At 43.0% G+C, this 110172-nt stretch overlaps 3 protein-coding genes across 4 annotated transcripts; 2 read left to right on the top strand and 1 right to left on the bottom strand.

Moving 5' to 3' along the window:
• The first annotated feature begins 12494 nt into the window (after positions 1-12494).
• On the top strand, positions 12495-21014 carry tmem184c (transmembrane protein 184C). Of its 2 annotated transcripts, XR_014610662.1 has the most exons (12): positions 12512-13136; positions 13244-13374; positions 13516-13552; positions 14016-14132; positions 14373-14461; positions 15753-15827; positions 16323-16416; positions 16591-16703; positions 17113-17212; positions 17477-17648; positions 17916-18989; positions 20655-21014. XR_014610662.1 is itself a non-coding variant. In XM_084188509.1 (11 exons), the coding sequence occupies exons 1-11, from the start codon at positions 13017-13019 to the stop codon at positions 18248-18250; spliced, it is 1383 nt and encodes a 460-aa protein (XP_084044635.1). In that variant the 5' UTR covers positions 12495-13016; the 3' UTR covers positions 18251-21014. The 2 variants fall into 2 exon arrangements, 1 of the variants encoding a protein (XP_084044635.1); XM_084188509.1 differs by having other exon boundaries at positions 12495-13136; positions 17916-21014.
• Positions 21015-21150: 136 nt separating this feature from the next.
• prmt9 (protein arginine methyltransferase 9) lies at positions 21151-33768 on the bottom strand. The gene is made up of 13 exons (XM_084188506.1): positions 33617-33768; positions 32946-33145; positions 32149-32297; positions 31626-31862; positions 31059-31226; positions 30631-30733; positions 29807-29916; positions 29308-29497; positions 28864-29047; positions 25926-26673; positions 25527-25680; positions 22101-22223; positions 21151-21835 (listed from the first exon to the last, which is right to left on the bottom strand). Exons 2-13 carry the CDS (start codon positions 33141-33143, stop codon positions 21566-21568), a joined length of 2634 nt encoding a protein of 877 aa, XP_084044632.1. The 5' UTR covers positions 33144-33145; positions 33617-33768; the 3' UTR covers positions 21151-21565.
• A 1205-nt stretch (positions 33769-34973) lies between these two features.
• Positions 34974-96751, top strand: arhgap10 (Rho GTPase activating protein 10). Its single transcript, XM_084188508.1, has 23 exons — positions 34974-35628; positions 53893-53988; positions 54544-54605; positions 59304-59375; positions 59857-59958; positions 61763-61873; positions 62743-62847; positions 64074-64203; positions 64307-64413; positions 64678-64772; positions 65749-65830; positions 66003-66045; positions 66155-66223; positions 67355-67429; positions 69812-69896; positions 72337-72395; positions 75236-75341; positions 77518-77677; positions 81259-81388; positions 84668-84833; positions 92303-92386; positions 93539-93639; positions 95130-96751. Exons 1-23 carry the CDS (start codon positions 35475-35477, stop codon positions 95216-95218), a joined length of 2283 nt encoding a protein of 760 aa, XP_084044634.1. The 5' UTR covers positions 34974-35474; the 3' UTR covers positions 95219-96751.
• The last annotated feature ends 13421 nt before the right edge of the window (positions 96752-110172 follow it).

The raw sequence follows: 110172 nt of genomic DNA, 5'->3' as shown, positions 1-110172 counted from the left end.
AAACATACCCACACACCCAACTCGCTTTTTCTCTCTCGCTGTATATCTATCCTTTTCACTCTTTCTCTCTCTCTTTCTCCCCATATTATCAGTATCACCACTAACCCCACGGCCCTCCCCAAACCTTTGTTCTAGTCTTGCCAGTAAAACAAACAGAGAACCTCTCCCTCTCCCCACGACCGAGGGGCTGTGGCTGTGTGCTGGTGATGACATTATTTAAAGAAAATGTCAAGCAAAGCAGTGATTTATGAACTAATTTACTGGGTGAGGTCACATAACTGTACATATCTGTTAGAGAGACCTGAGCTGAAGATAAACCCTGCCCCAGCTCTAGCTGTCCTCAGAGAGAGAGAGAGAGAGAGAGAGAGAGAGAGAGAGAGAGAGAGAGAGAGAGAGAGAGAGAGAGAGAGAGAGAGAGAGAGAGAGAGAGAGAGAGAGAGAGACTCATAACAGCAATTCCCAGACCCTGAACGTGCCTCTTCCTCTCTCTGCAGAAGTGGGGCTAAGAGTTTGGGTAGGATAAAAAGTGTTCTACTTCTCACGCTGTGAGCAGATGTAGTTTTATGTAGTATATTGTTCAAAGAAGCATTAAGAGACCTCATTACACAAGCCCATACACAAGCCCACATTACTGTAAGCTGTAGAAAAGTGCCTACTTGGACCTCGTCAATCCCTCATTACTGTAAGCTGTAGAAAAGTGCCTACTTGGACCTTGTCTATTGTAATAACAATAGTATAAAGGCTATCAACACAGCATGACCACAGCAGTATAAATAGTGTCTCTAATCTTGTCCCCTTGTCTCCTTCCAGTCCTGTCTGTGTTGTTGGTGCCACTCGGATGCCACAGTGACCAGCACGGGACAAAACGGGAACGGGAACGGGACCAGTATCCAGTGCAAGAGCCCCGAGCCCGCCAACCTCCACACGGACCGCAGCCTCCGCAAGGACAGCGACTGACCACCACCGAAGGTGACGCCCCCTATGGACGAGGAGGTCTCACTACAACTACAGCCAGTCTGCACTAAACCCAATGGACTCTCAACTCTATAGGACCCCATGCTAAACCGTTACAGCGTGACAAATAGAGAGAGAGTCACACGTTTCAAACACCACCACACGTTTCTTATACAGAACACTGCTGGGCAGCTCTGGAGCTGGAGTTTATATATAGACACAAACATACAATGGGCATGATGTACACTGCAGTATTTCCAGTGTCTCTCTGGACTATACACAGTGAGACTTCCCATTCCCTTTCCCAGGGGGAAACGAGGAGGGAGCGATGCTTTACAGTACCGTGAGAGAGGAGGAAGAGGGATGGGGGGAGGGGAGGGGACAGGAGGGGACGGGAGTGGGGAGGTAGCTAACAGGATGCAGCTGAACCTAGGCTATAAATGACCGGCCAATCAGTAGCGGAGCGAGTAGCGTGTTGTTCTGTTCACATAACGGTCAGCACTGCTGGGACGAACCAGGAAGCAGCGGAACCCCGGGAAGGAAGGGCAGAGCGCTCCCTGTCAGAGGGGACGAGAGGAGAAGGAGAGAATGGTCCCCCATGAGTCCTAATGAACTGCTGCTCAGTGATGGTGGAGAGAACGGGAGTTGACTGTCCTTTTATAGTGTCGCTATAGCTTCTTCCATCATACGCTGGTCGTTGTATACACAGTAGTTCCCTTTCATAGAGTAAGCTAATGTCCTGTATGGTGAATTTGTTTTAATATGGATGAAAATGTGATTTTGCCATGTAAAAGTGTGTGTTCCAGTACAGTTTTATATTCTGTTTTACAAAAATGTACCAGAAAGTGTTAATTCACTGTGGTTAGGTTTCATGTGGTTGGAAGTTGAAAGGAAAAACAGATTTTAACGAAAAGGTGTCGTGTCATCTTGAATTCCCCCATATAGCCTTATATAGTATACAGACTCTGTACAATGTCCATTGGAATATCACTTAGGCTGTAGAGTTACTCCAGTGTAGAGTATCCACCAGTCTGCATCCCAAATGGCCCCCTATTCCCTACATAGTCCTATGGGCCCTGGTCAAAAGTAGTGCACTACAGAGGGAATAGGGTGCCATTTGGGACTCAGCCCAGTCTCTTGGCTTGTTATCCAAAGACTAATGGTTTTCTGACCCCTACTGAAGACACAAGCTAGTTTTAAGAACATGTCCAGATGCAACAAACACCACAGGACCGTAAAAGTAGAAAGTTATGATTATGTCTCAGTTCAAGGCTAGTTGAAAAGGTCTCTATGTTCTCATCCAAAAAATAAAAGGGAGAAAAACGTTCTCCCTACTTCACTGTGAATTTCACAAGACACAGAAATGTTAGTATCTATAGCTAAGCTGTTTGTGAAACATGCTCGTATATATCAAGTTTTTATATAGTGTTATATTTTGCTATGTTCTTTATCATATATACAGAATGTGGTTATTTTTTGTATTTTGCCTGAGGCAGGATTTTTTATTAGTTACTTGTTTTTGTGATGATAAATATACCAGTTGGTGTTTAAATCATATCAGCTACCTAAGGGACTATACTGCTTTATACATTTGATATGTGAATACATGTATTATGAATACAATTAATGTCCTGTGTGTGTGGGTGTGGGTGTGTGTGATTTTTGCACTTTTTCCATTTGAGTGTTTGTGGCACTATCTACAGCCCTCCTGTAGCTCAATTGGTAGAGCATGGCGCTTGCAACGCCAGGGTTGTGGGTTCGATTCCCACAGGGGGCCAGTATGAAAAAAATGTTATGCACTCACTAACTGTAAGTCGCTTTGGATAAGAGCGTCTGCTAAATGACTAAAATGTAAATATCAGACAATGTCAAAGATAAAGGCTTTTCAGTTTAACCACTCATATCAATAAATAGTATTTTACCACTATAATGTTCATCCAGAGGCTTCATACCCCTCTATAGGAAATTGTATTATTGTTCATGTTTCATACAGAAATGCTGCTTCTTATCCTAATAAAAATATTTTAAAAGTGTATAATACCTTTTGCCTTGCATTACTAAGGAGTGATGAACGTTATATTGATATGCATAACATAAGAACATTAAACATTCCATTACTAAGGAGTTATACATTTTACATTGATATGCATTACATATAATTACTTTGGAATTTGTAAGCGTATGACCTCTCGCATTGCTTTAGTAAGGAGTTATGAACTTTATACTGACACGTCATAGAAATACATGTCTTTCTGAGAGGATAAGGGGCCTCTACTTCTTTTCTTAGTGTCTGTGGGAAGGAAACACAAGCTGGTCTGGGAGTGATTTGAAGAGCACTGTGACCTGCTTGCTTGTTGCTTGGCAACACTGCCCTCAGGGTTACCATGTCAACTGAGAGGATGTGAACTGAGCTGCTTGGAGAGAGGGAATGTAATCAATCCAGCCCATATGAGTGACTGACTGTTGTCAGAGCTCCCAAATAGAGGCGCTGTTTAGACATAACTTGTCTTGCTAACTTAAAGATGTCCTCCAGCGATTTCTGAATTTTTACTGTTGAAAAGCTATATCCCAAGTATAAATACAGTAAAGTACACACACTTAAGGGTAAAAAAATACATTGAGAAAAAAAGTGTTTTTTAGACAAAACTGCAAACTTCAAGGAGTAGGGCATTCAAGGAGTTGGTCTGATGGGGAGATGGGATGTCATCAGCCTCCCCCTTGAGGAACAATAGAGGAGCAATAGAGAACAAAAGAGGAAACCTGGACCACCTACAGTGAGGGAAAAAAGTATTTGATCCCCTGCTGATTTTGTACGTTTGCCCACTGACAAATAAATTATCAGTCTATAATTTTAATGGTAGGTTTATTTGAACAGTGAGAGACAGAATAACAACAAAAAAATCCAGAAAAACGCATGTCAAAAATGTTATCAATTGATTTGCATTTTTATGAGGGAAATAAGTATTTGACCCCTCTGCAAAACATGACTTAGTACTTGGTGGCAAAACCCTTGTTGGTAATCACAGAGGTCAGACGTTTCTTGTAGTTGGCCACCAGGTTTGCACACATCTCAGGAGGGATTTTGTCCCACTCCTCTTTGCAGATCTTCTCCAAGTCATTAAGGTTTCGAGGCTGATGTTTGGCAACTCGAACCATCAGCTCCCTCCACAGATTTTCTATGGGATTAAGGTCTGGAGACTGGCTAGGCCACTCCAGGACCTTAATGTGCTTCTTCTTGAGCCACTCCTTTGTTGCCTTGGCCGTGTGTTTTGGGTCATTGTCATGCTGGAATACCCATCCACGACCCATTTTCAATGCCCTGGCTGAGGGAAGGAGGTTCTCACCCGGTATATGGCCCCCTCCATCGTCCCTTTGATGCGGTGAAGTTGTCCTGTCCCCTTAGCAGAAAAACACCCCCAAAGCATAATGTTTCCACCTCCATGTTTGACGGTGGGGATGGTGTTCTTGGGGTCATATGCAGCATTCCTCCTCCTCCAAACACAGCGAGTTGAGTTGATGCCAAAGAGTTCGATGTTGGTCTCATCTGACCACAACACTTTCACCCAGTTCTCCTCTGAATCATTCAGATGTTCATTGGCAAACTTCAGACAGGCATGTATATGTGCTTTCTTGAGCAGGGGGACCTTGCGGGCGCTGCAGGATTTCAGTCCTTCACGGCGTAGTGTGTTACCAATTGTTTTCTTGGTGACTATGGTCCCAGCTGCCTTGAGATCATTGACAAGATCCTCCCGTGTAGTTCTGGGCTGATTCCTCACCGTTCTCATGATCATTGCAACACGAGGTGAGATCTTGCATGGAGCCCCAGGCCGAAGGAGATTGACAGTTCTTTTGTGTTTCTTCCATTTGCGAATAATCGCACCAACTGTTGTCACCTTCTCACCAAGCTGCTTGGTGGCCCATTCTAGCCTTGTGTAGGTCTACAATCTTGTCCCTGACATCCTTGGAGAGCTCTTTGGTCTTGGCCATGGTGGAGAGATTGAAATCTGATTGATTGATTGCTTTTGTGGACAGGTGTCTTTTATACAGGTAACAAACTGAGATTAGGAGCACTCCCTTTAAGAGTGTGCTCCTAATCTCAGCTCGTTACCTGTATAAAAGACACCTAGGAGCCAGAAATCGTTCTCATTGAGAGGGGGTCAAAAACGTATTTCCCTCATTAAAATGCAAATCAATTTATAACATTTTTGACATGCGTTTTTCTGGATTTTGTTGTTGTTATTCTGTCTCTCACTGTTCAAATAAACCTACCATTAAAATTATAGACTGATCATTTCTTTGTCAGTGGGAAAACATACATAATCAGCAGGGGATCAAATACTTTTTTCCCTCACTGTATTGAGATGTGCCTTTTGTTAAGTATATCAGGTGAATAATGAGGTGAAAAGGAGACTGGAGTACGACTTTAATCAAGTCTGCAGGATCTCAAGTCTTTGCTTGAGATCAGTGCAATGACTTTAGTTACAAGGTTGTGTTGGACATGTAAAGTGAACACCATGAAATCTTCTTAGACAACCTAAACATTGTGACCGATATCATTTTTTACCAAGATTGTAATTTTTACATTTTAGTCATCTTATCCAGAGCAACTTACAGTTCTTGCATTCATCTTAAGATCTACATCATGTCTAGGTTGAGCTTGAAGTGGTTGGCCGACATCCAAGCTGAGATATCTGCCAGGCACGTTGAGATGTGTGTCGCCACCTGGGGGGGAGGGGGGGGGGGGGGAGTAGTTGAGTGTCATGAGCATAGCAATGATAGGAGAGACCATGTGAGGATATGACAGAGCAGAGCAACTTGGTGTATAGTGAGAAGATGAGAGGGCCTAGAACCGAGCCTTGGGGGACACCAGTAGTGAGAGTACGTAGTGCAGACACAGATCCTCTCCACATCACCTGGTAGGAGTGGCCTGCCAGGTAGGATACAAGAGTGTGCAGAGCCTGAGACGCCCAGCCATGAGAGGGTGGAGAGGGGGATCTGATGGTTCACGATGTCGAAGGCAGTGGATAGATCTAGGAGGATGAGAACAGAGGAGAGAGAGTCAGCTTTGGCAGTGTGGAGAGTCTCCAAGACACACAGAAAAGCAGTCTCGGTTGAGTGACCCGTCTTTGAAGCCTGACTGGTTAGGGTCAAGAAGATCGTTCTGACAGAAATAGCGAGAGAGTTGGTCAGTGACAGCATGCTCAAGTGTTTTGGAAAGAAAAGAAAGAAGGGATATAGGTCTGTCGTTTTTGACGTCAGAGGAATCGCGTGTTGGTTTATTGAGGAGGGGAGCAACTCGGGCCATTCTGAAGTCAGAGAAGATGCAGCCAGTGGTCAGGGATGAGTTGATGAGGGAATTGAGAAGTTCTCCAGAGATGGTTGGGAGAAGTTCTCCAGAGATGGTTGGGAGAAGTTCTCCAGAGATGGTTGGGAGAAGGTCTCCAGAGATGGTTGGGAGAAGGGTGTCCTCCCGAGTGGTGTAGTGGTCTAAAGCACTGCATCGCAGTGCTAGTTGTGCCACTAGAGATCCTGGTTCAAATCCAGGCTCTGTCGTAGCTGGCCGCGACCGGGAGACCCATGGGGCGGTGCACAATTGGTCCAGGGGAGGGGAGGGAATGGTCGGCAGGGATGTAACTCAGTTGGTAGAGCATGGCATTTGCAACATCAGGGATGTGGGTTCAATTCCAATTTGAAAAAATAAAAAATAATGTATGCACTCACTCTGGATAAGAGCGTCTGCTAAATGACTAAAATGTAAAATGTAAGGGATGAGGTGGAGCGGGCAGGTTGTTGGGCGGCCGGACTTCACTAGTCGCACAATTTTATCTGGAGATGGAGGGGAGAAAGAAGTCAAGGTGTAGGGTAGTTCTGTGTGAGTGGGACTAGTAGACTCCATAGGCTGAGTGAATGAGGAGTGGATATCGTCGCCCACAGAGAGGAAGGAGGGAGGGGGTGGAGGATTACGGTGGGAGGAGAAGGTGGAAAATAGTTTCCTAGGGTTAGAAGCAGAAGCTTGGCATTTAGAGTGATAGAAAGTGGTTTTAGCAGTGGATACAGAAGAAGAGAAGGTAGAGAGGAGGGAGTGAAAGGATGATAGGTCCTCCGAAAGTTTAGTTTTCCTCCACGGAGTAGGAGGAGATGGCTGGGCCGGCCGGGAGGAAAGGATACAGTCATAGGACGCAGAAAAGAGAGGAGAATAGGGTCAAAGAGGCAGAATCAGGAGACAGGAAGGAGAAGGATTTAGCAGAAGGAAGAGATGATAGGATATACAGTAAGAGGACAGAGTAGACCTCCCATGTGGCGCAGCGGTCTAAGATCCGGGTTCGATCCCGGGCCGCGACCGGGAGACCCATGAGGTGGCGCACAATTGGCCCAGCGTCGTCCGGGTTAGGGGAGGGTTTGGCCGGCTGGGATGTCCTTGTCCCATCGTGCTCTAGTGACTCCTTGTGGCGGCTGGGTGCATGCGATTTGTAAACAAAAATTAATAGAAAAAGTAGTGGGAGAGCGAGGGAGCAAAGATTGTGACGCCGCATGACCATCTGGGTAGGGGCTGAGTGGCTAGGGTTGGAGGAGAGGGAGACAGAAAAGGAAACAAAGTATTTTTTATATTTATATTCTTGATTTCAGACCAAAATAAGTTGAGCCAAAATAATTTCAGCCCCAAAACCAATAGTAATGGGAGTTTCATGGATGTGTTGAGAGCTAATTTGTTATTTGTTTCAGTGTGTTGGTGATAACAGGTAACTAAGTCATAATCCTTACGAAAGCGTTCCATATTCATTGTTAAACAACATGTCATATTTTTGCCCCTTTCCAGTAAGCTTTAAAAAACAGAATTCCTCTCACAACTGTGGTTGAAGAATACAAAAATGTCTGGCTTTTATGAAATGGATGACCAAAAAATAACATGAGACACAGTCCTGCCTTTTGGGAGGGAGGGAGGCAGGAAGGAAAGAGGGAGGGAGGGAGGCAGGAGAGAGAGAGAGAGAGAGAGAGAGAGAGAGAGAGAGAGAGAGAGAGAGAGAGAGAGAGAGAGAGAGAGAGAGAGAGAGAGAGAGAGAGAGAGAGAGAGAGAGAGAGAGAGAGAGAGAGAGAGAGAGAGAGAGAGAGAAAAAACAAGAAAGAAAGGGAGAGAGCAAGAGAGAGAGGATGGTTTTAGGTCCACGGAATTTGGTGGGAAACGTGGTTGTTGCCAGCAGAAAACAGAGGACGTCAAAGGGTCAAAAAGGCTCTCTATATAGAACATAGTGCACAGCGCCAAGTCCCAATGTTGAAGGCCAATCACTGTTCACGAATGACAAGGCATTGGAGGGTTAAGTGTGTGTGTGTGTCTGTGCAAGGAGAGGCATCAGAGGGTTATTGTACAGTGCAGGCTGTTCTCTGCTGAAGAAAGAGTTCAAACCCATGCTCTCAGCTGCCACTCAGACATAAGATGCCTACAACACAATAACAGTGAGGACTAGATGGACTACATAACTATGATGGGTTGATAATGAGAAACAGTCTATGAGTTTTGAAAGGGAGCTGAGAAAATTGTCAAGAGATGCTTTAGGAAGATGCACTACTCTTTGAAACTAGGATAAATCTTATATAAAATACACCTTCATTAAATAGTTTACAATGGGTTGTACGTCATTCATTCTTAATTAGGCAATTGTATTCGCTACATACTATGTACGTAGAGTAAGGAATTAGAGTAAAGCATGATACAATTGTGTTGAAATACATATACTAGCTAGATTTCACAACATCGACAACTCAATCACCAACTGAGTTCTAAGTAAACATCAATGGCTACAGACAAATGCAACAAGGGAATAGCTATTCTGAAACATACCACCATAGACTTTAACAATAGCCTGTGCCCTTTGTAAGGCTTTGCTACTTGTCTCTCAGCATTACACAGATGTACTGACATACCTGGATTCAAATAGTATTTGAAATCATTTCAAATACTTTTAGCGTTGGCTTTAGTCAGCCTAAAAAGCCAGAAGGCAGGGGTTGGCACTTTTGGGACTATTCCATTTGGTTTTGTTGTGCCAGGCCAGCTCAATCAAGCCCAGCTAAAGTATTTGAAAGATTTCAAATACTATTTGAACCCAGGTTTAGTATTGAGGTAATGGAATGGTGTTGAGTCCAAACAAGCACATCACACTTCAGGGTCAACCCTACCTCATGCCATAAGAGTTAGATCAGACATCGACTTAGCTCTGCATTTCAACTCAATAATCCCCCCTCAATCAAAGAATAATATCAATAACACATGTCTAATACCCTGTGGAGTTCTGCCATACAGAGTAACCTGGAACCAGTGTAAACCTTATCAAACTGGAGTGATGATTGGATAATGAGATGGTCTGGGAGATATTATTGGTTCATCATGTTAGAGGCCTACTCTTCCAGCCAATCAGATTGTCACGCCTATGCCTACTCTTTCAGCCAATCAGATTGTCAGGCTATTTTGGGCTATTTCAGGAGGTGTATGGGTGACCTCATCTTTCATGCAAGTGATCTCAGAAACACACAGCATCCAGAAATATCAGTCTACAGGGACCGGATCCAGAAAATTGATAGAAAACAGGGTGAATTATGACGCATTTTCATGATTGGAAATATGAATGTCTGTTTCTGATAATGATATAACTTTGTTTTGTTTTCATATAGGCCAATACATACTATATGTATACAATGTTCTGAATGCATATCATTCTAATCTAGAACACTTTGTAGGTCAGACTAAAAAACGATTCTATTCAAATCTGTTAGATATTGTTTAGGAGCAGAAACAGCACAGCTCAAGTGAGGGTGAATTTCAACACTTCCTAACACACAGGCCTTAGGCAGATGTATTAAGATAAACAAATCATCTCTGAATAATTGCAGACTTGTGTATTCCCCTGATGAGGGCGGTGCACTTTGGCTGATACTGGATCACTTGGTGCCAGTCAACAATCAGACAGTATGGCTCCACCTCTGCATACATTGATTTTCACACAGTAACTTTGCAGGGCCCATATTCATAAAGCGTCTTGGAGTAGGACTGCTGATCTGGGATCAGTGTTGCCTTTCAGATCACAATGAATAGGATTAGATGGACAAAGGATACCTGGTCCTAGATCAGCACTCCTACTCTGAGATGTTTTATAGCTACGTAATCAGACCTGTTCAGTTCTATGTGCCATCACAAAAATCTTGTTTTGCACTGTAAAATGATGCTTCAGTGGGATCTAATTGACATCACATTGTCTATGCTCAAATATATTTTCAGTTTGATCAAACACAGCACATGTTTATCCTACCCGGCCCTAACATGGCTGTGTTCCTAATGCCATTTTGCATTGCAATTCCTCCAAGCTATAGCCCACCAAGGCGCCAGCTCGCTCGCATGACTGTGGTGGCAAAGACCATTTCTAATTTATAAAAGCCAAAAGGATCAATTCAAAATTCATGAACAATCTGTCTGGTAACAACCAGTGATTTCTGTGACTGTGGGGCAGTAGCTAGTGAAACGATGGGGACGGATGGTGCAACACAAAGGAAAGTTCTGCCTCCCCTCATTAAACAGGGAAACACACTGTTAACGAAAGAGAGGAGAGAGAGATTCATAGTCAGACTTCTCCTCCCTAGGCTCTTTCTATAACTTTCTTCATACTCAATGCTGTTTGAGTATAAAAATCCTTTAGAAAAATGTCAGAACAGCTATAGTGAAAAAAATTGCTGGCAACAAGAGGCCTAAAACTCCTTGAAATCTTGTAATTCATTCCCAGAACTGAACAAACAATGAGTGAACAATGAGGGAGAATGATTACTATTTTGTTTTACAAGCCTAGTCAACTTAACCCAGCATCTGCCCTCATCATGGAAAAGTTCATGCCAACAACCTTCTCTGCGTAAAACATTATTTCACTCCTCGTCACCGTTGCGAGAGTAATTGAAGCAGACTGCCGAGGGGTTATAAAACGTGTCTGTTTCACATTCTCCGAGATTCTTGGTTATCGTGACTGAGAGAGGTTGTTTGTTAAAAGAGCAGGTCTCCAATGATACATAGCAGATCAGGCCGACACATTAAAACAGTTCCTAGTTCCCGGCATTGGCTTCAAGTCATGAAATAAGTATACTGACCTTCACTTCAACCCCACTGCATTTTGAGGTATAAGAAGATTGTCACCAATAAATATATTTAAATTTAGAAGTTGACCTGATATCTGCGGTAAGAAATGCAGTCCTTGTGTCTTCACTGTTGTAAATGCACATACATTCATAAAAAAATAACACAAGCACATTCCTTAAACAATTTGTTAACAAGTAACTATAATAAACATAAGCTCAAATCCCACATCCTTGACTTTCTCTGCTTCCCCGCCCCACGCTAGATCCAGATCACATTCTCTGTTGTGGTTCAATTTATTCAATGTGGAGCCTAATGTTCTGCTAAACAAGTTTCAACTGGAATAAATCAATTGAAAATATTAATTTCGACAAAGAAAAGAGAGCCTCATTGAATATGGCCTATTTACTCCACTCTTATTAATGGAGCTACGGATGCTTCTCGGAAATTAACAGATCTGTATTGAAATACTTCTCCTAGGATTATACACAGATGGTAGTTCTGTTTTTATAATAATAATAATATAATATAATAATAATAATAATATAATATGCCATTTAGCAGACGCTTTTATCCAAAGCGACTTACAGTCATGCGTGCATACATTTTTTTTTTGTGTGTATGGGTGGTCCCGGGGATCGAACCCACTACCTTGGCGTTACAAGCGCCGTGCTCTACCAGCTGAGCTACAGAGGACCTTGTGATAGCTTGTAGTAGAGAGTTAAAAAAAAGCAAATACATTCCTATTGTCATTCATCTCCATTGTGTTATCTTACTTTGGACAACTGGTTTCACTTGACTAAATATTTAGTCCTGACTTGCACCTTTCTGAAAGCTTTTGCAGGAATTAGTTGTGCTTTTTGACTTATTACACTCCCACACCATTTCTCACTTCGTAAGAATCTTAATTAGAACCATTTATTCACAGGCCACACATGTTTTACAGCAAGGAAAGAGAGAAAGAAATATATAAATAAGAGAGAGAGAGATAGAGAGAAGCCAACTTCAGTATTTTTTATATAATTTATATAGTCAACAGAAACACAAATAATATTCAACAAATGCATATTTGTGGTATTTTCTATTAATTGTTTTTAGAAGTTAGGCTAGCTCAAGGTGGAGCATGATGAAGATGAACATGTGTTTCCTCCGTGGATATCACATTATACTTTGTCATTATTTTATAAAGTTGAGTTATTCTTAACAACTTTTGGTCATTTAAATGAATTATCATTTTCCGCTTGTGTGAAACTGAGAATTATTGATTTGCATTGCCATCTAGTGGGGAATACATGAGGACTCAGATTGCAGATCAAGCGAACTACATCTATGCCCAAGTCTTACAAGGTGATGGATTGAAAAGATGAGCAATGAAAAGTATAAAGATATTTTCCATATCCAATCAGATTGAAGCAAGGGCGGCATTTTTATCAAGAACGTCAACAAGAAGTAGCCACCAGTTACGGTGTAAAACTTTTTTTGATGTTTAGGAAGTTTTAGATATGAATATATCATTATTAATGCAAGAACTGTGTTGTTTTTGACCAGTTGGATTTTATTAGCGTAATTGTTTTTATTTAATTGTATCTTGAGCTTTTGCTCGGAATGGATGCAGCGTGGATTCATCGTTTGTTTACATCATGAATCATGAGATCAGCTGACTAACGTTAGCTAGCCAGCTTGCTAGCTACCATTTTCTGGTTTAGCAAAGCAGCTACATTGCTTACTAACGTTACAATGTGTTTGGAAATTGTCGTTCAGTATTCATGCATCCCAAAGGACATTTGAAACGAACTCTTCTACCAAGCTATAGCTGGCAGCGGCAATAGCTAGTTGTTAGCTAGCTAGCTCGCTTGCTAGCATTAGCTTTGTTTTCAGCAATCACACCCCATTGACCCAGTGAGTGTAGGACGCTGGCCAACTTGCTGTGGCTAGCTAGCTTGCCGTTACAAATATGCCTTGTACTTGTGGGAACTGGAGGAGATGGATTCGGCCTCTGGTCGTTCTTCTATACGTTCTGGTTGTGCTTTTCGTCCTACTACCCCTGTGCATCTGGGAACTACAGAAATCAGAGGTCAGTTAGTTTCATTGCAGCCCAATCATATATCGTTACTTGACACTGAATAGCCTAGTCCATGCTTTGTTGTTTGGATGTTGATTATATACATTTATACCTTTCAGGTTGGTACCCATAACAAAGCATGGTTCATAGCTGGGATATTCGTGTTCATGACCATACCCATATCACTATGGGGGATCCTGCAGCATCTTGTGAACTATACTCAACCAGAGCTACAGAAGCCAATTATCAGGTAAGTGATAGGCTACTCTGTCACAGCTACAGGATATTATTACTTCATTACCATCATGGGTTTGTGTCTTTATCCTGAATGATGTACAGTATAACCTAACTGATTGTGAATGTGCATGATTTCGTCTTCTTTTTATGACAGAATATTATGGATGGTCCCCATTTACAGTTTGGACAGTGTAAGTAATACCTTCTATTCTTGGTAATGTAGCTAGATGTTCATAAAAGTCAGCATTGGTTTATTGTTAAATTACACATGTTTGACAAAAGAAGTTAACAGAAGAAGTCACTGTAGCTTTGACATTAGTAAAACTGAAAAGCGCCTGACATGAGCGTGGCGCTTCAATTTGAATTGGTTTCGCTATGGCAATTAGCATCTAACTGCTACTCTCAACGTTCCCCCTATCACAAGATTTCCATTATCCTACTTCCCAAAGAATGAATACAGATCTCCTTTAGAAAAACAAAACAGAGAAACAAAAAAAAATGCCTCACTCCCTGACTGACTTTTCAGAGTAAAATGTTTCAATAGTTTAAACTATTATCATGCAACATATCATTGAGATAATGTAATGACCCATCTATAATCCCATTCCTCGCCTCCTCATCTTCTCCCACCCTCTCCCTTTCTCTCTCACACAGTGGATTGCGCTGAAGTACCCCAGCATTGCCATCTACGTGGACACGTGCAGGGAGTGCTACGAGGCTTACGTCATCTACAACTTCATGATCTTCCTGCTCAACTACCTGGGAAACCAGGTACACATTTTTGTCATGACCTGACTGAGAATGATCCCAGACCAGTTTGTTCTAACATTCCAATCATGGCCACTCATAAGTCATATGCCAAACATAAGTCTAGCACAAACACGTCTGGATCCCAGGCTAGACTGAGTAGCCTACATTTATTTCAATATCCTCACACTCTGTAATTCCTCTCTTCTCTTTCTCGCTCCCTCTCTATCTCCCACTCTTTCGCTCTCAACCATGGGTAACCAGTACCCCAGCCTGGTACTGATGATGGAGGTGCAGGAGCAGCAGAAACACCTTCCTCCCCTCTGCTGCTGCCCGCCATGGCCCATGGGAGAGTGAGTTTGTTGCTTTTATCGTTTTTGTAGTTCTTTAAGTGTATGTGTGCTATAATGAACGGGCCCTTGTCCCAGATCTGTTAGTGCTGTGCATTTGGCATGACAACAACCATAGGGCTAGTTAGAGAACGCAACATTGTATCTGGCCCGTTATGGTGTCTGAGAGCATGGGCAGTGCATTGAGGCCATCTCCATTTTGAAGTAGTGCATTTTCTTCTATTACTTCTATAAGTTGGTAAACAAAATTTAAAATGGTCATACTGCCACCTGGAATATGTTGTTTGAACAGGTATAAAGCCAAGGTTGGCGAATTTACTGCAATCTGTGGTTATGAAATGTTTGATCACTTATCATTCATTGGGTGATACCTCCTTATGACCTGGATGGAATTATGTGATCCATCCTTAAACCATAGGAAGTCCCTCCCAGTTGACTACTTAAAAATGGTGAAAGTCCTCAATGGTGCTGCCCATGCTAAAACTGGCTTTTGGGCACTAGAGTCCTCTATCAATCTGGCATTATTGCACAAACAACCAGGCTAATAAGGAGCTACAATATTATCCATACCATGTGTTATAAGTTTTCATTTTAGGATGAAGGTGTATGTTTTTGTGCAGCAATAAACTACCACTTGTTTGTTTTACGTGTTATGAAGGGATATTTTAGGATTATGTGCTATAATAAACATTCATGTTTTTATACCACATTGATATGTTTTAAGTATACATTTATATTTCATTTTTATATATTTCAGGCTCATAATCAAAACAGGAAGTTGTGCGTTAGTGGCTCCAGTCTGCGTGGCATCTATTTTGAGTCTATTTCTAGAAGGTTCACCTTCAAGGTGTTTGTTTGGCTGCTTGAAGTCTCTCCAAGTCTCCATTTGCTACTTGCCAGCTCCAAACGATCTCCAGTCAGGCAACGATAGTAATATGTAGCATGTCTGCCTGTAGTTGATTAAGAACAGAACCAGAAGTGTTTACAAGTGGAACAACATGTTCTCATTTAGGAAAAATGCACCAACCAAAAGAACAGACAGACAGACAGCATTAGACTTATCTGTTTTGTTTATTCTGCATTTTAACAAATGCTGTGCATCTGCGATTTTAGCAACACATATTGAAACATCTTTCTTCATAGGATGTTATTGATTTTAAGAAATAGAAGAAATTAATGAAAATCAAAGCTGGTGATTAGAAAATATTTTAATGCTATTTAATAGTGGGGAAAAAGCTAACATTTTGTCTGAATATCTTTCCTTAATAATGTATACCATGTTTTCCTATTGCAGGGTATTGCTATTGAGATGCAAGCTGGGAGTGTTGCAGTACACAGTTGTCAGACCAGTCACAACAGTTATTGCCTTGTAAGTGTTTTGCAAAGGATCTGCTATTCCATTCAGGATGGACTCCTGTTATATGCCTAAGTGTTGAATGTACATGTGCCCAGGGAGACAGCAACATTACCTTGGTCCAGGGCCAGCTCTGTCTCTCTTGACCTCGTGGTCGGCCAGTCCAAGCAGATTATTATTTGTTCAGATGGTGACAAAACATAAATATGTACAAAAAGGAAAAATACAAGCTAAAGATTTTAAAATAAGTCTCATGGCCACCAAACCAACCAGCAGCCTTACGGCTCTTCAAGCTGCCACTCTGACTGATAACCACACTAATTGGCAGCACCCGATGTGCTTATCAAGCAGGCTCAGCATTTGGACAAGGTTGCTGCTGCCCCCTGGGGGACGTAGTGTGGAAGTGGTAGTGAGCTGTAGCGTGCGGTCTAAACTACCTAACCTATTCCCTAACACTCGCCACATATACGTTTACTGTCATATCATATGTCTCCATTCACTATCCTGTAGGATATGTCAGCTCTGTGGTGTGTATGATGAAGGTAACTTCAGCTCAACCAATGCATGGACGTACCTGGTGATATTCAACAATATGTCCCAGCTGGTAGGTTCTGTATTTTTCACACTTGTCTTCACATTGCTGTAAACTTCCTGTCACCATACCACCACCACAAAGATAACATTATTACATATTTAGCATTCAGTTCAGTATGTGATCTCTTTCTTTCTCTCTCTATCATTCTTTCTTTCTTTCACTCTCTCCTTCTCTCTCTCCCAGTTTGCCATGTACTGCTTGGTCCTATTCTACAAGGCCCTAAGAGAGGAACTGGCCCCCATCAGACCAGTGGGGAAGTTCCTGTGTGTCAAAATGGTGGTGTTCGTCTCCTTCTGGTGAGTGCTTTTTTTTTGGGTGGCCATTTTGGATCACCTGCATCTACCTCCTAGCCTGGTTCCAGATCTGTTTGTGATGTCTTGCAAACTCCTGTGGTCAATGTCAAGCCATTGACATAGCACAAACAGATCTGGGACCAGGTTATCGACCTCCATGATTAATAACATATTTGTTTACCAGTCATTGTGTCTGCCATTCATGGATCTAGCATTGTTATCCATTAAAGTAACACAGTTTTGGCTGCCCATTTTATATTTCTTATACAACTTCTTTTCAGAATTGCATGTGTAGGACTTATTAAGAAAGTATGTGTGGCTTATAGCCAGTAATTGGGATAATGCATTCCCTGTGTTGGCTGCAGTGTAGAGGATTGAATATTTCCACTCTGTTGTCTGGACTCTATCTTAGGCAAGCTGCGTTCATTGCTCTCCTGGTCAAGGTGGGAGTGATCTCAGAGAGACACACGTGGGACTGGGACAGTGTGGAGGCTGTAGCTACAGGTCTACAGGTAAAGCAAGACAATACCAACACTGTAAACGCCATAGTAACACTGTTACTACAATGCTACATAAAGCTGTAGTAAATAATGCAGTTGTAAAATTACTTGTTTGGTATAAGGTAATATCTGTTGAGGCTTGTGGTCTCAGAACCCCCTAGAAAACGGGATGATTAATCTCAAGGACTTCTATCCTGTACACATTTCTAAATCCAACCGGTGTGAGAATAGACTTGCTTTGCTATACAGTCAAGCTTTCATTTATGCTTCATCCAGGACTTTATCATCTGTGTGGAGATGTTCCTGGCGGCCATCGCCCACCACTTCAGCTTCACCTACAAGCCCTACATCCAGGAGGCTGAGGAGGGATCCTGCTTCGACTCCTTCCTGGCCATGTGGGACGTCTCTGACGTCAGGGCTGACATCTCTGAGCAAGTTCGCAACGTCGGTGAGTTCTCATCCCATCTGGCTTGATTCAATAGCTGTCATGCATAGCGACAAGCATGGATGGAATCAAAGAATCCGCTGTTAAGAACTTTGTTTGAAAAGGTTTAATCTCAGAACCAAATGTATTGTCTAGCTACTCGATTTATGTTAATAGAATGTCATGAGAGAATAGAAAAGGGCCACTCTCAAAATCTGAAAGACTGATAGTTTTCCTCATTATGTAAATGTATTGCCATTTTCTTCAAACACACTTTCTTTCCTGTAACAGGGAGAACGGTTATGGGCCGCCCTAGGAAGACCTACTTCGGTGAGGCGGAGGACGACGGCGAGCGCTCAGGCCTGCTTTCTCCAGGATCCCTGGACACCATCGGTCCCACGGAGGCCTTGTCCAACCCGGCATCCCCCAAGGGTCGGTACCAGGGCCTGGGTAAAACCCAAACGCCCCACTCCCTGTCGGCCCCCGCCGGGCTCAGCAATGCTCAGTGGATTGGAGAGGGGGATGGAGAGGAGAGGGAAGACGATGGTAGACCAGCCCCAGAGCCCAGAAACACCACCAACGAGCCAACAGACTCGGTTACAGACGACCTTGTCGTTATCACCTAGCTTAGCGTCATCGCTAAAATCCTCCAATGGAGACTCTGAATGCACATTATACCAAACACAGTTGGGCAGGAACCAGGTATGGCCTCGGCTACATTTCCCTCCAGACGATATTTGACTACCGGTAATCCGCACGGCCAAATTAAAGCAAGCGATGAAAAAGCACACGTTAGTCAAGCAATATTGTAGTGAGTCATTCGTCCACCGGGGCTGATGCAGATGGACCTCTGTCAATGACAGCTCGAAGAATGTTCATAAGCTTTCGTAAGGGTCTCATGAAATGAGATATTTAAGAGATGTTTTCTTGTTTCCGTATTGTACTACTGAGTGATAATGGTAAAGTACGGTACCTCAATACTTTATTTTAGGATAACCCAGTCTTCATTGTAATGGGTCTGGACAAAAAGCCTGTGAGAGATTTTACCAGTATTCTTGTTCTATAATAGCGCCTGGGTGATATCACTACAAACTCGTTAATCATATATCCCAAGGGTTTTAGTTGTTGCTACGAAAACGTTAAAAGTATATGTAGCTTTTGAACTGAATCTTATACAAAATACTGGTTTGCGCCAATGATTGGTTTATTTACATAATTGGTTTGCACATGCTTGAATATGGTCTTCGAACCTATGGTACATATTTTTAAGCATGAAGCTCTGTCTCACTTTGGCATTAATGCTAACAGCTGGGTAGTCTCTATAGTCTTCTCAGATGCCTTCTTTGTGACGTACGTGGTCCTAGTGTATCCACTATCAAGTAATTCACACATTTCACGTCTGCCTCTCATTTGTACATTTGTAAACTGATGCTTACATAGTCATGGTTATAGATATACAGTGGGGAGAACAAGTATTTGATACACTGCCGATTTTGCAGGTTTTCCTACTTACAAAGCATGTAGAGGTCTGTAATTTTTATCATAGGTACACTTCAACTGTGAGAGACGGAATCTAAAACAAAAATCCAGAAAATCACATTGTATGATTTTTAAGTAATTAATTTGCATTTTATTGCATGACATAAGTATTTGATACATCAGAAAAGCAGAACTTAATATTTGGTACAGAAACCTTTGTTTGCAATTACAGAGATCATATGTTTCCTGTAGGTCTTGACCAGGTTTGCACACACTGCAGTAGGGATTTTGGCCCACTCCTCCATACAGACCTTCTCCAGATCCTTCAGGTTTCGGGGCTGTCGCTGGGCAATACAGACTTTCAGCTCCCTCCAAAGATGTTCTATTGGGTTCAGGTCTGGAGACTGGCTAGGCCACTCCAGGACCTTGAGATGCTTCTTACGGAGCCACTCCTTAGTTGCCCTGGCTGTGTGTTTCGGGTCGTTGTCATGCTGGAAGACCCAGCCACGACCCATCTTCAATGCTCTTACTGAGGGAAGGAGGTTGTTGGCCAATATCTCGTGATACATGGCCCCATCCATCCTCCCCTCAATACGGTGCAGTCGTCCTGCCCCCTTTGCAGAAAAGCATCCCCAAAGAATGATGTTTCCACCTTCCACCATGCTTCATGCTTCACGGTTGGGATGGTGTTCTTGGGGTTGTACTCATCCTTCTTCTTCCTCCAAACACGGCGAGTGGAGTTTAGACCAAAAAGCTCTATTTTTGTCTCATCAGACCACATGACCTTCTCCCATTCCTCCTCTGGATCATCCAGATGGTAATTGGCAAACTTCAGACGGGCCTGGACATGTGCTGGCTTGAGCAGGGGGACCTTGCGTGCGCTGCAGGATTTTAATCCATGACGGCGTAGTGTGTTACTAATGGTTTTCTTTGAGACTGTGGTCCCAGCTCTCTTCAGGTCATTGACCAGGTCCTGCCGTGGAGTTCTGGGCTGATCCTTCACCTTCCTCATGATCATTGATGCCCCACGAGGTGAGATCTTGCATGGAGCCCCAGACCGAGGGTGATTGACCGTCATCTTGAACTTCTTCCATTTTCTAATAATTGCGCCAACTCACCAAGCTGCTTGCCTATTGTCCTGTAGCCCATCCCAGCCCTGTGCAGGTCTACAATTTTATCCCTGATGTCCTTACACAGCTCTCTGGTCTTGGCCATTGTGGAGAGGATGGAGTCTGTTTGAGTGTGTGGACAGGTGTATTTTATACAGGTAATGAGTTCAAACAGGTGCAGTTAATACAGGTATTGAGTGGAGAACAGGAGGGCTTCTTAAAGAAAAACTAACAGGTCTGTGAGAGCCGGAATTCTTACTGGTTGGTAGGTGATCAAATACTTATGTCATGCAATAAAATGCAAATTAATTACTTAAAAATCATAATGTGATTTTCTGGATTTTTGTTTTAGGTTCCGTCTCTCACAGTTGAAGTGTACCTATGATAAAAAATTACAGACCTCTACATGCTTTGTAAGTAGGAAGACCTGCAAAATCGGCAGTGTATCAAATACTTGTTCTCCCCACTGTACATTGTGGTAACAATGTATCTGACATTTCTTCCCATTCTAATTTCTGTTTTAAACTTGACTGGCATGTTAACATTTCAGGGATATTAGTTGTGATTGATTAGAAAGGGATTGATTTCAGTCTTTACTTGTTTCATTGTCATCCATTAGTAGCATTTCTTCCTATCAGGAATGTGTGTCAAGTGTGTGCAGCTATTGCCTTACCTGACAATGTTTGTCACAGCATTAACCTTCAGAGGGAAGTACTACATCAAACATGTCAGCACATTTGTCTTTGAGAGTTCAACTCAAGGTTTCAAACATTCACCCTCCAATAAATGAAATTCAATTCAATGTGGCCGTCAGTTTTTGCTAGCGTCAGTGAGGAATTGACACAATGCTGTTGAGATGACACCAAGACCCTTGTATGTTCATTATGATTTTCTTTGATCGCTAATGAGTATTTTTCTTTTGAAATAAATGCAAGTGCTGATAGAATATATATTTTTATAAGGACTGCAACCATAATCAAGAGACGTCATTCCAAAACAAGATTATGAACACACTGAAGACCAAAACGTCTCATGATAAGCATATCATAAACATCTACATGTATTTGTGAAAGTCCTGAGGTATATTGAGATGGTAGCTATTGTAGACCTTGTAGGTTCGTTTTAGAGCTGACGCTTCCGGAGAATCCGTAGTCCACCAATCCCTTCCCCTCCTCGACAAGTATGCAGTTCACACTCATAGTATAGAATCCATAGTGATACATTCACATCCTCCCAGTAAGACTGAGTGGAATTGATGCTCTTGTAGAATCAAAAGCATCCCAACTCCCTCCTTTAAAACACTTATGAAGATGACTTGTACTGTCCATACCACCAGACATCTACTTCTCACAGTCACTGAGCGGACTCTCTAACAGAATCCACAGTCCCCGTCTCCCCAGCCTCATCCTCTATACAGGCTGATATGGAGATGGAGCTCTTCTGCAGGGTGACGGCCAGTCGTACCCAGTCTCCCTCCCTCACCTCCAGGGGCTGGTGCAGCACCACGGCAGCCTGCTTCCAGTGGGAGTCCTGGTTGAAGGTGCTCACGCTGATCTCCTCGTTCAGGTGGATCTGGTACCAGAAGGGGACAGCAGTCACCCTGCCTGAGGCACTGGCCTGGACCTGGGAGAAACACAGAGAGAGAGTCAGGGCCATAGAAATGGACTCTATTGTAATCAATAAAATAGTCATTGTATTTCTATGGTCAGGGCCACAAATCAGTGGAAGTACAGATACTACCAAGGGATCTGGCAACTCAGTGTTATCTTCAGTATAATGTGTAATCAGTCAATGGTGCCATTTACAGTGTTTTTTTTAATATGAATGTTTCAGACAATATCTGATAATGTATCTATAACTAAATGAAGCTGGAGGGTTGTGTCTTTACCTTGACGTCTCTGTTGGTATAGTTGGCGTTGGTATTCATGAGGTCCAGGATAAAGAGTTCTACAGAGCCACTGAGATGTCTACACTGCAGAGTGGACAAGTCCAGAAACACATGTACTGGAACCTAGGAAGGAGAGAGATCATATCGTTGTAACATATTAGTATAGATGTCAATTCAAGACATCTATACAACCCTACATCGGAGACTCATTTAACCCCTTTAACAGAATGACAAGACAGTCCATATAGTCTATTTCAGTGTTTCCCAAACCTCTCCAGCTAGTTTAACTTATTTGATATATTCAAGAACTAGCACACCGGATTCAGCTGGTCAACTAATCTCCATTAGTTGTCTCCATTAGTTGTCAGGTGTATTTAACACAATCTCCAACTCTTAGAAATACTCTAGAAAGCAGGAGGAGTGTTCTTGTCAAGCGACAGAGTGGGAGTGTCACTGTCACAGAGAACAAAAGAATGCGTCCTCCTCCCTGTCACAGCTCCCAGTGTCACCACAGCTCTCCGTTTGATGTCATGCTTACTGATGGGTCCAGGTAGGAATGTCCTTACGCGAAGCCGTGTGAATGCTTTTCCCCGTGTGACAGTCGTGCTAGAAAATGGCGTGCCCTTGTCTGAGCTCTTCAAAGACAACATCTGTTTAAACAAACTGCCGTCCCGTGGGAGCCAACACCGAAAATTAGAGCGCCAACAAGACACCGGAAAAGAAGGACAACTTAAAAGGATTTCTCAGCTCCCCGTAATACGGACGGAATGCTAGATTAAAGAAAACATGAGACGTCTCAACGTAGGAGGTTGCATTGCAAGCAAAATGGGTTTTTAAAACCAACAATAATCCCTTACATAATGATAAAGAAAAGCACAGTAAAAGGTCAGTTTAAATGTATTGTGCCCTTTCAAATTGGTTCACTTGAGCTCAACTGCAATACGGCAGACCAAGAGCCACTAACAGTACTGCGAAATAAACTATAAGAAAAAAAAGTTTCGCTTTCGCCAGAATATTTTTTTTTTGGGGGGGGGGGGGGGGTTTGGCATTATATGTCAGCAGCCATCTTGAGTCAAGATGTTACAACCCTCAGGCAACATGTTGGTGTGTCTCAGGAGCCTGTCCTTTGAATCAGAAGAATGACGCAAGACACAAACAACATTGAGCCAGCTGTCAATACTATGACTATTGCATCAGTGACATGAGAGGGAATACCAGATATGAGGGGCTAGAGAGGAGACATGTTGAGTGAGAAAGGTTTGGGAGTTGTGTCACGTAGAATGAACTTTGAGTTGACCATACTTTTTCCCCTAACCATAAAGTAAATGTACTATACGACTTAGTTAGTTATCAGAGTATAGTGCATGTCCATATAGAGCTGGGAAGTGTGGCTAGAGCCAGGAGGTTTTCCTGACAATGTGAGCTGACTCGGTCCTCTGTAGCTCAGTTGGTAGAGCATGGCGCTTGCAACGGCAGGATAGTGATTACGATTCCCAGGACCACCCATACATTTAAAAAAATGCACGCATGACTAAATCGCTTTGGATAAAACACCAACATAAAGTGTCTTAATAGTTGCCTGGCTACCCAAACTCCTTGCGCCGGCCAAACACTACGCCACGCCTGCGGACGCTAGTTTCTTCTCCGCAATGAGTCTGGATTTACCCCGACGATTTCTAGAACGCAAACACATTCTAACCGTTCTGATTGGCCAGAACACACGTGGGTAAAGCGGCAGTTTGAAAATTCGTCATTGGCTTTGATACTCTGATTGGTTAGAGATGACGAATCGCTAATGACATTGTTTTGTACAACGCCCCTCATACCCCTCATCATCACAAACAACTTCAATGATGGCAGTCTCAGACTAAAGTATGTAGCGAACGACAGAGCAGTGGAAGAACAGTTTGAGTTATCAGTCAATCTTAATAGGCCATTGGGACTCCACGAGCCCCCAGAACAGCTTCAATGCGCCTTGGCATAGGGTTCTACAAGTGTATGGAGAAATTCCATAATTTGGTGTTTTGTTGAAACGCTGTCTCAGGTGCCGCTTCAGAATCTCCCATAAATGTTCAATTGGGTTGAGATCTGGTGACTGAGACACACACACACACACACACACTCTGTAAACCCCCTATGCTCCTTTGGCTGTGTTTAGACAGGCAGCCAAATTCTGATATTTTCTTTCACTAATTGGTCTTTTGACAATCAGATCAGTTCTGTAAAAGATCTGATGTGATTGGTCAAAAGACCACAGTGAAAAAAATATCAAAATTGGGCTGCCTGTGTAAACGTACCCTTTGAGACCCCTCTTTCAAAGTCACTGAGATTTCTTCTAACCATGGTAGACAAAATAATGGGCAACCGGGCATTTTTATACATGACCCTAAGCATAATGGGAGGTTAATTGCTTAATTAACTCAGGAACCACATCTGTGTGGAAGCATCTGCTTCCAATATACTTTGTATCCCTGGCTTACTCACGCGTTTCCTTTATCTTCATGTTTCAACGTTTATCCGCCACATGCACAGGATACAACGGGTGTGAAACAGTACAGTGACATTCTTACCTTAAGAGCTCTTTCCAACAATGTAGTGAATAGTAGTAATAATAATCTTCCTGGGGCATACATCTCTATCTATATACATACACACACACAACGCCCCTCATACCCCTCATCATCACAAACACACACACACACACACACATATATATATATATATACACACACACACTGAGTGTATAAAACATTAAGAACACCTCCCTAATATTGAGTTGCACCACTTTTGCCCTCAGAACAGACTAAATTCGTCGGGGCATGGACTCTACAAGGTGTCGAAAGCGTTCAGGGATCTTTTGTCTTGCCTATTCACCCTCTGAATGGCACACATACACAATCCACGTCTCAATTGTCTCAAGGCTTTAAAAAAATCCTTCTTGAACCTGTCTCCTCCACTTCATCTACACTGATTTAAGAGGATTTAACAAGTGACATCAATACGGGATCATAGCTTTCACCTGGATTCACCTGTTCACCTATGTCATGGAAAGAGCATATAACTATAAACTGGGTGGTTCGAGCCCTGAATGCTGATTGGCTGACAGCCATGGTATATCAGACCGTATACCACGGGTATGACAAAGCATTTATTTTTACTGCTCTAATTACGTTGGTAACCAGTTTATAATAGCAATTTGGCACCTCAGGTGTTTGTGGTATATGACCAATATACCACAGCTAAGGGCTGTATCCAGGCACTCTGCGTTGCGTCGTGCCTAAGAACACCCCTTGGCCATATACCACACCCCCTTGGGCCTTATTGCTTAACTATATCATTAAAACCTCAGGCCCTAGTGACGACATATTCAAGACAGGTGGGGAGATACAGTACGCATGCAGTGAATCTGGGCAGTTGTCAACTCACAGTGAACTGGTTGATGAACGGGGCGATGTTGAAGCCCAGTGTAGGCTCCTGGCCCTGGACAGCACTCTCCAGCAGCAGGCTGTCAGACTCCACCAGCATCCCGTACAACACAATCCTCTCTGGGAAGATCTGACCACCGTCCTCCAACAGACACCTGCCATGGATGGATCCCACCCAAACAAACAATCAAACAATTGCTGACAATAGAAACATACAAAAAGGGACATATTTTTCAAAACCCAAATAGTCTATTTTCCCCCAATATGATAACACTAAAGATTAATATCAACAATCTCACCTCATTCCAAAAACACTATCAAATTCCCCCAGCACGTCATACATACTACCCTGTTACTACCAAAACTACCTTTCCCAGCAGCGCTTGCTACATCGTCCTACCTGGCCAGGGTGGCTTTCTCCATCAGCTTCTGCCTGACTAAGCCACAGGTCTCCACACAGTCTAATATGATGGCGCTCCACAGCTTCTCCCTGGAGGGTCTCTGGAGCACCGCCTGCTCATCCTCCACCTGGTTCAGCCAGAACTCGAGAGCCTCCTCTGGGACACCGTTGGCCTTGGCCAGCCTCCTGAGCACCGCCTGGTGCTGGGTCTTCTCTACCGAACTATATGCCTTCACCTGGCCCTGACTGGCTGCCATGAGGGAGAGGACAGAGAAGCCCTCAGACACGTCCAGCACGTAGAAGGGGTCGGGACCAGGGTCCATAGGGCCACTGGGAGGGTCAGTGAGAGGCATGACCTCTAACCCTTCACCCTGGCTGGGACCCTGGACCGAACGTGCGTCCTTCAGGTTGGTGATGAGTTTAGCCAGTGCCTTGCGGAAACTATCGTGGTAGGGCTGGTTGTTGAGGAGGGCCATTTCAGCACACTCCAGCATGGTGTAGTCTCTAGGTCCACTGCTCTGCTCTGTCCCGAGGCAGGCTAGGGCGCTGCACAGTTCTGCCTCGGCGTTCAGGCTTGGCTTGGGATTGCCACTTTGGCCTGGGTTGTTTCTAGGTTGGTCTGGATCCAGACAGTCGTCTAGACGGAACTCTCGTCCGTCTCGCGCTACGGCAACGCTGCAGAGTCTCAGGTAGGCGTCCCGGCAGGAGATCTCCACGATGAGCTCGTCACCAGGCCTCAGGGGGAAATCTGACCAGACATTTCATTTTATGGTTCATTTGAATAAGGACAGATACAAACCCATTGACATTGAATTAACAACCATCCAATGAGTTGCACCATCGTGTATATACCTCAAATTGTATACATTAACAGTCTAATATTAATTAATGAATATGCCATTTAGCAGACGCTTTTATCCAAAGCGACTTACAGTCATGCGTGCATACATTTTTGTGTCTAGAATAGCACTTGAATATTTTGTCTTGCCCATTCACTCTCTGAACGGCACACATACACAATTGTCTCAAGGCTTTAAAAAGTATTCTTTAACCTGTCTCCTCCCCTTCATCTACACTGATTGAAGTGGATTTAACAAGTGACATCAATAAGGGATCATAGCTTTCACCTGGATTCACCAGGTCAGTCTACGTCATGGAAAAAGCAGGTATTTCTAATGTTTTGTACACTCAGTGTATGTACATTTGTTTTGATGGGTGTGACCCTCTTTTAGTCTAACAAATAAAGCATGTAGAATTGCAAAAGAAAACGTAAATTACGTACAAATTCTTGGCATATCTTAACAAGTTGATTTCTTTCTTTTTATAAGACCTTGTTGCGCACATAACTGTTTATTCATGAACCACAACAACAAGTAAACAGAACTGGCATGGAACAAGACGCTTTGCCACTGCACAAAAAGAAAGAGGGAGAGAGAGGAAGAGAGGGGTAGGAGCAGGGGAACGAGGGAAATGAGATTCAGGAGGGAGGGAGGCACAGAGAGAGAGAGAGAGCGCTGTAGGAATAACATCTGTTTGTGTCATCACGTCAGCGTGTGGTTTGTCGTTGTCAGGGGGCGTTTGGGGAAAATACATATTTATATCCTATAAGAGATTCATGAACACTAAAGAGTGTCACAGGCGATCCCCGGTGCACCCGTCTGTCTCGCCACGGCGGCCGGGAAATGGATGTCGATGATCACCGGGAAAAGGTGATGGGGATGGCGTCTGGCTGGTCCCTAGACGCTGCCCCTGTCAATTAGCCACACTGCTGCACAGAGACACTGAGCTCTGTAGCTGAATGATGATACATCTCAATGTCAACACTACAACTTCACTTAGTTGTTCTACGTCTGGAAGGAGCACAACAACCTGACAGGATAAAGGAGTACAGAATTGTTTGTTGACAAAGGTCAAGCCTATTTGCGTATAATACATTCAATCCATTTGAATGGTCATGGAATCAAGCTAGGCAAACCAAAGCCAACTAATAACAGCCTTGAGGCTAGATATGTAGACTGTACGTTGACTTCAGTCATTGCCTAATGTCTTCAAAGGAATGGGTTTCTTCAATATGTAGCCTACTGCCCCCGTTTGACAGAATGTGGAATTGCATTGCAAACATCAGAAGGGGACAAATATTACAGTGGAATATGCAACACCACCATTTTCATATATTATGTACAGTATGTAATATGTGTAATTTATATGGTAACAAATATGTAAGTATTACTGTATAGCTGTGCTGAGTGGATCTCAGGAGAATCTGTGTAGAACTTGATCAGTTTAGGCAGTGCATTATGTGCATCTCTACTGTATGATTAAAGGGCTCTACATAGAGATGTTTAAACATACTGCTCTATAGATACAGCAACACTAGATCTTACTCCTACAGAGGAGTCGTGTGCAGTTGTCTAAATATTCTACCTCACTGCATAGTATATACACTGAGTGAACAAAACATTACAAACACCTGCTCTTTCCATGACAGATTGACCAGGTGAAAGCTATGATCCCTTATTGATGTCACTTGTTAAATCCACTTCAAATCTGTGTAGATGAATGGGTGGAGACAGGTTAAAGAAGGATTTTTAAGCCTTGAGACAATTGAGACAGGCATTGTGTATGTGTGCCATTCAGAGGGTGAATGGGCAAGACAAAAGATTCAAGTGCCTTTGAAAGGGGTATGGCAGTAGGTGCCAGGCACACCGGTTTGAGTGTGTCAAGAACTGCAACGCTGCTGGGTTTTTCACACTCAACAGTTTCAAGAGTCAACATGGGCCAGCATCCCTGTGGAACGCTTTCGACACCTTGTAGAGTCCATACCCCGACGAACTGAGGCTGTTCTGAGGGCAAAAGGGGGCGCAACTCAATATTAGGAAGGTGTTGCTAATGTTTTGTACACGCAGTGTACATACATGTCTGATATAAATGACCTTACTGTGTGGTGTTTGAACAGGGTAGATGGCCTGCTCCCAGCAAGTGTCCTCCATAGGTCCGGTGGACAGGCTGCTCTCCTGATCCAGGTGGAGCTGGAACCACACAGCCAGAGCGTCTAGCAGACCCTCCCCAGTTACGGGTAGACGCACCCGGCTCACCTCCCTGGAGCACAGACCCTCCAGCTCCTGGGGCACAGTTAGCATAGCATAATTAGAATCACTGCTCTTGTATACTTGGAACCCATAGCCAAATCTCACGCTAGCTAGGCTCTTGACATACAAGATATTGTTTTGTTATCATTATACAGAATCTACACACAGCAATGCCACTGTGAGGCTGTACATCGTAGCTGTTGATGATAACTAACAGTTCAGTAGATTCCCCATAGAGATTTCTGGTTTAAATGTTATCTATGTATTTATGAAGAAGCTATACTGCCGCTGACCTGTACGTTGTTGAAGTCTATGTCCAGGGCATTGAAGGGTTCAGTGAGGGGGGTGTAGCCTCCAGGCAGCCTGCTCAGTCTCTCTGTGGTGTAGGGCTCCGTGGAGTCATCCTCTGAGCTGCAGCTTACTGGGCTGTGGAGCTCTCCGGCTGCAGCCATGGCCAGGCCCCCCACCTCAGACACACACAGCCTGCAGGCACATAGTTATAAATAGATGGTATGACATGAATATTAACACCGGTGTCTGTTTACCCACACACACACACACATACTACCTCCAGGGACATATGGCCTTCAGCTGTTGTTCCATGTCGACAATGAAATATTCCAACAGATAAGGACACGAAAGCTGAACTTGTTGATATTTGGGCTACTGTTCTACATGCTGAGGCATTGAGTGTGAAACGCGCAAAATAAATTATACAACTAAATCCGTCATTGAAAAACAATGTCTGACTGACTTAAGTTAGCCTTGATTAACAACAGAGGGACAGGTCACCTGTGATGGCGGCGGATCTCCAGGCACTGGACAGCCATCCCAAACACAGTGGCTCCGGCAGGGATGACCCGGCCTGTTTGGGATGGAGGCGTGGATGGGTCCTGGGTACTCTGCAGTGGAAGGAGGAGAAAGTGAGCCTTCACGTGTTCATAGATCAGGCCTCATGCCATTAACTTAGCTATAATATGATTTTATTTGTTGTTGCAATTTATAGTATATGTTTGCTAAATGCACTTGTCTGTAGGGAATCTTTATATAAAGGATTTTCATCTATCCTTTCATTTTTTTTTTTTACCTCAAATGTAGTATCGCATTGAGACCATAGATGGCACTGTTGACTTATATTGGCTGCATTATAATATTGAGGAAGGTGGTTGGTTGGTACTGTAGTCTCCTACTGTAACCTTAAATTATTTTGCCAATTATTTTGCCAATAAACAGGAGAACATTAGATTTGGCTGGATAAAGGACATTTAACATAAAAGGATTGATGCTTCATAATCATGTTTTATCATTGTGATACAAAAATATAGGTAAAGCCTCTTTTGAAGATTCCTTTGCGATCACTTGTGTTGAATTGAGACAGCCAATCCTGTTAAATGAATGAAAAACATGAACATAACTGGAATCTAAATCCACTGTTGTGATGAAACTGAAAATGTTATGCGAAAGTGTTGGGAAATAAATAATCAATACATGTTACTTCCTAATCATGGTAACGGTTTCAGACTTGCACTAAAGGGTGGCTTGTATTCATTACAGTGAGAAACTCTATATGAACATAAAATAAATCCTGAACATGGCTGCCTATGCTAGTTAATTACCAGTGGAGGCAAAAGCAGATGATTCCAGGCGTGTATAAGGCTCTCTATAATGCCCTCACCAAATAGGCCAGCATCCACAGTCTCCGTGACAACCAGCGATACCCTACCACAGAAAAAAAACATCACACAAACATTAGAGGACAAATAGGGACGGTTTCCGGGACACAGCTTACATTTGAGTCATTTAGCAGATGCTCTTATCCAGAGCGACTTACATTAGTGCATTCGTCTTAAAGTAAGGTAGGTGAGACAACATCAATCTTAGCAAGTATATTTTCCCTCAACAAAGTAGTTATCAGCATAGTCAGTGCTAGTAGAAAAAGAATAGTGCATTATTTGGGGGGGGGGGGGGTATTTATGATACTCTTTATAGAAGTAGGGTTTCAGACGTTTTCGGAAAATGGGCATGACTTGGGTGTCCTGGTCACCTCTTAGGGATGTCTTTAGGCACTTCCATCTCCAGCGACTTCATATGGAGGATCTTGATGCGTCCGTTCATTCCGTTAGCGGTGACCACCTCGCAGGCCAGCTCGTACATGGTCTTGGACAGCTCACAGGCGTACACCTCAGCCGCCCCGGCCTTCTTAGCACACATTCTGTCCATAGAGAGACCAGAGAGGAACAAGGATTACAAGCAGTAACAAATGAATAGAAATGGACAGACCACAGCCATGACAGTGTTTTAACACAATCGTAGTCAATCCCAGAGCTGTGTAGATTTCTCTTGGCTAGATACTAACCATTAAGATTGTATAACTTTAAACTAATTATTCGTTTTGTAATTAAACAAATGATGCACTTAAAAGGATAGTTCACCTAAATTACAAAATGACATTGTTTTCCTACCAGTGGCGGGCACTGTTTCCAAATGCTACCGTTTTAGCATTTGTGGCACAAATGTCCAAAGACCGCTTGCAGGGTAAGGAAAGCAACATGTAATTTTGGCATTTGGATGAACTATCCCTTTCACAGTAATAGGCAGAAATAAATCTCACCCGAGGATACCGGTCCCTGTGCCTATATCTAACACAGTGTTGCAGCCTCCCTCCACAGCCTTCTGGATGGCCTGCTGGTACTTGTGGTTCCTCTTGCGGTCGTTGAGCATCAAGAAGTGCCAGCGCTCCACCAGCCAGTTGGCGACGCGGTAGAAGTTCTCCTTGGCCTCAGGGTAGTCCGGCTTTAGCTTCAGGGCCTTGTGGAAATGACCAGCGGCCTCGTCACGGAATCCCATTCTGGAGCGTGCATGGAAGATCGGAATGGAAGCAATCTAAGAATATTGTGACACATTTACTAGGACACAGCGCTATCTGGCTAGTTTAATCACTTTACACCACTGCATGCAAACAAACAATTTATTGGCAGACATTAAAGAAAAGATAACTCTATTCTTGATCCTGTGTCAAGCATATTCTAAGGTACAATGTTACCCCACAATAACTGACTAGTAAAGTCTTCCCATTTCCCAAGCCTACAGACAATACATGCAAGACACCGGTCAGACTGTTGAGTGAGGGCTACCTGAACAGGTGTTCACCCATGCTGTTGATGATGACCTCATCAGTAGGGAAGAGCTCCAGAGCCTGTTCATAGCAGTCAAACAGGTCCTGGATGCGCCCCAGAGAGTCGAGCTCATCTGCCCATTTGAACAGAGTGAACCTAAATGACTCCTGAAAACACACACACATAAAACACACACATTATAAAAACTTTGTTGGTGATGTATTAGACTAGCTTTCATCTAAGAATGACATCACTTGTCTTTTTCCTTCAGTGGTAAACATTTATATTGTAATGTGTAAAGAGAATACACACGTCAACTTCAAAATGAAAGGTTGCCTAGCGGTTAGAGCGTTGGGCCAGTAACCGAAAAGTCGTTGGTTTGAATACCCGAGCCAACAAGGTTAGAAAATCTGTTGATGTGCCCTTGAGCAAGGCACTTAACCCTAATTTGCTCCAGGGGCACCATACTACTATGGCTGACCCTGTAAAATAACAAATTTCACTGCACCCATCTGGTGTATGTGACAAAAAAATATTGAATAAAACAAATCTGAAAGTTCAAAGGGAATGTCAATTGTCAGACAGGCTGAATGGTGTATAGCCTACAGCAGGGCTCTCCAACCCTGTTCCTGGAGAGCTACCGTCCTGTAGGTTCACTCCAACCCTAATCTAGCGCACCTGATTCTAATAATTAGCTGGTTGATAAATCGAATCAGGTTAGTTACAACTGGAGTTGGCGTGAAACCTACAGGAGGGTAGCACTCCAGGAACCGGGTCGGAGAGCCCTGGCCTACAGGCTTTCCTTTGCTACCCACACTGGCAAAGTCCTTCAGCACAGGAGCCAGGTTGAGGACGAGAAGGTAGTGGACGAAGGCGGTCCCATAGTCTTGGTTGAATAGACACTGCTGGGCACTCTCCAGTGACCTAGACACCAGCTCATTCCTGGCAGGGTCCTCCCTGGGCGCCCGACGGTTCCGTCTGCCCCGCTTAGGCCTGGTGCTGGCGTTGGGCATTCCTATCACACAGGGAGATAGGAGACCACATATGTTAGGAACACACAGCAAACACAAACAAAGACATAGCCACACAACATTCATCACACTGATGAGCGGTTTAGTTTGATAATTACATAACTAGCTACAATGTCATTATGAATGTGTTGCTGTGGTTGTAAAAGTGTGCAGCAGATATTTTGGTTGTAACCACAATACATGAGCTAGCAAGCTAACGTTACACAAGTCTAGCCTATTGGTTCAAAATGCCACACATACTAGCTACATCAAATAACACAAGTAGCTAACTAGCAGTGTTGTGTTCATCATGCAATATCGCTAACTAACGTTACTAGGTATTATTTTCAAAACGAGTCGCTAACGTTAGCTAGCTAACTTAATTAGCTACTACTGTATGTTGGTAACTAGCTAGCTAAATATGGCCAGCGGACGATAGGCGTAAAACTTCATTTTCAGTGATGTTGATGACTTACTATATATGCATCACAAAATCATACATTTAAATACAACAGTAACATTATAAACGATGATGACAATAACAGTATCAAATGTAGAGCTAGCAACATCTGATAGCGCCGCTGGCTGAAGACCACTGACAGTGAGGGTATAATAAGAGTTTCTAAACCCAGAGGCGCAACATTGCCAGACTTCCGGGAACGCTTACGAAGCAGACCAACAGACCAGGTCTTCTTCTTCTTCTTCTTCTTCAGTGGGGTTTATCGGCGGTTGGCATCCAACGTTATGGTGCATTACCGCCACCTACTGTACTGGAGTGTGGGCCAGAGACGGGGATAAACTAAATCCTATCTGCCAACCCAGTTTCTCTTAAAAAATACAAAAAAATATGTGATACTATATCTAATGACGTTCTACTCAATATACTATTTAAACTAATTTCCTGTATCCCCTTCTCCCACATACTTAATCTCATCCTCTCTATTTCCCTCTGATACTGCCCACACAGTAGCAATACATGCTCCACAGTCTCTATTTCCTGACAATAATCACACTTTCCTGATGGATGCTTTCCTATCATGCTTAATGTCTTATTCAACTGGCTGTGTCCCACCCTTAATCTTGCAAATATAGCCTCCTCTCTTCTGTCCCTTCCTGCCGTCCTCCCCTCCCCGACTTTCCTCTGTACTTGAAAACAGACCAGGTCGGGGTTTGGGGTTTGAGAAATCAGTAAGAGAAGTGAAAAATTCTTCCTTAGCTGTTAAATTTCTCGACATCTAAAGGCACAACCTAGATTCAAGACGTCTCAAGTAGTTGAACATGTTTACTCCAACCTCGTGAACGTGAAAAACTGACACGTCTTCATTTTCGTCAAAAACAACTTTATATCGAAGGAGTGCCTTTGATTTGACGGCGTGCACATGCGCAGTTCGGCGCGAAACGACCGTTCGACCCGATGACGTGTTTTACTCATGGGTTTAGCTAGCCAACGTCGCTATCCTACAAGCGGGATTTCTATTGGAGTAGCAGTTTCTGTCTGTCTTTATACTGTACTGTCTTTGGAATAATAACAAATGCAGCACATGTCCGTTGTGTAAATAAGTACGAGTAGGAACAAAGATGTCTTCCATGATTCCACGTGTAAAAATTGTGGATATTCTGAGTTAAGAAAATCAATTTAGAGCGTCTGAAATATTATAATAAAAAACGGACACCAGCTAGATGTATTATAAGTATGTATTTTGTAGAAAATGTAAATATTTTACATTGTGGGCAATGTATGAATTAATCAGAAGGTGGGTGGAAGCCAATGGGATAAACGCCCTATCCCGCGTCCGCGGAGGAGGACTTGAGGCGCTACACGCCTACTACTGTCAAAGAGAATTGTTTTATTTCGACTGTCAATTGAATGTCTGCACTGGACGACGTGGACTACAACTTGGATTGACACAATACGTTTTTCCGACCTAAATAATGCTTTGCTGTTACTCTTAAACAAGCTCTAACAAAACAGTTGCTAATTTAGGAATGCCACACGCCTTTTCAACTACTAGTACCATGCTAGCCAATTTTCTTCGTGAATAAGCTGTAGTTAGCTACTAGTAGTTAGCAAGTCAGCCAACACGTTATGATTTGGGAACACTAGCTAGCAAAACGTAGCTAACGTTTGCTAGCTAGCGAGTTAGAGGACAGCACAAGCCAGTTGCCCACCCTAAAAATCAGTTTTTAGTTGGTTAACGTTACTTTTCTCAGTTTCGCTTGACACCAAGCAACTTGTTGGTGGTGGCTAATTATTTATTGCGTGGTTTTTATAAAGCAGCTTTACAGTTTCTTATGCTAGCTAGCTGAACTAGACAACTAGCTAACGTTACAGACATGGGATTACACCCGTTGGAGTTTAGCGAATGCTACCTGGACAGTCCCGGTTTCAGGGAGAAAATAAAGGCGCACGAGGCCGAGTTGGATAAAACCAACAGATTTATCAAGGAACTCTACAAGGATGGAAAGAATCTCATCAATGCCACAAAACGTAAGTTTTTATGAAGTTGAGTTTATTGCCCTGGGATGGTTATATTGAGTTGCTGGCTAACTAGCTAGTTGACAGGTCCCTCCCTAAGCAGTTCCAAGTTTGCCTCTAGGACTGTGCAAGTTATATGGTTAAGGTTATAACGTTATGGCGCACTCTTTGCTTGCAACCAGCTGTATCCATCGCCCTAAACTTTGTTTATAGCTACCAAAAGTTTGTTTCCCTAAACAGCTGTGTTCAACATTTTGTACACGGACCAGTAGTCAGTTCTGGAAACAATGCCTTCATTATTCAATAAACTGTAACGCATTGCTGACAGGTGAGGTCTGTTGTCAGCCCAATTGGTGTGCATGAACTTGCAAAAATCCCCAGATGTTAACGTTCACGCATTGTCTAGAGGCCAAAACACGATTCATGTGGAGTCCTTTGAAAAAATGAAAAGTATTTTCCTTGAAGAAATAATTTAGAGGCAATAGCTTATCCAAATTACTTATGGGTTTGTGACAAGGTTGAATTTTGTACACACACCTTCACCTGGGTAAATATAATAATCTCCATGCATTCTAGCCCAGTGGGTTGGGTCTGTCAGATTGGTCTGGTGACTTGTAAACTCCGGTATTGACAAATCTAATTGTATTTGTCACATGCGCTGAATACAACAGGTGTAGACCTTACCGTGAAATGCTTACTTACAAGCCCTTAACCAACAACGCAGTTCAAGAAATGGAGTTAAGAAAATATTTACTAAATAAACTAAAGTAAAAAGTAACACCATAAAATAACAATAACGAGGCTATATACAGGCGTACCGGTACCGAGTCAAGGTGGGGGGCGGTACAGGTTAATCGAGGCAATCAGCTACCTGTTCATTTCTGAAACAAAGCCCTGAAGAGACACCAGTGATATCTGCCAGACAAACTGATTAAAACATAAACATTTAGTCACTGATGTTAGCTGATTAACTATATTTCGTTAGTATGCAACTGTTGTGTTGCTGTATTAGCGTACTGCTTTTAGCCCACTACAAGCCTCTGAGGTTTCCTTGTCATTCTTAAATGAAGGATTTCTAGCAAGGCATGCCAATGCGTTCTTCATTACACTCCAAAAAGCACGGAAGTACTTTCATCTCTCCTTTTCCAGGTGCAAAGAGAGATTGAATGTTCCACTTGGAAAAGCCAGTGAAGAGACAGAATATTTCTAAAAATAAGGAGTAACATGTGACTTTCACAGACGGGCCTCTCTGTTTTGCAGGCCATTTTGGGAGTTATCAGGAACCAGCATGTGCAGCGGAACCCTCTGGGGCAGCCTCAGACAGACTGTTTGGAATATAACCACCTCTGTTATTCACATTGCATGTGAGCTTTAATACAATGCAGAGTAGTGTAGCAGTAGGTTGCCCACACAATTAGTTGTTCAGACCAGGAGAGATTGCTTGCTTGCTTGCTTGCTTGCTTGCTTGCTTGCTTTGACAATTGATTGTCCCTTCCTAGTGTAACTGGTACTCTACTGGTCTCATTAGAAGCCAGTGATGAGCTTGTTAAGTGTTGATTTCGTCGGTTCACTACAATCCGTGATGCAGCCTGAATAGGTCAACTTCTTAACCTTCCGTGCATTGGACTAAAAATAGTGTTTCAGAGGTTAATTTGCAGTAGGCCACACTGCCACTGTAAGAAAATAAACATAGTTGTGTATTTAGGCAGGAGGGATGACATCTGAGAGCCCTGCTGCTGCACTTCACAACTGTAACAATAACATATATTTGATGTACCCTAGGTCTATTGTTATTCCAAAGAATTGAAGGTTCTAGAATAGAAAGGTGTCAGGCAGGCAGCACACACCATTGGCCTCCACATGGAGCATCACCCTGCTAGGCTGGCTCTCTGCAGGGGGCTCAGTGGATGTATTTATGGCAGGCATTGTGTTGAAGTGGGACTATGTTTTGCTGGTAACATCGGGCCCTATAAAATCAGTTTTTTTTCTCAGTTTTTTTATCCAGGTTTCCGCTTTCCCAGTTTTTGCTCAAAAAAATCACACTTAAATAAATATTTATTTTGATTGAAAAATAACAAAATTGGATGTTATAAGTCTACAACAATGCTTAAACCACAACAAGAGACTACTTTTGAGGTCTGGGAAAAATTTAAGAAATTTCGATATTATTTGGTGTAGTTACCCTTGTAATGCAAGTGAGCACCAGCCAGAGAATATTTTTGGTTAGTGATGTTTCTGTAGCCCTCGTGATTGCAGAATTTGCTAAACAAATGGCCACTGGATTGATGCAAATAATCATGATATCATTCTGCCAGGTAGGCATGGGCTACTTTTTAGTTAACATGTAATTGAAAAGGTTTTTGGGAAAGTCTTTCCATCTCTACCAGAAGACTGTTATCATTAGCTTCATCGCCAACGGCTACACAGTGTAGACATGCGCATGCACCGCATCAGCACTGTGCCGTTTCAGAAAGTTGCAGAGAAATACAACGCACTGATTCATTTTGTTCATGACTTATTATTAACTTGGGCAAATTAATTAATTTTCTAATAAGTTCAGTACATTTAGTTGATTTCCAACTAAGTTCAATACATGTTTTAATATTGTTGAAATCTGTTTTAATGTCTGGATTCCGTGATTCCGAATAGGACCCTAGTAACAGGCCTTCTTTTGAAGACCTTTGTTGAGACCAAAGACCACAAGCAGAGCAGATTTAATATCCTACTTGATGACAACCCCTTTAGAATGTAAAATCAGTGAATAGGCTACTGTGTTTATTTCATGGAACTGAACAGAAATCGGTAAGGGTATTAGTGTTGTAGATGTCTACCAAATCATTCTGACATTACTCAACTGCCAAGAGACAGAGCAAAACAGCAGCAGGGAGCCTAGCGGTTAAGGGCGTTAGGCCAGTAACCAAAAGGTTGCTGGTTTGAATCCCCGAGCCAACTAGGTGAAAAATCTGTAAATGTCCCGTTGAGAAAGGCACTTAACCCTAATTGCTCCTGTAATTCACTCTGGATAAGGGCGTCTGCTAAATGACAAAAACGATTTTTGTAAAAATCAGGCATGTGGCAGTTGGCTGTGCATCAACTTTGACTTGTAGGCCTAGCCCTGTGCTTACAGTATCTGGCTGCTCTTCACTATAGCCTTAGACTCCTTAGCTAGCTAGCTAGACACGTGATTGTAGTAGATATAAAGTGGGTTGAACGGAGGGTCAAGATCATCTTCGTGTCTGAGAGCAAGAACACAGTTTATTTTAGGAAGCAGTGTGTACCTGGTGTTATGTCCTTATTAAGGGATTTCTGGCTAAGTCTTGTAAATATGATGGGATCGGCGGAGTCTGTGCCCGTGGAAAGTGGCATGTGGTGTCTTTACTAGTCACTTACGCCTCTAAACTGCTCCACAGTGTATACAGTGTCAGCTTTGTGCACTCACTCACTTCTCTGAGTGGAGTCACAGCCACGAGCCAACGCCAAGCTCTCATTACATTACATTGACTTAGATCAACTGTGTTTAAGACACAGCAGAGCATCAACTGACAGCTGCTTGGTGTCGTGAGACAGACTGCAGTCAATAGACTGGTTGGTTGTTGAGCAACAAAATCGACGGGTGCTCATCTATGGGGCAAAACAGACGGTGTTAGCTTAGATTGTTGACATGTAAACTATATTTAGTCTCCAATGTTTATTGAAAACATACATTTGCACAATGAGCACTTGTTTTCTCTCAAATATATAATTACAGTTGTTGGTTAGCTAGCTAGCAAATGTTTTGCCATATTAGCATTGACATGAAATCTGTCAACACTTCAAAACTAGACACGATATCAAGAACAAGATGAAACAGATCTGAAACCAGGCTAGATGAAGGCTGAAGTTTGAATAAGGTAGGGACTAGGTAGGAGGAATGTTGAGCTCTCTCTTAGGCCAGTCACTGCTGTAGGATCTTCAAGTGGAATTCCCTGGGTCTTGCTCAAGTTCCAAAATCCCAAGTTACTCTTGTCCAGCTTTGGCCCTGGGCCACTCCCCCTCCACTCCTCCCAGTCCTACTCCTGAAAGGATGTCCCGCACTGGAAAGTCCTTGATTTATTTGGAAGGAAACGTGCAAACAGGGCCTTTAGCCAGGGAGCTAGCCTGTGACATGGAAGTACCCACTAGAGGAGGAACAGGCCAGGGGATGTGCTCCTGTTTTCAAGTGGTTTCCTCCATAGGAACTTTACCCGCTCTGTACCCCCTGTTACCCAACTCAACTCTACATGTCAGTCACTTTTTTTTTAACCCTTCAATTAGATTTTTTTATTTAACCAGGTAAGCCAGTTGAGAACAAGTTCTCATTTACAACTGCGACCTGGCCAAGATAAAGCAAAGCAGTGCGGTAAAAACAACAACAACAACACAGTTACACATTTGGTAAACAAAACATACAATCAATAACACAATAGAAAATCTATATATTATGTTAAGGGTTAGTTTCTCTCATTGGTCATCATTGAGAAATATGTCTGCTTTTCAAGGAACATCCTGAAATCTCCATGGGAGCTTTGTCTTGTGAGAAATATTACCCACTAAAACTCAGTCTTGATTTCTGATAATGGTATCTCATATTAGGTCTGGGCGATATATCGAATTAATTTGAATTAATGTTTTAGCGCAATGTTCCAAATGCCTGTATGGCAAGAATCAAGGTTTTCATTTTTATGTGGATTTGTCTTTTTGGTCTCGTGTCCTTCGCTCCTTCAGTGCTGTGAGAACTATGCACCTTCCCACTCGCACACAGACACCATGCCCCTCCCCTGCCACTCACAACAACAACGACGAAAGAGCATCTTCTTCCTCTCTTACAACAAGCAGTTTCAACTCTCTATTTGCATTTGAGATTTGGTCCAACATATTCGGTCATATGGAAACCGAAACCTATCAAGATGTAATTTTACTGTAATAGAGGAGAACTTAACCTTTAACATGCCCTTTTTATGTCTCAACTCCTAAAATGTAGAACAGAGTAGGAACTACTAAAACGGGAGTGTCAATGAACATGATTGTGGAAAATAATGCTCAGTTTGTCGCACGCAACATTGTGGTACCGCTAGCAGCATTTTAGACAGACTTATGTGTTAACTGTCTAGTCTGTGTTTTATAAATGTGCAATGAGCATAAAAAGACACATATAAGGCATTGGCAACTCGTTCTCATTCAGAGAAACAAGCGTCTTCTTATTCGGTTAGGCCACTTGATCTAAACAAAGTGAACAGCCTATGTTGTTCAAACAGTTGGAGACAGACAGGAGGGTGTATTCATAACAGTTCAACTGTTCTACCTTGTTAGCAAGCGAATAGATCCAAGTTGGCTAGACTTTAAATATAAAGTTTAACTGGCTGCTCACTAGCACAGGGGTAGGCAACCCTGGTCATGCAGTGCCGCAGACGCTTCATGTTTTTGATTTAACAAACCTGGAAGACCAGGTGTGTTGAATTTAGGCAATTACTGATCAATTAGCTCAGTTGGTCAGGTGTGGTGCCTAGTTGGAACAAAATCCGGCAGTACCTGCGGCACTCCGGCAACAGGGTTGCCTACCCCTGCACTAGCAGGTGGGCTTATGCTTGAGAGAGTGTTTATGAGACCTGTGTTCATTTTCTATAATGCCTACTACCAGAAGTTGGTCATTATTGGTTGTTGTGCATTGTTCTGGTAAAATTTGCAACAAAAAGGGCATTTTCATAGACTTCAAAGCCAGATCAGTTATTGTTGCAAAAAAAACACTAAACTATTTTGATAAAGTAATTAAATTAGTGGGTCTTACTGTTGAAGGCTTATATTTAGCCTAGGTATAATTTTAACAAGCACTAAATTCATTAGATTATTCCCAACTGTTTGAAATGCAGTGAATTGATCATTAATTGTGCAACAAAGCGTATTTAGAGAGAATTCAGATATATATTGTGAATCGCCCATAACTTTGAAAAAAACAAGATATACACTGTCTCTTTCCATGACATAGACTGATCAGGTGAATTCAGGTGAAAGCTATGATCCCTTATTGATGTCAATTGTTAAATCCACTTCAATCAGTGTAGATGAAGGGGAGGAGACAGGTTAAATAAGCCTTGAGACAATTGCGACATGGATTGTGTATGTGTGCCATTCAGAGGGTGAACGGGCAAGACAAGATATTTAACTGCCTTTGAACGGGGTATGGTAGTAGGTGCCAGGCTCACTGGTTTGAGTGTGTCAAGAACTGCAACGCTACTGGGTTTTTCATGCTCAACAGTTTGCTGTTTGTGTCAAGAATGGTCCACCACCCAAAGGACATCCGGCCAACTTGGCACAACTGTGGGAAGCATTGGAGTCAACATGGGCCAGCATCCATGTGGAACGCTTTCGACGCCTTGTAGAGTCCATGCCCCGACGAATTGAGGAAGGTGTTCCTAATGTTTTGTACACTCAGTGTATATCGTGACTCCCCCATTAGTTTGAAAATATCAAGATATGATTTTTAAGCCATCTCACCCAGCCCTACCTCATATTCCTCACTACTTTTATTAGATAAGGCCATTGAGAAAGGAAGTCTCAAGCTGTCGTGTGAAACAAAACCAGGCAATCAGTTTGTGCTGACGTGACGGGCGGGTTATGTTCAGTCCACCATGGCAATAGCTGGACTTCCTCTGGTCAACTGATGTCCACTCACAAATTAAGATGTTTTGTCTTTTCCTTCCCCACATCATTTTCCCTGTAAAAAGAAACACGCCAGGAGGTTTTGCAGCTTTTGCTATGTGTTGGCAGGCAGGCCAGAGCGAGTGTATGGCCATGATTCGGTCTGGCGAGCTGCCCAGGCTCGCTCCCCTATAATCATATTACTGATTCTGCCAAAGAGCCACATCACAATCTTTCATTAAAATCGCATTAGCACAGACGTGAGGTCATGCAGGAGGAACTTTTTCCATCCATCTCACTCTGTTGGAATCAACAGGAGGTTCTCCTATGTAACTGATACCAGCATATATTACCTGGGTTTGATGCTAAGGAGTCCGTTTTTATGGTGCAGGTGTTTCAGTTTGCTGGGGGCTCCACCCTCCTTCCCTTGGGTGGCTCTGAACACCTGTAACTTTATGAACTGATTTAAAACCATTGTTTCAAATGCCTGAGTCAATGAAGGTTACCTTCAAGGTGTAACCAGATGGGCCATATCCGCCTGAAGCTACTCCCTATGCTGAGGTCTAGAAATGTGACCACAAGGACAGGGATATCTCACTCGGCCTATGCGACTAATTTGACCAGTCAGAGTGAAAGCTGGCGTTCTCACAGATTAAGATCCTGTCGTAGTTGTCTATTATTGGAAGTACAGGGGCTGGGAGATAAAAGTAACTCCAAGGAGATCCTGGAATTTTGGGGGAGAAATAACTCACTGCTGACCTTTTTTTAGACATGTTTTGACGTTCAAGAACCCTAAGGGTAGAAATGAGGTAATGCTGCTGTTGTCATGAAGAGTAATACCATGAAAGATTGACAGGGTAAGAAAAAGAAAAAAACTCAACTCTGAACAAACTAGAGAGAGGGGAACGAGGGAGGCCTCCAGAGAGGGAAATGGTGGGGCCTGTGAGTGGAACGGAGCAGAGCGGAGCGTGGATTCTGACTGGAAAGATGGGCGAGTGGAACAGGAAGGATTGGGGAAAGGCATGGCCGTGTAAACACAGTCCATTGGCTCTAGTGAGGCCCTGGGCCCAGCAGCTCTCTCGCTCTTCCTGTTGATGAAGGCTGACCCAAGTGGCACATCAGATAAGCTGGCTAACTCCTTGATCCTGCTTTGTAGTATACCCCTCTGTAGTAATCATAACAAACACTGTGCTCACAATGAACACAGCGTGGACTTTGTTGAAAATATACAACTAAATGTCAATGAATCTTTGACAGAAAAACTTCTGATCCACATTTGTATGGATCGATGGAGTAAGATGAATGTGTTTGTGTTGGCTGTTCTAGTTGCTATTGTTTGATACTTTCTACCCATACGGGTAAAGGGGTTAGGCTTTACTGTGCCTACTACAAGGACTAGATTAGTGGAGAGTTATTTTTCAGTTGGTAGAGTTTAGAAAGTACAGTAGTTTTGATTAGGCTGCAGCTACACAGTGGGCCAACCATTACAGATCCAAAACCTAGCCTACTTGGGAATACCATCTCAGGAAATTCAGCTTTGCTGAGAAAAATATCATGAATACATCTACTGTGTCTGTGAGGCAAATGTATTAATGATTCACCCGCCCTGCTACAGTCTGAGGTGAGGTCACTTCAACACTTAAGATGCACTGAGCTGTTTTTCAGCTTCACAACCACCCTCCCCAGTCAGTCCTCCCTCAGAACAGCTGTGCCATGGAGTGTGTCACATTGGCAGTCCAGGAAACTTTATAAAGGATGCGTCAAAACACGCATTAGTCCTACTAGCTTGGTGCTTGTCATGGCTTCATTGAATTCACTATGGGACTTTTCGGGTGTTTTTGTCCGGACTTGAACTAGCTTGGCGGTTGTATTTCCGCTGCTGTACAATAGTGTGGTACTGAAGGTCCAGCACAAACGTGTAACAGGTTGCAGTACGCTGTAGGGTGAGGTTGAATTAAGCATGAATAAGCAGTCGGATTATGCTGATGAATGTCTAAGTGAGGCTAAGTGTGGGGCTGGGCGATATGGCCCAAATATCATATCACGGTATTAAAAAACATGTGGACGGTATTTGATCTTTTTGAATAATCAAAGTTCTAAATTTGCGTTATGATTAGTGCGTGACCCTAGGGTGTCAACACATACATTCTAAGTGATTTCAATGGGTCTTTCTCCATTCTGATTGTTTTATACTGTTCAATTTAACTTCAACCAAAAATACTTTTCAGCATTTTCATACATTTCTGGATTTCCTGCACTCATTTGAGATCATTTCCACACTGCCAAGGAGGGCTGCACGATATGGGCAAACAATCAAGGCCTTATTTTTAACCAAATGTTGGTTAGGGCGGGGCTAGGTCTGTGTGGTAACTGGCATAGAGCGTGGAAAGGGATGACTGAAGTAGCAAAGTCAACTATAGAACTGGACTTTACACACGGCGTATCACATTTAACAGACTTAACATTCAAATACCGTTATAGAAGGTAAAGTAAAAAACCCAATCTGGTCCGTGCATCAGTACCGGTATATGGTTAAATACGGTATAAAGCCCAGCTCTAGCTAAGTGTGAACACAATCATGCAGTCATAGCACTTTGTTGGCACATTCTACAGCACTTAGGTTCAAAGAGGCTCTACTGTAGATTATTTCTTCCATTTTGTAGTCTGGTCTAGTCCTCATCTAGTGTAGGGCCACTTCTGTGCTCTCTTGACAACTACACCTAGATTTGAATAGCACAGCCTTTAAAGAGTACCCCCCCCCCTCCCCGGCTTAATAGGCACACACACACACAGAGGGCAACAAGTGTTTGTCACATCTCTCGCTTGGCCCCTTTTCACACGTTTTTCCTGTTAGAGGAAACTTGGCTTGCTATAACAGATGAACGGAAGGTCGTGGCATCATGACTCACACAGCCAAGCGGGGTCTCTGGTTTTTACACAGACAAGTGGTGGGGCTAAAAGTCAACAGTTCCCAGGTTTGAACTGAAATGCCTTGCTTATTTTACTGAAATGCCTTGCTTTAAAAGGCAGCATGGCTAGGACCAGGAACAGGATGTCTTTGCCTTGGGCCTTTGGTGAAAGTTCGGGTGTTTTTGGTATTTGTTCTCTCACAGTAGGATATCCGTTATCTCTGGGATCGAATAAATGCAGACCTCTCGCCTGTCACATTTGTTGTTGCTCCGCTGATGATATCTCATTGATGTGTGCCTGCTGCTGCTCTGTGCAATTGTCTTTGGCCGTGATACGACCAAACATATGCGGTTGCCAGATTTAGTTTTTTCCCCCCTTTCGAGGATTACAAATGATGTAAGAATGCTAGGGTGAAGGGTGTTATGTAATGGTTGAGCTAGCTGCTTTCTTCACAGAGGCTCGTACCGTCCTATCTCAGCTAGTACCCACCCCTCTGGGAGGGAAAGAGAGGAATATGGACAGAGGGAAGGATGTAGTCAGTCAGTTACACCACTGTAGCTGTAACCAGAGTAGGAATCAATGGGAGGGACTCAAGGTGAGGACACACACCACACATGAGGCTAATCAAGCCAATGTCAACTGAACTGTTGAATTCCGATGACATCACCATCCCATGTGCATTCTCTTACTTTGTACTGTGACCTTGAACCCTCCGCCTTCATCAGAGAAAGAGAGGAGAGGAAACAGGACTTTCATGGAACAGTCCACATGGAATGGAATGGAAAGGAATAGGCCTGAAAGAGAAGTGTGAGAAACCAGAAGGATGACCAAGTTGCCATTTAAGCACAGGGTTATCTACAGTGCATCCATCCACACTACGCCCTTCCTTTGTTTCCTAATATACTTTGTCATGATAGTATAACTTGAGATCGATATCATACAGTGGGGAAAAATAGTATTTAGTCAGCCACCAATTGTGCAAGTTCTCCCACTTAAAAAGATGAGAGAGGCCTGTAATTTTCATCATAGATACACGTCAACTATGACAGACAAAATGAGAAAAAGAAATCCAGAAAATCACATTGTAGGATTTTTAATGAATTTATTTGCAAATTATGGTGGAAAATAAGTATTTGGTCAATAACAAAAGTTTCTCAATACTTTGTTATATACCCTTTTGTTGGCAATGACACAGGTCAAACGTTTTCTGTAAGTCTTCACAAGGTTTTCACACACTGTTGCTGGTATTTTGGCCCATTCCTCCATGCAGATCTCCTCACGGCAGTGATGTTTTGGGGCTGTCGCTGGGCAACACGGACTTTCAACTCCCTCCAAAGATTTTCTATGGGGTTGAGATCTGGAGACTGGCTAGGCCACTCCAGGACCTTGAAATGCTTCTTACGAAGCCACTCCTTCGTTGCCCGGGCGTTGTGTTTGGGATCATTGTCATGCTGAAAGACCCAGCCACGTTTCATCTTCAATGCCCTTGCTGACGGAAGGAGGTTTTCACTCAAAATCTCACGATACATGGCCCCATTCATTCTTTCCATTACACGGATCAGTCGTCCTGGTCCCTTTGCAGAAAAACAGCCCCAAAGCATGATGTTTCCACCCCCATGCTTCACAGTAGGTGTGGTGTTCTTTGGATGCAACTCAGCATTCTTTGTCCTCCAAACACGACGAGTTGAGTTTTTACCAAAAGGTTATATTTTGGTTTCATCTTACCATATGACATTCTCCCAATCCTCTTCTGGATCATCCAAATGCACTCTAGCAAACTTCAGACGGGCCTGGACATGTACTGGCTTAAGCAGGGGGACACGTCTGCCACTGCAGGATTTGAGTCCCTGGCGGCGTAGTGTGTTACTGATGGTAGGCTTTGTTACTTTGGTCCCAGCTCTCTGCAGGTCATTCACTAGGTCCCCCCGTGTGGTTGTGGGATTTTTGCTCACCGTTCTTGTGATCATTTTGACCCCACGGGGTGAGATCTTGCGTGGAGCCCCAGATCGAGGGAGATTATCAGTGGTCTTGTATGTCTTCCATTTCCTAATAATTGCTCCCACAGTTGATTTCTTCAAACCAAGCTGCTTACCTATTGCAGATTCAGTCTTCCCAGCCTGGTGCAGGTCTACCATTTTGTTTCTGGTGTCCTTTGACAGCTCTTTGGTCTTGGCCATAGTGGAGTTTGGAGTGTGACTGTTTGAGGTTGTGGACAGGTGTCTTTTTATACTGATAACAAGTTCAAACAGGTGCCATTAATACAGGTAACGAGTGGAGGACAGAGGAGCCTCTTAAAGAAGAAGTTACAGGTCTGTGAGAGCCAGAAATCTTGCTTGTTTGTAGGTGACCAAATACTTATTTTCCACCATAATTTGCAAATAAATTCATAAAAAATCCTACAATGTGATTTTCTGGAGAAAAAAAATCTCAATTTGTCTGTCATAGTTGACGTGTACCTATGATGAAAATTACAGGCCTCTCTCATCTTTTTAAGTGGGAGAACTTGCACAATTGGTGGCTGACTAAATACTTTTTTTCCCCCACTGTATCTAGTGTTCAGTGTTGCCCACTTGACTCATGTCTAGCTCCCTCCACAGAGTGTCTTCCTTCACTCAGCTGAGGACTTCAAGGCACTCCTCTCTTATCTGTCGTTAAAGAATGCATCATTTCTTTTACGGGCGTCCTTTGGACCTTTAAAGGAATGCTTTCATGGGAAAGCGTGTGCTTGTCTGGGATGTCATACAGCATTATCCTATAGCCTATAATGACATAAAGGAATTTAGTCTGTTCTGTGCTCTAATCTCAACTCTGAATCTGGCCTTTAAGTGATTTCTCTCTGCTGATGTGACGCTGCTGTAACAAAATGGCGCCCCGACTTCACTACAGATACAGTATACGGTGTAGGCTGTAGAGACACTTCCTCAGGGTATTGTGGCATGTTGTCAAAACGTGTTTTCCTGCGTTAGTTAAACGTGTTGAGGGGTTCATTCAGTTCAACTGTATCCAGAATGCATAGTAGTTGTTTTTACACAATAGAGTGAAACCTCAAGATTAGTTGGAGATAGGCGTATTATCTGGTAAGAGTTGCCACATACAGATAGTAGGCTACACATAGGGTGTCGTAGTGTTTGATTTGCTTCAGGTTGCACAAATGAAGCACACCTTAAAACTGCATCACCATGGCATTGACATTTAGCCTAAGCCAGTTGAGCTAGCCAACCGGAGCTAAAGTACCTGGAGAAGCACCATAATAGTAGCTAACAACACAACGGGGAAATACTGTAGCAATACCATGTTAATGAGGTTTCTATTGCATATGTCAAAAGGTAACAAGACACTGTGGCTCTGTTAAGTAGAATATCTCTTCATATATCCCTGGGGCTGAGACAAACACTGGCTCTGGATCAGCCTGCACAACAGACAGACACAGCGCTGATGCCCGCTGTGGTACTGGCAGACTCTGATCTAGCAACAGGTTAGTTAGGCTGTCTGGATGGAATGCCCTCGGTGGGAGCTGGGAGTGACTGAGGATGAAAGCTGGTCAAACTAATCAGTGGGAAACCTGATTTTCTAGGCGGTAATTTGGCTCAATGAGAGTCTGAGAGAGGGAAGGACTGGCCAGATTCAGAGGTCTGGATCCCTCTCCAAGTGGTTTGGACTCACTCCGGAGTTCCACGGTCGATACAAAGCGAATTTCTATGTTGGACAGCGTATGTTTGCTTCCAAAATAATGACCTGGCTGACATGTTGGCCATACCTCTGTTTTGACAACACTGCTTGGAGGCTACTAACCCATACTTTACTACCACAGTTCATATTTACATCACTGGGACTACCACTCTACTGGATGATCAACTCCTTAGGGGAAACAATCGTTAGTCTGTCTAGAAGGTGATGTTCACTGTGTAAAGGAGACAAACAAGGAGCCTCCAGATCTCAACAACAACTGACATGATAGGGGGGAACATGAATAGCTTTGACATTACTGCAGTAATGCCCAATCCTTTGCTTTATGGGGTACAGGTTCAGCAGCCAATTGTTATTTAGTCTTAACGAATCTTAACTTTTTCGAGATTTGAGCCTCTCAAAGTGTTAGACTACTTCAAGTGTCTTTCTTGGTTGGTGGGTTTTGTCTGCAACAGATGATAAACCTTGTGCCCTGGTGTGTTTATAGCAGTTAGGCACAAGGCTGCAAAAAGCTGTGGTCAGAGCTCTTGTTGAGCCTTGTACCAGTCAGTCAGCCCGTCTGAGGAAGGAAGCACGCTGCTGCGGCTCACATGCAATAATGTGTGAGAGGTCGTCTCCTCTCCCCCTGTGTAATGTAGCCTAGTTGTAGTCACCCACTCCAAGACGAGCTGTGACTCTTGTTACTCCATAAACCACGGAGACATCCCAAAATACTGCCTCTGTCTGTCACATTCCTCCTGACCCCACTTCAGTGGTTAAAAGGTAAAACACTTGAATGAACACCATCACGAAGGGAATTAGAGGGCCTTTGGCATAGCAGGCTAGTGTCTAGGGATGATTAGACCTACTCATAAAGCACCATTATGTTTCTCTCTACTCAAGTGTCTGTTGTCAAAGCAAGGCATGGATTGGGTCAAATTTGAGACGTCTCTAAGCTTTTGAATTAGGTCAGTCTAGGTGAGGTATCTGACATGGGCAATTCCACGTTAACTGTGATGCTGATATATATATTTATTTTTTCAGAGACTGAGATTTTTCACTTTCAAATGTATGTCAAATAAAAACCAGTGATTTTTCGAAGTTAAACAAACCATACAACTCTATGCACAAGGATTACTTTTATCAATTTCCACTGAAACTCCAAAAACACATTTACTTGAACAGTGCAGATGCAAAGTTTGATAACAGAATGACGGCACAAACTGTAATTCTGTTACCAAGTTTTGCATCTGCACCAGTTCAAGTACATGTGTTTTTGTAAAATGTTCCGTGGAAATTAGACTCATTTCATACTTCAGTTGTACTTTCCACTCAGAATGCCTGTTTGTGAATGCTCATCTATCAACAGACTGCTCTGACCGATGTGGAACTACTTTTCTCTGGTACTTTTCTGGATGTAGCCAGCCTACTTTTCTCCGGTAAATTTAAAGATTAACTTTAAGCAAAACATTAGGAAATGTAGCTGGCTACATTCGTTCTATGATAAACATTAGAAATATGATGGCCATGCATAGTTTAAGCTAAAAAATACCTTGCTTTTTCATTGTAAGCTCATTTACTTGTGGCTGCCAGCCAAATAGCATTGCACATCTGTCATCTGATGAAAATGAAGCTATTTTCTGCCAATTGTGTTTCACTAATGTATGTTCTGTGAAGCTAAACTATAGTTGCACGTCCCTATTCAACTGGGGGTACTGCAGGGGATCTGCTAATATAAGTGGAAATGTTTTTATTTTATTATTTCAATATCTTTATGAATATCGCTAGCAACAACAGAATATATATTTTATTTTATTATATACCTGCGGTACAAAAGAGGAGAATAACGTCTTTCTAATGATGTCAACTTTATTACGCCTAATATTGAGCAAATTACACTCATTTGGAGCCAATTACACTCGCTGGAGTATCTGATATAGGCTTTGAAAAAGCACCCGCAAATAGGCTACCAGTGAGGCAAGTGCCACTGACTGCTGGTAAGCTTTCTTGAATTGGACATACATTTTTGCCAACACATGGCTAACGTTTGTTTAAACAGGTGCTCTTAGCGAAAATGTATTTGGAGTTACCCTTCTAGCTAATAGGCTATGTTAGTTTACTCCTCTAATTATAATGTAGGGAGGTCAAAATAATGAAAAACCATCTACTAAATCTATTCACTTTAAAATCTCCTTGCCATTATCATTCACCTGATGATATTGATAAGACGTTATTTAAAAAAAAAAATTGCTAATGTATGATGGAGGTCGCTGGTTTGCCTGGATGGGGTCCCTGGGCAGGATTGTTTAAGACCCCTATCTTATTGCTAATCTGTCATGGTTTGATAACAGCTCAGGAGTGCATTGGCTTGTACTTTACTTTCTGCATATTTCCATGCGCCGTCATCACTGCTGAACTTCAATACTTTCATATCTAAGAACGACCATTACATTACATTAACTCACCAGTTTAAAAAAAGGAAAGATGCCATCTTCCTGCAGGTGCTTTTTGAAGCAGGCCTAACTCAAAGAGCAAGCACTCGTAAACTATGCTCCGGCAGCTACAGAGAGCACAATGCAACAGTGTTTCCTTTAACTTGGACAACAAACTTACCAAGGTCTTAGCACTACGTAAAAATTGTTTCCAAATGTGTGGAAAGGTGTAAAAATGTATTTACACATGAGTCAAAACTGAGTAGGTGGGTTTCAGAATGTATCAGTGGCCATGTTCAAGAGTATCAAATCACGACGCATTGTGGGTATATTGTGAATGCCTGACTGATCTACAAATAATAATTAGTAGGCTAGTTAGTTATGATGCAAGGTGATTTGTAGGTCAGTCAGTCGGCAGTAATGTCAAACAAGCCCAATCATACAGTGGATTTGCCAGCCTACATTTCCTTGTGTCTAAGGTCCACACATATCAGAGATCAGTTTGGGGAGATCAGTTTGGGGAGTTTACTTGCCTATTGATTGATGAAACAAACACAGGCTTGGGATCAGTCAGGCAGAGGTTAGGGCTAGGCACTTTATGCCAGGCATTGTGCAGAGCTCACATGATTAAGCTTTGGGCCTCGTCGTTATAATCCACACACGCACACGTTATTTTTTTAGGTGCGAGATGCCAGGGGTAATGCTGTAGAGGAATTGGTTGACATGGCCCACATTTGTAAAAAATAAATATTAGAGAAAGCCAGGGGAGCAGACTGTTTATATGAGGAGGATAGGCTGCGACTTTTTAATGTGGCAATTCTATGAAATTCTCATAGGGCGGCGCACAATTGGCCTAGCGTCGTCCCGGTTAGGGGAGGGTTTGGCCGGGGGGCTTTCCTTGGCTCATCGCGCTTTAGCGACTCCTTGTGGACGGCCGGGCGCCTGCATGCGGACTTCGGTCGTCAATTGAACGGTTTTTCGTCAATCACATTGGTGCGGCTGGCTTCCGGGTTAAGCGAGCAGTGTGTTAAGAAGCAGCGCGGCTTGGCGAGTCATGTTTCGGAGGACGCATGATTCGACCTTCGCCTCTCCCGAGCCCATTCGGGTGTTGCATAAATAAATAACAATTTAAAAAATCATGAAAACAAACATTTGTTTTTTGGTCTAAATTTAAGGTTCGGGTTAGCAGTGTGGTTAGGTCTAGGGTTAAAATCAGATTAGATTACTTTGTGGCTGTGCTAGCTAGTGACCACTCTGCAGAGCTGCCTCCAGAACAAGATTCATGACGAAAAACGCTAACCTGCTGGTAATATAACTGTCACAATAAAAACACAGGCTTCCTACCTCCATTGTCAACAAGCCCAGTCAGTGAGAATCTGAGAGCCTCTGTATTCAAAACTCCCAGCTGATCCTCCTCATAGAGGCCCATCCAGCTGCCAAAGCTAATGGTACTGCTCCTCTGGATACCAGTCATAACTCCAGTCTTAAAAATACCCTGTTACATTCTCCCATGCTGTCCTTGTGGGACTGTCATCAGCCTGAGATCCACACCGCTGGGAATATCTGTGTACACTGTTTAGAACTGAGAGGGCTCAGCTTGCATCCCAGCCTGGAAAACAAACGGCGTGAAGTTCACTATGGTGCGACGTTTGGGTTCCAGGCTAGGCTACACCCGACTGTTGTTTAGCCTGTTGGGCCTCTCTTCTCCTCCTCACAACATGGTTAGGCCAGCGCATAGTCTAAACTATTATATAAATACATTGGTTGTTATGACTGTTTTCTCACTCAAGCAGGTCAAGGGCAAATGTTAGCCTATGTAGGCCAATATATGTTTGAAAATCCTTTTTAACTCAAAGTTGCCACATTATTAACCCTTGTGCCAATACCCCCATAGATAAACTAGGCCTATATAGGCTAATTTCTATGGGGTCATATGTTTAATGTATTGCTAAAATGTAAACACCTGCCACCATCAATGGACCAATAGGCATTGTCTCTTCCCTCCTGTGAATAGAGTGGTGCTTTATAACCTATACAGGGACAGGATGCTACAGTCTGCTGGCAGCAGAGGCAACAGGAAGTTTGCAGATGGGGTTAACCACTAGGCTAGGTCCCTATGTATTTTAAGATATAGCCTGCATGTCAGCCAGGCCTTGATTAAATGACTGTTCTGTTTTTTCTTTCAGTCTTTGGCGGCAGGTAGCTTAGTGGTTAAGAGCGTTGTGCCAGTAACCGAAAGGTCGCTGGTTCTAATCCCCGAGCCGACTAGGTGAAAAATCTGTCGATGTGCCCTTGAGCAAGGCACTTAACCCTAATTGCTCCTGTAAGTCGCTCTGGATAAGAGCGTCTGCTAAATGACCAATTATTTATATTATTTATTATTCTTGAGTTATTTGTGCTATGGTCCAATTCAAATGTGATTGAATATCTATCAAGCTAGTACATCCACTAATAAAAAAATAAAAATAAACGTTTTGATACAAGCCTGTAAATAGGAAGCACATGTGACCGCAGTGGATCTGATGCCGAAATATGGTCGTCAAGGGAAGGTCGCATCCGAAATCACATCTATCCATAGGATTGTTTTTTAAAATTATTACATTTTTGTTTTCAGAGCTTGCGTTGGCCCAGCGCAAGTTTGCCCATTCCCTGGGAGAGTTCCAGTTTGAGTACATCGGAGATGCAAAAACGGACGATGAGAGGTGTATTGGTGAGTGTGGTGCTGTTACGACCTACAGCTGGCTGGTTCTGCCAGCGGAACCACAGACTGAAAACGTCTGTTTTTGGTTCTGTGTCTACCACCAAATTAAAGTGCTTGCATGTGTAATTTCCCAAACCCTTGGCTTCTTTAGAGAGATGGAAACACCAGTACTTATGTCTCTCTCTTTCTCTGTGTGTGGTCTTATGTTTATGTGTGTCCTGTCTCTTGTCTCGTCTCCTGTTTGGTGTGTGTTTCAAATCATATTTTATTGGTCACACACATATTTAGCAGATGTTATTGTGGGTGTAGCGAAATGCTTGTGTTCCTAGCTCCAACAGTGCAGTAGTATCTTAACAATTCACAACAATACACAAATCTAAAAGTAAAGTAATGAAATTAAGAAATATATCAATATTAGGACGAGCAATGTCGGAGTGGCATTGACTAAATACAGTAGAATAGAATACAGTATATACATATGAGATGAGTAAAGCAGTATGTAAACATTATTAAAGTGACTAGTGTTCCATTATTAAAGTGTGTGTGTTTCTCTGTGTCTTGCAGATGAATCCTTGCAGGAGTTTTCCAACTTCCTTAAGAACCTGGAAGACCAAAGAGAGCTGATGGTAAGCAGTAACCAGTCGAGACCTGCTTTAAAAGCCAGGGGAAATACCTCTGTCTGTCTGTTTGCGTGTGTGTAACGAATGTGTGCTCTGTGTGTGAGTAAATTACAGTTCCTCAGTGGGTGGAGGGTTGAGTAATGCCTCTGTGTTGTAACACCAGGGTCATGTTCATTACGGCACACCGTAGTAAAATGTATTGGAAAAGAAAACAACAATTTGTTTCTTATTAGAAGTCTGGGTAGTCCCTCCTTGTTTTCTTTTGATTGGTGCCTAATGAACATGACCCAGAGGAGAGGCCACCTTCACTGCACCTGTCCAAGGGTCACTGTCTGTCCTGTCCTGTCCCCACCTCTCCTCTGCAGGCGGTGGGACAGAGGAGTGGATCTGCTCCATTAAACACAACCTCAGAAGACATGGCATACCATAGTCAATGGGGTCATTCAACACTCACTGCAATGTGTAGTGCTATACTAGTACACTACTGTGACACACACCTGCTTACTGCTGTCTTAAACTGCAGATGTTTAAGTTACAAATGCTATAGAATATAGAGGAAAGTTACACCTGAACTGAATGTTGTAAATGTAGCCTGTTAGGGTTTTCTACCCATGCAGAAAATACTTGGTGTGTGTCCTAAATGGCACCCTATTCCCTATCTGGGCTCTGGTCAAAAGTAGTGCACTACATAAGGAATAGGGTGCCATTTGGGATGCAGTCTGGGGTAACCCTGGAGTTACGCAATCAACCCAGCCTCTCGTGTTGAGTCACGTTGTTTGTCCGTCTTCAGAGCAGCGTTCTGTGTGTCAGCAGATGGGCGTCTCCGTTTCACAGAAGAATCTCCCTCCAGGCTCCTGGCTCTATTGTCCCTATTCCTCCATACCTTTATTTACTGTAGGTGTTGCTGAGTCGAGGTTTTAATCAAGGGCTAGGCTATATCTTGTGATCTCTTTGTGACTCATTCAACACAGATAATGTAGTGTTATTTCTATTCTCCTGTAATGCAGCCTATGGCTTGTTCTGGGAGTTCTAAGGACGAACACACCAATAGGGTTTGCCTGCCGTGAGTACTTGCGATCCGAGTGCAAACCGACTTTACATGTAGAGTCGCACAACAGCGCCCTGAACGATCAATAGACGAATGGGAGATCCACCTTCGGTGCAATTTGTGCGACCCTTAAGATATGGTAGCTATCTACAGATGGACTCCCGAGTGGCGCAGCGGTCTAAGGCACTGCTTCTCAGTGCTTGAGGCGTCACTACAGACCCCCTGGTTCGATTCCAGGCTGTATCACAACCAGCTGTGATTGGGAGTCCCATAGTGCGGCGCACAATTGGCCCAGTGTCGTCCGGGTTTGGCCGGTGTAGGCCGTCATTGTAAATAAGAATTTGTTCTTAACTGACTTGCCTAGTTAAATAAAGGTTAAATATATATATGGCATTAAACACACTTCCATTCTATTGTTTTACTTCCCTGACCCCTTGCATTCAGAATAGTGTATGTTCTGAATGTTTACAATACATGTTATGTGTGTTTGCGCTATAGATAGGGTCTATCGTTGCCATGTAAACGTCTCTACCAGGGCCTGGTTCAGCTCCAGCAACGCACTGCAGTATGGGATGACATCACAGCCCACAGCAGAGGACTGTGGGGTGGGCAGGCAGACACTGACATCCCCTGGAATCAACCCAGGGCAATTCCACGGTAACGGAATTGCGCTGAGACTAAGATTTTTCACTTAAAATGTATGCCAAACGTGATTTCAAAGTTTAACAAACCATACGACTACTTTTAACAATCTACACTGAACATTTTACAAAAACACATTTACTGGAAGAACTGTGCAGACGCAAAGTTTGGTCAAATCTCTGTCAGTTCTTTGGGTCCACGTTTTCCAAAAACTCTTAAATATCTGCTCCAAATGAAGATTAAATTATGTTAGGCAAAATAATGGGGTGTCAGCTATGACATGACACATTGACTTCGAAAAAATGGCCTCCCGAGTGGCGCAGCAGTCTAAGGCACTGCATCGATCCCGGGCTGTGTCACAGCCGGCCGCGACCGGGAGACCCATGAGGCGGCGCACAATTGGCCCAGCGTCGTCCGGGTTAGGGGAGGGTCCCATCGCGCTCTAGCGACTCCTTGTGGGGAGCCGGGCGCATGCAAGCTGACTTCGGTCGCCAGTTGGACGGTGTTTCCTCCGACACATTGGTGTGGCTGGCTTCCGGGTTAAGAGCGCGGTGTGTCAAGAAGCAGTGCGGCTTGGCAGGGTCGTGTTTCGGAGGACGTATTGCTCTTGACCTTCGCCTTTCCCGAGTCCGTACGGGGGTTGCAGCGATGGGACGAGACTGTAACTACAAATTGGATATCACGAAATTGGGGAGAAAAATTACTTTGAAAATATCTATTTTGGTTATTGAACTACAGTAAGTGAAGTGGATTTACACTAGTGGAATTGCGGTAACGGAATGTCATCATAGGTCCCTGATCTGTGCTACACAGAAATGCATCATTATGGATATGAATGCCATTCTCTTCATGGGGATGTATCCTAATTAGGTACACAAAGGTAGAAATATGGAATATTCTCATTTGTGTATTTTTCTACATAGCCTACCTTTAATGAGCTCTGCCCCCAAACAAGACCACATTTGGGTGGTCCGAACCGGACCAAATCTGAACCGATCATAGATGTCTATGGCTGCGTTTAGAGAGGTAGCCCAATTCTGAAAAATATCTGATGCGATTGGTCAAAAGACCAATTAGTGGAAAAAAGATCAGAATTGGACTGCCTGTCTAAACGCAGCCTATGTTTCACAAGTTTGGACGTGAAAGTACATCTCAGTAGAGTACAGTAGGGTAGAGTATACATTGAGTAGACGAAACATTAAAAACACCTGCTCTTTCCATGACATAGACTGACCAGGTCAATCCAGGTGATCCCTTATTGATGTCACTTGTTAGATCCACTTCAATCATGTAGATAAAGGGGAGGAGACAGGTTAAAGAAGGATTTTTAAGCCTTGAGACAATTGAGACATGGATTGTGTATGTGTGCCATTCACAGGGTGAATGGGCAAGACAAAATATTTAAGTGCCTTTGAATGGGGAATGGCAATAGGTGACAGACGCACCGGTTTGTGTCAAGAACTGCAACGCTGCTGGGTTTTTCACGCTCAACAGTTTCTTTTTTGTATCAAGAATGGTCCACCATCCAAAGGACATCCAACCAACTTGAAACAACTGCAAGAAACATTGGAGTCAACATGGACCAGCATCCCTATGGAACGCTTTTGACACCTTGTAGAGTCCATGCCCCGACAAATTGAGGCTGTTCTGAGGGCAAAAGGGGTGAAACTCAATATTAGGAACGTGTTTTGTACACTCAGTATACTACAGTAGAGTTCTGTAAGTAGAGTAGTGTACATTATAGTGTACTCAGCTCTAGTGTTCTCTACTGTGTACTGTACTGAACTCAACTGTGCTGTCCAAACTTGTGAACCCAACTCTGATTTGTGACTACTATGATTTCCCATTTTAGCCAATTCAATTGCAGAAACTCTGTTACCGATTTGGTAATGGAATTTCAAGTTTTAATCACTTCATAATTCATAAACAATTTATATTAATTCATTGGTAGGTCTACCTTTACTTATGACTTTTGTGAACTTTAATTATCCTCCCTCCTCATGAGGGAGATAAATTAGAAATTATCTTAAAGATATGTGAGTTTTTGGTAACGGAATTTCAAGTCACAAGGCAATGTTTCTTAAACTTCCAGAAGACAGAAATCTTTCTCCAATACTAAATACAAGTGTTGATATTAGTTGGCAGAGGTCTTTATTTCAACATTCATTGTGTTTTGATGCATTTCTAATACCTTTTAAGAACCAGAAATCAAAGCCTTTGCTTATTCCACATTTTTAGGATGGAAAATGGTTGATAAATGTATATGCCTTGATACAAAATAAAGACTTCTAGCTTTTAAATTGACACCCAATTTGACATGCTCCTATGAACTTCACATGTTGGTGGCCATGGGTCCTTTTACATTGAAATGACCCCCAGAAACAGGACCTTTAGCAGAGAGAGAGAGGGAGATATGATTCAGATAGAGATGGAGAGATGGATCATTTATAAAAGAGAGGAAGGAAGAGATGGAGATATGGCAGGGAGGGTGATCAATAGGACAGAGACAGTGATTTCCAGCTTTCATGTGACGGTGGGACTAGTGTACTTGAATGTGTTGTGGATGCTTGCAAGAAGTTATACAAAAACATAGGCAATTGTCACTGACTTTATGCTGTCATTAACCCACTGCAAGTATTGTGACCTTTGGCCTTCCATTGGAATGTGATGTTATGTCAAAGGTCAAATCAGGGGGGGTGCTTGTATTTGTCCTGTTTCACTAACCGCTAGACTACCTGCCGCCTCTTAGGCTGGGTTTACACTCAAGCGTTCCTCTTGGCAATACGTCACTGATGCTTCCGTAAAGTTACAAATTCTGGCATGCACTGAAATCTCAATGCTGAGCCCCATGCGGTGCATGGTAGTGAGGTCAGGTCACAAAACAGTTGTGGAGCCTCTACAGAGAATGCCTAGTGGAGTGTAAGACCAGCCTAATACTGTACCTGTGAATGAATTAAACACTTTTGTGGAATGTCCTAATATGGTCATGTCTGTCTTATCTCTTGGTCTCTTAGATGAGGAACATTACAGAAACGTTAATGAAACCGCTGGAGAAGTTCAGAAAAGAGCAACTGGGCTCAGCGAAGGTACTCTATCATACGGCTTGACACTGCTATGCAGTCTGCTTGTTAATGATCTCATACAAGCGCAATCCTGTGTGCTCTGAACACCGCTATAAAGTAATACCCTTTTCACAATACCGAGCCAAACCAAGCTGTACTGCACTGGCCCGGTTGTGCATCCACTGTAGTTGCAGAAACCATGCTTGAAAGGGGAATGTGAAAAGAAAAGATCAGAGCCAGACAAGTTTTGGGTCGGCACGGTAATGTGAAAAGGGTAGTACACAGTGTCTTTTATCAAAATACCTGTCTAGAGACAGACCGTTCCAACTACCTTTTTTTATTGGAATTGAAATGTGTACCTCTTGATATCACGCTCCGAACATTCCTTTGGTCAGTGAGACTAATGCAATATTACAATTACATTTGTTGTTCTTCTCACTTCTCTTATCTCTCTCTCTCCTACCATGCCCTTTCTCATACGGTTCCTCTACTCTGCCCTTTTAAGGAGGAAAGGAAGAAGTATGAGAAGGAAACTGAGAAGTACTACAGCTCCTTGGAAAAGCTTTTGAACATGTCAGCAAAGAAAAAGGAACCGCAGCTACAGGAGGTACTTTTTTTTTTTTTTTTACTCTCTCTCGCGTGCATATTTATGGAAAGTGGAAAACAGGCCGAAAACACGGGCCCCAACATCTTCCCAACCCCAAAATGGCTGGAAATGATATTTGCTTAGTGAGAAGTTCCTGAATCCTGACCCATAGGATACCTCCCAAATTGCACCCTATTCCCTATATAGTGCACTACTTTTGACCAGAGCCATATACACTGTAGGGAATAGGGTGCTATTTGGAATACACACGTAGTCTTCTTGGCTGTTCTCTGTAGCGCTGTGGCGCTGAACTGTACTGAAGTGTGTGGAGCGGTGTGTGTCCACAGGTTAGAGTACGGAGTGAGTTTCTCTTGCATGCTCGGAAAGGGAAGTCATGTTCAGTGTTTATGTACCAGCCACCAAGGTCGTACCTCTGAGGCAGTAGCTTTTTGAGCGCCTCAAGACATCCTGAGATTGCAGATACAGTATCAAGCTTTACAGACCCAGTGTGGATTATATTGGGGTTGGTAATGGAAAAATAAACCCTTTTGGTTATCAAGAAAAAGTTTATGTATTTCACTGTGAAGGCTTGTGGGAGCTATCCTTTGTATAACGATATACTAAACTGACCATATAGTACCTTAGAGACATGCAGTCTGGTACTGTATATAATAATATAATATAATATAATATAATATAATATGCCATTTAGCAGACGCTTTTATCCAAAGCGACTTACAGTCATGCGTGCATACATTTTTGTGTATGGGTGGTCCCGGGGATCGAACCCACTACCTTGGCGTTACAAGCGCCGTGCTCTACCAGCTGAGCTACAGAGGACCACATCTAGCTAGTATGTAATATAAACAAAACTCCCCTCACTTAACAATGCATTCTGTATCCTATAGGTTGCCCTTGTGTGAACATAACCATTGAAGGCGTAGCCACCATGTTTTGTATGCATGTTGTTTATCCCTCTTTGTTTATGTAGCGGCCCGTTCTGTTCTTCCCTCACGGACTCTTGTGAGGCAAGTCCAGTAGTGTATTCGGTGAGATGAAACTTTCTGAACATTGCGGATAGAAATGTAACGAATAGAGCTGACACTTCCAAATGATACCGAGAGCCAATCATATCAGTTCTATGCATTACATTTCTATCTGAACATTCTGTATTGTGATACACTGCGGAACAGACCCCAGGGTTCTGTGTTTGGAACAGAGATTGTTATCAGGGAAGAGTAGAATAAATAGTTGTGTGGTTCACAGCCTCGTGGCCGCGAGGCACTATCTGAACTCCCTCAACTAATCTGTCATTCTGTACACTCGTCATGTGACGGCACCGACCCGACCTATGGCACTAATGGAAAACCTACCAGCCACTAATGGGAAAAAACTGATGCACTAGATTGAACACAATAACATATTGAACACAATACAGTAAAGTGGTAAATAACAAATTGAACACTGACGATGTAAAGATCCAGTCAACAAACCATGTAGCCTAATCAATTAGCTTATCAGTCAACCAAACGATAAACTCACCAGTTGATTGGTCACTTTTTGGGGGCTGTCATACACCACGTAGGTCATCAGTGTCTTAGCCCTTCAAACTCTTTATCAGAAGTTATCAACAAAAGAGGACTAATTTCTCATAGCTTGTCCTTTCTCTGTCTGGGACTCTGTCTGCATCCAGTACAACTGAAGCTAGGCCGTGAGCTCCATCTGTCCGTAGAGACCTGACTGTACTGTATAATAACGCTGACACTCATTCTCTCGCTTTCTCTCCTCTCTCTGTCTGTCTGTCTCTCTCTCCTCTGTTCTGCAGGCGGACAACCTGGTGGAGACCATGAGACAGCACTTTCAGGAGGAGTCTCTGGATTACGTGTGTAAACTACAGGAGATCCAGGAGAGGAAGAAGTTTGACTGTGTGGAGCCAGTGAGTGTTCGAAAAAATACAAATCACACACTATACACTGAGTGGGCAGAACATTAAGGACACCTTCCTAATATTGAGTTGCACCCCCCACGGTTGTGTCAAGTTGGCTGGTGTCCTTTGGGTGGTGGGACCATTTTTGATACACGCAGGAAACTGTTGAGCATGAAAAACCCATCAGCGTTGTAGTTCTTGACACAAACCGGTGCACTTGGCACCTACTACCATAGGCACTTAAACATTTTGTCTTGCCCATTCACCCTCTGAATGTCACACATACACAATCCATGTCTCGGGGCTTAAAAATCCTTATTTAACCTGTCTCTTCCCCTTCATCTACACCGATTTGAAGTGGATTTAATAAGGGATCATAGCTTTCAGCTGGACTCACCTGGTCAGTGTCATGTTCTTAATGTTTTGTACACTCAGTGTATATGTTATACTCCAAAATGTTTAATGTGTATGACGAGTTTTGCATCATATTACTTTTGGAGCCAGTGAGTGAACTAACCGCTGGCCAGTGCACTTTTAGTACTTGCCTGGTCAGCAGTTGTCATTTACAGTGCTCATTAACTTACAGTGCACATAGCAAAGTAGTGTACACTATAGTTAGTGTTTATATAGGTTCCCTAGTTGTCAAATTAAGTGTGTTTATAAACCAGCTCTGAAAGTGCGTGTCTGCCCAAATCCCCCCCCCCTCAAAAAAAATGTCATTCTTGTTGATGTCAACTGATTTTCAAATTGTCTTCATTCCACGTAAACCCCTGAGAAATTCCTGGCAAAAGTGTAGACGGCCCCAGGTTATAATGCATTAAAAGGATCATTCATTCATACACTCTTCATTGTATCCCATGTTTTCTTTCTCTCCCCAGATGCTGGCGTTCTTTCAGACAGTGTTCACCTTCTACCACCAGGGCTATGAGCTGGCCAATGACTTTAACCACTACAAGAAAGCCTTACAGATCAATATACAAAATGTGAGACACTAGTCCTCATCCGTTTCTTATTAGATGTATATTTAAAGATGGAATCGGCATTAGGGGAAACGGCGCTACTGTCTGCCCCCAGCACCTTTTGTTATTGTTGTTCTGTGGACAGAACGGAGGTGAAGTGCGTTCGAGCAGTGTGGTAAAAACATTTTTGCAATGCATATTCTGCTGTTCTATCGAGCGTGCAATGATGTCCGAGGGGAAAAAGTGTTTGTTTGCAGTAACTTCTTTGTTGTTGTAATATCCCAAATGGACATGGCTGTTTTCACCATTAAGGATTCCAGTTTTAACTACATAGTACAATGATGTCAGTATATGAAACAAAGTGGTGTAAATGTAGTGATATGAGGTAGGTAGGTGGCAGGTAGCCTAGAGGTTAAGATTATTGGGGCAGTAACTGAAAGGTCGCTGGTTCGAATCCCCGAGCCGACTAGGTGACAAATCTGTCGGTGTCCGTGAGCAAGGCACTTCACCTTAATTGCTCCTGTAAATCGCTCTGGATTAAAGCTTCTGCTAAATGACTAAAATGTAAATGAGGTGATCATTTCCATCAATTTTAGGATTGTAAAAAAGTGTTGGTCCCAGAGGTACTTGTCTTGTATGCACAGTATTGCTGTAAATACTATAGATTACACACTCATCACAAACACTGTACATACACCCCACGTTACCCATATGTTATACATATCATACGCATACATTTGAATGTCTGCTCGGAATATCCATAATATTTAAAATAATGAAGGACTACTTCTAGTGGGACTTTCCCTAGGTGCTTTCATTTTTGACTCACTCACTCACTCTATTGTTAATTGTGTTTGGGTTAGTCTTAGTGTTTGATTATTTTCATTGACCCCAAGCATTCACTTTTACCCACTCTGGGATGTCGGGGGATTTTCCAAAGGGAAGCTCTGCAGGTTTTCTTTTCCAGTGGCTTGCATTGTGTGATTGACCCCTGCATGACCATTTAGCCAGGGTCACAAGGGGTGACTTCCTTCCTTGGGTGTGTCTCCCCCTTAGTCAAAATGTACTATATTGTGAAACTTGATGAAAACCTAAATTAACCTTCATTTAAGGTTAGGGTTCAGCATACGATTAGGGGAATAGACAAGGTTGAGGTTAGTTTTAAAATCAGATTGGAGAGAAGTTACCGTACCTCCAACTTTGCAGCTTGGCCCGATAGTAACAAGCCACTCCCTCTCTTCCCCATATAGACGCGGAGTCGGTTTGAGGGCACGCGGGTGGAGGTGTTTGAGCTGATGAAGAGGATAAGGGAGGTTCCCCAGGAGTACAGACAGACCAGCCCCATCAGCAGCGAAGGATACCTCTACGTCCAGGAGAAACGTAAGGATAGAGGAACGACGTGTGTGTGCAAATGTGCATGTCCATGAGAGGCAGTTAAACTGATGACGAGGTGTTACAATGAAATGTGTGTTCTCGTCCCCAGGGCCCCCTCCTTTTGGTTCCAGTTGGGTGAAGCGTTACTGCACGTTTGTAAAGGAACAGAAAATCCTACATATGGTCACCTTTGACCACAGGTCCGGAGGAAAGATTGTGAGTCGTGGCACACACAGTCAAAGACAGGTTTTTGGAAGCTATACAGACTATGGTGCAAGCAGCACATCAAATTATTGGTTATTCAATGTGTGTATCTGTCCCTATTCAAATACATTTGTCAAATCAACAATTACTATTGAAACCCGCATTAAAACAGTGCAGTCTGTAGTCCTCCTAGGTTAAGACTGATGATTTATAAGGAACAACTGTCTCTTTCTTGCCATCAGAACAGGCTCTCTGAACAGTGATTCTCTCCCTCAGGGCGAGACTGAATCGGTCACCCTCAAGTCTTGCGTCCGCAAAACCACAGACATGCTGGACAGGCGGTTCTGTCTCGATATAGAAATCACAGACCGGTATGTTGTCGCGTCGCACTACACCCATTACGTTACTCAATCACTTTAGTCATCAACATGAGTTCTCTGTGGTAATACTGAAACGTTCCACAACCACCTGTTAAAGTATCTTGTGTCATCTAGGAAATAAGGGGGATTTTAGAGGGATTCCCCTCAACATCACCAGACCAGGGGGGTCGGTCAGTACCATCTAGGGGGACGAGGTCTATGGAAAATGTGTGATTTGCCACACTTGTAGCTTATTCATGCAATGTTTGCAACCTTCCCAAATACACAGTAACACTCCCCATGAACAGTTCTGCTTGAAGCCTTCGCTCCACACAGGTCCTGTGTACAGTAGAGCTTAGCGAGCTCAACAGGGTTGGGTTGGAGAGGATTTGTCATGGAAGATGGCCCCTCCACATAGCTGAGAGGATTGTCTATGCTCTGCTACGCTTTGCTGTAATAGATATATCTCTTTATGTCACTCCACTGAACCAAACTGCTATTCAGTCTGGGGTATTATTAGCAACCACAACCCCCCCAGGCTTAGAGGGTTTGAAATTTGAGTTGCGCCTACATGTGTAAGGTAACAGGTTTGCTTGTCAGCCTACAGATGTAAGATATATGGTACCTGAATGCAACAGGTTAGGGTTAGCCTGATGTGGTAGCCTATTATAAAGAGTGGGGTTAATGATGCTCAGGTATTCCTGTATTTTTGCTATTTGAGAGCCCAGCCCCTCTGGCACATTTAGGACAGACTCTAGATCAGTCTTAAACACATGAGTTAACTTAGTAGTAATAGTAGTTTGTTGGAACCCCAGGCCCAGTCTGACAGAGCTAAAATGAGATGAGATTGACTGTACTTTACAATCCCCAAGGGTGAAATGTTGTCATGCAGCAGCCTTAATAAAAAAACGGAACAAGCCCTCTCGCCATTAAAAAACAATCACAAGGCGATTACAATAAATAATTGTGAGGTGTGTTCTGTTCCCAGTCCGGGCACGGTCCTCACGGTCCAGTCGTTGTCGGAAGATGACCATAAGTTCTGGATCCACGCCATGGGGGGGAAAGAACCAGTGAGTAACCACATCTTCCTGACAGCTCTACTGGAGTTTCTATTGTCTATTGAACGCTACTGAAATGCTATGAAAGTGGTGCATTAATGCCAACAGAAGTATCTTTGCTTTGTGGTAACCTCTTGAATATCAAATTATCTGTGGAAAGCTAAATCGAATGTATTTTTTACAGGTTGGGCAGTACTTGGGTAAAACCCATTTAAAAGAACGAGGAAGTAAGTATACGATGATTTAGAAGCCCTGATCTCAATTTCGATGTAATCTCTGTGATAATTCAAATGACATGACGATAATTCAAATAATTGTGTTGTCATGACTCTGCAGTCGATGCACAGCTAGATGACGTAGGATTGTCATTTGTGAAGAATGCCATCAACGCCATTGAGACGAGAGGTGAGACGATGCATGATGACAATAGGAATGCCTAGGCAATATAAAGCCTGCAGAAGCATACTTTGTGAGGTTAGCTGACTGGCTAGAGCAGGGGTGGGCAATCATTTTGTCTCCGGGGTTTAAAAATTCAGCGACGGGTCGCACATATTTTTTTTCCCGCACTGATTTGTTTGTCAAAAGCTATTTGCGGGCCAGAAAAAGAGCAGTTATTTGAAAATATTTATAAGTCCGTTATAATTTACACCTACTTTCTATCAAGTTTTAGAGGTTCAAGAGTGGCCAATGGTTGTATTTTTTAAATTGTATTTATTTTTTACCCAAACCTCCCTCAGGCCAAAGTTTGCCCAGCCCTGGGCTAGAGGGCAGAGTGGTAAAGGGGGTTTTGGGAAATGTTGCAATGTCTCCCTTTTAACACATGAGGGCACACTTGCACCAATATCCAGTCATGTCTTGTGCCGTGGCCACTGTTCATAGTTTCCAGGTAGTAGTGCTACATATACACTGAGTGTACAAAACATTAAGAACACCTTCCTAATATTGAGTTGCACCCCCTTTTGCCCTCGGAACAGCCGCAGTTCGTCGGGGCATGGACTCTACAAGGTGTCAAGCGTTCCACAGGGATGCTGGCCCATGTTGACTCCAATGCTTTCCACAGTTGTGAAGTTGGTAGGATGTCCTTTGGTGGTGGACCATTCTTGATACACATGGGAAACTGTTGAGCTTGAAAAACCCAGCAGCGTTGCAGTTCTTGACACACTCAAACCGGTGCACCTGGCACCTAATACCATACCCCATTCAAAGGCAGTTAAATATTTTGTCTTGCCCATTCACCCTCTGAATGGCACACATACACAATCCATGTCTCAATTGTCTCCAGGCTTAAAAAGTCCTTCTTAAACATGTCTCCTCCCCTTAATCTACACTGATTGAAGCGGATTTAACAAGTGACATCAATAAGGGATCATAGCTTTCACCTGATCAGTCTGTCATGCAAAGTGCAGGTGTTCCTAATATTTTGTACACTCAGTCTAGAAGCCCAACGGTATTTTCAAAGTTTATCCACTAATTATCTTATGATTGTGTTTGTGCTATTAAGGGCCATTTAACCATGTAAACTGTCTTGTCTGTCAGGTATCAATGACCAGGGCCTGTACAGAGTGGTGGGGGTCAGCTCCAAAGTCCAGAAGCTCCTTAGCCTAATGATCGGTAAGACATGCACATTTTTCACCCCTTAAAGTAACGGTCCAGTGAAAATCTCACTTTTAAAAGTACATTTTCTGTTAACTCACACCCAAATAATGTTGTTGATTCATCCTATACTCGTATTTTTGGCCAACGCATAAATTGGAGAAAAAAAACACTTCAAAAACCCCACCTCAAACATGTATCTAAAACAGACCGTTTCAAAAATGCTTGCTATTTCGTCGTAGAGGGTGATGTCATCCTGAGTAGGATGGTCTACTTGCATGAATGTTTTTAACGACCGGTATATGCCCACACCATTCTGTTGGGGTACGCCGACACCGTTGAGTTGGGGTACGCCCAAACCATTCCAACACAGAACATCTTTTTTTTTTAACATACTTAATTACATTTTTGGGGGAAGGAAAATGATTTCACTCATATTGTAATTAATTAATATTTCATAGAAATCTGGAACCACTGGACAGTTACTTTAATACAGTAGGCGTTGTGCACCCTGCTCTGATCTACTTGGTAGTATTCAGAATTATGGTTTCCTTTGACTTAGACGACCATGATAAGGCTCAGAGTGCTGCTGGTACCTCATTGGCATTCAGACAGCCGGGAGGTGCCTGAGAGGCCCCCTTCCTGCCTGCACCCGTCCATCCTTGCAGGGACTTCACTTGGCTCGCTCAGTCGCTCACCGGGAGCTGGAAATTAGATTGCCTTGCCCTTCTCCCTCCTCTCTCCTCTAAATGCTCTCTCTCTCTCTCCTACTCTTTCTACCCTGCCAACCTCTCCTGTTCTTCTTTTATCCCCCTCTCATCTCTTCCTTCTTTCTCCTCTTCCCTCCTTTTCTTCCCTTGCCGTCCTCTCTCTTCTCATCTACTGCCGTCTCTAGTAGACCCCATCTCTGTCTAGTCGGCTGTGTGTTCTGAATCTGAATGGCAACAAACCCAGTCTGCCACCAGGCTGTCCCAGAGCCCACCTGAACCTGCCGACTCACACTTTACAGCCCGTTAGCACACTGTCTGCTACTGTAGACTGGGATCAATTAGTATCTGTTTTCTTTCCAATACCATATGGACGCAGGTAACAGTGTGAGAAACTTGAGATTGAAGTCACCAATCATGTATTTGGATAAGCTGTCTTCGTCATGTTAACTGTCTTTTTATTCCCTCAACACTGTTAACCATAAAACACAAGCGTTTCACCAACAGCCATATCAGTGTATGTTCAGGATGATGCGTGGGTTAACACAACACAGCACCGGGCTAAAACCCTGCAGAAAGGCGCTAGATTTGCTTCATCCCTCTTTCCCTCCGCGCCTCCTGTCATCTCTCACCCACTAACATGGCCAGAGTCCAATCAGAGGGAATGGGGGTCATGGGGTGATTCGTTTGTTACAGTCATGACAAGATCGCCACCCTGTGCATAGTTGACAGTTCACTGGAACAGACGTAGGGAAAATCTCTAGTTCAATGGAGGGGTTAGAATGAGGCCAAAGCAGCAGAAGTGGATCACATTATTTTCCCACTGTGCTCACAAATCTCTCTGATTGACAGAACTCTTAGAGCTTAGCATAGAGAATGGATATTTTACAGCTGGGAATTTCGCTGCTGGGAATAAAGATGAGGTAAAAGGACTTGGATACTACTAGTGTAGAGTCAGTCATGTCCCAATGTTGGTTAGTACATATTTAGATGTGTACAATACAGTAGCTTAAAGACACACACACACACACACACACACCATATGTAGCTGTGTACACACCCACACATATTTGGCTGTTGGCCTTCTAGGAAAACATTTGGTCCAGCCCATTGATGTTGGACAGGCCACTGTTCTGTGGGTAGAGAAACACAGCCCTTCTGGTTTTAGTAGTGAAGGGATACAGTCAAATGAAGTAAATAAATGGCCTAGAGCAGCAACCTACCTCCCACCAAGTCTAACCCCTTGGAGTCCTCCTGGTGACCTGGGGCTTGGCCTCGCACCAACCTCTGACTCAAACACACACAACTATGGTGGATTATTCATCAGGCCAGCCCAGTACAGCTAAGCTTGGCTCGGTCCAGTTTGGCTCAGTAGTGTGAGAAGGGTATAGTTTAAGCCAGCCAGCCATCTCCATTAGATAGAGCTGTTCCTCAAGGCTATTGCAATGATTTTATCCACATAAGACACATTTCACGTTATTTAGATTTTAGCTTATTTGGAGATGTTCACTTCACCATAGGGTTAGTTAAGTTACAATACACTAGTTGACTTACAAAACAGGTTTAGGCTCAGGGTATCATGGGAATTGGAGTGTACTATATTAAAATAAACTTTATTTTTATGGTGCTTTGTATAATTTGTTGATTATGTGTGGAGTTTAAAACCTTTTTGAATGTTTCTGTTTCATTACAGATGAGAAGAGCAACGATGTGGATCTGTCTACGTGTGAGGACTGGGATGTGAAAACAGTCACCAGCACACTAAAGCTGTATATGAGGTAAGGATCCTTTGTGTATCAGTCACCATGAATCACTCATAGTCTGCTACATAATCGCTAGGTTATGTATTCATGTAGGCTATTATGTCTTATTAGCAATTAGAAAGCTGTGTAGACATTATTAGAACTGTTCGTCATTGTCTGGGATGTCTGAGTTTGAATTTATTCTACTCTGGGGGCAGAAGCATGAAATAATTTCCTGGAGCTCAGCTCCTGCAATGCAACAGGACTATTCACATTGCCGCATTGACATCCATGCATTTGAATTCAGACACATAATCGATCCACTTCATCAACCGACTCCGTCTCTCTGACTTCATTATTCTCAGTCGCTGTGTGTTCTAGGAAATCCGTTGTTGACCTGAGACGCCCTTGGTAATTGGTAGGGAGTCTTAGCCTCTCTCTAGGAAGAAGATATGCATCCCTGGCTTCACATAGTTTATCATCCATCTTTGAATGTATTGATTAGGTGACCAGGTGAAAAACAAAATGGTGGCCTGTGGCAGGTATTTGAACTAAAATCATTGACCATCACTGCCACACAACCAAGCAGTGATATGAGAAGCATACCAGTAACATAAGCATGATAGGGTTTTTAGTGTCATTGCTTTTCCTCTGATCCAACCTGATTTGAGTGATTGATTTGATGCCACATATTAAAGGAATCCTGTTTTTATAGTTCAGTGATGAGGCAATCGATTATAAGTTGTTATTCCTTGCTTTTGCAAATAGCAATTCATTTAAATGATAGTGTTTCTCTTTTTAATCTAGGGCTATCTGCAATGTAACAAGTTAAATGTACCCTAAAAGCTAAGACAAAGTTCTGTTAGCTAAATGAAACAAACTCACACACTGCATATTTCTGGCGCCAATGCAATTACGGTATCCAACGGAAACTAATGAGTGATATTTACATACTTTAGTGCTGCATAAACTGAAGGGATGTTAGAAGTTTGGTTTGTTATGGAGCGATTTACTGAATAAAATTATAGCCAACTTATCGTTAACCTCAGCCCAGTCTGTTACAGATTCTTCTGCACTTGTTTTGGAATTACTTCATTAGGCTCGTTCAGTACTCCATGTGATGTAAACGGTTTCATTACCAAAATGAAATTATAAAAGATTGGCAAGTTCACTGGTGCAATTGCCAGATAGGCTATTAAATAATAAACTTTTAGTGAGCCAAGTCCATTTTTACATCAATTGAACAACAATAAATAAAGAGGATTTTAGCTCAGTAGTCAATGTAAAAGCATGGGAACTGGAATGGTATCAGTCAGTCTGTCCTCTGATAGGCCGACAGGACAGGAACAGGTCAGAAGGCACAGCACTGTGTGTTGTGACTGGCCGGGTTTTGCTGCCCGCCCGCGACCCTTACAGGAAGTAGTTTGATGTTGCATGCTGTGGGTCATGGGACTGACTCTCTCCCAGGCTGGTCCCAGATCTGTTTGTGCGGTCTTGCCAACTCCTATGGTCATTGGCATAAATTGGCATGACAGCAGAAATGGATCTGGGACCAGGCTAGTCCCAGGCAGCAAACTGCCTTTCTGTTTTATCTCAAGGAGTTATACCTGTTTCATAATGCAATTTGACAGTCAGCCAGTGGGATTAGAGCGTTGGACAAGTAACCGAAAGGTCGCTAGTTCGAATTCCCGAGCAGACAGGATGGAAATTCTGTCTGTGCCCTTGAGCAAGGCACTTAACCCTACTTGCTCCAGGGTCTCCGTTGATAATGGCTGACCCTGGCCATGACCCCACCCAATGGTGTCTCAGGGAGAGTTGGGATATGCAAAAAAACACATTTCCAATTCACACATGCATATTAATACATTTGTATAAGCACTCGCTAAATTATAATTAAGACAACATTTAGATTGCTACTGAGATATTACAGCCGTTAATGTGACTGTCATTTCTACATTGCACACATCATATGATAAAATGTGTTTTGTTTTTTTACACAAGTAATCTAACAATCTAGAAAACCGTCCAAACCTATGATGTACTTAAACTCATCCATTGAGTCAACTGAAACCTTATTACAGGCTTAAGTCTGCAGTAGAGACAGTAGATTTACTGTAAATCATCCTCCATCTGTCTCCCTCTGGCCTGCTGCAGAGCCAGAGGGTCAGCCTCTCTCCTCCTCCCCTGCTCCTCTGGTTCCTCAGGGGAGGCTAAGTAGCCTTGGCACAGGGCCTGGTGCAGCACCATGAAAGGACCTTCAGAACTTGGTTATCTCACCGTGGCATGGTGCACCATCTAATTCCATCCCCGACACGGCCACATTAATCATTGTTGTGTGCAGACCCTATAAAACAGTGCTGCGTCTATTTCTGTCCCCCCACCTTCTCCCGCTCTTCTTTTCTGCGCTCTCTCTCTCCCTCTTTTGCTATTGTTCTCTCTTTTGCGCTCTCTCTGCTCTCTCTCTCTCTCTCTCAAGGAGTCTTCCTGAGCCACTGATGACCTATGGACTGTACAAAGACTTTATCGCCCCTGCAAGTAAGTTTGGGCCGTCCTCCTCACTCACAATACAGTTGTTCTCAAACCAGATGTAAAACTACTCACAGGAGTGTAGGAGCAGAGCAAATGAATACTTATCTATTATTTTATTACACATTATCAATGAGTCCAATGCTGTATGCATGACTAGCAAGTGTTTGTCTGTGAGACACAGTTCATCGTCTAAGTAAGTGTCCTGGCGCAGTTAGATTGGCTACGAATCATTTTCATCGTCTCAGTAGTTCAGTGAAACTGTTTTGAATGTTCCACATCTTGTAGAGTCTAAACAAATGCTTGTTTTCATTGTCTGTGTTTGTGAATTTGTGCGTGCAAGTTTCTGTGCGTGTGTGTTGGTCCATGTATGTGTGGTATCAATCACTGAAGTCCAAGGCCAGTCCTCCTGACCTGCTTTTCAGGAGCACTGTAAACAGGCCCCTCTGTAAAAGTGCCTCAGCATGTGACCATAAATCCTTTCATATGACCCAGAGAGATGTCTTCATCACACTCACTCACATGGACTGACACACACACACACACCTTTTAATTATTCCACCTTCATCTGCCATTAAAGTAACCTCTGGTTCTATGCAATTAAGGTCACTTAAAAAGGAAATATTACTACCTGTTAAACACTATAAATCCTAGTATCCTACACTAACGTCCTCAAATGGCCCAGTGACTTTGAACAGAGAGAAACGTTACATTTCTCTCCCTATATAATCTTACTCCAATAGCCTACATGACGTCCTGAGTGATCCTCATAATATGAATTACCCTCTAGTCCCATAATTGGATCACGATGGAGTGTTTTATCAGCCGTTTGCAATGCCCTCATAATGCAGGTAGAAAAAAAATGGATTAGCAATAATATGTTCTGAAAGATGACAGCATCCGTAAGCTTTTTTTCCCCTATTCAAATTTGTGTTGTTCCCATAGTAATGGTGTGTGTGTGTGTACGCACGCTGTGTTTCTGTGTGTGTGGGCAGTAGCCATCAGATGCCTGTGTGTGGGTGTGTGAGGAAATGTTTAAGGGATGATCTTGTGGGTTTTATCACAACCCTTTTACACGGTAGCTTCTGTAGTATAAAGCTATCTCTCTATAGCCAGCAACAGTAGCCTACATATCCTCTGGCAAAATTCTGACATGTCTAATATCAGCATCAAACAAGAAGTTTACTGTTAGTTCATCTCCATACTCTTTATTCACGGTTGTTAACCCTTTACTGCTTTCTTTTTTAAATATGAAAAAACCCATAAATATGAAGATGCACCTACACTAGCTGATTTAAGCCTATGTAAACGGCATCCATTGCTTTATTGTATGGTAGCTTGGACTGGGCAAAACAAATTGACAGCTGATGCAAAGTTACCAAACTTTGCATCTGCACTGTTCAACTAAATGTAATTTTGTAAAATGTTCAGTGGAACTTGTTCAAAGTCGTCCTTGTGCATAGAGTTGTGTGGTTTGTTTAAATTAGCAATCATTGGTTTTTGTTTGGTATACATTTTAAAGTGAAAAATCGGAGTCTCCGCATCATTCTGTTATCGTGGAATTGCCCTACAGTAACTGTACCAATATTTACTGGAGCAGCCTACAAATTAACATGACAAGGACAACCCTGTGCCTCCAATGAATACAAGTGAGTCGGTGGTTCCACATTTCCTACTGTGACCACTCCCCCCAGAGTAAGATCATCTCAATGCACCAGAGCACTCACTACTCAATCAAAAAATGTCTATGGTTGGATTAACACAGGGAAATCCAAATCCTTCTCATTCTATGCTGTACAGTTTTTCCGTTGTGGAGTCTTGCCACCTAAGGAATGGATAGCACAGCACTGTAATAACATAGAAATGTTTGTTCTGTTTTTGGTGGATTCCAATTGTATTTACTTAACCTTTATTTAGCCAGGGAGTCATGCTGAGACCACGGTCTCTTTCGCAGATGAGCCCTGTATCAACACATCAATAAACAACAATTACACTATACATGAAAAGCAAACACAAAACATGAAAAGCAAAGCACAATCATATGAATCATTTAAAAAGCCTTGTAACGTCCATCTGAATTGCCCTAAAGGCACCAACTCCACCAACTCTTTAAGGAGTTTTGCATATCATTCCACATGAGAGGTGCAAAAAAACTAAAAGCAGATTTTCGTAACTCTGTGGAGATTGAAGGGATCTCCAGGGTTAGCCATCCCTGAGTCTGCTAACTTATGTCTAAAGGTTAACAGTGAGGTGAGGTATGACAGAAGTTTATGCAAGAGGGCTTTATAGACAAGAGGGCAATGTACTATGATAAACGCGTCCAATGGCTTCAGTACAGTGGCAGCTGCGTTCATATAGACGGTAGATAACCGGAATGAATGTTGACAGAATGATTAGTTTTCTGCTATTAAGCGAAAGGCAGGACCTGCTCCTATAGAAGAAGCCTATTTTAATTATCCATTTCTTAACTAACTCATCAACATACTTTGAGAACAATAGCTTTTCGTCAATCCAGATGCCCAGATATTTATAAGCGGGGACACGGTCAATGAGGGCACCATCCAAAGTACATATGCATAAATCATCAGATACATTTTTATGTGATTTGGAAAATAACATATACTTAGTTTTTACTTTCATTAAGTAGCAATTTCAATTCAACAAAGGATTTCTGCAGAACAATAAAGGCGACGCCTACAGCATGGTGCAAGCAACACCTGGGTTGTGGGTTTGATTTCCACATGGTCCACATAGACTGAGTCTGTGTCACTGTCGATGTTCGCACTTCTATAAGCGACTTTTTCGATAAGTGTCTGTCAAATAACCAGGTTTGTCATGTTTTTAAACAGAGGGTGGTAGTCCAGAGTCTCGTAGCCAAGCCATCCACTGCCTGGTCCACAAGCTGCCTGAGAAGAACCGCCTGGTCCTGGGGCTACTGATGAAACACCTGGCTACGTGAGTTATCAGCCTTACTCTCTGCCTCGTCCTCTCTCATACTCTTTCTCCACTATCCTTGTTCCATTCCCTCTTCCTGTTTTCACCATCTCTCTCTCTCTCTCTCACTCACTCACTCACTCACTCACTCACTCACTCACTCACTCACTCACTCACTCACACACACATCAATCTTTCCTTTCTCGCATTTACTGTTCCAACTAACTGCAGGCAGAAAACTCCCTCCCCACCCTGTCTTAGAACACCACAGCACCCTCCACAATAGCAGAGTCAGAAGTTTGAACTTCCTCAACAGTTCACTATGCCTGTAATGAAATGGACTGCTCAGATTCAACCTCTATTTCCCACTCGCTCCTCTGGGATTACCCCTCACTCCAAACTGGCTGTTACACAACTCGCCCTTTCAGAGATTAGATAGGATCCAAGATTTCAAAATAATGTTTGCTAACATTACAAGGTTTTACCTCAGCAACTCGCTTTTTCTTTTTTCCGACACAAACTAAATAGTAGCAAATTGAAGATAAGTATATAATCCGCGTTCCCTGAGGCAATCAAAGTCTGGAGGATCTTATTTCATAGAAAACCTGCCGCAGGTTTCTCAGAGTAGAAGTAAAAAGGCATTTAAGTGCAGCTATTGAATTTGGATTATCCAGCGTGAAATTCTTCCGACTGGAGAGCTCGTCATAGTTTTTTTTTTATTGAAGTTGGCCGTGTGTGTTTGTGTCTGCATGTGTTTGACTGTGCGTGTGTTAGCTTGTCCTGCAGGGAGAGAGGCAAAGCCAAAATTTCACACCGCAATCTGAAATGGTTTTAGAGATGTGATAAAGGAAGGTTGTCACTAGGCAACGTATTTAGGTCTGCAAAGGCTCCCTTTGATGCATTTCAACCATCTCTCTGCAGAATGAGTGTGTCATTTTATACATTTTAAGGATAATATATTTACTGGTCTTATATGACTTTGATTTTAATTAGTGTTAACTTTTTAGATTTTTTATGAACAACATACATTTCTTAATATGCAAAATTGTCAATTTAAGTAAATTCTTAGATATTGATCAAACCGTGACAGCTTTTGAGACAAACTGGGAAATCTGAGGAAACTGAAAGTCAACGGAGGACTTTTGAATGTTTGCATTCCAGTCTCGTCAAAAGTAATGCATTTGTATCCATCTTATCAAAAAGTATCAGAGGATAATGTCAGAATCATAAAAGCGACAGTTGATTCACTTGATTCGTCATAACTCAAAATGATGATAGATTGAAATTTGGGTTTCGCTGTTTCAAAAAACAAATCAAACAAATCAAATCAAATTTGATTTGCCATATGCGCCGAATACAACAGGTGTAGACATTAGTGAAATGCTTACTTTCAAGCCCTTAACCAACAATGCAGTTTTTTAAATACAGCAACACCTCATGGCACAACGCCTCTACCCCATGTGAACTACTTGTGTGTGTGTACTGACATGTATGTGTAGCTGATAGATGCGCACACACTACATGTTCATGTTTGTATGTATGTTAATTGTAAAGTATTTTGTCTGTAATGTCTTTTTCGTTATGTGTCGGACCCCAATAAGACTAGCTTTCGCCATTGGCATCGGCTAATGGGGATCCTAATAAATCAAATCAAATAAATCAAATCAAATCTGTCTGCAGTTTTTGGCAACTCTTCAGAGTCATTCCAAAGTCAAGCGAAAATTCCTCCCCTAGAAAAAAACAACCCAATTTAGCGTCCACTTACTGTGAATCAGCTGAAAAGCAACTGAAAAAGTTTGAAGTGAAGTTTTGGAGAGAAGGTCGATGTTCAAGAACAATCTATGGAATGGTGATGAACTAGGTAATGATGTCAGTCAGAACACTAGCTAACACCTATGAGGCCAGGCCAGAGATGCTGTTCTAGACACCTCTGACTGACATAACAAGGTGGTAGCAACACTTTCCTTCCTTGCAAGTTGGCAAACTGTCAGACAGACATTAGTAAGCTGTCAGACATGGAGTAAATAGATCTTCAAAGCGAATTTGAATTTTCTAGCCAAATTCTTTACAGTATACAGGCCTACTAAAGTGTATGTATCCCCCAATGTAAAACATTTTCAACGTCAGGGAAAAGCACTCTATAAATCAATTGTCAATGAATTCATGAATTGTTATCCTCCCTGGTCTCCCCATGCAGTGTGGCAGCTCACAGTAAGTTGAACCTGATGACGGTGGCCAACCTGGGTGTGGTGTTTGGTCCCACCCTGATGAGGCCCCAAGAGGATACGGTGGCCGCCATCATGGACCTCAAGTTCCAGAACATTGTGGTGGAGATCCTCATCGAGCAGCACGAGAAGGTAACCACTGGGTTCTTCTCTTGAACAAAACAGACGTCTGAACGCACTCCTGAACTTGTCCGCCTGACCAAAGTAACGTTATATATATATATATATAGACCGATCCTCTAATATTGTTCCTCTCAAGCGTTCCTCTGGTTGCATCTTTCAGCTTTGGTTGCAGCTTTGTCTAAAACCCACCGCTAAACTCACAGCTGAGACTTTTCTCCAGTGCTGGCAATAGAATTATAGAGGGATTTTGAGGACATTGCTCTGAGTGACTTTTAGACAATATGTAAGCATATTATCTTTTGCGATATTCTTCACATTTTATGGGTACATTAAAACTTGTCACTGTAATTGAAATCCCTGTATGTCTTGGGCTAGGGCTCTAAGACGAGTGAAACTGTAAAGCAGCTTATTGATAAGAAGCATTATAGTTTTGATCTATGTATTTCTACAGTTTTACATAATATAGAGATGATCACTTTGAACTGTCTACAGTACCTGGCTGACATCATTCCATCTGCCCAGCGGTTGACTTACAAAGCAGGGATTCTCACTTTGCCCCTTTTGTGCTTAAAAATGATATCCAGTATGTCATGGTACTCTTGATTACATCTACAAGGGTACATGCAAGGTCCTTTGCCTTACCTACAGCATATAAATTCCATTTTGAGCCATGCTACGACATAACTAATCTGCTTTTAATGTCAATAGTAATCTGCCTACATCTATAGAGGAGGTCAATTCCCAGAGCCAAAACAGAAAGGGTTGAGATTAGTATGTGATCTGTGCTAAGTATTCTGGCCAGCTATAACATGCCAAGAGTACACCTAAACTCAGAATCATGAATTGACCATGGAGTGCTGGTCAATTTCGATCTCATCTATTTTGAATAGTCCAAATAATAGAAAGCGCTCAACCTTCAACCACCAAGCAATTAAAGTTTTGGTGAGGAGAAACTTCTATATAAAAAATAGTTCCAGAACTTCACCATACACACCACAAGGTGATGGAAGACTTGGTGTCAGAGGCTGAATATAATACCAGTGGAAGCTTTAAGAAAAGTGCTGAGCTGCGAGACGAGAGATGAGGGAGTTTCGCAGCCAGCCAGACAGACAGACATTAGCTTTCCTCTCAGGCCCAGCCCCCCCCCCCCCCCCCCCCCCCCCACTCTCCTTCTCTCCAGACTGTTGATACCCCCAGATGCCAGCAGACAGTGTTTTACATTCACATCCATCTGCGGAGATGGGAGGGAGAGAGATTGCTAAAACTCTGCTACACTCTCAACCGTATCAGATTTCTCTCTGTATCGTCCTCCTTTTTCCTCCCAACCCCCCCCCCCCCCCCCCGATCCTCTCTCTGCCTATTTTCTTTCAACTCCACATCTGAAGTTAGTCTATGTAAACACATGCACTACGTAAACAAGCTGTACAGTGAGCCTCCTCCAGTCCAGACTCTGTTTATTTTCTCCCTGCTGCTCGTCAGAGCGGGTCAGCAGGACCTAGCTCCTGTTCATTAGGCACTAAACAGAGTTAAAACAGAGAGATTGTCCAATGGAAATGGTCATTTTTGTTTTCTATTGCGAAACGTTTTCTCTTGAGTGCCCTACAGTGAGGGGAAAAAAGTATTTGATCCCCTGCTGATTTTGTACGTTTGCCCACTGACAAACAAATGATCAGTCTATAATTTTAATGGTAGGTTTATTTGAACAGTGAGAGACAGAATAACAACAAAAAAATCCAGAAAAACGCATGTCAAAAATGTTATAAATTGATTTGCATTTTAATGAGGGAAATAAGTATTTGACCCCCTCTCAATCAGAAAGATTTCTGGCTCCCAGGTGTCTTTTATACAGGTAACGAGCTGCGATTAGGAGCACACTCTTAAAGGGAGTGCTCCTAATCTCAGCTTGTTACCTGTATAAAAGACACCTATCCACAGAAGCAATCAATCAGATTCCAAACTCTCCACCATGGCCAAGACCAAAGAGCTCTCCAAGGATGTCAGGGACAAGATTGTAGACCTACACAAGGCTGGAATGGGCTACAAGACCATCTCCAAGCAGCTTGGTGAGAAGGTGACAACAGTTGGTGCGATTATTCGCAAATGGAAGAAACACAAAAGAACTGTCAATCTCCCTCGGCCTGGGGCTCCATGCAAGATCTCACCTCGTGGAGTTGCAATGATCATGAGAATGGTGAGGAATCAGCCCAGAACTACACGGGAGGATCTTGTCAATGATCTCAAGGCAGCTGGGACCATAGTCACCAAGAAAACAATTGGTAACACACTACGCCGTGAAGAATTGAAATCCTGCAGCGCCCGCAAGGTCCCCCTGCTCAAGAAAGCACATATACATGCCCGTCTGAAGTTTACCAATGAACATCTGAATGATTCAGAGGAGAACTGGGTGAAAGTGTTGTGGTCAGATGAGACCAAAATGGAGCTCTTTGGCATCAACTCAACTCGCCGTGTTTGGAGAGGAGGAATGCTGCCTATGACCCCAAGAACACTATCCCCACCGTCAAACATGGAGTTGGAAACATTATTCTTTGGGTGTTTTTTTCTGCTAAGGGGACAGGACAACTTCACCGCATCAAAGGGACGATGGATGGGGCCATGTACCGTCAAATCTTGGGTGAGAACCTCCTTCCCTCAGCCAGGGCATTGAAAATGGGTCGTGGATGGGTATTCCAGCATGACAATGACCCAAAACACACGGCTAAGGTAACAAAGGAGTGGCTCAAGAAGAAGCACATTCAGGTCCTGGAGTGGCCTAGCCAGTCTCCAGACCTTAATCCCATAGAAAATCTGTGGAGGGAGCTAAATGTTTGAGTTGCCAAACGTCAGCCTCGAAACCTTAATGACTTGGAGAAGATCAGCAAAGAGGAGTGGGAAAAAATCCCTCCTGAGATGTGTGCAAACCTTGTGGCCAACTACAAGAAACGTCTGACCTCTGTGATTGCCAACAAGGGTTTTGCCACCAAATACTAAGTCATGTTTTGCAGAGGGGTCAAATACTTATTTCCCTCATTTAAAATGCAAATCAATTTATAACATTTTTGACATTGTTATTTTTTGTTGTTGTTGTTATTCTGTCTCTCACTGTTTAAATAAACCTACCATTAAAATTATAGACTGATCATTTTTTTGTCAGTGGGCAAATGTACAAAATCAGCAGGGGATCAAATACTTTTTTCCATCACTGTAAAAAACACAATCCTGCTTTCAGCAGATCCCTTATTGCCTGGACTGGATTTGGTCTTCTTAGTGTTTCGGGGTCTGAGTTTATATTAACCCTGATGGAAGTTGCAAAGGCAGATTTGATGTGTTTTCTTAGTGCTCAATAAGTGAGCAAAGAGCATCTCAACTGTCCCTAGATAGCTTTGCTATCTGACTTGCGTCAAAGATGTGAGCTCTTCAAAACACATATTTACTAAGGTCAAATGAGGACATGCCTCTGCTCAATATACTGCGTCTTTTCTTTGAGGGAGAGTTAAACACATTTTGGTTACGCGTGCACACACACACACACACACACACACACACAGTATCCCCCGCCACTCACACACACTTACACACACTTTTTGTTTCAGATCTTTGGAGATGTCCCAGACGCATCTTCCCCGGGTCTCTCCGCCCCCACCAGGCAGTCCAAGAAACTGTCGGTTCGACAGAACCGACCCCTGGCCGTCTATAACCCAAAGTCAGTGGACCTGCAGACAGGTAAGAGACAGAACCGACCCCTGGCCGTCTATAACCCAAAGTCAGTGGACCTGCAGACAGGTAAGAGACAGAACCGACCCCTGGCCGTCTATAACCCACAGTCAGTGGACCTGCAGACAGGTTAGAGACGGAACCCTAACGTTACATCCTCAGCCAGGCTTGCCGAAAGGTTGGGTTGGAATGAGGGACCCCTTCTTTCATGACAAGTATGTGACTGAACGATCCCAGTAAAGGTTCCCGTACTATATAAAGCAATCATGAAGCTAGTGTTGAGCCTTTGTAAACCTACACAATAGCTTTATAGATCATCACTAATATAAAGGGGACACCTGTACCACTACTGTACCAGCCCTCTCCTCCCACACTGCTGCACCAGGTGAGCCTGGTGTAAACCCCAGATCCCCATCCCCCAGGCCTCGTCAGATCCCCTGTCCTCCTGGAACACCACCTAAAGGAGGCCTAATCTGCTTACCAGACTGACTCCTCTCCATTCACTCATATTGCACCTGGCTTTTACCATTGGGGTATTTTAATAACATCTGGGATGAAAAAATTTAATCCTCTCTTTTTAACCATAGTGTGTTCTATCTGAGCCTGTGGATAATGTTTTTTAAAGTGAGATGTCTAACTACCTGGCGGAGAATGTTTTATTTTTATTTTTAAATGCATGTGTGGGCAAATATTCCCACTAGATATGGACGACTACGTTGAAGGCTGCGGCCGCACCTACATTTTGTATCCATGGAATACTGATGAGCCAAAGGTTTTTCTATGGGGCTCATAATGGTTGAAAGACAATGGAGAGAACTGATGGCATCCATAGATTTGTCTATCAGTTTTACAGTACATATGCAACTCGTGCGTTAAAAGTTGAAAACATTTGACGGTCTACAATGGACAGTGAGGAAGGCATATGCGTTTCTCATCCATTCTCACTCGTCTCTGTGTGGCCGTAGCTTCAGCCCCTTGAAAGGAAAGTGTATTAACACATTTGCGCGGGGCAACTGTCCAACAGGGATTGGATTTCTGAGGACACTGCAGTTTGGAGCGCCAGGAATATCATATTTTCCTGGATCAGATCATTACAGATCAAGTTTTATGTTTTATACCTTACTGTATTTTCAAAGGTGCTCTCTAAGATGGAAATCTTACATTTTGCCAAAACACAGGTGAAGCAGAACAAATGCTTTAACAATATGTTGACACGTTATTAAAAGATAGGACTGCCAGGGTTTTCAAGAAAATCCTGTCTCATTTGCAGGACAATAGACCAGGTGCTTTGATGATATTTTTCTGGGCCAGTTCAGTTCAGTCCTGTGTTTTATCTTTTAGCATTAGCCAGCGTTGTATTCATTAGGCATCAAATGAAAGACTACTTGAACTTGTCCAAAATGAAACGCTTGTTTGCGTTTTCCGTCCAATTTTTTTTTTGCTACAGTAGCTAGGTTTCCATCCAATTGGCGACAGATTTTCATGCGAATATTCTCAAATCTGTGTAAAACTATATGCACATTTTCCCACCAGAGATGTTTCTATCAAACTGACTCATTGTGCATAAAAGGCTGTGCGTGTTGACGTAGTGCACACACAAATAACTTTTGCGGTTAAAATCCCATGTAGAAAAAAGAAAGTTCAATGGGTTTCCATTGAATTTTCAACTCTACTGATGGTTTTGTCACAAACTGTTGCATTATATAGCAAATGTTCCCACTCTGGCATGTACGCTCTAGCCAACAGCTCAGAGATACAGTGCGGGTAGGCTACCTAGATGAGATTATTTCTATTTGTCGAACAGCAGCCAAGCATTGATCATCATGTCACCAGAATATTCTCCCAGTTTTTTTTTATTGAAAAGAGCATCAAGCTCATCACAGTGCACTTTCACCACCCTGTGAACTTCATCGTAATTTATTTAATCTGTATCCTAATAAACGGCATGCTTTCCTGAGTCAACATATCATGGTGTAACTCCAAGTTTACTTTGAAATTATAGTTATTATATTAATATTTGCACATAAAGGTGTTTCAACCTCCATTTCTTGCATAATACATTTTACAGACACAAAAAGATACCACCATGTCGAATGAACTAATTGTCTGCCAGCATTTATACAATTGTACCGGCATTTCCTGTTTCAATCAGCCCGGTCGTGGCTTTTTTTTAATGCGTCAGGTATTTAATATGCTTGAAATGGCCCAGGCATTGTGTACAAAGCAGATGTTGTTGCATTTTACAAGAAGTCTCTGGTTTTGATTATTTGCTTCTATTTGGGCCATGTTTTTTTTTTGGTAAAAGTAATGAAGTAATTCTAATAGCTCATTTGGATCTTGTAAACATGGAACATGAGTTTTGTTTTGATACCCTCTTGATAGATGCTTCATCTTCTTAACTCTACCACAACAATACAGCTGGAGGTAGTGAACGTTTTTAATAATGGTAGAAGAAAACAGGTTGAACTGATTCCAGAGGCTCTAAAACCCAGGAAAAGTCATCCAGGCAGTCTTCCATCTTGTGCTCCGTGCAAACAACAAAACAACAGTTGCCTTTTCTCCGACAGTGAAACGGCTTCTTGTAGTTGTGTAGACTTTGTTTCAATACAATCGAGGCTAGGAGATGTCATATAATCATGCAATATATAGGCATTTCCATATAATTAATATATGTCATCTGATCTATATATCACATTAACTGCATACAACGTTTTTGACTCTATAAGACCTACTGTATACACACCAGGGATACGGGCACAAAAGCTACAGTATTTTATGAACGGCCCTTTTATGATCATGATAGTCTTCGACAGAATCTGCAAACACTTTCTCCCACAGTGCAGCACAGCACTGTCGGCCATTAGCTTTTAGTGGAGTCCAGGGGACTCGGTCTGAACATCACTCATTTTAATATAGACTCCCATAATCCAGAATGGCCGCCCTGTTGCTTTGATGTGAAAGGAAAGTACACACTGCTACATTTAAACAAGCAACATCCTTTTTTAACTTGAATTGCTGCTTAGGATCATCTGTCCCTCAGTTTAAAAACAGGAACTAAAAGTTGTACTAGACAGTGAACTTGGGCTGGAACTTCCTAGCGTCCCCTAGTCATGGTCATCTGCTGGTCGTCCACTACCCCATTATTTAGCTGCTGTCTTGGGGGTTTATTTGTAGCGGCACAGGGTCATCCACAGAGCTGCGTTTAGCCATGCTCCCCTAAATAAAGGACAAAGATGTTTCTGTCCAACAATGGCTCTCAACAACTAACAGCCTTACTACTTCTCTCAGTGTCACCGACGTCACCTGATGTCGGTTCTAACTCGGATGAGGCGTCGCTAGGCAGCAACGAGTCGGTGTCGTCCCAGTCGTCAGGGGCGACTGCCTCGGAGATGCCTCCGGAGAAGGCCAACCACGCCCCCCTTCTCGCCAGTCTCAGCTCAGGAGACAGCCCAGGGTAAGTTGGTCTACATGGAGAAATGCCTGCTGTTAACCTTAGCATCAGTCATGATGACATGCTACATGTTCAGGTACTTTCCTGATTGGAAGTGTCACTATAGGATCAGCCATCATTACATCTCTCCATTGGTAAAGAGAAGCAACGGGTTGGAAATTAAGACTCCTACTACTTTACCCTAACCTCTTTACAATGCTGTATCTAATACGGGGTACCAACTCTCTTGAAATAGTCATTAATTCTTAATCACGCTAGCTAAACTTCTTCTGCATGCACAACTTTCCCCCTAGTCACCCCCCCACCATCCACATTAAGATCTGTAGCCGTCTGGCTTCACCCTCTCATACTCAGACTGTCTGGAAGAGCTGAAGTGTTGCAGTGGGATTAAATGTTGGTTTCTCTCCTTACACCACTTAGTCACTGACGGGGACATTTTGGTGTTGCTGGCTCCATTCATACAGCAAACCTTCATATCTCTTTAATTGAAACTCTGTCTCTGTCACTGAGAAACTCTATGAACTGAATATATCGCTAGTGTCATAACCTGCCCAAGAAAATATACATTTAATGAGTTTTATTATGTGGCACAGAAAGTAAATTGATGCCCACTTCCTCCTTTGTCTACCCCTTCTCAGCCTCCACTCACATATACATATCTCTCCATTTCCTCTCTCTCTCTCCTCCCCCCTCTCTCTCTCCTCCCCCCTCTCTCTCTCCTCCCCCCTCTCTCCCCTCCCCCCCCTCTCTCCCCTCCCCTCCACCCCTCTCTCCCCTCCCCCCCTCTATCTCCCCTCCCCCCCTCTATCTCCCCTCCCCCCTCTATATCCCCTCTCTCCCCTCCCCCCTCTCTCTCCCCCCTCTCTCTCTCCTCCCCCCTCTCTCTCTCCTCCCCCCTCTCTCTCCTCTCTCTTTCCTCCCCCTCTCTCTCTCCCCTCCCCTCTCTCTCTTTCCTTCCCCTCTCTCTCTTTCCTTCCCCTCTCTCTCCTCCCTCTAACCCTCTTCCCCCTCCCTCTCCCCCCTCGCCCCCTCCCTCCCTCTCTCCCTCCTCCCCAACCCTCTCTCTCTCCTCCCCCTCTCTCTTTCGCTCTCAGCCCCCCCTCTCTCTCCTCCCCCTCTCCCCTCCTCCTCTCTATCCAGCCCTTCTCTGTGAAGTCCTTGGTTTCTTTTAGTTGTCTCCAGCCCACAGCTTGCCTTGAATGCTGATGCGAGCGCTAATAATAATATTGGTTTAGACTGCAGATGTTGGGCTGCTCTTTGTCTCTGCAGTGTGTCATGTCTGCAGATTCACCTTGTGAAATAAACTTTCTGTCTTTCTCTGCCTCCCTCTACCCCTCGCCCACTTTCTCTCCGCCCCTCCCTCCCTCTGTCTCTGAGATGCTCTGAGTGCAAAGAGTTCTTCTCACAAGACACACGAGCTGTAAAACAACAACATTAGCACATACTTTACTGAGGAGAAAAATATGGTTCCTCTTTGGTTTTCAACCTGTGTGTGTGTGCAGCGCTCGTATGTGCGGCGGTTGTTTGTGTGCCCTCGAATTGGTGCGTCTGTGTCGCACCTCTAGCCTTGGCTCCAAATCGCCATGGTAGACAGACGGAGCTACGGTGAGTTACATAACCAACACTTGTTTTTTCATCCCTCTCTTTTTCCCACTTCGTGGCTTGGCCTCTCCTCCAGTGGAACGGAAGGAGTGACTGGGAGGGGGTCGTGAATATCGCCCTTATTTGTTTGGGAGACAGGTGGCGGTGCGTCAGCCGTGTAAATCGTATTGACATTGGGAGACGTTCATCTAGTTTACTCTCATAGCTCAGCTCTGACCTTTATGAAGACGTGCCGTGTGTGTGTGTGTGTGTGTGTGTGTGCATTGCAGGCAGCACCTTTCTGGCAGAGGCCATGGCTACACCACTCCTCCAAAAAAGGTGTGGGAGGTGGAATGAGTGTGTAGGTAGCCTGGTCCCAGATCTGTTTGTGCTGCCTTGGCAACTCCTGTTTAGCAGTGACATTGACCATAGGTGTTGGCAAGACAGCACAAACAGATCTGGGACCAGGCTAGGATAACTCTACTTAACCAGCCTCAACACTGGAACGTGAAGTCACTATGTGATGTGGTGCTCACTGCTCAATACCTAGAATAGTACCTAATTAGTACATCTGTTATGCTGTTGCCTAAAAAAATGCATTATTATATTATACACAAGTTCAACTCCAACTCTCTACATCAGACACTATTTAGTGATGATTTATCATCTCTGCCAACTTCAGTGTCTCATCTCATTTCCCCCCAAATTCACTATCCGGATCTCCCTGTGGCAAAGTCATTTCCAGACCTGCAATTTTGCCTCTTCCTCATCTTCCTCCCCCATCCCTCTCTCTTGGAGGACAGCTGTGGATCATAGAACAGGGTTTCCTGTCCACCCAGATTGAAGGCGGAGTTGTTTGTTGGTGCTTACCAGCTCCACACCACTCCTCCAGTAATCAGTGATGTGGAAAGTCTGTCCTCTCAGCCCAGAAAGAGGAGCAGTAGAAAGTCTGTCCACCCTCCCCAGTCCCCCCTCCCTCCCTCCAACCCACACAGAGCTCCCTCCGTCCGTCCCCCATTAGGCCCATTGGCAGACCCACAGACCCAACCAGGCCTGGAGGCTGTGGGGTGGAATTCCTTTCCTGCCATACAGTAATGGGAACCAGCAGTGCAGGTCTGTGGTACAGTGACTCTGCCCTCATATCCACACGACTATAAAACTAGTGGGAGCTGAACTGGTGACCAGAGGGCTGCTAGTGTCTGATCCCAGGTATCATCTCCTGCCCTGCTGTTGTGCCCTTGAGCAAGGCACTTAACGCCTAAGCTGCTCTTGATCCAGGGGCACTGCTCTGCTCTCGATCCAAGGGCACTGCTCTGTGGCTTACCCTGTGCTTCTCAACGTGTGTGTGTTTATTTGTGGGGGATTGAGATAGGCAGTTTGACAAATTTAAGTTTTTCACAAAATGGACACAGCGTAATTATTATATTATATTGTAGGTTTATTTTTTAAGTATGCTTCCACTGAAAAGCTGGTTAGCTTCATACATACACTGAGTGTACAAAATATTAGGAACACCTTCCTAATATTGAGTTGCACCCCCCTTTTGCCCTCAGAACAGCCTCAACCCGTCGCGGCATGGACTACAAGGTGTCGAAAGCGTTCCACAGGGATGCTGGCCCATGTTGACTCCAATGCTTCCCACAGTTGTGTCAAGTTGGCTGGATGGCCTTTGGGTGGTGGGTAGTTCTTGATACACATGGGAAACTGTTGAGCGTGAACCCAGCAGCGTCTCAATTTGACACGCTCAAACCGGTGCACCTGGCACCTACTACCATACCCTGTTCAAAGGCACTTCAATATTTTGTCTTGCCCATTCACCCTCTGAATGGCACACATGCACAATCCGTGTCTCAACTGTCTCAAGGCTTAAAAATCCTTCTTTAACTCATCTCCTCCCCTTCATCTAAACTGATTTTAAGTGGATTTAACAAGTGACATCAATAAGGGATCATAGCTTTCACCTGGATTCACCTGGTCAGTCTGTCATGGAAAGAGCAGGTGTAGCTAATGTTTTGTACGTTCAGTGTATGTAATCGTACTTCAATAGGGAACTCATTTATAGATGATGGAAAACAATCAAAAAAACTACCGACGTGTAATTCGAGGCTCTGATATTTTGGTTAGCGAGACACAAAAAAATAATTTTCCTCTGTCTGGCTTAGTTGTTTTAGGATAAATCCATTTTCCACTCTGTTCATTTGACAGGTTTCTAGGGCAACCATGTTGCATTCAGTGAATACTTTCACAACCATTTATCCTGTAATCATTTCAGTATCTATTTACTTGACAGGTCTTCTCCAGATCTTCATAATTGCTATTTCATTTATAGCCTTCGCTTGTGTAGTAAAGTAACGACTTTTATGACTACATATGAGTATTTCGATTTGAGTGTCTGATTGAATTTTTGTTTTTGCCTGTTTGAGTGTGCATTCCTGTGTGTGTGTGTGTGTGTGTGTGTGTGTGTGTGTGTGTGTGTGTGTGTGTAGGTATGTGTGTTTTGTGAGTGAGCGTACCCTCATGTGTACACGCTATCGTGTGTGTTTGCCTGCATACTGTGTGTGTGGAGAGAGAGAGACACTTACACATCCACTCTGCCCCTTTGCCCCATCCATCCCCCTACCTTAGCAGTAAAGAGTATCTCAGCACCTACCTGCAGGTGGGTAAAGTGACAGTGCTCCTATTCTACTGTTGGCCCAGGCAGAGCATCAGGCACCAGAGGCAGACAGTGTGCTCTGCTGTGCTGTGTGGACGGACGGAGACTGAGGTTAATGAGTGGATTTGCTGCACTGCAGCGCTCCGTCCCCCCATGCTGATGTGGAGCAGCTGAGACACCAGTGGCCCCTCTGTCTACACACACACACACACACACACACACACACACACACACACACACACACACACACACACTCCCTGCAGAGCTATAAATCACCCACACCATCCGGCATCTACATCCACTGCACTGACTGAACCTGACTAGACCCTGATGGAGGTAGGGAGATATTGGAGGAAGAGGAGGAGGGGGGGATGGATAGAGGGAGGAGATAGGCCATGTCTAGACTAGACACTTAATGCAGTTTTTGTATTCTGATCATGGTGTTCTGATCATGGAATTCCGAGCACATCATGCGTCTACACCTACATTTAAATGTGTCCGGATTCCCTTTTCCTGTGCTATATTGAAATGCCAGTATGCATTCTGCAAACCTTGGAATAGGCAAAATATGAATACACAACAACAACTTGATGGCAGTAGCTAACTACTGTAGCTAACTAGCCAGTTAACGTATGTAGCTAGCCAGCAAAGCTAAATGGATTGCAAACAGGTTAGAATAACTTTAGCCAAACAGAAAATCGTTTTTTCCAAAATGTTAGCTAGCTGGCTAGCATTTGAGGACAGCAAACACGTTCCTCACGCTAGGAACGTATTTCCTCCAACTTTATAATGAAAGGGTGACTCTCGGTCCCAAAACACAAGTTTTCTGGAGACTTGTGGGAGGAGTGCTGATGAAGTCGCCCACTGTATGCGCTTTCGGTAGCCTGATTGCGTCCAGACTGAGGAGAAATCTGCACACAATGCATCCCTGACCACTTCCTGAAGTGGTCAGCCAGATCTGAATACAATCAGACCACAGAGACTTTTGTGCATCTAGTCCTGTCTTTTCAATGCGATCTTCGTATTCTGATAGCAGAAGTGTCATGTAAATGTCAAGTGTAGACATGGCCAGAGAGGGGTAGGGACTGTGCCCTCATATACCTCCACTAACCCAGCGTCCGTTGTCCCATCCGACCAGTAACCCCCACCCCCTCGCTGCCGCCAACGTCCCCGCAAACCCCTGCCCCCCCGGGTCCTCCCCAGCTGCTCCCTCTAATTGCCTTTATTAGTGTCTCTATGGGAGCAGCGGCTAGAAGCAATTTACTCATTACACTGTATTAGCATGGGCCTCGGGCAGGGAGGGAGGCTTGACTCTGGCTGTCCCTCTCAGCCCCACTGTGCCTTGGCTGGCCCTGCTCCGTCTCTGGAGGTTAAAGTAGGACGAGACTTGACGCAGAGAGCAGAAAAGAGCACAGACGCATACTCTCTGCCCCCTCCATGCCCCTACCTTAGCAGTGAAGATGGTATGGCACAAGACGACGTCTTTGCTAGGACTGTTTTAATAGGATTGGTATAGCTGTTGTTTTAGAGTGGATGGTCATGTCTATAAGGTGTTGCCTCTTATATCTGTTTAGTGCACAGATGTTATTATGGGCTGTTGTGACCTCCAGGAAGTTTATAGAGGACAGTTGAATTCGAGGGGAAATATAGACTATAGAATTGATTTCCCTCCAGTTACAGTGTGTTGAGGCTAAAGGACCTCTAGTAATGGTTCTCCAGAACACTCTCAAACTTTCTAAGTTGGTGATACTGCTTGATTTAGTGTTTGTCCTGAGAACAGTGGAAGTTGTTCCTATGGGAAAAAATATCATTTATGATTTGGATGTTCCAAAATTGTTCAAAAGAAGCATGGGTCAATGGCATGTACTTTGTTATTTTATACCATTGGACTAATCCATACATCAAATATCAGTCAAATAAGGGTTTAAAATGTAGAACATTGATTTTCAAAAATATTCAAATAATGCGTCATAATAAAGTGAGGACAGCTGTGAACTTCCCCAGATTTGAATAATTATTCACCTGCTCTCTCAATGTTTTATTCATAGGGGGTTGTGCCGTTCATCAGTCGCTCTCGGTCTCGCTCTCTCACTCGGTTCCTCTATCTGTCTAAATTTGCTCTCCCCAGCATTCTGCAATCACCATGTGAAGGCTGTCGTTGAATTGTCCTGAGAATGGTGTAGTAGACAGACAGGGGGGTCAAGGGCATTATCAAAGAAACAACCACAGCGTTTATTCAGCCCCAATATGAGACCAATGGTTTTTAGATGATCTGATGAATCGTCAATTGTGATAGTTTTTTTTCTTAATGATTATATTTATTTTGAAGCTGATTTTGTTTTTTTTAAGTGATGAACATTGACTCTGTATCCTGCTGTTCTTCACAAAGGGTCAAAATGGCTCTGCTTTTTAAGCACTCAACTGATTTGTCCTCTAACATTTATCTCACATAAATAAGCAAACTTGTGTGTAGGATTTTCTAAATAATGTGCCCTTCACCACAAAATTATTGTTTTAAAAGTCAAAAACTGTGCAAACGAAGGTAATGAGAACAGAACCTGTGAGTTGCTGTAAGCCTTGCCAAGGCTGTGTAGACTCTGGAGGTGGAATACTAATTGGCTGTGTGTGAAAGTAGCTGCTCATCTTTTAAAGTGTGGCTCTCTTCCCAGCCTCTACTCTACTCTCCGCTCCGCCACACACTAATGTCCCCTGCTGAAATCCCCTCTGGCTTTCCCCCACAGCTCAAGGGCACTAGCCATTAAAACCTCAGACTCTACCTCTCACTCCCGACAATTGCTAATGATGTCAATGTAAATTATAGCAGTAGTTTTGAGATATCTGTGTATGCTAAATGCTTTTTTTTAATCTTGGCAGGGACAGGGAATGAAGCATGTTTAACTTGACCAACTTGAAGTAGAATGAAAGGTTGTTTGTATGCGTTTGAGAAGGGAATTAACTTTTCAACTTTTAACAATGGCTGTCACCTAGACCTTCACACTGCAGTAAAATACAGAAGGGAGGACATAACCATTCAGTTATCCTCAGCAACAATCTGTGTTGAGTACATAGGGTTCACACAGGCCAGGGAAGAGAACAAGACAAACAACTGGGTGGATGCAGTGGTCACTGACATTGTGTTGGCAGACCACTGTCTGGTGTCATTAAGATGCTACTGTAGATATTTGGTGTCTGGTTATAGACGTTTGTTTGACCCTCTGTTCCCTCTGTTTGACTGCAGGGCCTGCATCGCTGTAGCAGCCTCGTGGCTCAACTCTGGAGCCCTGACCAAAGTCGGTTCTGATGGGGACAAGACAGAGGACGGGTAAGCTGCTGCTGCTGCTACTAGTACTGCACGTTCACACACACACACACACACACACACACACACACACACACACACACACACACACACACACACACAGGTATTTGAATATACTCCGTGGGCACTCTGTAGACATGTAGCCCATTACTGTTATCCATAGCTGTGCTACCTACCAGACAAAATGATCAATTCAAGCTTTCATATGATGCTGAGGAAATTGCACATAGCCAAGTCATTATAAGGGCAATCCATTATAATGTTATTTCATATATACAAAAGGCCTGTATTCCTCCAGATGCAGTCCTGTAAGAATACCCTCTATTCAAAAGAACAAATGCGGGTGAAGATTGTTGCCGTGACAACTCGGCACACGCAAAACTTTTTCAGTTTGAATAGATATTATGTTTTGGTCTCCAGCGCTCTCCAATGTTGTTGCAGAGTGTAGGTATATGAAATATTTTTCAGGGTATGAGGTATTGAAGGCTACGTTTTCTACATAGTAATGCCTGCTGCCAGTTGAGAACTATTTGCAAAGGGGGCAAAAACCACGGCCGAATAAACACATTGTTTTATCAAGGCCAGAAAAGCACCTTGTTCTCTAACCTTTGCTGGGGCTATGCATGCATATAGTTTCTTTGACAACCCTTTAACCTCACATTCACTTTATGAATGTAGCCTCAGTGTCTAGGTCTATAACCACTATGGGTAGAACTTTGCATATAACCGTGCCAGGTGAGGAAATCTCTGGAATTCCATACGGCTGTTCTGTTTGTGTAGAAACCTGCTTTAGAATTCCCCCACTCTAACTATCTCAGTAGAACCATAATGGTTGTCTGTCGCTGTGGCCTGATGCATGTCTGCAGTCTGAGATACATCCACACCGACCCTGTATATCTGAGAGATGGGAGAGAGGGAGACTGTGATGTGTGTGTACTCGTTCGTGTGTGACTCGCTCACCAAGGTTCAGATAGCAGCCAGACAACAGTCCTCTTGGTTTGCGCTAGCCCCTGAGATACCCATAGTCCTTTTGCTCATTCGCTCCCTGCTGTTTCAGTACTGATCACCTAGCCCAGACTGAACCGTGGAGTAATCCTCTGATCCCTCTCTCTCTTCCAAAGCCCCGCCAGCTCACTGATTGCCTTCATTTTTCAGTGTCACCGGTGGTGGAGGCAAGAAAGCCATGGCGGTGTACCCGTGCGAGGCCGAGCACGACTCGGAGTTATCCTTCCAGGTCGGAGCAATATTCAGCGCTGGTAAGTGTTATCGCGCCGACAACGGTCGCTCGCTCCGAAATCTCAACGAACCGCCGGGCATATTGGATTCCGGGAGGAAACCGGTAACAGGACAGCCCAATCTGATCTTGAATCAGACTGGGGAGATGGAGGGAGCGACGGATGGAAGGGAGAGGGGAGGAGAGGGAGAGAGAGAGATTTAATTTGTTTTGTTTTGTGCAATGCCCCTCATTTTGAAGTCACACAAACAACTTCTAGAATGGCAGATTCAGACTGAATGTATGTAGCGATCAACAGAGCAGAGGAATTAAATTCAGGGTGAGTCGTCAGGCAAGCGGGACACTACTAATAAAATGCATCTAAATGAAAAATATGATCTGGTATGGGGTTATTTTCCCTTTGACTTTAACTGAGGGGTTTGAGATTGTAACCCACTCAGACGGACAATATAAAATGTACGCCCTCGAGCCAAAAATATTTGGAAAATATGATTCACTGTCTCGTATTGAGAATCCAACAATCTCAAAGCCACACACTGTCAATTGGCGATGCATGGGTCGACAAATGAAAGAACCCTTGCCTAAAGAAGTGTTATAAGGGCAAATATGGCCAGTCTCTTGACTAGAGGCCTATATTGGCTTGCACATATCTAACCAAACATGGTCTAAACATATTTTATCAATAATACAGCTTAATAATGGCACAGCTTGATTTAATATCATCTTGGGTTTTCCATCTCATAAGAAATCTTATCACATTAAATAATATACACCACAAGCAAGAGAGCCAAATATCACATATCGTATAAAGTAATTTTAGAGAGATGGGTTATAAAATACCTGCTTAGCTAAGACTACAGTTATGCATCAACATATCTCAGCCCATTTCACTTTAATCAAATATACAGAGTTTGGGTAGGAATGCATTGGCGCTGTATTTTGCTGCCAATTTACCTCCCTGACTGACTAACCATCATCTCATATTCAGTCTGAAGATGGTCCGGCACCATGGGAAAACAAACCTAAAAACGTTTTAAAACATTTTGCAATGCAAAATGAAAATGGGGAATTCTGATTGGAGAAGTCCCTCACTGTTTCAGTCCGTTTTCATCGATTTGGTGCCTAATTAACATGTCCCTGTTCTCTGAAAAGCATCTCTGTGCCAAATACGTTTTATACAGCCTACGATGCTACCCTCTTGAGTCATTCTCCAGTAAATGGGGTACACTACCTGAACGGATAAAATGAAGATGGCACATGAGGACATTTCCCATCACTTTCCATATTTCATTAGTATTTCCAGAGTATTTCCACCACAATTTCACATTGTTTACAGAGATGATGGTTGTGTTTATATACTGTTTCTATGCCAACTATAAAATGTCAACTGTAAAGCTCTGAGCAAAACTTTCTCTCACTGACCTAGCATCTGTGTTTTCGAACACTAATGAAATGTGGTGTGTTTACTCCTCTCTCACCCTGTCCCCTGGTACCTTCTGTTCCCATCTGCAGTGGCACCTTCCAGGGAACCTGGCTGGCTGGAAGGAGAGCTGGAGGGGAAGAGAGGCCTCATCCCTGAAAACTATGTGGAGATGCTGTAGTCCAGAACCTAGGACCTCTTAGCACCTGCCTGTATACTCTCAGTGGAAGAGTAGCCTGGTCCCAAAGATGTTTGTGCTGTGTACTCTTATATGGTCATAGTCATTACCAAACATGCCAAACCATAGAAGTTGGCTATACAGCAAAACATTGTTGGCAAGACCGCACAAACAGATCTTGGACCAGGCAAGTGGAAGAGGGGTCTCGTCATCCCTGACCATCTACGTTCTAGATGCTGTATGCCAAACCCAAGGGTCGCCTGGCCTGCCACCGTCTATTGCTGTATCTCGCCGTCTTTCCCAACTGTCACCTTATACATGGTATCCATGAAGTTGATGTTGACACACTCCCATTCTCAAATTCATACTTTCTCTTATGCCTTCAACTCTCACCTTCCCTGCCCGGTGACTACCATGAACACGTTCAACAACATTAATGCAGAATCCCACCGACCAGCCCAATAAATACCCCCAGCAATGATGTACAATCCATGGTCTTGGATATAGGAAAGAAATAAACATTTTAAGGTGCCTTACAACACCAAGACAGAGTTGACATGTATTTACTGAACGGGTATGTTTGGAAAATGCTAAAGAGGCGTGTTTGGTTGTGTTCCGTGAAGAATGTTTGGAATACTCTTCATGAGGCACTTTGGTATATTGTGATTATTGAATTGGCACATTGATTGCATGTTTTTTTTCAAATTATTATTTTTACCACAATATTACCTATATTTTGTTTAGTTTTTAAAGTATGGTATCCACCGTAGTGACTGATTGTACACCGACATGCCATAGAGGCAGTCACATCGATCAAACCATAGAAATATAATTACTAGAACGGGTCTTGTATTTCTATGGTTCAGACACTCTTCCTCTGCAGACTTGTTGACCTAGACATTCAATGATGTCTGAATTTAGACTAGTTATCGGGTCGTTCCACCTCAAAAAGCACAAGAAGGAGGATTTTGACACCCACCATCTCAGATTGTGCTGAAATCGTTTCTGTATATAAACAGATAAGATTAGCATTCCTGAAACATTATTTTGTTGAAATATAATTTGATCTCTAAGAAATTAAGCTAATTGTTTGCACCCAAATTGGCCATTTTAAATAATAGGATTAAATAATCTTCAATAAATATAGTACCATAATTTGACCATAATTCTTCCTACCAATGAGTAAGACATGAGGAATCCAATAGCCACCCACAGACCGCTCACACTCACCAATCCCACCCTAACAACCAGTATACTGTATCAGTTCTCTGTCTAACAAGTTGTATGGAGCTGCGGCTTGGAGTAGTGCTTCTTCATCCTATGTAATGTATTCCCTGTGAATCTGGTGATGTTTTTTCCCCCTGTTCAGAGAAATTAGCCATTTGAAGTCTCCTTCATTACCATAAATTAGTGTGAAAGTACCAGGTGTTGCCCACTAGATGCCGCTGTTCCTGCTACTGACACACCCTTGTATCCATTTTGCTTGTCTCTTGTGTTTATTAAATGGGTCACAACATTTACTTTGCAACTTTGGGTAGAAAAACCAATAGCTTTTGATCATGATGAAACTAAATTGTGTGGCCATCCTCACAATTCAAGCCAATCCTCCATGAAAGCAATTTAGTTTATCCTTCTCTTAGGCTTAATCTGTGTCCAGAAAATGGCTCCTCTGTGTGGTTAATTCCCTTCAAAAATGGTCTGGATTAGTTAGACCATTCCTGGTGAACAAACAAACCATTAGGCTACAGCAGTTCTAATGGTTTCAATGTTATGGTCTTCAATGGTAAAAGTCCCAAACACTGACTGTATAGTATTTTGCAATGACATTGGGTTTAATGGTAAAAGTTGCTAATCACACAACATATATAGAGATGTTTTCGAATAATTTTATTGAAAAACATGACTGCCATGCAATGGTTTATAATTGTATTATTTTATTAGGATTTTTGTCACATTTTTGTCACTAGCCTGTTTCTTCATCAAAGTGTTGGGCTTGTTTGGATATGAGAATTGCACCATAGGTATAGCCCGCTCAGAGATGCCATTTGTTGGACTATTTAAGGAGAGTTGGGTTGAAGCATTAGGCTGCTAAGGCGAGGACAAATGAAATTGCTTTCATGGAGGACTGTCTTGACTTGTGAGGATGACCACACAATTTATTTTCATCATGAGCAAAAGCTATTGGTTTTCTACCCAAAGTTACAAAGAAAATGTTGTGATCCATTTAATAAACACAAGACACCAGCAACATTTACAAAAGGGTGTGTCAGTAGTAAGAACCGAAACATCAAGTGGGCAAAACCTGGTACTTTCAGACTAAATTATGGTAAATAATACAAGTCATTTCAAATGGCCACCTGATTCAGAGGGAATACATTACATAGGATGAAGAAGCAATACTCCAAGCCACAGCTCCTTACTACTTGTTAGACAGAACTGATACTGTATACTGGCCGTTGGGGTGGGATTGGTGTGGGGGGTCCTTGGGTGGCTTTTGATGATTTTATTGGATTCCTCATGTCTTGCTCAATGATAGGAAAACCTTTGGTCCAAATCAGATTTTGGGTTCTATATTTATTGAATATTATGTGAATCCTATAAATCAGAAGGGCCAATTTGGGTGCAATCGATTAGCTTAATTTCTCAGAGGTCAAATTAAACAAAATGTTGCATGAATGCTAATCTTATGTTTCAAACTACAGAAACTATTTCAGGACAATCTGAGATGGTGGGTGTAACGGCTTGCTGAAATTACATGGAACGACTATCTAAAGTTCAAAGCAATTCTTTAGGTGTGACTGAATGTTCAACTCAATGCAGCAATGATGTATGGGAATGTGCAAAACAAAAAGTGGGGTTTTATTGAAAACCTGTTTTATAGATCCATATTCGACGTTGTTCAAGATCTTTCTGAACTGAGAATTTACGAAAATAAGATGACGTTCACATCTTTTATTTTAATATTTTATTATTCTGTACCAATTGATTGAATGACGAGACTATTTTATTATAATTATTATCACCACGACCACAAATGCAGTATTTTCCAAATCGTATTGTCTATGGCTGTATATAGTTATTTTAAAAGGCCACACAAAATGCCAAGTATATTCTATTCTAAAGCCCTTTTTTTAGTGGTCAACAGTATTCAAGTTTAGTGGTTTCATTTGGAGTGGTTTTTATAATTGTAAGTGAACTAAACACATTACTTTGATTCTATTGCCATTCAACAAAGCCGGTTTCATTTTTCTAAGAGCTTTTGTTCTCTCTGTTTTGTTTTTGGTTTGCATTGCAATTGCAGTAATTTAAGACAGTGATTTATGACCATTGTAAAGGTCTTGGTATCCATTAAAATTTTCTAACATTGGATTTCCTCTTGATCAATGTTAAATAAATAAAGACATTTTTATTCTTTACCCCATTATGTATTCTTCTGATGATGACTGGAGAGTAGACGGACACCGCAGACTGAAATGGTCCTCCCAAAAGATTATTTAATATAAAAAAGTAAAATGGCAACTCTATTGAATACGGAATCGTTTCAATGAAGTTTGTTGGATTGTCGGAGGACTTTCTGTGGAAGAACAATGAAATAGAATATATCAATATCAAAGGTTATCATTTTGGGGGGCAAAAAATAATTAAGAAATGGAAATCATCTTTGAATACTGCAGTTCACTGAATCAACCTCTTTACCTGTTTGTTCTAACAGTGAAAGGTAACAGTATCTCTGTGTTTTAATGACATTTACATCATTTGAAGTCTTACTGAATGTTTCCTTTCTACTTATCGAGTCATAGGCATCATAGGATATTCAGTAGACATTTCTCTACAGACACTGCAGAGATTTTTCATCACTGATTCAGTCTGCTGCAGTGGAGTTGGTCTTCCACTTTATAATGGAGGCACACTTAAGTCTGCATTATACATTAGGATAGACAGACTAAAAGCTGTAGTCTGAGTCTATTGCAGCTGTACGACTACTGTATAATCCAAAGGCTATATCAACAGGCCACGTGATGTCTCTATCAAACCTCCTCTCCACCTCAAAATCCTCTGCTCACATGTGTAAATCATTGGGACTTCATCTGGTGTAATTAATGTACGAACTGCTTCCAGCAGGCCACTGGGGGGTGATTCAGCGTTACATAATCATTATCACGCGTCGTTGGCCTCCGAGTCTTGCCGAGTTCAAAATAACACGGAACTCCGAAATCTGACTTCAGTGCGTTCAAGACAGCTGGGAACAAGGGGGGGGGGGGGAATGAGCTCCAACTGGGGATATTTTTTTTGAATGGTCATCCACCTCAGAATTATAAGACGGAAACTAGGGCATCTTTCTAGAGCTCCGACTTTCCGACCTGAAGATCACTGACGTCATGATTTGACCTCGTTTTTTTTTCTCGAGTTCCCAGTTGTATTGAAAGCACCATAAGACATCCACTCTTATGTAGTCTGTACTGGAGAGCAGGGCACGCCGGCTGGCTGGGTCGGACGCTCAGGCTAAAAATAAATACAGGGTGGTCTGTGTCGGGGGAGGGTGGTGTGGGTGGAGGGGAAGTCAGGGCTCGACGTGCCCTCGGAATGGCGATGGCAAAAGCGGTGGCTGTGACAGCAGTGGTTGCATAATCAAACGAGGCTGAGCTAATGCGAAGGACAAATTACTCTCACTATCAAACAGACTGCCTCGATACAGCCCCTGTCTGTCTGTATGTCTTTACTGTATCTGCCTCTCTCTCTATTTACCTTGCTCTTTTTCTCTCTCTCTTTTTTTGCATCCGTCTATCTGACTGCCTCTCAGCCCCTTTCAGTCTGCCTCTCTCTCATCCCACTGTGTCAGTCTCACTCAGCGTCTGTCTGCTCCACTTCTTTTGTCCTCCCTGAGGATTCTGAGGTAATTTGTTAAGCAAATCACTGATACTACTGTAGTTAATCTTGTTGAGGAGCTTCCCCAATATTACTTGTCCTTGTTCGAGTGCACACATCCTTCTGTTGGGACTGGAAGGAGCTGGGATGAAAATGAGCCTGTATTGCTGCCCACTTAGAACAAGTTGTCTGTCTGCTTGCCTGTCTGTGTTTTTGTCCATCTGTCCGTCTCTATGTCCGTCCGTCGTTCCGTGAGATCCATTTACAGTATAGCCCCAATCATCCATGTCGAAGGATATAGTTGTGATACAGTAAAAATCTATCTGGATGTTTTTAATTTCCTCTTTTCCAGCAGTCTTCGGCCGTGCGCCAGCTGTCCTCAGCCTCCTGCGGCGCGGTGTCCTTGAGCCCCAGAAAGTAGACCCAAACCTCGACCTTGTCTTTATATTACATCATGGCCCCCGTCAGACCACTTAGCCTAGTGACAGAGTTCAGCTTATGACATAACAATGTAACACAAAAGTCTCAACGCTTTCCTTTTCAGAAAAAAATATGTGGGCGACCAGCTGGCAAGTGTCTAAACTGAAATGTTCAACCTCTCCCTGACCCAGTCTGTAATACCTTCCAGGGGTGTGTGCTTAGTCCCCTCCTGTACTCCCTGTTCACCCACAACTGCGTGGCCACGCACAACTCCAACACCATCATTAAGTTTGATGACAACATGACGGTGGTAGGCCAGATCACCGAAGACGATGAGACAGCCTATAGGGAGGAGGTCAGAGACCTGGCAGTATGGTGCCAGGACAATAACCTCTCCCTCAACGTCAGCAAGACAAAAGGAGCTGATCGTGGACTAGAGGAAAAGGAGGGCCGAGCACTCTCCCATTCACATCAACGGGGCTTTAGTGGAGCGGGTCGTGAGCTTCAAGTTCCTCTATGTCCACATCACTAAGGATCTATCATGGTCCACACACACCAACACAGTCGTGAAGAGGGCACGACAATGCCTCTTCCCCCTCAGGAGGCTGAAAATATTCTACAGCTGCACCATTGAGAGCATCTTGACTGGCTGCCTTGGTAGGGCAACTGCTTGGAGGCACTACATAGGGTATTGCATTGGCCCAGTACATCACTGGGGCCAAGCTCCCTGCCATCCAGGACCTCTATACCACCCAAGTCATCGGCTGTTCTCTCTGCTACCGCACGGCAAGCGGTATCGATGCACGAAGTCTGGAACCAACAGGACTCGAGCTTCCACCCCCACGCCATAAGACTGCTAAATAGTTAGTCCGCGTAGCTATTTGATTAACTATTTAACTATACTGAACAAAAATATAAACGCAACATGTAAAGGGTTGGTCCCATGTTTCATGAGCTGAAATAAAAGATCCCAGAAATTTTGCATACGCACAAAAAGCTTATTTCTCTAAAATCCTGTGTAGAAATTAGTTTACATCCCTGTTAGTGAGGATTTCTCCTTTGCCAAGATAATCCATCCACCTGACAGGTGTGGCATATCAAGAAGCTGATTAAACAGCATGATCATTACACAGGTGCACCTTGTGCTGGGGACAATAAAAGGCCATTCTAAAATGTGCAGTTTTGTCACACAACACAATTCCACAGATGTCTCAAGTTTTGAGGGTGCGTGCCATTGGCATGCTCACTGCAGGAATGTCTACCAGAGCTGTTGCAGAGAATTTAATGTTCATTTCTCTACCATAAGCCGCCTCACAACTGCAGACCACGTGTAACCGCACCAGCCCAGGACCTCCACATCCGGCTTCTTCACCTGCGGGATCGTCTGAGATCAGCCACCCGGACAGCTGATGAAACTGTGGGTTTGCACAACCAAAGAATTTCTACCATCTCAGGGAAGTTCATCTGCGTGCTCGTTGTCCTCACCAGGGTCTTGACCTGACTGCAGTTTGGCGTCGTAACCAACTTCAGTGGGCAAATACTCACCTTCGATGGCCACTGGCACGCTGGAGAAGTTTGCTCTTCACGGATGAATCCTGGTTTCAACTGTACCGAGCAGATGGCAGACAGCGTGTATGGCGTTGTGTGGGCGAGCGGTTTGCTTATGTCAAAGTTGTGAACAGAGTGCCCCATGGTGGCGGTGGACATTCCACAGGCCACAATCAACAGCCTGATCAACTCTATGCGAAGGAGATGTGTCACGCTGCATAAGGCAAATGGTGGTCACAATGGATACTGACTGGTTTTCTGATCCACGCCCTACTTTTTTAAAAATATATCTGTGACCAACACATGCATATCTGTATTCCTAGTCGTGAAATCCATAGATTAGGGCCTAATTTATTTATTTGAATTGACAGATTTTTTTATATGAACTGTAACTCAGTAAAATCTTTGAAATTGTTGCATTTATATTTTTGTTCAGTGCATCTGCATTGACCCTTTTTGCACAAACTTTTATCTATCCTGTTGCCTAGTCACTTTATTCCTAGTTACAGTGAGGGAAAAAAGTATTTGATCCCCTGCTGATTTTGTACGCTTGTCCACTGACAAAGAAATGATCAGTCTATAATTTTAATGGTAGGTTTTTTTGAACAGTGAGAGACAGAATAACAACAACAAAAATGCAGAAAAACAAATGTCAAAAATGTTATAAATTGATTTGCATTTTAATGAGGGAAATAAGTATTTGACCCCCTCTCAATCAGAAAGATTTCTGGCTCCCAGGTGTCTTTTATACAGGTAACAAGCTGAGATTAGGCGCACACTTTTAAAGGGAGTGCTCCTAATCTCAGCTTGTTACCTGTCCACAGAAGCCATCAATCAATCAGATTTCAAACTCTCCACCATGGCCAAGACCAAAGAGCTCTCCAAGGATGTCAGGGACAAGATTGTAGACCTACACAAGGCTGGAATGGGCTACAAGACCATCGCCAAGCAGCTTGGTGAGAAGGTGACAACAGTTGGTGTGATTATTCGCAAATGGAAGAAACACAAAATAACTGTCAATCTCCCTCGGCCTGGGGCTCCATGAAAGATCTCACCTCGTGGAGTTGCAATGATCATGAGAACGGTGAGGAATCAGCCCAGAACTACACGGGAGGATCTTGTCAATGATCTCAAGGCAGCTGGGACCATAGTCACCAAGAAAACAAGTGGTAACACACTACGCCGTGAAGGACTGAAATCCTGCAGCGCCCGCAAGGTCCCCCTGCTCAAGAAAGAACATGTACAGGGCCGTCTGAAGTTTGCCAATGAACATCTGAATGATTCAGAGGAGAACTGGGTGAAAGTGTTGTGGTCAGATGAGACCAAAATGGAGCTCTTTGGCATCAACTCAACTCGCTGTGTTTGGAGGAGGAGGAATGCTGCCTATGACCCCAAGAACACCATGGAGGTGGAAACATTATGCTTTGGGGGTGTTTTTCTGCTAAGGGGACAGGACAACTTCACCGCATCAAAGGGACGAAGGACGGGGCCATGTATCGTCAAATCTTGGGTGAGAACCTCCTTCCCTCAGCCAGGGCATTGAAAATGGGTCGTGGATGGGTATTCCAGCATGACAATGACCCAAAACACACGGCCAAGGCAACAAAGGAGTGGCTCAAGAAGAAGCACATTAAGGTCCTGGAGTCGCCTAGCCAGTCTCCAGACCTTAATCCCATAGAAAATCTGTGGAGGGAGCTGAAGGTTCGAGTTGCCAAACGTCAGCCTCGAAACCTTAATGACTTGGAGAAGATCTGCAAAGAGGAGTGGGACAAAATCCCTCCTGAGATGTGTGCAAACCTGGTGGCAACTACAAGAAACGTCTGACCTCTGTGATTGCCAACAAGGGTTTTGCCACCAAGTACTAAGTCATGTTTTGCAGAGGGGTCAAATACTTATTTCCCTCATTAAAATGCAAATCAATTTATAACATTTTTGACATGCGTCTTTTTGGATTTTTTTGTTGTTATTCTGTCTCTCACTGTTCAAATAAACCTACCATTAAAATTATAGACTGATCATGTCTTTGTCAGTGGGCAAACGTACAAAATCAACAGGGGATCAAATACTTTTTTCCCTCACTGTATATGTACATATCTACCTGAATTACCTCGTACCTCTGCACATGGACTCGGTACTGGTACCCTGTGTATATAGCCAAGTTATCGTTACTCATTGTTTATTTATTATTACTTTTATTATTACGTGTTTTACTTTTCTATTTCTCTATTTTCTTTCTCTCTGTATTGTTGGGAAGGCCCTGTAAGTAAGCATTTAGAAGCATATGACGAATACAATGTGATTTGATTTGGTGTATTAGGATAACAATCTCAATTCCCTTGAATCAGAATATGACCTGAATATCTGAATATTAGCCTATCTTGGTGGGAAAAGTTTTTCCACAGTGAGATTAGAAGAAATAAATGAAGCGATAAGAACCATGGGAGACCCATGGGGACCGGGAGCACAATTGGCCCAGTGTCGTCCATGGTAGGGGAGGGAATGGCCGGCAGAGATGTAGCTCAGTTGGTAGAGCATGATGTTTGCAACGCCAGGGTTGTGGGTTCCATTCCCACGGGGGGCTATTATGAAAATAAAAAAATAATGTATGCACTCACTAACTGTAAGTCGCTCTGGATAAGAGCGTCTGCTAAATGCTGTAAATGTAATGTAAATGAAAAGAATAGATGAAGAAATTAGAGAAAAACAGAGAGAAACAAATGTAAAGCAGAGAGTGTAGAATGTTGGGAGAACGAAAAAGAGGTAGCTGAGAGAGAAAGTGGGCCACAGAAGGAAACGTGCGCGGGCGCAGCCGAGAAATGGGACTGATCCAATAGATTCTGTTTATCTGGCACGACTACACAGTGAAAGCTATTGGAAATCTGGGGGAGATTTGGAAGTGGGCTGTGGATTTTTCGAGAGAGGAGAGCGAGGGAGAGAGAGAAAAAAAAAGAGCAAAAGTAATACTGTCTGGTCGGGTTCTGTTGCTGCAGTCTGGCATCCGGGAGTATTTTCAGATCAGCTTTTAATGAGGTTAATGGTGATTCTGTCTACAAGGGTGGAGGGGAGAGGGGGGAGGGGGGGGGTTATAATATTATAAATCTCTCTTTTTATTCTCGTTCTCTGTTTTATTTCTCTTCTTTCTGTTTTTGTCTGGTGTTTTCCATCTCCATCCCTCTATCGTTATCTGTTGAATTTTTAAAAGTCTGTATGAGCTAAGAAGTCGATCAGTTCATATTAGCAAAACACAAGTAAACATGCATTTAGATAACATGCTACATTCTCTCTCTCTCTCTCTCTCTCTCTCTCTCTCTCTCTCTCTCTCTCTCTCTCTCTCTCTCTCTCTCTCTCTCTCTCTCTCTCTCTCTCTCTCTCTCTCTCTCTCTCTCTCTCTCTCTCTCCCTCTGTCTCCCTCTCTCTGTCTCTCCCTCTGTCTCTCTCTCCCTCTGTCACCCTCTCTCTCCCTCCCTCTCTCTCTCCCTCCCTCTCTCTCTCCCTCCCTCCCTCCCTCTCTCTCTCCCTCTGTCTCCCTCTCTCTCTCCCTCTGTCTCCCTCGGTCTCCCTCTCTCTCCCTCGGTCTCCCTCTCTCTCCCTCGGTCTCTCTCCCTCGGTCTCCCTCTCTCTCCCTCCCTCTCTCTCCCTCCCTCTCTCTCTCTCCCTCTGTCTCCCTCTCTCTCCCTCTCTCTCTCCCTCTGTCTCCCTCTCTCTCTCTCTCTCCCTCTGTCTCCCTCTCCCTCTGTCTCCCTCTCCCTCTGTCTCCCTCTCTCTCCCTCTCTCTCCCTCCCTCTGTCTCTCTCTCCCTCTGTCTCCCTCTCTCTCTCTCCCTCGGTCTCCCTCATTCTCCCTCCCTCTCCCTCTCTCCCTCTCTCTCTCTCCCTCTGTCTCTCTCCCTCTGTCTCCCTCTCTCTCTCTCTCCCTCCCTCCCTCTGTCTCTCTCTCCCTCTGTCTCCCTCTCTCTCTCTCCCTCTGTCTCCCTCTCTCTCTCCCTCTGTCTCCCTCTCTCTCCCTCTCTCTCTCTCCTCCCTCCCTCCCTCCCTCCCTCCCTCCCTCCCTCCCTCCCTCCCTCCCTCTGTCTCTCTCTCCCTCTGTCTCCCTCTCTCCCTCCCTCCCTCCCTCCCTCCCTCTGTCTCTCTCTCCCTCTGTCTCCCTTTCTCTCTCTCCCTCTGTCTCCCTCTCCCTCTATCCCTCTCTCGCCCTCTGTCTCTCTCTCAACTCTCATTCATTTTCTTCTCTTCCTGGCACGTCTTAATTAATCTGCCTCTCCATCCCTCCTTACGTCCTCCTACTCCAATTCTCCCAGTTCTGGATCTATATATACAGATCGGATAACCCAGTGGCCCGAGCTGTGTACATTCCCTCTGGTCTTCAGACACACACACACACGATGTTACTTGCAAACTGCAAATCAAAAAATTACAACATTTAATATTTGTTAACGGTTTTATTGGAATCTCTTGATAGTTTTGCAAACACAGTTATGGCAAATATCGGCTTCAAGATATACAGTTTGTAGTAGGAACTCATTTTTTTATTTTATTCACGCTGAAGGATATTCATGTACTGTGGATAGTTGCTGACAAATATTGTACAAAGCATTGGATAGAAAATGTATTTTGGGATAAAAAAACAAACTGGTGCTATTAACAGGAAATGCTGCTCTGACCTCGGACATGGCTGTGGAGATATGGCTTAGTCTCAATATACTGGACTAATGTTTGTTAAAAACTAAATAGAATGCTGTGGCTCCATTACAACTGTAACAGTCAAATAATCAGTAAATTAGGACAGAAAGCGATGGTAAATCGATGGTAAACTACGTACAGTGAGCTCCAAAAGTATTAGGACAGTGACACATTTTTGGTTGTTTTTGCTCTGTACTCCAGCACTTTGGATTTGATATGATACAAATGATACAATGACTGAGGTTAAAGTGCAGACTGTCAACTTTACTTTGAGGGTATTTTTATCCTTATCTGGTGAACCGTTTAGAAATTACAGCACTTTTTGTACATAGTCCCCCATTTTAGGGGACCAAAAGTATTGGGACAAGTTCACTTATGTGTATTAAAGTAGTCAACAGTTTAGTATTTGGTCCCATATTCCTAGCATGCAGTGATTACATCAAGCTTGTGACTCTAAAAACTTGTTGGATGCGTTTGCTGTTTGTTTTGGATGTGTTTCTGATTATTTTGTGCCAAATAGAAATTAGTGGTAAATAATGTATTGTCATTTTGGAGTCACTCTTTTTGTAAATAAGAATAGAATATGTTTCTAAACACTTCTACATTAATGTGGATGCTACCATGATTACAGATAATCCTGAATGAATCGTGAATAATGATGAGTGAGAAAGTTAGACGCACAAATATCATACCCCCAAAACAATGCTAACCTCCCCTGTTATTGTAACGGTGAGAGGTTAGCAGATCTTGGGGGTATGCTATTTCTGCGTCTGTAACTTTCTGACTCATCATTATTCACGATTCATTCAGGACTATCCGTAATCATGGTAGCATCCACATGAATGTAGAAGTCTTTCGAAACATTCTATTCTTATTTACAATAAAAGTGACTCCAAAATGACACAAAAGGTGCTGTAATTTCTAAACGTTCTAAATGGTTGAAAATACCCTCAAATGAAAGCTGACCGTCTGCACTTTAACCTCATAGGCATTATATCATTTCAAATCCAAAGTGCTGTAGTACAGTCAAAACAATAAATACAAATAAAAATAGTCACTGTCCTAGTACTTTTGTAGCTCACAGTACGTCCATGTCCTTGCACAGAGATAAATGAATGCTGTAAAGGTTGAATATTAAGCTTTTTTGTATAGAATATATTGGAATTTAAAGTCCTCTCGGTTGTTATTCTATATGCAAACTGTAAATGAGATGGTGGGTGGAAATGCCTTTGTACAAATGCATAGTGTTGTACTGTAGTAGGATGAGCAGATAGCCACTAACTTATTTCTGTGCAAGGCAGTAGGCCATATACAGTATAAATTACATTGGGAGCACTGCAAAACCTGAGACAAGCCAACTAAACCTGTGAACAGTCATGATGCATCCATATCTCAATGATACAAATAGTTGTTTCTAGAAAGCCCAGGGTAGCACGGTTTGGGTTCTATATTATCACCAGTATTGGAGTCAAATTAATTTAGGTTTCAGACTTTCAGTCAATCCATGAGTTATACCCCAATGAGCCTTTTCCTCCAATTCAAATGGTATGTCCAGATTATTTCCTAAATGGATTGGAAGTGGAGTAAAATTAATCCCAACTGTGGTGACCACACCAACCTGTCTTTCACACTGTATCTGTGTTGGAACCTTAATATCTGATCAAACTGAAGAGGCAATAATATTTTCAACCTACATTATTTCAGCTTTAATCGTTTTTTTTTTGATTGCTTGATTTTAGTGTGGTGCTATTAAATCACATAATATCGCCAAGGGTTTGGGAGATAATCATGTCAACAGCAAGAACTCATTGATCCATAGTTTGGTACTGTCTACTCTCTGTAACAAAGAAATGAAATACTTTTGCCTACTTATTTTCTTAGTCACATTGAAATAAAATGGAAAATAATCGTACAAAACAATTCATAATCAGATAAACAGTTAACATGATGTTTTCAGGAAGAAGAAAAAAAAAGATGACATTTCTGTTCTTTCTCTAACATTCAGGTAGTAAAATGTATGTCACAATGTTTGGTACTTTCATAACTCATTCTAACCCGTGGCTTTTTTGTAGCCTGGTCCCAGATCTGTTTGTGCTGTCTTGTCAACTACTGCCAATCATTATCATGTTTGGCATCACAATGACTGGCAGGAGTTGACAAGACAGCGCAAACAGATCTGGGAGCAGGCAAGCTTTTTTTTATGTCATCCTTGTGCTGTTTTTTTCTATGATCCAAAACGACAATATAACTAGTGGGAGCCACATTAACTGCAGATATTCCAACAAAGGAATAATCCACTCAAAAATGATATATATTAAACCATTTTCATTAGTCCACTGTTGATACAGTCTCAATGTTTTGCATGTCAGCAGTCAAGTTTTCAAGATATACGTTTTTCAATAAGCAAAGTGTAACATGACACATCATTATGATGATTCAAAACGCATCATTATGATGTGGCAAGTTACACTTTTTGTGCTTTCAAGACAACTGGGAACTCAGGGAAAAAAAACTAGGTCAAATCATGATGTCAGTGATCTTCAAGTTAGAAAGTCGGAGCTCTAGAAAGATGCCAGAGTTTCCGACTTGGAATTCCGAGTTGAAAGACCGTTCAAAACTATTTTTCACACAGTCTGAGCTAGTCCCCCTCTGAGTTCCCAGTTGTATTGAACGCACTGAAGTCTGAGATTTCAGAGTTCCCAGTTGATTTGAATGCGGCATTGAAAACTTGACTGGTAAAAGTGTTTTTTTCGTGTTTTATTTACGATTAACTGGACTAATGAAACAAATACCAAAATATAGTTTTTGACCGGATTATTCCTTTAAAGTATCAATGTTTTTTACGCTACTCAAACATAATGACTTTCTGTATTATTTACAATATATACTGTGAAATGTTAAATCAGGTGAGATAAAAAGGCACAATTTTCCCTTCTTAAATACAATGTAAACATCTCATCAAAAAAGCATGCATAAACATTTCACTTTACAAAAAAAATCTGTTTTTTATTTTTAGATAGACAAAGTACTTAAATATTGTTTCCAGCAAAATATAATTCTTTCAAAAATACTTTTCCCATTCGGCCTATGAACCTTTTTTTGACACTTATTTAAAATAAAATAAAGGCGGGGTTAAAGGGCAGCAAAACAGGTATAGAAAGAATAGCAGTTCTTTACAGCGTGTCTTTAGGGTCCATCAGTTCACAACTTCAACACAGCAATGTACAAAAGGGACAAGGAGGGAGAGACTGCAAAATGAGACCGTTTAAGCATAGGGACTGTTTTTCTTTCATCGTGATCCTCCTGCCATTGTCTGTTCTATACGTCCAACTCAACAAAGTAGAACCCATAGTGAAACACAACAGCACCTTAAAGCGATAGTTCACATTTTGAAGTGAACTATCCCTTTAACCTGTAGGCCTTATTCATGCAGGGTCCCTCCAT

Source organism: Coregonus lavaretus, assembly GCF_964263955.1.
Source record: "Coregonus lavaretus genome assembly, contig: SUPER_35_unloc_1, whole genome shotgun sequence".
Classification (NCBI taxonomy): Eukaryota; Metazoa; Chordata; class Actinopteri; order Salmoniformes; family Salmonidae; genus Coregonus; species Coregonus lavaretus.
Note: the sequence above shows the minus strand (reverse complement) of the source record. Positions and strands in the feature narration are given on the sequence as shown.

What these genes read in the sequence shown, in the direction of transcription:
- tmem184c (XM_084188509.1), top strand. Translation starts at nt 13,017, where the DNA reads ATGCCTTGTACTTGTGGGAACTGGAGGAGATGGATTCGGCCTCTGGTC. An exon ending in CCATTTACAGTTTGGACAGT is followed by an intron (nt 13,553 to 14,015) that starts GTAAGTAATACC and finishes TCTCTCACACAG; the next exon opens with TGGATTGCGCTGAAGTACCC. An exon ending in TGAGCAAGTTCGCAACGTCG is followed by an intron (nt 17,649 to 17,915) that starts GTGAGTTCTCAT and finishes TTCCTGTAACAG; the next exon opens with GGAGAACGGTTATGGGCCGC.
- arhgap10 (XM_084188508.1), top strand. Translation starts at nt 35,475, where the DNA reads ATGGGATTACACCCGTTGGAGTTTAGCGAATGCTACCTGGACAGTCCC. An exon ending in CCATTTAAAAGAACGAGGAA is followed by an intron (nt 66,046 to 66,154) that starts GTAAGTATACGA and finishes ATGACTCTGCAG; the next exon opens with TCGATGCACAGCTAGATGAC. An exon ending in GTCAGTGGACCTGCAGACAG is followed by an intron (nt 81,389 to 84,667) that starts GTAAGAGACAGA and finishes TACTTCTCTCAG; the next exon opens with TGTCACCGACGTCACCTGAT.
- prmt9 (XM_084188506.1), bottom strand. Translation starts at nt 33,143, where the DNA reads ATGCCCAACGCCAGCACCAGGCCTAAGCGGGGCAGACGGAACCGTCGG. An exon ending in TAGACTTCAACAACGTACAG is followed by an intron (nt 29,048 to 29,307) that starts GTCAGCGGCAGT and finishes ACTGTGCCCCAG; the next exon opens with GAGCTGGAGGGTCTGTGCTC. An exon ending in CCCTGTTCAAACACCACACA is followed by an intron (nt 26,674 to 28,863) that starts GTAAGGTCATTT and finishes ATGTCTGGTCAG; the next exon opens with ATTTCCCCCTGAGGCCTGGT.